This window comes from Zalophus californianus, chromosome 11 (assembly GCF_009762305.2).
Source record: "Zalophus californianus isolate mZalCal1 chromosome 11, mZalCal1.pri.v2, whole genome shotgun sequence".
NCBI lineage: Eukaryota > Metazoa > Chordata > Mammalia > Carnivora > Otariidae > Zalophus > Zalophus californianus.
Genome location: NC_045605.1, coordinates 11,524,095 through 11,668,273, shown reverse-complemented (window position 1 = coordinate 11,668,273; position 144,179 = coordinate 11,524,095). Strand labels below are relative to the sequence as shown.

Below are 144,179 nucleotides of genomic sequence, written 5' to 3'. Positions count from 1 at the left end.
CAATGTGATCATCAAAATAAATAAAGATGGTAATGGATTATTACAATCCATTAGATTAAATGGGAAACATGGGTATTCTAAATACAAATTAATTAATGAATATGCTGAGAATTTGATGACAGATGGGAAAGATACATAGTTCCAAAGTATATTCCCACAACAGTTATTAGTTACAAATGGAAAAAGAATAACTTTACATTGGAGAAGCATGGCAGACATCATCTCATCCAAGTGATCAAAGTGAAAAAATGAAACTCTGTGTCACCCAATGGCAGGCAATGAAAACACAGCATCATCTCTGTGATATTCCTAACAAAATGTACAGCTTGAACCTGATAATAGGGAAACATGAAACAAATGCAAATCAAGGGACATAGTACAGAGTAATTGGTCTATAATCTTCAAAAGTATCACAGTAGCAGAAGTCAAAGAAAGACTGAGCAACTGGGCCACGGTGAGGGACATTAAGACATGACAATGAAAAGCAATTCATGATTCTGAACTGGATTCCTTTGCTATAAAGGACATTTTTTAAAGTATCAGGCAAAATTTTCATGTGTCTAGGATTAAATGATAGAAGCCTATCAATGTCGATTTCCTGATTTTGATGATTATATTTCAGTTCTATAAGAGAATGTCCTTGTTAGTAGGAAAGTTACATGCTAGGGGACAATGTTACATCAGGTCAGCAAATTACTCTCGAACGGCTCAAGGAAAAGAAAGCTCTTTGTGTCATACTTGCAGCTTTTCTGCAAGTATGAGATTGTTTCAAAATAAAATAATACTAATAATAAATAAAAAAAGAATTGTGAATATGGGTGTGGTTTCTGGCACACGAAGATGACCAGAATCAAATAGAAGCTAATGTTCTATGGTTTTGAAAGATCATGAGAAACTATTGGCTCCCAACCTTTTCTAGGTAGAACATAGGCTGTGAAATCTACACAGTCCTCAGGGAGGGTTTAGTTCCCAAAGTCAACATCAGTTGTGGCTCAAGGAGAAAATGGTAAAAGAAAGATCTCCCAAAGACTGGGGTCAAGGGAAAAAAAGGCAAGGAAGCTTCCAGGGTGGGGAGGCCTCATGATGCCTGTCAGTGAGATTAAAGAATTCCTCTGGACCAGAGATCACTTCCCCTCCCCGGATGTTGTAAATTGATCCCGTGCAGGGGCAATAACTTGCAATTTTCACTCAGAGTCTCCAGATGAAGAGGAGCCATGCCTGGATTTGAAGTAGAGACTTTAGGCTTTGAGCTCAGTATGATGAATGATTGGGACTTTCAGGCTGCTCCCTTGGGGGAAGGCTGTTGAATAAGAGTGAACCGAATATTTGGTGGCTAGAAGAGAGCTATTTGGTAGCTATTATGAGTATTCATCAAAATCTAGTTCTCTTTTCTTTCCATGCATGTAGAATACTGTAATTACTAGCCCAGATGACTTGTGACTATTTTAGACTAATGAAAAGTGAGCAGAACTGATATGTATCACTTCTGTACAGAGACAGTGAAGAGTCCAAATGCTGTTCTCCAATCTTGCCTGACTGTGCCGATTGAAGAAGTCATGTGCTCCAGACGTGGCCACCACAAGATGACAGGTTATCAGCCTGGGTCCTGAGTGTCATCGTGCAGTCAGGCACCTAATGGAATCAAGAAATAAAGTGAGTAAATAAAAGTTGTTTGTTTGTTTTTTATTAAACCACTAGGTTTGGAAGTTGTTTATTACTTTAGTATAATCTAGCCTATATGGATACTTCATTCAAAGTGCCAACCTGAGTAGAGGGAAGGTAAAAGACATGAGCATCTGACTGGGGATACAAGAAAAGGGGTAAGATTTATATCTTTGTGGGATGCTACCACAAATTAACCAAAGAGACCAGGGTCTGGATTTCTTGATGACATAACTATGCTAGCATAGCAACAAGACAGAAATTTGCTTTCTTTAGGCAGGGGGCCATAGAAAAGGAGAGGACACCCTTTTGATCCTGGTCCTTTAAAGAGCTGGATTCTTAGCACCTGAAGTGGATCTCCTGTTAGTTCTTGGTTGTAGGAATTCTCTCTCCTCACTGACCTGGTCTTGGTGATAATCCTCAAATGCTCTATATGTCTGGATTTGGCATTACAGATTTCTTGTGATACACAACACCTAGTAGGTTTTCTAAGGTTTATTTTGGTTTCAGTTTACTTAATATTCTTGACAGAAATCCTGGCTCATCTGATGGAAATAAAGATACTACAATGATACCCATCACCATAGTGAGTTACTCTAGAAATACTTCCTAATGAGAGTCAACACCCCTCTACTGAAGATACAGCAAGGTTGCCAAAATCATACAAGATAGTTTGTAGCATAAGTTCACCAAATGTAGATTTTGGCCAAACTCCCCATGGTGAAGTGTTAAAACCAATATTCAGAGCCAAATCAAAGCTGAAAATAGCCATTATAGAAGGAAGTAAGGGGGTATAAGATATATTATTTATGCACATACAAAGTTTATATTTATAGGAAATTTATTTATATTGTTATACCCAAAATATTACCGATATTATAAATTATTAGATAAATGTCTCACCAAACTTTTAGAAGTGAAATTTTAAAATTTTAAGCTTACCATGGGACTGTAGGGGTAGCATTTGCTTATCATGGTCAGCTGTTGGACAACTCCTAGTTGGCATGATGGCGAGATTAGGTAACTCATTAAAATTGGTAAAAGAACAAGAACTTGGGGGACACCTAAATTTTCTCTTATGTTTTCCTCTTGTCTTCGACTCAAGTATTATTATGGCTAGTTTTGGTATGTGATTTTAGAGTTTTCCCCTCTTGTGAAATTTGGAGGTCACAAAAGTGACATTCTTACTTCATTCTTACAAGATATAAAGAATTCCCCAAAGAAATTTTTCTTGAAAGAATCACAGCCTAAATGAAATTAGAAAACTAAAATTTATATATAGTTCTTAAAGCTTATTTTGTTTAATATACATCTCATCACTTTATAAACATTGGAACTATGGCATAATCACATTTTTATTACTCTGCTTTGTATTATTTAAATTCTTATAAATATTTATTTGCTGAGAAAGAACAACTTCCTGAAGTTATCCCACTAAGATAGCTCCCTTAATTTTTGTATTAACTGCTAACCTATATCCTTATTTATCTATTTAAAGACTCAATTATTTTTGTACAAAAAAGAACTTTCATTATTGTTCAATTTTATAATTGCAATAATAAATATGCCTTCATACTTTTAATGGACTAAGAATGTTCATATGTAAAATTCATAAAAAGATTTTCACTCTAAGTTACATCTAGAATGCTCACTTACATTTATTTACTGATTAATTTTATTTATTTTTTTGGGAGAGAGGGAGAAAGCATGAGTGGGGGGAAGGTGCAGAGGGAGAGGGAGAAGCAGTGCAGTCTCCCTGCTGAGCAGGGAACCCCATGTGGGGCTCAATCCCAGGACCCTGGGATCATGACCTGAGCTGAAGGCAGATGCTTAACCGATTGAGCCACCCAGGTATCCCTAGGATGCTCACTTATATTTAAAGGATCAATGATAATCTGAATAACATGATACGTTTCTGTTACTTATGTTGCTAAACTGGTTAGACATAGTAGCAAACCACAGAATGATGCTGTTATTGACCACAGACAAGATCAAAGTTGTCCGAAGTTATGTTTAAACATACAGCTAGACTATCCTGACATCCAAAGACTGAAACTGATGATGAAGCCAAGGCTGAATAGCAAATTTGTTGGCCAAATTGGATGAAGCCTAGCTGTGTTGCATCTCTAGTGTGTACAAACAATGCTTTGAAGACAAAGTCTCTGATATCTAGAATTTACCAGAAGATCAATGCCAAAGACCACATTCAAGCCAGGCACGGTTTAATAAGGAAAGTGATCCTGCTCTCTAAGCAGATCAGCTCATGTGTATGGGATTGAGCTGCTTTAGCAAGGCCCTGCAGAAGCAATGAGGAAAGCAACATCCACAGATGCAGAAGAGGGATGGGGAAACGGAATTGTTCCTAGTTTTACTAAAGAATATTTATGCTAACTAACTATAAAGTTCATCTACAATTATGACCAAAGAGCAGAATAAAAAGGAAAGGGAAATAGATGATGGGGCAAAGATCTGGACAAGATCTTAACTCTGCTGGTTATTCAAGTTGCACTGTAATCAAGACAGGTAATCCACCTGAGCCTGAGCTGTGCCCTCTGCAAAATGTAGGTAAATAGTATGTATATTATCAAATTGATAAAGTATAGGAAAGTTGAAAGTTTTGTAAATTCTAAAACTTTGCAAAAAATAAATAGGTTTTAAACCTCCATGTAAGCTCTTCATTTTTTTAAAAAAAGTCTTATCTACTCTTTTTATTTTAGGATTTATTTATTATTTGAGAAAGAGAGAGAGAAAGAGAGAGAAAGCGCATGCATGCAGGAGTGGGGGGCAGAAGGAAAGAATCTCAAGCAGATTCTCTGCTGTGCCCTGGGGCTGGAGGCGGAGCTAGAGGTGAGGCCCTACTCAGGGCTCCTTCTCATGGCCCTGACATATGACCCTGAGATCATACTATTTGACCCCAGTCAAAATTAAGAGTCATAAGCTCAACCAACTGAGCCACCCAGGTGCCCCAAATCTTATCTATTCTGATTACTCCCTTACCTCTCCAGTTTGCTGATACTATTTTGATCATGCGTCCATGTTAACATTTTAAAAAACAATATTAGTAAATACTACCATAATTCCCATTTTACAGATAAGCAACTGAGGCACAGAGCTAAGATTACACAGCTAGGAAGCATCACAACATGCATAACTTACCAGTAAATCTAAATCTGAGAACCTTCAAGGTTGAACTTCGGTGTTGGTCCATGATTACTTGAGCTAAGCAAATGTCAAGTGCAATAGCATAAAGCCTTGCCAGATAAATCCCTGAACTCAGTGTCGATTTGCAACATTAAAAAGATAAGGTTTGTTTAAATACTGAAGAAAGGAAGACTGCTGCCTAAAATATTTTTTATTTAAAGTGCTTGAATATTCATTGCAAAAACTAATGCCACTCCTGAGGCCAAGCAGATGACCCATTTGCATGCCTCAAAGAGTGCCAAAGCTCAGTCCTGAAAGCCCCAAATAAACCAGTCACATTGGGGCGGGGCAGCACCACAGTGAACCGGCTGACCAGGGACAACAAAGGTGGCCTCTTGGAATTGGTCAGATCCACGTAAATATCAGAGATAGCCATCAGTCACCCTAGAGCTGTGCTTTGGACAATTGGGAGGATTGCTTTGTTCAAGAATTCACTCCATAATTGGTGTGGGAGGGGGCCATCCCAAACAAGGCAAACAGATCCTGAAGCTCTCTTCTGCTGTACGTGTGGGAGTGTAGGGAGCTAGAGAGGGTGGGGAGCATGGAGTGGGTAGGCCTAAAACTCTGTTCTTTGTTAGGACAGTATCAGGTGATTCTTCTGCACGCCAATGTTGACCTGGCAACTATTGATACAGAGGGAATGGGCACATTCGTTGGTAATTTAAGGTTCAAATCTCACTTAGACTGTTCCCAGAGTGACAGAGAGCACTCTGTCCTTTCCCTACAGCTCCACCACAACAGTTGAAGCAAATAGAAGTGAGAAAACATCCATGCCTGAGCTTTAGACAACTGGCCTAAAGAGGGGGAAGTCCCAAGCCTCGGCTCAGACATATTCCAACTGCTTGAGTTCTAAGGAAGAAACCAACAAGAACAATGACATCAAGGAAGCCAAGAAGCCAGAGCCAGAGGAATATGGTGGCAGGCTCTGGGGCTTCTCGTTCCTGCCCACAACGGTGGCTTACTTAGTGGCGAGACCCTGGTGGCTGAGTTGGCCTGGTTATGAGGTTTGGCACAGAAAGTCATTTGGCTCATTCAAATCATGTCCTCCAATCCAGTTTCCATTAGTAATAAAAAACAGTATGCAGGGATTTGCTCTCTACTCTACCATCCCTCTACCAGGATGGAGGGATCTAGGGAAGCCATCTGGTTAGGTGTGTCTGCCCTGCAGAACCAGACTTCCCCATGATCTAAACTGAGGGTCACTGAGAAGTAGGAAGTAGGAGTTGTCACTGCAGAAAGCACTTCCTCCAGTCCAACTTTTATATCAGTAAAAGACCAAACTTTTGATCTCCATCCTTCTGATGGTTTTGTTTCTTTCAATTGGTTTAGAATTCAAGAGGGGAGCATAGGAGTGTAATTTATTAGAGCCCCTCAAACCCAGACTTGTGTCTAGGATGCACCTGCTCAACAGATGAGAGTGATCATGAGTTAGTGATTGATTCCTTTCAGGTCTCTGTTTTCTCATCCATAAAACAGGGATAATCGTAGAAACTACCTCAAGGATTATTTGGCAGGGTGACAGCATAACCCAAGAAAAGAGTTTAGCTGGGCCATTGCACATTTTCAGTACCCGAGAAGTGTTGCCTATTATATTTATAATTTAATGTTTCAATTTTATTTTTATTCTTTATTATTATAACTTTGATTTTTTGCTGCAGAAATGTATTGCTCTGTTTTGTTCTTTAAACATGTTCTTTTGGCACTGATATCAGCTAATGTCCCAAACTCATCTCCACCCAGTCCGTGTGGAGAGGGATTTGAGACATTAACTCGTGTTGGTGAAGATGGGTTGGGGCATTAACCAAGGTCAGTGGAGATGGGGTTGGGATATTACTGATATCATCAGAGATGAGTTTAGGGCATTAGCTGCCATCAGTGCTAAAAGAACTCGTTGAAAAGGAAAACACAGCACTAAAATTCTGGGGCAAAGATCGAAATTGGACTATTGTCAAGAACATAGAAAATAAAAGAAATCCAATTGTACAAAGGAAGAAACAAGTTTTACAATGTGTGTGCGTGTTCTAGGAGGCGGTGCAGGAGTCAGGTAAATCAATACCTTGCAAATTGCTAGCACTCAGAGGTTGGAGGGTTATCACTTGCAGAGAGAGAAGGGAATAAGCAGGTTTTAGAAGCGCGCTTTCCAGGAACACCACAGACAGGCACAGATGGTGCCCACCCAGGACTGCTTTGCTAAAGAGCAACTACAAGGAGACAGATAACTTGTAACAAAGGCCTCTAAGACAGGGTGCTATGGTTACTTTCCTGTTGTAGGCAATGCTCCCAATCGCTCCTACAAGTTGATGCTGGAGTTGTTGCATGATACTGGAGGAAAGCAGTTGGCCCATAAATGGCAACAGTTATGATGACCATGACCTATAGCAACACCTCATGTTTATTGATCCCTACTTGCCAAACTAAACCATGTGCATTCATTATATGGATACAATTTTAATTCCTCCAATTTTCTAACAGGAAACTATGGTCAGAGGAGCCAAGAGGGTTTGCCTACATTCACAGGGCTAGAAAGTTATAGATTTGGGCTACAAACCAGGCTTACCAGAGAGGAAGAAAAATTCTCATAAAATATAAGAAATTCTTCTGTAAAAATACAGTGATAGAAGCAAACCACTTATAAGAAGTGGCTTTTGAAAGATCCCAACAGCAGAGGCAAAAAAGAGAAACCTTTATATTCTTAGAAATATAGAATTGAGCTCTTTTGTAGATTGTTCTGAAAAAGTAAAACTAAACTATGCTTTCAGAAATGCCAAAAAAAAAAACCAAAGTTCCCAAACACACAGAAGGAAGAGACGTGCAAAGGTTACTAATAACTCCCTGCTAGACTTCAGAGAAGTGACCACTGAAGCACACAGGGACGTGTGCTTATTTTTACCAGAATGTGTATCCAAGAGAAGGGGTGGAGAGCCTGCCAAGCTTACCAAGCCTCCGGGTGTACAAATAACATGTTCAGGAGATGATGTAATTGTGAAACTGAGTAAATTGGAGGTCATGTTAACTTTCATCACCTCTTATTAATAACCATAGATTTAAAGATGATTAGTGTATAGAAATGTGAGTTATTAGCCACACACCTGGTGTTGGCAAAAGTCATGAGCCATGAGCAGTGCCAGTACAATGAGCACTTTGAAAGAGATTAAAAAGAAAACTAAACATGGGCGCCTGGGTGGTTCAGTTGGTTAAGCATCTGACTCTATTTCGGCTCAGGTCATGATCTCAGGGTCATGAGATCAAGCCCCACGTCGGGACCCTGCACTGGGCATGGCATCTACTTGGGACTCTCTCTCCCCTCTGCCCCTCCTCTCTCTCTAATAAGTAAAATAAAAAGGAAAACTGAACAAATATATAAAGCACTATGCTCACATACTGTGGAGGAAACAAGATGAATTCTCTTTGCCCTAAAAGTTGATCAATCATTACACAAATAAGCAGTATTTGGAAGACATACCTACAGATACACAGAAGAGTCTGAAAGTCATGAGAATTTACTATGCCAAATTTGTATCAGATTAGAAGAGCTGTATAAAAGGATGGTTCTTTTTTAAATTTTTTATTGTTATGTTAATCACCATACATCACTTCATTAGTTTTTGATGTAGTGTTCCATGATTCATTGTTTGCGTATAACACCCAGTGCTCCATGCAGAACGTGCCCTCCTCAATACCCATCACCAGGCTAACCCATCCCCCCACCCCCCTCCCCTCTAGAACCCTCAGTTTGTTTTTCAGAGTCCATGGTCTCTCATGGCAAAAGGATGGGCTTTCAAACAAAATTCAAACGATCGAAATTGACCAAGATAAAGAAAACCCAGAAAGTCTAATATTCATAGGATAATTATTATAGGTAGCCAAAACTCTACCATGAACACAGGCCCAGAGGGGTTCCTTTTTTTAAGATAATTTCTGTTAAGATCTAAAATCCTAATTCTGGTGCTCTTTAAACTACTGCATAGCATACAAAACAAATAAAAACTAGACAATGGATTGAACATAAACTCCTGTCTCTACTTCCTGGCCCAAATCCTTAGATATAGCATAAAAGATATTGTTGAAAGGAATAAATTCATAAAGGTAGTATAAAACAAAAATATATACCAGGGATGTGAAGAATCCACAAAAGACAGAAGATACACATAAGATTAGATTAACCCAAGAAACTGTTGTTCAAAACATGTGAGAGGATGGTTAGAGAAGGCGGCAGTGACTCTGAAAGCACTTCAGGTGAAAGATGGAGAAGCAGAGAATCAGGAAGGAAGACACCTGCTAAGTCATTAAAGAAAGACATTTTGGTTGGCGCGCCTGGGTGGCTCCGTCTCAAGGTCCTGGGATTGAGCCTCATGTCGGGCTCCCTGCTCAGCAGGGAGTCTGCTCATGCTCAGGCTCTTGCTCTCTATCTCAAATAAATAAAATAAAATCTTTTTTAAAAAAGAAGAGGAAGGATATTTTGGATGTCCTGGTGAGTTGACCTCATAGGACAATGACTTTCTATGTCCACTTGTACCAGCCAACAGGACATTAACCGATGGGTTAAAACCATGAATCTGGGTACCTGGGCACCCAGGAGAGGAAGGGCAATGTACCAGGTGACTTGTAGCACCCAGAAACAGGAAACCTATGTCCCTCAAAATAGCTATTATCACCTGCGTAAAGTATATGCTATTTGTCCAGTACCCACAATCACTTGAGGCAAGATTGCTCCCCCCCCCCCCGCACCCCGCCAGAAAACAGCATCCACTGAAATCGAATAGGGAAACTCTTGTAGAGGATAAGTAGGCAGCAAAAAGCACCTAACATAGTGGAAATTCATTACAAACAAAAACAAAAACAAAAACAAAAAAACCCCACTGAACTCAACAACAGGTAGGACACTGAAGAAAACAGTTAGCAGAACACAGAACCATTCTTTTGTGTTTTAAAGTTTTATTTATTTATTTGAGAGAGAGAGAGTGGGGGGGGGGGACAGTGGGAGAGAGAGAAGCCTGAAGCTGATCACAGAGCAGGATGCAGGGCTCAACAGGGCTCAATACCTGGACATGGAGATCATGACCTGGGCCCTAATCAAGAGTCCACTGCTAATGGACTGAGCCACCCTGGCGCCCCTAAACAGAACCATTCTTTAAGTCAAGGTAATATCCTCAGAAGGATAAGACAGAATATTACATCCATTAAATAAGAACAGGCTAAAAAAATGAGGAACTAAGGAATTGTATGAGGAACTGTTGGAAAGAGCTAACTGATGACTGGCTCATACAACAAAGATTTATTTTTTCACAATTCCGGGGGCTAGAAATCCCAGATCAAAGTGTTGGCAGAGTTGGTTTCTTCTGAGGCATCTCTCCTTTGCTTGTAGATGGCTGTCTTCTCCCTGACTCTGCACATGACTTTTCCACTATACCTGCCTGTGTCCTGGTTTCCTCTCCCTATAAGGACACTGTTCTTTATTCCTGGAAATGGAGCCATTAGCATCTTTAAGTCTAATCAGATCAGAGAACCGATTCAGAAAGCTTATCCTTAAAGTTCTGTTTCTCTAGAACCACTCGTGGTCCCAAAGTCTGTGTTAGCCAGAGTTTTCCAGAGAAACAGAACCACCAGAAGGTATATATATATCCTGAGAGAGAGAGAGAGGGAGAGGAGGGGGAATGGGGTGGGACAGAGATAGATTGGTTTACTTTAAGAAATTGCCTCATGAGATTGTGGAGGCTTGGAACACCCAAACTCTGCAGGGTAGGCAGTGAGGCCGGAGACCCAGGAAAGAAGTGCAATGTCAGTTCAAAGACAGTCAGCTGGGAGAACTTTTGCTTCGGGGAAAGTCAGTCTTTATTTATTAAGACCGTCAACTAATTGGACGAGACCCCCACACATTATGGAGGGCAATCTGCTTTAATCAAAGTCTACTGATTTAAATGTTAATCTCATGTAAAAAAATTTTTTCACGGAAATATCTAGAATAGTATTTGACCAAATATCTGTGCACTGTGGCTTAGCCAAATTGACACATAAAATTAACCATCACAGGAACTAATAGTTTACCCAGTGTGCTTGACATATTAGGAGGACTCATTAATCTAATACAGAATATAGAAAAGAATTTGTGTATGTTCACAGACAATTAAGCAAACGACAAAAGATTATTGTCAACACCAACTAAAACTGTATAAGGAATGAAAACATAATCATAGTATCCCATGTGATTCATCTATGAGAAATATTGATCTGATCCTAGTGTGGTAGGCAAAGTGAGGTCTACCGCCTCCTCCAGATGTCCACACCCAAATCCCTGGAACCTGTGAATACACTGACTTACGTAGACTTGTGGTTGTGATTAAGTTAGGCATCCTAAGCTGGGAGATTATCCAGGTGAGCCCAATGTAATCACAAGATTCCTTATCAGAGAGAGAGGCCGGAGGGTTAGGGAGCGAGAAGAGGATCTGGAAGTAAAGGGTTAGAGTCTGAGAGAGACAGGAAGATGTTACCTGGCCGGGTGAAAGACGGAGAGAAGGGACACCACAAGGCGTGCCGCTGGTCTCTAGAAACTGGAAAACACGAGGTAACCAATTCTCCTCCAAAGTTTCCAGAAGGAACCAGCACCACTAGCACCTTGACTCCAGCCCGGCAAGGCTGACTTTTTACTTTTGACCTACAAAATGTAAGGTGATAAATTTGTATCCATTTAAGCTACTAGTTTGTGGGATGCTGTTACAGCAGTGATATGAAACAAATACACCTAGTACTCTAAAATCCCCAGTAATTAAAATTGTGATCTTTTGAGAGGAAGAGAAGGGAAAAGATGTGTGTGTATATAGGGGAGCAGAGTAGGATAAGAAATAAATGCTAATCTTCCTAAAAAGCTGATGAATAATGTCTAAAACGAAAATATCAAAAATAGCCAATAGAATTAAAAAAAACAACTTGAATAAGAAGTAAGGAGGTGGGTGCTCACTCTTATTCATTTTAAGTTTGTCATGAAATATGCCACTAATCTATGTACATATATTGATTAAAAACTAAAACTAAATCAAAAGGTTACCATCTTCATACTCTGACAGAATTATCAGAGTATATACATACTCCAATAGGGGAAAGAAATGAATTCAGAATAAAAGCTGGTCATAAGAAGCAAGGGCAAACAAAGGTGCTAAAGAAGCCTAAATGGAAAAGAGTGCATAATATGAGTCCCAGATGATCTCAATATACAGATGACGGCAAAGAAAGCCGATAGAAATAAATTCTACTAAGCTTCTTGGTGTGTTTTGGTTTTGGTAAGCTATAGATCCTGATTAACTCTAGATATTAGTGGCTAAATAAAAATTAAAGGTGTATACTGGGGCGCGTAGGTGGCTCAGTCGGTTAAGCGTCTGCCTTCAGCTGGGGTCATGATCCTAGCGTCCTGGGATTGAGCCCGGAGTTGGGCTCCCCGCTTAGCGGGAAGCCTGCTTTTTCCCCTCTCCCTTTACCCTTCCCCTGCTCCTGCTCTCTCTCCCAAATAAATAAAATCATAAAAAAAATTCTATATACTAACATACTTAGGGTTACTACCAGAAAGAATAGCGTATATGTCTTTCAAATTACTAGAGAAGGTTCTGTTACCCTAAGTTTGGCTGCCCACTGCTCAGAAGGCCAAGAAAGGCCAATACTCAAGAGAAAAGTTTTGACTGGAAAGGAACTTGAGCTTTATCAGGAGACCAGCCACTTGGGAAGAAGGCAGACTCTGGTCCAAAAGCCATCTCCCAGGTTTCTGCCTGGCCCATGGGTTTTAAAAGGGGTTTAGGGTGGTTAGTCATCACTCCTGGTGCCAGCTACAGACATTATCCCCGTGCTCGGGGGTCCTACGAGGGGGTCCAGTTCCTATTTGTGGTGTGCTGGAGGACTCTTCTCTCTGCAGAGGAAGGCAAGGTCTACAGATCACAAAGAGGGTAAGTAAAGTCATTTGTGGGACCTGAAAAAGAAAAACGTTTCGCTAAAAAAATTGCTGGGCTAATCAGAAAGCCAAGGTGTCTTCAAATAGACTTGCTGGTCTCTGTGGTCTGGGGAGGTTCCGGTCCTTCTCTTCCTCAAGGCCAGTGGTCTGCTGCTATGATGGATCAAGGGACTTAGGTGAGCAAGTAAGGAGTGTGTTAACTTGAAGCCAGGTAACCCTTAAGACTGGTTGGAGTTCTATTTCTAGTATAGGTAAGTAAGCTTCTATGGGACTAATCCTTCTACGAATGACTATAAGATCTGAGGTGGAGGGAACTTTCGAAAGGAGCAAAGAGAAACTAAAACTAGGCCGATTTTGGAGAGGGGTTGACATTTGGAAAAAGAATGTACTAGGTGTATTTCCTGTTTTCACAGCTTTGAGCCTAAGGGAAATCCTAGTCTGCACTGTGCAGGGCATATAAAACTACAGCAAATCTTCATTGTTCTGACTTGAGCCAGAAAAGCTAACCACAGGAAAGAAAGGAGAAAATCCTAGAAATGAGAGCTGGAGAGCCCCAGATGCTGTGTACAATCTTTAACCCAGTCCCTGGCATGTTCCCAGACCATCCATGTGCAGGGTAGATTCTAACCCGCTTAGGAAAGGATAAAGAACCGGACTGATACTTGAGCTGCTTCTCAAGGAACAAGGTTTGTAGTTTGAGTCCAACTAGGTCAATTGAATGCTGAAACAATAAAAACAAAAATACAGTATTCATCAGAAAAATATAAAAGCATACACAGTCTTCACATCAAGAGACTTGGTAGTATTTATAATACCTAGGATTCAATCCTGGATTTCTCAATTTATTAGAAAGAGAGAGACAGAAACACAAAACAGGAAAATGTGATGTTTTCAGGAGCAAGAACACTGTATGAACACCAACCCCAAGATGACTCTGATAGTGGAATTAGCAGATTTTTAAACTATTCCCAATGACCTAAAAATGTGCTTGCAATCCACAAAAACACAGGAAATGTCAGCAGAGAAATGAGCTAATTTTAAAATTGTAAGTTTTAGAAGTAAGATTTCTTTAAAAAGTCACTGGATGTACTCAACAGCAGGATGAAGATAAAACGAGTCTGAACTTAAAGATAAATTGATAGAAATTATTCAATTTTTTAAAAATTTTAAGATGAACCAATGCCTCAAGGACAATATAAGAATGTCTAACGTGTATGGAATTGGAATCTGTCAAAAGTTCAGAGATAGCCCGTGGAAGAACAATGAATCACTGAAGTAGTAATCAGTAAAAGTTTATTGTGCATAAGCCAACAAAAAGTCAGTTTGCAAACCCAGGGCACTCAAACCAAACATGGAATGAGGCTCAGGGATATATTGTTATAAAGCAGATTATATGGTAAGGAGATAATGACTGCTTATCTTTCACTGTGATTGGTTAGAATATTACAATTTTTTTTCACGGATTGAGAAATGGTCAGTGGTTACTCCCTATCAGCAATGGGGAATGGCTTGTTTTGCTGATGATTTCCAGAGGCATGAATAAGAAATGACCCAGGTCAAGTTTGTCTTGCAAAACAAGCTAAATTAAGCTTTGCTTGTATGACTAAATTGGTTTGGTCTGCTTGGGGAATTTTCAGGGCTGGTCTCCACTTGTTTCTGATTTTTTAACAGTTCCCATTCTTTTGGTCCTTCTGTTGCGTGCTCAGCATATGACCAACCAGGAGAGCATTATTCTCAATGACCACCACTGATGTAGTCAGGCTGAAAAAATCACATAGGCAATGTTTCCACCAGGTGATTCACTGGGCTGGAGGGCCATGTAGCCATGGACCTTAACATTAATGTGGTTATTGTTGATTTCATCCAGGTGCCTAATCTCAATGGATACCCTTTGGTCTGTGAGTGCCAGCCGACAGGCATTTAAAACCCTTGAGAGTATATATAGTACTAGATAAGTTAATATGAGGACTTTAGGAGAATAGCCAAGGATTGGAAAAATTGCCCAGAGTGGAGATCCCCAGGAATCAAGACTTAAAACAGCTCAATAATTCAAATGGGTTATTACCAGAATCGGGTCTTACCTTTCTAATACTGTCTACAATTGTACTGGATTATGTGTAGTTGGGTTTCAAATTTTTAAGTTATTTACAAAGACAAAACATGATGTATTAGCAAACACCTATTCTCATGAACATTCGGGATAGGCCGTGAGGATGTTTTGTTTCAGAAGGCAGTGTTGCAAGTGAGCTTCCACCTGAGTTAAGCTTCTCTATGACTTGAGCAATCAGGTAACATGATGAAGCATTTCTACAGGAACGAAAGAAAACAAGCGTTCATAGTTCCAGCAAATTATAAATTCAGTTTCTAAATTTAGAGCACATTCAGTTGAGAAGATTTCTAGATTTGAGTTGGAAGCACCTCCAAATGGTGGAATGAGCCTGGCAGTTTCAGTCTGATGGATTTTCCTGGATTGCAGTGTGATGGTCTTTGTCATCAAGTATCCTGTTGCTTTTTCTTGAGTGGCCCCATACAGCAACAAGTGTGGAGGTTGTCCATATGTGATCTGTATGGTGGTGGTGGTTTTTCTGAAATTTACAAGTAGGTGACACCTCGAAGACGATTAACAGAACTGGAATCGGATAATGGATACACCATATTTTTCTACTGAAACAACTTTTTAAGTCATTTTTATTAAATATGTTTATGGTGAAACTAATTTGATTGTAAAAGAAGACTTAGTCTTATTGAACTGCTTTGATTATTTACATAATTGTGGTAAAACTAGTAATCTATGCATATTCTCAAGTAGGACACTTCAGTCAAAGCTTTGAATAATATCCATGGGGCTTTATTGGCTCCAAAACATCTAGCTTAGCTCTTTAAAATTGTTTGGTAATAAGGAATCTCAGAATATACCTTTAGAGTCTCTCTAGGCTAATAAACCAAGCTCCAGACTTGTCCAACTGTGTCCTATTACAAGGAGAGCGGATTCTTATTATAAACTCACAGAAATATATACCTTGTCATGAAAAAAAGGGTATTAAGTTTCTGGGGGTGCCTGGGTGGTTTAGTCAGTTGAGCATCTGCCGTAGGCTCAGGTCATGGTCCTGGGATCAAGCCCCAAGTTGGGCTCCCTGCTTAGCAGGGAGTCTGCCTCTCCCTCTGCCCCTTCCCTTCACTAATGCTCACTCTCTCTCGAATAAAATCTTAAGTTTCTGAATTTTGGAGGGATCAGGTAAAGAGAAAAGCTAAATGTTTCCACTTTTGTTGCAAAAATATACTTCACCAAGGGGTGCCTGGGTGGCTCGGTCGTTGAGCATCTGCCTTCGGCTCGGGTCATGATCCCAGGGTCCAGGAATCGAGCCCCACATCAGGCTCCCTGCTCCGCGGGAAGCCTGCTTCTCCCTCTCCCACTCCCCCTGCTTGTGTTCCTGCTCTCGCTGTCTCTCTCTCTGTCAAATAAATAAAACCTTTACAATATATATATATACTCCACCAAATTGCTGTAAATTATAGTTTAAAAGAGGAAAAAGGGGTACCTAGCTGGCTCAGTCAGAAGAGCATACAACACTTGATCTCGGGGTCATGAGTTCGAACCTTACATTGGGTATAGAGATTACTTAAAACAAAACAATTTTTTAAAGTGTGAAAGAAAAGGGAGTCTTTGGAATCTGGAGAACAAAACACTAAAGAACCAGCAACATAATTGTCATCCTCTTCACTTCATTTAGTCCCCTGTAATTCTTGTTTTGCTTTATCTTGGGTTAGCAGCTTTATGAATCAGTTTTTCTTACAGTTTTAGAAATTCTTATCCAGTTTAGTGGTATGATCTTAAGTTATTGGAAACCTGTACTTGCTAGAGCTCTTCCCATGAATCCCCTTAGAGATGAAGCTCTTTTGCAGGAACACTTTTGCAAGAGTGTCAGAATAGAATAACCGCTTATGAGTGACAAGTCTTAAAAAGAGCCATGATTAAAGATCTGGTGAGAGTTCACATATGTACAATGAAATGATGCAGTTGACACCTTTGATTATTTTTGTGATAAACAATATCTTAAGATAATAGCTACAATTATGACTGACAGTACTATACTAGGACATGTCAGATTTGGGGGAATTTCCTATAATTTCTGAATTACTTATTTTAAGGTCCTATATCTCCCAGAAATATCTGAAAGGTTAAATATTTTATTTCATGATTCCCATGCAACTTAATAGATCAAATAAGTCTAAATAAACGAACATTTCTTTTTTTTTTTTTTTACTTCAAAATTTGATTTGGAGAAGTTGTTATAAATGTCCAAATACTAAAAACATTTGATCAAATCAGATCATGGGTCACTGTGAAACAATTCATAGTTATCCATTCAAACAAAGTGGCAATTAAGATTTCAAAGGCAAATACAGAAGGTTGCATAATTTAAAAAAAACAAAAACAACTTCTTTTAATATATAAATAAAATAAAGCCTATTCAGATAAAATAAGCTAAGAGCACTTGTTGTCAATGGATACACACTTCAAGAAATAGTTGTGATTTAACAAGCCTCTCCCTCTGCCCCTTCTGGTGATTCTGATCCGTGTTACGTTTTGATAAACCACTGATGTAAAACAGGAATTTGGCACTTCCTACAAGGCGAACCTAAATCTTTGCCATTGCCTTTACGGTCTGGGATTGTATGATTTAATAACCTACAGCAGGGACTGTGGCCCACTGAGCTATACCTCAGTATTGTTCGTGTGGACGGGCAATGCTACTACATGGTTCCAGGGTAAAAGTGAGTTTAGAGTATTCTAAACTGACATCTACCTGAAATCTAGCGCTATCATGGCATCCCGAGTACCACTAGCTTGGTTAGCATTAGGAGACAACAGTGTCAGAAGGCAATGTCACCTACAGGGTAAAATAAAGCCGTGGAAGCCACAGGGATATTCCTTCAAATAGCTTTGCAGGCATTGCTTGATCAGCAGGCATAAAAGCAAAGCAGAGAGGAGTGCAAAAAAAAATACGGCCAATGGACTGATTCACAGGCATACAGGAAGCACCCTTTTGGGGATGATGAGAAATCACTAGGGCCTCTTTTTGGGGGGAGTGGGAGGAGGAAGTGTAACGAAGCATTATAAAGTTCTTGCTTGAGCTAGCCAGAGGTTCATGGTCACTCATGGCAGTAGGGTAAGCGGTCTTCATTTGGTGTGGCCAAGGAATAGTTGAGCTTCAAAGATCTGAGTGTGGCGGAGGACTGGTCAAGTGGTAGGAAAAGTGTGGTGGAAAAAGAATGCCAAAAGTAACCATTACTCTGGAAAGTTCGTGTTGACGCACCGTTGGCTATAACAGCGTTCATTACAGGGCAGAGGTGGGTGTAATGTGCTCAATGTCCATATGTTGATGCTCGATGGCCTCAGTCTGGTGGGATAAAGGAGAAAGAGCCTTCCACTCCACAGTTCACTCGGGTCAGGGAGGAGAATCTAATTGGAGTGTGGGCTTCCATTGGTTGCGAGGAGACAGTATGGTGTTATAGTTAGGAACTGGTTTAGGAATCCATACAGATATGCGTTTATCCTTCACATGACCTTGAGTGTTTTACTTCTCTTCGAACTGCAGGGAGATAATCCTAGTTTTCACCTATAGGATGTGATGATTGCTATCCTTCTCCCCAACCAGCTTGACATTTGATTTGTTTTTTTAAGAGGAAGTTTAGGAAGGTTCTTAGTTTCTAATTTTCCCCTCTATAGAAAACATTGTTGATAAATGCTGAGCTATAAAGAAATAACAGCTGGGGAGAATTTGGAATGTCAGTCAGAAGTTTCTGAGCACAAAAGATCTAGTGAAGAGTGTGAGCACCAAGGGGTGTCCTATTGCTTGTGATTTGGCATGAACTTCCCTATGATACATACCTATCATAAGACTCAGGCTATATATTTTACGTTTGGAGGAAAAACCTACATTATTTTCTATATTGATGTCTGTAATTTTGCTTGGATCATTTTTGTGACCCACCCCCTTCAAAGACTTTGTAAAGCTAGGAAGCGTTTGCTCACTCCCTATATTAGGTAAATGTGTTGTTTCATGAAAAGTCCTCTCCTTATAAAGATAACTCACATTTGGGGATACAGCTGGTGCATGCTCAGAGGAATTCATAACTGCACACAAATATAAATCCCATCCTGAGGATCTTTCCTTCTGAATGCCCCACAGAATTTTGCCATATGGTGTAACCTTGAGTTTTTCTCTCTCTTCTTGCCCAAATGTATCATTTATTACTGTTTTTTTGGTAGCACTTTTAAAATTCTATGCTTTCCACACTTGGGATTTCAAAATCAGTAATCCTTCGCTTCCTCTCTCCTGTCTTCCAAGCCTTCCTCTCCCTCCCTCCCTTCTTTCTTAACCTCTTTCTTTCCTTTTCTCCTTGCAAGTTTTTCAGTAAATTAAAAACCCTTTGATGTTCTTCCCTCTGTACGTAAGGAATCTCTTCCCCCTAACTGCCCTTAAGATCAATTATCATGTGGTTTCACTTATTTGTGGAACATGAGGAATAGCAGGGAGGACATTAGGAGAAGGAAGGGAAAAAGGAAGGGGGGGCAATCGGAGGGAGAGAGGAACCATGGGAGACTATGGACTCTGAGAAACAGGGTTTTAGAGGGTTGGGGGGATGGGTTAGCCCAGTGATGGGTATTAAGGAGGGCACGTACTGCACGGAGCACTGGGTGTTATGCACAAACAATGGATCGTGGAACACTACATCAAAAACTAATGATGTATTGTATGGTGACTAACATAGTAAAATTAAAAAAAAAAACCTGTAAAGGTTAGGGAATAATGGATTGAACACCATGTATTCATTGCCCAGTTTAAAAAATAAAAATCTCCTTGTATACCATCTCCAGTCCAGCTACTCCTCTGTCCCACTACCAGATGCATCCGCAAAATTTGATGTTCATCATTCCTGTGATGATAGAATTTGACCACATAGGTATGCAACCATATACATATAGGTACTGTCTTTTATTTTTTTAAAAGATTTTATTTATTTGATAGCCCAAGTAGGCAGAGTGGCAGGCAGAGGGAGAGGGAGAAGCAGGCTCTCCAATGAGCAAGGAGCCCGATGCGGGGCTCGATCCCGGGACCCTGGGATCATGACCTGAGCCGAAGGCAGATGCTTAATCACTGAGCCACCCAGGCGCCCCGTTATAGGTACTGTCTTAATCAGTTTTAAAACTTTATATACATAGTTTTATATGATTTCTATCCTGCAACTTCCTTTTGCTTGTTTTATTCTTTTTTTGGCTCAAAATTTTGTTTGAAACCCAGCTTTCAATTTGTTTGCCAAATAGATATTTTAAAAACCATAACACACTTCCCTATCAATTAGAAATCTCAAAAATCCTTTGTTAAATTGTATACCCTCTATATAAGGTACTGCATTGGTTTTCCCCTGCTGTTTTGCCTTGGACTGACAAGAGATGTCCTCACCAGCTGAGAATAGGGTGTGGTCCAGCTACCTGCATCTCTGCTCATCTCTTTCATAGCATGTTGAGGGCTGTGCATCCTTCTGAGGATAGAACGTTAGGCAAGAAAGCAGGACAACAGCTCAAGGGCCTGGCTTGGAGTAAACCTCCGAGTTAGCTTTTGTCTTTATGCAGGCCATGGTTTCACTGTCTCTTTGGGAGAAACACTTCTATTCTCTAAAGGTTCCTTTCCCCACTGCCCAGAACGCTGACATCTAGAATTGATGTTGTCCCCTCTGAAAAAGGCTCTGGGTGTCTCTTCACAAGTTCCTGCAGTAGCACCCACATAAATAGTGTCAAATAGAACTCCCTAAACGGTACAGGAAAAATAGCTTAAATAGAAGCCTTGCTGGTAAATATGAGAATAAGAATTGGCCAAGGTATAAAGAAAAGATTAAAAGCAATCTTTTTCTTTCCACTTTCCTTCTAATCTATTTTTTGTTAATTCAAATATGGTTAACATACCACATTATATTTGTTTCAGGTGTAAAAAATAGCAAGTCAACATTTACATATATCACAAAACGATCACTACAGTGATGGATCGACAGTGTAAGTCAAGTCATTATCTGTGACCAGCATAGAAAGTTATTACAATATGATTGAACTATATTCCCTATACATCCTGTGACTTATAAGTGAAAGTATATATCTCTTAATCTTCTTCCACCTGTTTCACTCATCCTCCCGTCTCCCTTCCCTTTGTCAGTTCTCTGCATTTGAGTCTGTTTCTATTTTCATTTTTTTTTTAAGATTTCACATAAGAGGAATTGCCCAATATTTGTCTTTCTGACTTCACTTAGCATAATGCCCTCTAAATCCATCCATATTGTTGCAAATGGGTAAGATTTATTTTTTTCTGGCTGAGTAATGTTTGACTATATATACCACATCTTCTTACCATTTGTCGACGAAAACTTGGGTTGATTCCATATGTTGGCTATTGTAAATAATACTGCGATGAACATAGGGGTGCGTATTTCTTTTTAAATTACTGTTTTCATTTTCTTGGGGTAAATACCCAGAAGTAGAATTTATGGATTGTATGGTAGTTTTGTTTTTAATTTTTCGAGAAACCTCCATATTGTTTTCCATAGTGGCTATACCAGTGTATATTCCTGCCAAGAGTTCATGAGGGTTCCCATCACTCCATATCTTCACCAAAACATTTCTTGTTTTGATACAAGCCATTCTGACAGGTGTGGTTTGGATTTGCATTTTGCTGGTTATTTTACTGCATTTTGCTGATCCCACGGTGGTTTTGATTTGCATTTTACTGATTATTAGTGCTGTTGAGCATCTTTTCATGTCTTCTTGGGAAAAATGTCTATTCAGGTCCTCTGCCCATTCTTTAATCAGCTTTTTTTTTTTTTGGTGTTGAGTTGTAGGATTTATTTATATAGGTTATCTTTGAACAATGTGGGGGGCAGGGACCCCAACCCTCCACACAGTCAAATCTGCATATGACTTTTTGTTCCCTCCAAAACTTGACTAACAGCTTACTGTTTACTGTAAGCCTTACGAGTAACAGTCAGTTAACATATTTTGAATGTGTATTATATACTGTATTCCTACAATAAACTAGAGAAAAGGAAATGTTATTAAGAAAATCATAAGAAAAACACAGTATGGTATGCATTATAAAAATCCATGTATAAGTGGACTTGTGCAATTCAAACCCATGTTGTTCAAAGACCAACTGTATATTTTGGATACTAACCCCTTATTGGATATATCATTTGTAAATATCTTCTCCCTTTCAGTAGGTTGCCTTTTCATTTTGTTGATGGTTTCTTTCACTCTGCAAAATGTTTCTAGTTTGATGTAGTTTCAGTTGTTTTTTTCCTTTTGTTGCCCTTGCCTGAGGGGACTAACCTGGAAAAAAAAAACCCTGCTAAGATGGATGTCAAAGAGCTTCCTGCCTATGTTTTCTTTTAAGAGTTTTATGGCTTCATGTCTTCTGCCCATTTCTTGACTGGATTATTTGTTTTTTGGGTGTTGAGTTTGATAGGTTCTTTACAGATCTTGGATACCAACCCTTTATCTGTTATGTCATTTGCAAATATCTTCTCCCATTCCATAGGTTGCCTTTTCATTTTGTTGACTGTTTCTTTTGCTGTGCAGAAGCTTTTTATCTTTTTTTATTATTATTTTGTTAATGGCCATACATTACATCATTAGTTTTTGATGTAGTGTTCCATGATTCATTCTTTGTGTATAATACCCAGTGCTCTGTGTAGAACGTGCCCTCTTTAATACCCATCAGCAGGCTAACCCATCCTCCCACCCCCCTCCCCTCTAGAACCCTCAGTTTGTTTTTCAGAGTCCATAGTCTCTCATGGTTCATCTCCCCCTCCGAATTCCCCTCCTTCATTCTTCCCTTCCTGCTATCTTCTTCTTTTTTGTTTTTTGTTTTTTTTTTTTTACATATAATGTATTATTTGTTTCAGAGGTACAGGTCTGTGATTCAAGTCTTACACAATTCACAACGCTTACCATAGCACATACCCTCCCCAATGTCTATCACCAGCCACCCCATCCCTCCCACCCCCCACCGCTCCAGCAACCCTCTTTGTTTCCTGAGATTAAGAATTCCTCATATCAGTGAGGTCATATGATACATGTCTTTCTCTGATTGATTTATTTTGCTCAGCATAATACCCTCCAGTTCCATCCACGTCATTGCAAATGGCAAGATCTCATTCCTTTTGATGGCTGCATAATATTCCATTCTGTGTGTGTACACCACATCTTCTTTATCCATTCATCTGTCGATGGACATCTTGGCTCTTTCCACAGTTTGGCTATTGTGGACGTTGCTGCTATAAACATCGGGGTGCATGTACTCCTTTGGATCCCTACATTTGTATTTTTGGGGTAAATACCCAGTAGTGCAATTGCTGGATCGTATGGTAGCTCTATTTTCAACTGTTTGAGGAACCTCCATACAGTTTTCCAGAGTGGCTGCACCAGCTTGCATTCCCACCGACAGTGTAGGAGGGTTCCCCTTTCTCCGCATCCCCACCAACATCTGTCATTTCCTGACTTGTTAATTTTAGCCATTCTGATTGGCGTGAGGTGGTATCTCATTGAGGTTTTGATTTGGATTTCCCTGAGGCCGAGCGATGTTGAGCACTTTTTCATGTGTCTGTTGGCCATTTGGATGTCTTCTTTGGAAAAATGTCTGTTCGTGTCTTCTGCCCATTTCTTGATTGGATTATTATTTGGGTGTTGAGTTGGATAAGTTCTTTATAGATTTTGGATACTAGCCCTTTATTTGATATGTCATTTGCAAATATCTTCTCCCATTCTGTCGGTTGTCTTTTGGTTTTGTGGACTGTTTCTTTTGCTGTGCAAAAGCTTTTTATCTTGATGAAGTCCTGATAGTTCATTTTTGCCCTTGCTTCCCTTTCCTTTGGCGATGTTTCTAGGAAGAAGTTGCTGTGGCTGAGGTCAAAGAGGTTGCTGCCTATGTTCTCCTTTAGGATTGTGATGGACTCCTGTCTCACATTCAGGTCTTTCATCCATTTTTGAGTATTTTTGTGTGTGGCATAAGGAAATGGTCCAGTTTCAAAGAAATGGAACAAATAATTCTAAAATTTGTGTGGAACCAGAAAAGACCCCGAATAGCCAGAGGAATGTTGAAAAAGAAAAGCAAAGCTGGCAGCATCATAATTCCGGACTTCCAGCTCTATTACAAAGCTGTCATCATCAAGACAGTATGGTACTGGCACAAAAACAGACACATAGATCAATGGAACAGAATAGAGAGCCCAGAAATGGACCCCCAACTCTATGGTCAACTAATCTTCGACAAAGCAGCAAAGAACGTCCAATGGAAAAAAGACAGTCTCTTCAACAAATGGGAAAATTGGACAGTCACATGCAGAAGAATGAAACAGAAGCTTTTTATCTTGAAGTCCCAATAGTTCATTTTTGCTTTTGTTTCCCTTGCCTTTAGAGACATGTCTTGAAAGAAGTTGCTGCATCTGAGGTGAAGAGGTTACTGTCTGTTCTCTAGGATTCTGATGGATTCTTGTCTCACGTTTAGGTCTTTCATCCATTTTGAGTTTATCTTTGTGTATGCTATAAGAGAATGGTCGAGTTTCATTCTTCTTCATGTGGCTGTCCAATTTTCCCAGCACCATTTACTGAAGAGACTTTTTTTCCATTGGATATTCTTTCCAGCTTTGTCAAAGATTAGTTGACCATACAGTTGAGGGTCCATTTCTGGGTTCTCTATTCTGTTGATCTATGTGTCTGTTTTTGTGCCAGTACCATACTGTCTTGATGATCACAGCTTTGTATTACAGCTTGAAGTCAGGCATTGTGATGCCCCCAACTTTGGTTTTCTTTTTCAACATTCCCCAGGCTATCCTGGGTCTTTTCTGATTCCATACAAATTTCAGGATTGATTGTTCCAGCTCTGTGAAAATTGTTGATGGTACTTTGATAGGGATTGCATTGCATGTGTAGATTGCTCTAGGAAGTGTAGATATTTTCACAATGTTTATTCTTCCAATCCATAAGCAAGGAATGTTTATTCATCTTTCTTTGTGTCTTCCTCAATTTCTTAAGTGTCCTGTAGTTTCTAGAGTACAGACCCTTTTACCTCTTTGGTTAGGTTTATTCCTAGGTATCTTATGGTTTTTGGTGCAATTGTAAATGGGATTGATTCCTTAATTTCTCTTTCTTCAGTCACTTCTCCAAAGAAGACCTACAAATAGCCAACAGACACAGGAAAAAGTGCTCAACATCACTTGCGATCAGGGAAATACAAATCAAAACCTCAATGAGTTACTGCCTTACACCATTTAGAATAGCTAAAATTAACAAGACAGGGAACAACAAATATTGGCGAGGATGTGGAGAAGGGGGAACCCTGTTATACTGCTGGTGGGAATGCAAGCTGGTACAGCCACTCTGGAAAACAGTATGGAGGTTCCTCAAGACGTTAAAAATAGAGCTCCCTATGACCCAGAAATTGCACTACTGGGCATTTATCCTAAAGATACAAGTGTAGTGAAAAGAAGGGGCACCTGCACCCCAATGTTCATAGCAATGTCCACAATGGCCAAACTGTGGAAGGAGCTGAGATGTCCTTCAACAGATAAATGAATAAAGATGTGGTTCATATATACAATGGAATATTACTCAGCCACCAGAAAGGATGAATACCTACCATTGACATGGATAGAACTGAAGGGGATTATGCTAAGTGAAATCAGTCAAGCAGAGAAAGACATAATCGTTTGACAATTCTTGTATTCCACATATGGTTTTGCTCATATGTAGAATACAATAGCACAGAGGATCATAGGGGAGGGGAGGGAAAACTGAATGGGAAGAAATTGGAGAGGGAGACAAACCATGAGAGACTCTTGACTCCAGGGAAACAAACTGAGGGTTGTAGAAAGGGAGGTGGGTGAGGGGATGGGGTAACTATGTGATGGGCATTAAGGAGGGCACATGATGTGATGAACACTGGGTGTTATACACAACTAATGAATCCTTGAACACTAAATCAAAAACAAATGAGGTACTATATGTTAGCTAATTAAATTAAAAGTTTTTTGGCTTCAGGTCTCACACTCAGGTCTTTAATCCATTTTGAGTTTATTTTATGTATGGTGTAAGACATGTGGTGGTCCAATTTTCTCAACATCACTTATTAAAGAGACTGTTTTATTTCCCCATCATATATTCTTGCCTCCTTGGCCGTAAATTAATTGACCATATAAGTTTGGGGTTATTTCTGGGCTCTCTATCCTGTTACGTTGACTTATATGTTTATTTTTGTGCCAGTACCATTCTGTGTTGATTACTACAGATTTGTAGTATAGTTTGAAATCTTGGAGTGTGATACCTCCAGTTTTAAGATTGGTTTGGCTACTTAGGGCCTCTTGTGGTTCCATACAAATTCTAGGATTATTTGGTCTTTTTCTGTTAAAACACACACACACACACACACACACACACACACACACACACACACACACACACAGGTTATTTGTCTTTTGATAGGGATTGCATTGAATCTGTATATTGCTGTGGGTAATGTGGACATTTTAATGATATTCTTGCAGTCTATGATCATGGCATATCCTTCCATTTATTTGTATCCTCTTCAATTTCTTTCATAAATGTCTTACAGTTTTCAGGGTACAGCTCTTTCACCTCTGTGGTTAAACTGATTTCCAGATATTCTTCTTGATGTAATTGTAAAGGGGATTGTTTTCTTAATTTCTCTTTCTGGTAGTTTGTTATGAATATATAGAAACAAATTTCTGTATAGTTTGTATCCTGGAAGTTTCCTGAGTTCATTTATTACTTCTAACAATTTTTTGGTGGAATCTTTAGGGTTTTCTAGATCTCGTCCTCTTTTTTAATGCTCTCTCAAGTCAAGCTTTTACTTCATGCTACTCACATTTCCAAGGTAAACTTATTTTATTCCCTCTATTTTATTTTTTGGTGTGCATTCTTCTTTCCACTTGTTTCCCGTTCTAATTCTACTCATGGGTAGTACAATACAGTAATTAAAGGCATGCGCTCTAGAGTCAGACCTGTGTTCCAATCCTGGTCCAGCCACTGACACTGGTGTGATTTTTGGCAGATTACTTAACCTCTCTCTATCCCAGTTTTCTCCTCTGTAAAATGGGATGATTTTAGTATCTTCCTCAGGGGTCAAAGGAAGGGAAAAAAAAATACCAATATTAAAAATCTGTTGCATGTGACTGATACCTAGTCCCCTCCTCAAAACTATTAAATATCATCATCTTTTACGTTGTATTTTTCATTCTCTTCTTACTCCTGTCATCCAATTTTCACTTGTTTTTATTCACCTCACCTCAACTCCCTTAAGTTCTTTTGTTGGGTACATTCAGGCTGTCTTTTTCTAACAGTGGGTATCTAGAAATGGAACTGAATCCAGACAAGAACAGCAACAGGAGAGTTAGAAACCCACCGATGTAGATAATGTAGAGACAGGGTGTGTGATCTGCGTAGAACACGAAGTTATGTTCCTTATCATCCCGTTGTGGTTCTGCTGTTAAATGATCACTTATTGTACTCTGAAGCATGGAGCAATGATGACGGATTTGGGAACTTTAAAGAAATCATGGATAAGCTAAACCAGATGATCTCCCATGAACGCTGCTGCCAGCTCCTACCTCCATGTACTCACCATGATCAACCTCAGAGGAGTCTTCTAAATGCCCTGCTGGAGCTGGGAGAATATTCCAGGGGAAGGAGGACATATGGCAGGTATTTTCTAATGGAAGGTATTTCAGGAAGGGTGACCAGCTTCAACAATGGGAGTACCTTGTCAAGCTCCCGTCACTCTGGGATGGCCTGGTCATTGTGTTTCTTTTGCTCATCCACCCCTGGGGGGAACAAAGGGGCTTCTGCTCTCTAGAGAGTAAGAAATCCTTTGCCAGATCCTCTCAAAATCCCAAGAGTGACATTGGTACAGAATGGTGAGCTTAACTGTGCCCAGACCTGGATGCATTAAAAAGAGAACTATGGGGGATCCCAGAGGCCAAGGGCGGCCTCCTCGAGAGGGCGGCGGCGGCGCCACGGAAAACCGATTTACCTATGATGATTATCAGAACACGAGTGAATGGCTTCTGTGCCACACCAAGCACCGACCTCAAGTGGCAGTCATCTGTGGTTCTGGGTTAGGAAATCTGGTTGATAAATTAACTGACAGCCAGAGCTTTGACTACAGCGAGATTCCAAACTTTCCCCGAAGTACAGTGCCTGGTCGTGCTGGTCGACTGGTGTTTGGGTTCCGGAATGGCAAGGCCTGTGTGATGATGCAGGGCAGGTTCCACATGTATGAAGGCTACCCGATCTGGAAGGTGACATTCCCAGTGAGGGTTTTCTTCCTTATGGGCGTGGACACCCTAGTGGTCACCGATGCAGCTGGGGGACTCAACCCTGAGTTTGAGGTCGGAGATATCATGCTGATCCGTGATCACATCAACTTTCCTGGCTTCAGTGGTGTGAACCCTCTCATAGGGCCCAATGACGAAAGGTTTGGACTTCGTTTTCCTGCCATGTCCGATGCCTATGACCGGGATATGCGGCAGAACGCTCACAGGGCCTGGAAACAGATGGGGGAGCAGAGAGAGCTGAAGGAAGGCACCTATGTGATGTTGGCAGGCCCGTCTTTTGAGACTGTGGCTGAGTGTTGGCTGCTGCAGAGGCTGGGGGCGGATGCTGTTGGCATGAGCACGGTACCAGAAGTTATAGTTGCAAGGCACTGTGGACTTCGAGTCTTTGGCTTCTCCCTCATCACTAACAAAGTCGTCTTGGATTATGAAGCCAAGGAGAAGGTCAATCATGAGCAAGTACTAGAGGCTGGGAGACAAGCAGCACAAAAATTGGAACAGTTTGTCTCTATTCTTATGACCAGTATTCCACCACCTGCCAAAGCCAGCTAACCAGCCCTGGAGTGGTCTGGCCTCTCCATAATGGGATCCAAGTAGCTACTACATACTTCGGCCCCTTGCTGGGGTCACGTGCCTCTGCGCTTCAGTAGTAGGAAAAGAGGAAGATCACTAACCTTCAGCTTTCCCATTTCTCCCACCAGACCCTTCTGCACTGGCTCTTCTGCTCAGTTATCTCAAAGCAGTTATCATCTCCTCCCCCAGCCCAAGAGCTAGAACCCAAGCCCTGCTGTGCCTATGCCTGGGTGTGACTTGGGCTGTTGAACTTGGCCCAGTAGCTACTGCTGTCCTTTTGATGTAATGCTTTCACATTCCTGGGGACTCGGTTCTGCCTCCTCCAAAGCACTAGAGCCCACACGAGGGCTAGCCCAGTCCGATACCCCTTGGAGTTTTGTATTACCCTATTTTGAGAATAAAAAGAAAGATGAACTAAAAAAAAAAAAAGAGAGAACTATGGGAGCCATACCCGTAATATCAATTTTCTAGTAGCTGTATTTAAAAAGTAAAAGGACACAGATGAAATTAACTTTAATATTTAACCCAACATATTATCATTTCAACATATAAAATTATTGAGATAGCTTACATTTGGGGATTTTTTTTTTAAACTAAATCCTTCAAATCTGGTAGACATTTTATGCTTACAGCACCTTGCTTTAGGCCAGTCACATATCAAGTGCTTAATAGCCCTGTGTGGCTGGTAGCTACTGAATTGGACTTGGCAGCTTTCGATCAAGAAGACTTCTACTGCATGAAACCTGACATGTTCCCTGCCCCATGTGAAAGAACAGGAACGGCAAAGTGTCTTTTCTTAGTTTCAGAGAAAAACATTTGCTCTACAGATAAATAGGCTTTCATCAAGAGATGCAGAAGGATGAGACTAGGGCCAGGTCAGACTCCCTCAGGTAGGTCTTTTCCTAGCTGAGTTGCTCCACTATTAACATGGAGTTCAGCAGTCAGATCCATCAGCTCTGTGTCCTCCAGGTCAACTGAACTTGGGGAGTCTATTTACAGGGAACTACTCATTTTACTTGCACTATTCCAACCTCCTTTCCCTGAAAGGGCCTTTAAAAGGAGAACACCCAGAGAAGCAGCCTCCCTGGAAGACTAGTTAAAGGGTTTCAAGGAGGAGAGACTCTCAAATCCTGCTGAAAGGTTTAAAAAAAAAAAAAAAAAAACCTGAGCCTGGATTGTTGGGGAGGTCAGAGACCACCCCAGCCTGTGAGGCAGACAGAATCCACACTCAGCTGTGTGTGAGCTAGACATGTATGTCCATGGACCTACGAGTCCAAGCACAAGAGACCTGAACTGGGTTTTGGGCAAGGAACAGCGGGAGAATGGGACTGAGCAACTCTTTGTAAGCGGTAGGTGTCACCATCACGGAGGGGAATTGGGACACGGTCTGTGGGGCTCTGATCACCAGCTGGAGAACCTTACATGTTCAGGAATGTAGAACATTTGAGGTTTTTGAGAAAGGAATGGACCTCTAAGAAGACCTGTACCTTGCCTAGGAGGAGGGGAAACGAGAGTGGACTCTGGCCACCCATGGCCTAATTCATCTTCAGCATCTTGGGCAGCCTCTTGATCTTGAAGTTTCCTCCTTCGCCTTGTGGGGGTCAGACAAGACACTGTCTGGCTTAACAGTGATCACAGCAGGGCTTCCTCCCAGTTTGTCATCTTTACTGCAGTGCAGCCTCCTGTATACTGATAAGTATAAAGCTTCTGGCAGGACCTGTGTGGGGGCAGCGGGGATGGCATTAGAGAGCCAGGGCCCAACGCTGGGCATGGTGGATTCCTGCCTCAGACCCCACTTACCTTGAGAGGTTCCCAGCAGAGGAATGAGGTCAGGAAACTGCTTAAGAAAAGACACAAACATTCTTGCCTTGAGTCCCCCACCACCACGGCCACCAGAAGCACAGGGCTGGTGGCAGTTGCTTCTGCAGACCTTCCACCAAGCCTGGGGAGGTGAAGAGTCTGTTACTCTTCTAACCTTTCCTTGTGTGTATGGGTCCCGTGGTCCGATAGTCACTGCTATCTCTGATTCCTAACAGAGACCTATAGTAACAAAATGGGCAACAGTCCACCCCGAGAACTGTGGAAAAGAACAAAGTCACAACCAGACAGCTCACCCACCCTCCATGGGTCCGTGGCACCCAGGCTTCTGCCACACTAAGCCACTGCTTCCGCTTACCCCCTGAACCAACACTGCGGTCTAATTTTTGGAAATTTTCAGTATTTCTCATCTGCTGTTAGTCTTCTTCCTTGTTCTAACTTGTTATTCATTCTTTAAAACTATTCTGTCATTTTTTGGGGGGCCAGAGAGGGAGGTCAAAGGAAGGATGAAATAGTAGTGGAGGAATACCATTTATCTCGCTAGCTGGCAGGAAAGCCCTGACTACAGGCAATCGGACATGAAATGTACAGTTGACCCTTGAACAACATGGGTTTGTACTGCATGGGTCCACTTATACATGGATTTTTTTTCCCCCTATAAATACAGTAAAGTACCGTAAATCTATTTTCTCTTATGATTTTCTTAACTTTTCCTTTCTCTAGCTCACTTTATTATGAGAATACATTATATAATACACATGACATATGTGTTAACTGTTATTGCTAAGGCTTCCAGTCAACAGACTATTAAAGTGTTGGAATAAAAAGTTCTACATGGATTTTCAACTATGTGGGGGGAGGTTAGTGGCCCTAACCACTGCATTGTTCAAGAGTTTATCTAAAGTAACGAAAAGATGAACAGAATCCCTAAAAGGAACAATATAAGGAACAAGTTTCACCTTGGTGGAGAGAAGCTGGAAGTAATCCAGATTTCTGCTCTTTCCCAATGGCAACTTAGTGGATTCTAATGTCCGTGTGATCAATAAGCAGAAGTATTAACTTTAATCCATGTTATAACTCCCTGATGACCTAAAAGCCAGAAATGGCTCCCTCTTTGGAGGGACTGAGCAGGGTAAAGCACTTTCTATGTCATACCATTCAATTGTACTTGGGCTTGCTTTAACATATAAATTCTTATTTAAGAATTAAAGAAACTATTTGTGGCCTTCAGTTTTGTCAGAGATTCCTGAAACCTGAACATTCCAGCTACACTAATGATTATAGGTAACTATAATCACAGCAGTTTCATTGGAAATTCTACCAGATTTATACCCTTATTATGGATTTCAGCTGACCCAGAGAAAAGTAGCAATGATGGATGTGACCTCTTCCATTTCCCTGTACCACAGGAATTCTGGGCATTCTTTTCCACTTTTTATTTTGAACATTTTTTAAACATTTCTATAAGTGGGTAGAATGGAATAATATGAATCCTCAGATACTTATTATCTGGTTTTAACAATGAATAACATTTTAATATATTTCTCCATTTATTTTGTTTTGTGTTGGCTGAAGTATTTTAAAGTAAATGTCAGACAAATGACATTTTACCTCCAAATATATATGTATGCCTTTTTTAAAAAAATGGCATTTCTTACATAAGGACAATGTCCTTATTTCTAAGAAGATTTACGATAATGCCTTAAGTTCATCTAATACCCTATTCATATGCAAAATTCCCCAGTGGTCCCCAAAACCTCTTTTATCAAACCAGGGTCCAATAAATGATCACAAATTCCAGTAATTGGATATTCTACCTCTTTAAAAAGTTTTACTGAGGTATAATTGATATACTGGACGTATTTGATTTACACATTTTGAGTTTGGACGTATGCAAATACCCAAGAAACCATTGTCACAATCAAGGTAGTAAACCCGTCCATCACTTCAAAGTTTCCTTGTGCCCTTTGCTTTTATTTTGTTTAGTTTTTGTGTGTGTGTGTGGTGAGGACACTTAACTTGACCTACTCTCTACAATTCAGGTGCATGATACAGTATTGCTTGTTATAGACAAAAATGTCGTAGAGCAGATCTATGGAACTTCCTCATCTTGCATAACAAACTTTGTATCCATGTGCAACTCCCCATTTTTCCTTCCCCCAGCCCCTGGCAACCACCATGCTGTTTCTTAAGTCTTAATCTAGGATAGTTATCTAAAACAACTCCCCCTTCTTTTTCCTTGACCTTGACTTGTTAAAAACAGGCAATTGTTCTGCAGAATATCCCATTTTCTGGATTTTTCTTGTTTTTATTTGAGTATAGTTGGCACACAGTGTTACATTAGTTTCAGGTGTACAACAGCGATTGAACAAGTTTATACATTATGCTGTGCTCACTACAAGTGGAGCTGCCATCTGTCCCCATAATGCTACTACAATATCAATGAATATGTTTCTTATGTTGTGCTTTTTATTCTTGTGATTGATTTATTCCATATCTGGAAACCCCACCCTCCCCTCTGGCAACCATCAGTTCTGTGTATTTGTAGGCTAAGTCTGCTTTATGTTTGTTTATTCTTTCTATTTTTTTTTTAGATTCCACATGAGTGAAATCATAAAGTATTTCTTTCTCAGTCTTATTTCACTTAGCTTAATATCCTCTAGATCAATCCATGCTGTTGCAAATGGCAAAATTTCATTCTTGTTTATGGCCAAGTAATAGTTTAGTGTGTGTGTGTGTGTGTGTGTGTGTGTGTGTGTGTATACACACACCCATCTTTTTTATTCATCCGTGGACACTTACATTGCTTCTATCTTGACTATTGTAAATAATACTGCAATAGACAAAAGGACATATCGCTTTTCAAAGTAGTGTTTTCATTTTCTTGGGGTAAATGCCTGGTAGTGAAATTATTGAATCATATGGTATTTCTACTATTAATTTTTGGAGAAATTTCTGTACTGTTTTTCACAGTTGTTGCACCAATTTATATTCCCACCAATAGTATATGAGGGCTCCTTTTTTTTCCCCACAGCCTCTGAGTTTTCTTACTGTTTCCTCATAGTGTTACTTAATTTGCTCCTTTATTCTTATAGGTTTCTTACAACCCAGGAATTAGGTCTGGAGATACTATTAGATTCTGGACAAAAATTCTTCACACTGTATCACATCAGAAGGCATATGGTGATGGATTGTCTCACTTTTAGCAATATGTAGGGGGTTTAGGTGGTGGCAGGCTGCAGTCCCAATTGTTTAGATGTACTTTCTCTTACCGCCAGGAAGTCATTTGTGGGGTGACATTTGGGCACCTCGTGAGTATCTTCAATTACTTTAGAATCTATTAATGACTATTACCTACATAAATGCGTTAGGAGTTTAAAACCTGGTGATTTTCTAATTCTACATTTATTAGCTGGAACAATTCTGTTAAGAATGTTCCTTCATCAGATCCTTTCATCTCTTTGGTTTCCGTGAAATACAATTTACACAGGAAAAGCAAGATGAATTATTTTGCCTTAATTATCAATTTTTAAAATAAGTCTATACTAGCTACCTCCAATGATGATAAATGAGATTTCCTCTCTATCCCTCTTTCTCTCCCCTCCCCATAATCTTAAAGAATTTTATATATTCAATGTATCTCAAACAATTGTAGTTCTTTTCAGTGTGCAGACTCCCATATTTGACCAGTGAGAGCCCCCTTGAGTTCCTTTTCAGAGAAGAAAAGCTCCACTTTTTTTTTTATAAAAAAGAATTAAGCATTACCTATGAAACTTTATTCATGGCTGCCAGAAGCCTGAAAAAAATAGAAGCGATGAACTCAGAATTATCTTCCAAGGTAAAAGAAAAGTATGTGATATTGAAGGTAGAGGACTAGGAAGAAACTGTAAGAAATGTCAGACATTGCAGGGTTGGGAAAGAGTTGGATAGAAGTAAATCAAAGAGCAAACACAAAAAACCTCAGGATGGTTTTTACAATGTACATGAAATTTTGATGCAGTTGTTTTTAGGCCACATTTTTACATTTACACCTAATCCAGATATCCTTTTAAGCAAAGGGAAGAGAAGAGACTCAGAGAGACCCACTTGGTTCTTCTGAAAGTGTTTAGGAATGTGCATCGCTGTCACCATACCCCTCCATCACCCACACCCCGACTAGAAGTCCTGCTTCTGAGAGTTACCTTGTCCTTTATTATCTTATTTTCATTTATTATGTTCAATTAGCCAGCATATAGTACATCATTAGTTTTTGATATAGTGTTCAACGATTCATTAGTTGTATATAACACCTAGTGCTCATCACCACAGGTACCCTCCTTAATACCCATCACCCTGTTACCCCCTCCCTTCTGTAACCCTGTTTGGTTCCCGGGAGTCCAGAATCTCTCATGGTTTATCTCCCTCGCTGAGTTCTTCCCATTCAGTTTTCCCTCCCTTCCCCTGTGGACCTCTGAGCTATTCCTTACCTTGTCCTTTAACTCCATTCCTGACTCCGGAGTCCTTAATTTTGAAAGGGCCTTCCATGTCTTCTGTAATGTTTATTAATTATATCAATAAGGATTTTTCTATTTTTAGGAGATAAAAATTTAAGGAATTCTGCTATATTCCCCAGAATACTGTCTACTGTTTTGTTAATGGAACAGGGCAATTCCCCTAAGACAAAGTGATTAAAAACAGGAGGTATTTGTACTCTCTTGACGACAGGGAACAGAGGGTTGCTGGAGGGGAGGTGCCTGGGGGGATGGGGTAAGTGGGTGATGGGCATCAAGGAGGGCACTAGATGTGATGAGCACTGGGTGTTGTATGCAACTGATGAATCACTGAATTCTACTGCCGAAGCTAATAATACACTGTATGTCAACTGGAATTAAAAACCAAAAACAGTAGCTATTTGTAGTATCGGTTGGCTTTTCTTTTACATAACGCAAGTGCCTGGCAAGCTTTGATTGCCTCACACCCACTTGGAGGGGGCTACCAAATAAATAAGCATATCACCAGCCACATGCCTAGTTAAAGAGGCAGGCCACCTCCCCCAACTGAGGCTCCTTTGTTTTAGAGATCTTAGCTGATTTCACCAGTTTTTTTTTTTTTCTTCTCACACTTTAAATTCCTGCTCTTATGCTTAAAATTCATCAATAGAGTGAGCCTGCAAAATCCTAAGCCTCCACCCTCAACCCCAATAAAAGCAGAACCCTAGGTTCATAGGTACATTCTCCTCATAAGCTTGCTGTGTGGCGCCAGGTGTGTATAATTTTCAGGCCTTATATCAGTACAACCTTTACTTTTTTTCCCAAAGTTTCCTCATGGTTATTGCTCAAGGGTGTCTTGCATTCATAACCACAAGGGCCAGTCCAACCACAACATTGGTTATCGATAGGCTGACACTGGCACAACATAGTATTATGATGACAGTTATTACTCAAGTTACAGCTCAACTCAAAAGCAATAAAGCCAAGATTTAAGCCAGAATCTAAATCTGGTTACTCAATTATAAAACCAAAGTTTAATTGTAGGATTGAACAGCAAATTTCTCATCATAAATTTAGTAATATTAGTGAATAAAGTAGTAAAATATTTGGATGAAGCACCGGGAATGAGATTAAGTTCAGGGGTGGGGTAAAAACTGGCAATGATTTGGGAGCATTCAGTTTTCATGTTAGCTAATACGCAGCAATAAAGGCTAAAAATTGAATGCTACCCCATCCCACCACCTCCAAAAAGGATAAAATTGACCAAAAATAAATATTGGCATCGAAACTTACTATTTCATGACCATTATCTTGCATAGGTCCTACAAAAGATCTGCAACCTAAGAACTGAGCATGGTTACATAGATGGGGTAGGAGTGGACATGTCTGTGAAGCAGAGAACTGCTCAGTCAAGAGTGGGCCATAGGGACTTAGAATCTTTTGCTACTAAAATTCAGACTTGGTTTGATTTCACTGCAGTCTTTGTTCCTTTAATCTGATGAACGTGAGGGAACAAAAGAATAGAAATATTGGGCTACACTGAATTTGGTTTATTAAAATTAGGCATCTTGATGCATTAGAGTGGCACTATTCTTATGGTGGCATACTTCCTTTCCTTGAAATGATGATCTGAACAACAGGCTAAACAACCTAATGCATCACATCGTATATATCAGCAAGTGTTGGTTGTTAATGTTGACTTTGATGATAAAGATAGTAACAGCTTACATTGAGCACTTATATTATTCCAGAGTTATTTCACTAAGTACTTTAGATTAATCCTAGCAAGTAGATACTCTTAGTACCCATTTCACAGATGGTGCAACTGAGGTACAGAGAGGTTAATTTGTCCAAGGATGTGGTGCTAGTAAGGGACAAAGCTGGGATTCAAAACCAGGCTGCTCAGAGCTTAGTTTCTTAATCACTATTTCATTATGATTGTATTCTTTTATTGGCAAATACATTCATCATTCATTTTTTTAATTTTATGTTAATCACCATACATTACATCATTAGTTTTTGATGTAGTGTTCCATGATTCAGTGTTTGTGTGTAACACCCAGTGCTCCATTCAATATGTGCCCTCTTTAATAGCCATCACCAGGCTAACCCATCCCCCCACCTCCCTCCCCTCTAGAACCCTCAGTTTGTTTTTCAGAGTCCATAGTCTCTCATGGTTCTTTCATCCAGTGGTTACATATTGAATGCTTCCTATATCCAACACAATTGTGCTGGGCATTGTAGATAGAAAAATAAGACTAGAACTCTTCCCTTCAAGTGGAATCTAGTGAACATTTTCTCCTTAGGTTTACTCAGGATAACCCACCCAAGCTTTTAAGTTTCTCCTGTTCTGAAGTCCCCAGCCAACTCTCTCAGACCTGAAAATTTCCTGGGGCCCAAACAATTCTCGTGACTCTTATCTCCACAACAGACCCAGAAGGAGGACCCACTAGACCCACATCCAGTCCTGGCAGAGAGAGCTATTTCGAAGATGGAGGAGGGAATAAGAAACCGCTACTGAGTTACCAGGCCACTGGAGAGAAACAAGGGAAGGTATGCCCCAGGGTGTGGTGTATTTACTTGTACCTATTCTTACTCTTCCCAAATGCTTCCCACTGAGAGGCAGGTGGCCTTATTTCAAACTTGCAAATGAGAAAACAAGCTCATTGAAGTTAAGTGGTTTTCTGAAGGTCATCCAACTCGTTAAGTAGTGAAGATTACATTTGAATTTAAGAATGTTTAACCTAGGGGATGATACTCTTTCCGCTCCAGCAGAGGCCTCATGCCTTCAGGGTTGGCTGGAGTCCACTCAAGCGATCTGGTGAGATCTGATTACGTGCATCTGCTCCAACTCCATAGTCAGTGATCCCCCGTTTGTAGTTTAAAACCAGCCATGGAGGGGAGTACTTACACCACAGAAAGTGGCAGATGCTACAAATCAGGGCATTTTTTTGTCCAGGTTGCTTGTTGTTGAACGCTAACCTGCACACCAGTGGGATCTATTAAATGGAGAATAAGCGTGTGACCTAGGTTAGAAATGACTCTTAGCTGGTCTGCATGATGGAGCCAGGCAGAGTTAGGTTAAGAGGAAGGCAGCCAGGAATAACCAGGTATGCCAGTCTAAACTCTGAACCAAAGGTCAGCAAATTTTTCTGTAAAGGGCCAGATGATAAATACTGTATGCTTTTTGGCCATATATTCTTCTTTGTTTTATTTTTACAAACCTTTAAAAAGGTAAAAACCATTCTTTCCTTGCAGGTAATATGAAAACAGGCTACAGACTGGGTTTGGCTGATAGCCATCAGTCTGCCAACCCCTGCTATAAACTAGCATCTGTTCTATAGAAATGCCAAACCTATTTGTTTCAATTATTCTTAGAGAAAGTGTTTTTTTTGTGATCGGAAGGAGTTCTGCCATCATCTGCTTAGAGTATGAAACACTGAAAACACCACCTGCCTACCCCCTAAAGACATTAGCCTCATACCAAACTGCCTTCTGAGTAGAGCAGATCTTTTTTAATCCCAGAGCTTTTATTTGGCTTAGTGGGATATGCAGCTTGGGGTCCGAGCTGACTTGCTTAGGATAACTGGGGCAGCTTTGAACTTTCTCTGCTTTACCACTACATAGACCTCTGCTTACCTTCTCAATTATATGCTCACTAAATAAAGTGCTATTCATAGCGAATAGTTAAAATGGTTATTTCTCTGCCTACATCCCACTTTGCAGAAAGTACATATTCTAGACCTGTGATCTAGATAAGTAAGACAGAGATGAATAAAGTATACAAGAAACATACCCACTTATATTCCACAGCATTTTTATTCCATCTACCATGCCTCCCTTCTTCCTGGGATAACTAATGTGTAGGAAATGGAGTGAACTTCCATGAGTGCCAGACTCCCCCCCTCTTTTATATTTTCTTCATGAAGTGGAGCAGAAAAGGAGGCCTAGAGACCTACTTTCACTGGATCCAGAGTGGGGGAGGGGAGGGACAAGCTGCCTGTTGTCAGGCCCCACTGAGGCTGCTTTTCCTTGTCCAACCTGCTGACAAAGTTTCCATGAGGATTGTGAATTACCTTTCTTGGGAGTTGCTTCTCTCTACTTCCCACAGGGTCCTGTGGTGAGAACGCAGGCAGGCAACAGGTTTAGATGAGCACTGAGGAGGGATCGAAGGGCAAATATACGTACAGAGTAAACTGTTTCACCTTGGGGAACGTGGTAAAAGAGGCTACCTTAGGGTATCATTCTAAAATTGATCCTGTTGCCAGATTGCCAGGCTGGATGTAGTAGAATTACACTGGAAGACTATTAAAAAAAAAATACAGATTCCTGAGCGCTACTCAGGAGAAGTTTTATTTGGTTGGCCAAAACTTAGATCTGTCAATCCATGTCTTCTAAAGCCTTCACAGGTACCTGTGATGTCCAGGCTCCTGGGGGAAGCTGACCCTGAAAGTGCCCTCATAGGAGAAGGCATTGGTTCTCTGAGTGTGGCCTGCAGTAGTTTCTCAGTGGTCAGGAGATGTTTGGGTAGTTCTCAAAGGAAACCACTTGAACATTTTATTGTATTTCGTAAGTGTGAAGTGAAATACATTCCTTCACACCCTCCTTGGGCTATTTTGAGGTAGGTTTCTATCACCTGTTTTTGGGGGCTTTTTGTTTTTTTTTGTAAAGTCTTATTGAATACAAAGGACTAAAGCCATGAAAGAATTTATATAATTGTTAGGCAAAATTATGATTTTCCCAAAGCTTCTCTATATTATTAATAAAAATTGCTTTCTAAAAGATGGTCCGTGAATCATAAGGTTGGTTTAGTCAGTTGAACTTTCTTTAAATTTTATTTTAATTCCAGTAGAGTTAATAGTGTTCTATTAGACTCAGGTATATAATACAGTGATTCAATAATTCCATATATTACTCAGTGCTCATCAGGACAAGTGTACTCTTAACCCCTTCCCCCCTTTTTTTTTTTTACCCCTCCCCCCCCCACCTCCCGTCTGGCAACCAGCAGTTTGTTCTCCGTATTTAAGAGTCTGGTTTTTTGTTTCCCCTTTTTTCTTTGTTCGCTTGTTTTCTTAAAGTCCACATATGAGTGAAATCATATGGTATTTGTCTTTCTCTGACTGACTTTGTTTAGCATAATACCCTCTATGTCCATCCATGTTGTTGCGAATGGCCTTATTCCTATTTATGGCTGCATAATATTTATATATGTATCATGTCTTCATCTATTGATGGATACGTAAGTTGGCTATTGTAAATAATACTACAATAAACATAGGGATACATATCTCTTTTTGAATTCGTGTTTTTGTATTCTTTGGGTAAATAGTGAAACAACTGGATCATATTGTAATTCTATTTTTAATTTTTTAAGGAAACTTCGTACTGTTTTCCACGCCTGCTGCACCAGTTTGGGTTCCACCAACTGTGCAGGAGGGTCCCTTTTTCTCCACAACCTTGCCCACACTTGTTATTTCTTGTTGTTTTGATTTTAGCCATTCTGAAAGGTATGAGGTAATATCTATTGTGGTTTCAATTTGCACTTCCCTGGTGATTACTGATGTTGAGCTTTTTTTTGTGTGTTCCATTGGCCATCTGTATGTATGTCATCTTTGGAGAAATGTCTGTTCATGTCTTCTCATTTTTAACTGATTATTTGTTTTTTTAGTGTTATGAGTTCTTTATAGTTTGGGGACCTATATACATATATGTATATACATACATATACATGCATATATGCACTTATAGATATGTATATACATATACACACGCATATTCACACAGACACACACACACATACACTTTTATCCTTTTACTGGATATGTCATTTGCAAATATCTTCTCCCATTCAGTAAGTTGTCTTTTAGTTTTGTTGTTTCCTTTGCTGTGCAGAAGCTTTTTATTTTGATGTAGTCCCAATAGTTTTTTATTGCTTTGATTTCTCTTGCCTCAGGAGGCCTATTTAGAAATATGTTACTACAGCCCATGACAGAAATTACTGCCTGTGCTTTTTTCTGGAAAGGTCTCTTTAAGGTTTCAGGTCTCACACTTAGGCCTTTATTCATTTTGAGTTTATTGTTGGATATGGTGTTAGAAAGTGGTCCAGTTACATTCTTTTGCATGTAGCTGTCCAGTTTTTCCAACACCATTTGTTGAAGAGACTTTCTCCCATTGCATATTTTTGTCTCCTTTATTGAAGGTTAATTGACCATTTAATTGTGGGTATATTTCCATTGATCTGTGTGTCTATTTTTGTGCCAGTACCATACTGTTTTGAATATTACAGCTTTGTAGTATATCTTGAAATCTAGGATTGTGATACCTCCAAATTTGTTCTTTCTCAAGATTGCTTTGGGTGTTGGGGGTCTTTTGTGGTTCCATACAAGTGTTAGGATTATTTGTTCTACTTCTGTGAAAAATGCTGTTGGTGTTTTGATGCATTAAATTGCATCAAATCTGTATTAAATTGCATTGTATTAAATCTGTAGATTGCTTTGGCTGGTATGAACATTTTAACAGCAATTGTTATCCCAATCCACGAGCATGGAATATCTTTCCATTTGTTTGTGTCATCTTTAATTTCTCTCATATATGTCTTATAGTTTTCAGAGTACAGGTTTTTCATCTCCTTGGTTAGGTTTACTCCTAGGTATTTCATTATTTTTGGTGCAATTGTAAATGGGACTGTTAATTTCTCTTTCTGCTACTTCATTAGTGTATAGAAAATGCAACAGATTTCTGTAGATTGATTTTTTTTTTTTTTTGGTATCCCGTGACCTTACTGAATTTATCAGTTCTAGTAGTTTTTTGGTGAAGTCTTTCGGGATCTCTATATATAGTATCATGTCATCTGCATATAGTGTAAGTTTTATTCTTCCTTATGAATTTGGATGCCCTTTATTTCTTTTTGTTGTCTGATTGCTGTGGCTAGGACTTTCAGTACTGTGTTGAATAGAAGTGGTGAGAGTGGACACCCTTGTTTCCGATCTTAGGGGAAAAGCTCTCAGTTTTCACCACTGAGGATGATGTTAGCTGTGGGTTTTTCATATATAGTCTTTATTATGTTGAGGCCTGTTCCCTCTAAACCAACTTTGCAGAGAGTTTTATCATGAGTGGATGTTGTACTTTGTCAAATGCTTTTTCTGCATCTATTGAAGTAATCATGCTTTTTAAAAAAATTTATTATGTTAATCACCACACATTACATCATTAGTTTTTGATGTAGTGTTCCATGATTCATTGTTTGCGTATAACACCCAGTGACAATTCAATATGTGCCTGCTTTAATACCCATCACCAGGCTTACCCGCCCCCCACCCCCTCCCCTCTAGAACCCTCAGTTTGTTTCTCAGAGTCCATAGTCTCTCATGGTTTGTCTCCCCCTCCGATTTCCCCCCTTCATTTTTCCCTTTCTACTATCTTCTTTTTTTTTTTAACATATAATGAACTAGAGAGTATTATGCTAAGTGAGATAAGTCAATCAGAGGAAGACATGTATCATATGATCTCACTGATATGAGGAATCCTTAATCTCAGGAATCATAAGCTTTTTATCCTTTCTCTTGTTCATGTGATGTATCACATTGATCAATTTGCAAATATTGAAGCACTCTTGCATCCCAGAAATAAATCCCACTTGATCATGATGAATGATTTTTTAATGTATTGTTGGGTTTGGTTTGCTACTATTTTGTTGAAGATTTTTGCACCTATGTTCATCAGATATTGGCCTGTAGTTTTTTCTCTCTCTCTCTCTCTCGTTGTTGTTGTTTTTAAGCCTTTATCTGGTTTTGGTTTCAGAGTAATGCTGGCCTCATAGAATGAATTTGGAAGCTTTCCTTCCTCTTCTCTCTTTTGGAATAATTTGAGAAGAATAAGTGTTAACTCTTTATGTTTGGTAGAATTCACCTGTGAAGCCATCTGGTCCTGGACTTTTGTTTCTTGGGAATTTTTAAAATTACTAATTCAATTTCATTGCTCGTAATCAGTCTGTTCAAATTTTCTATTCCTTCGTGATTCAGTTTTGGGAGGTTCTATGTTTCTAGGAATTTATCCATTTCTTCTAGGTTGTTCAAATAGTTGGCATATAGTTTTTCATAATATTCTCTTGTAATCCTTTATATTTCTGTAGCGATGGTTATTTTTCTTCTGATTTTGAGTCCTTCTCTTCCTCCTCTTCCTCCTCTTCCTCCTTCTCTTCCTCCTTCTCTTTCTCCTTCTCTTCCTCCTTCTCTTCCTCCTTCCTCTTCCTCCTTCCTCTTCCTCCTTCCTCTTCCTCCTTCCTCTTCCTCCTTCCTCTTCCTCCTTCCTCTTCCTCCTTCTCTTCCTTCTTCTCTCTTCCCTTTCTTTTCTTTCTTTTCTTTCTTTGAGTCTGGCTAAAGGTTTAACAATTTTGTTGATTTTTTTTTTTTTTCAAAGAACCAGTTCCTGGTTTCACTGATCTTATCTAATGTTGTTGTTGTTTTGTTTTTTAAGTTTCTATTTCCTTTGTTTCTGCTCTAATCTTTATTAGTCCCTTCTTTCTACTGGTATTTGGCTTAGTTTGATCTTCTTTTTCTACCTCCTTTAGGTGTAAGGTTAGGTTGTTTTAGTTTTTTGCTTCTTGACATAGGCCTGTATTGCTATAATCTTTCCTCTTAGAGCAGCTTTTGATGCAGCCCAAAGATTTTGGACCATTGTGTTTTCATTTTTATTAGTCTCTATGTGTTTTGTTTTGTTTTAATTTCCTCTCTTTGATTTCTTGGCTGACCTGTTCTTTGTTGAGTAGCATGTTATTTAACCTCCATGTGTTTGTGCTCTTTCCAGATTTTTTCTTGCAGTTGATTTCTAGTTTAATGGCCTTGTGGGCAGAAAAGATGCATGGTATAACTTCAATCTTTAATTTGTTGAATTTGTTTTGTGGCCTAATATGTGATCTATTCTGGAGAATGCTCCATGTGCACTTAAAAAGACTGTGGATTCTGCTGTTTTAGGATGGAATGTTCTGAATATATCTGTTAAATCCATCTGGTCCAATGTGTCACTTAAAGCCACATTTTCCTTGTTGGTTTTCTGTTTAGATGATCTGTCCATTGATATAAGTGGGGTGTTAAATTCCCCGGCTATTATTGTATTACTATCAGTTACTTCCTTTATCTTTGTTATTCGGTGCTATATGTATGGCTATTCCCATGTTGGGTACATAAATATTATAATTGTTATATCTTGTTGGATTATTCCCTTTATGATTATGTAGTGTCCTGCCTTGTCTCTTTTTTTCTTTAAATTTTTTTATTATGTTAATCACCATACATTACATCATTAGTTTTTGGTGCAGTGTTCCATGATTCATTGTTTGCGTATAACACCCAGTGCTCCATGCAGAACGTGCCCTCTTTAATACCCATCACCAGGCTAACCCATCCCCCCACCCCCCTCCCCTCTAGAACCCTCAGTTTGTTTTTCAGAGTCCATCGTCTCTCATGGTTCCTCTCTCAAAGTCTATTTTGTACAATGTAAGTATTGCTGCCCTTCCGTTTTCATGATAAATGCTTTTCCATCCCTTCACTTTCAATCTGCGTGTGTCTTTAGGTCTAAAATGAGTCTCTTGTAGGCAGCATATAGATGGATCTTGCTTTTTTATTCATTCTTTCACCCTATGTCTTTTGATTGGAGTATTCAGTCAATTTACATATCAAAATTATTGAAAGGTATGTACTTATTGCCATTTTGTTACTTTCTGGTGATTTTGTATTTCTTCTCTGTCCCTTTCTTCTCTCGATCTCTTCTCTCATAGTGCACCAGAACCTGGCACTTCATGCATGTCTTATGTGTACCCTGCTGTTGTGACTGAGCTGCATTTGCCTTTAGTACAGTCCTCTGTAATGGTTCTCTTTGCTTGTTTGCAGGGTTTTGTCCCTGTGTTGTTAGTGGGTCATTCTGAGGCCACCTTGGAGCTGAGTGGAGTCAGAGCACACATTGGCCAGAGCTGCAGAGACACTGAACCACAGGGTGCTCTCCCTGTGTCATCCCCTGAGAAACTTTCCCTGATGGGCAGGGCTTGTGGCCAGACAAGATGTGTGCCTCAAACCTACTGCTGGGGCTCCAGTCAGACAGGTATGTATGGTTATCTTCCCTTCTCCCTGGGGCAGGAGTCACTTTGGAGTAGTGCTGACCCCTATCAGGGCTGCTTACACACTGCCAGGTTTGTGGCTTTGCTTTGGAGGGACTCTTGCCAAGGGCATGTTGGAAGATGTGTCTGCAGGAGAACACGGGGTGGGTGACATGGTGCCAGTAAGGTCTGTGCAGGTCCACTCCAGGAGGGGATTTGTAGCTGCCTGGGAAACCTGTCAAGGCTGGCTGGGTCAGAGAGGGTATTTCTGCAGAATCACACAGGGGTGGGGCAGGCTATTAGCAAGCTAGGTGGAGAGGGTTGGTACCATGCTTGCTCCCATGGGTGTCTGTGTATCCAGGCTGGGGGGTGAGAGAGACAAATAGCATTTACCAGCTCCTTTGTTCTTGGAGAAGTCTCCCAAAGATCCCTGCCTCTCTAGCACATGTGCCGAGATAATTAAATCTTCCAGTATACTCCAGACATTTTTCAAACTGCTACTTCTGTGCTGTATCTCAGCTGGGCTATTTGTTGTGCTGTCTTTTTCAGGGCAGGGACTCACTTCCCTATAGTCTCCCACTCTCCCAGAGCCAAGCCTGCTGATTTTTAATATTCCAGGTGTTAATTCCCAGATTGCCCCTCTGGTTTTCAAAGCCAAATATTATGGGAATTTGTCTTTCCAGTGTGAGTCCCTCACCCCGGGGTACCTGGCATGGGTCTGTTCCTCTCTCCTCTCTGCACCTGGGGCATTCCTCCCTCCCATGGATAGTCCTGCTGGTCCATTTGTCTCCTGATGGTGTCTCCACCCTTCCCTACCCACTTTGAAGTAGCCACTTCTCTTTGATGAAGCCATTTCACTGTTTAGAGTCTGCTCTGCCAGTCTTCAGATAATTTCCCCTGATGTAGCTCTTACCTAGTTGTATCTATGGGGACTCGGTAAGCCCAGGATCCTAATATTCCACCATCTTACCTAGAAGTCCTTCTTGACTGATACTCAGTTAACAGTTTTGTCATTTTGAACATTATTTTTTACTTTATTACAGTGTTTTGTATGTGTTAAATTAACATTCTATTGGCCTCTATTTTTCTATGCTCACTACAGAACAAAGACTTAAGAGTAGATTATTGAAAGGAAAGGTAGAGATAAAATTAGTAACATAAATACTTCAACTCAAAGTAATTTTTAAACAAAGTGAAGGACTTCTTTTAAAATATCTACGAATATGGTGATTTTATGCAATTAAGTAAAAGTATAAAAAGGCAATGAAGCCATGAATCTCTCATAATTAAATTTTATGGCATCAGTAATCTATTTGTCCTTTGAGTACAATTTTTTATGAGATTTTGTCAAATATGCGGTAGAAGAAAAATATTTGATGTCTATATTTCCTTCACTTCTGGCAGTAGACTCTGGCCACAAGAGTGGGCATATGGTCTAGGCTTGATAATCTAGATCATTTGTCCCCTTGGCCACTGGCACTGGTTCCAACATGGACATGTAACTCAAACTGGGAGAACCAGAATCTTCTGGGTTTTATATATAGACACTAGGAGAGGGTTCTATTCCTCTGGGATTACAAGTCACAAGGACATGTAACCTTTTTCAGCTGTCACATGTAAAGATCCTACCTGAAAATTAAACCAACCCAGAAACACAGGGCCAAAAGGTGGCAAGGGGAGACAGAGAACTAACATTGTACTTTCAGCACCTGGATGCAACATCCCTCGACCTTTCTGCCTTCTCTGCATTTTCCAGTTATATGAGTCAATACATTCCTTCCCATCCCTCATTAGGTAGTTTGAGGTGGATTTATAGCACCTGTAAAAAAAAAAAATTCTAACACAGAAGTCAAAGCCATCAAAGATTTTTATACTTGTCATACAAAGCACAGTCCCCCCTCTGCTAAGGCACTCTGCTTTTCTCTAGAGCAAGAACAAAATATTGCCTTCCAGCACAAATTTGATGAATTCTATCAATAAAGCCAAAGGAAATGCTAGAATTACCAAGCCATCTCTCAGCATTGCATACCTCATAGTGAGAAAATGTGTAAGTCAAACCACTCATAAGTTTATAAAGCCAAGCATGAGGTGTTTTTTTTTTTATTTTATTTTATTATGTTAGTCACCATACAGTGCATCATTAGTTTTTGATGTAGTGTTCCATGATTCATTGTTTTCATATAATACCCACTGCTCCATGCACTACGTGCCCTCCTTAATACCCATCACCGGGCTAGAGGGGAGGGGGGTGAGGGGATGGGCTAGCTCAATCATGAGTTAATGACAAACACGGTTAGTGCTAAATCAGAAGGAACTGTTGGTAAAATTCTTTCATCAAATGATACTGCTGTACAAATATTATGTCAATAACATAGTGTGAATTGAAAGGTGTGTACTAGAACACATTTTGCTTTGTAGTAGGTTGAAGTGATTGATAATGTAGAGTATGAGTTATTGGCATCTATGCACATTTATAAGATTGAAGCTCTTGATTTTTTGCTTCTGGTTTTTCACTGAAAATTCATACTTAAGACAAGTCTACAATAAAATGTATGTTATTTTGTGAACTACGGTATAGGATGAAAAGGAGCATTGGGATTTCTCCTACTGGAACAAGAGCTGTGCGTGCAGCATGACTTATACCTGAAGACAATTCACTTGCTGTTTTATCAACAGAACAGTTTTTAAACAATGTGCTTCCTAATGTTGATTCATTATGGAAGAAAATAAGGAATTCAAGTCATTATCAGTTACTGAACAACTGAGACTATTTCATTTCAGCAGGTTGGGCAAAGAAATGAAATGCTCTTGATTTCCACATTAAAGTTTGTTTGCTATGAAAGGAAAAGAACATACATCAGGAATTTGTGTGGTAAAAAAAATACATAACATGAAATTTACCATCTTAACCATTTTTAAATGTACAATTCAGTAGCATTAAGTATATTCACATTGGTGGGCAATAGATCTCTAGAATTTTCATCTTGCTACACTAAAACTATACCCACTACACCTTAATCCCCCTTCCCCTCAACATTTGATATTTGCCTTTCTACTTTGTTTTTATGATCGTGACTACTTTAGAAACTTCTATGAGTGGAATCATACAATATTTGTCTTTTATTGACTGGCTTATTTTGCTTAGTATAATGTCTTCCAACATTTATCCATGTTGTAGCACGTGACAGTCTCCTTTTTAAAGACTATATTGTATTCCATTGTATGTATACACCATGTTTTCTTTATCTGTTCATGTATTGGTGAACATTGTGTTGTTGCCATATCTTGACCATCATGAACAATGCTGCAGTGAACATAGGAGTGCGTATTATCTCTTTGGAAACCTGATTTCAGTTCTTTCATATACCCAGAAGTAGAATTGTTGGGTTATATGGTAATTCTATTTTTACCTATTTGAGGAGCCCCCATATAGTTTTCCACAATAGTTGCCCCACTTTACATCTTGAGTTCCAACTTCTCCACATTCTCACCAATACTCGTTATTTCCTGTTCTTTTTTTTCCTGAGGATAGTGGTCATCTTGATGTGTAAGGTGATATCTCATTGTGTGTGTGTGTGTGTGTGTGTGTGTGTGTTTTAACTTTTATTGAAGTATAGTTGACATAAATATTAGTTTCAGGTGCATGAATAGTAGTTTGACAAGTCTACAAGCTGTGCCCACCACAAGTGTAGCTGCCATCTGTCACCATACCACGCTATCACAGTACCTTTGACTATATTCCCTCTGCTGTGCCTTTTATTCCCATAAATTACTCATTCCAAAACTGGAAGCCTGTATCTCCCACTACTTTTCACTCATTTTGCCCATCCCCCATCTCCCTCCTCTCAGACAACCATGTTTGTTCTCTGTACTTAGGGGTGTGATTCTGCTTTTTATTCTTTTTTGTTTTGTTTTTTAGACTTCACATATAAGTGAAATCATGGTATTTGTCTTTGTCTGAATTATTTAGCATATTACTCTCTAGGCCCACCCATGTTGCTGCAAATGGCAAGATCTCATTCTTTTTTATGGCTGAGTAATATTCGTGTGTGTGTGTGTGTGTGTGTGTGTGTGTGTGTGTATCACATCTTCTTTATCCATTTATCAGCACCTACATGTTGCTTCCATATCTTGGCTATTATAAAGCTGCAATAAACATAGGGGTACATATATCTTTTTGAAATACTGTTTTTATTTTCTTTGGGTAAATATGCAGAGTGGAATTACTGGATCATAGGGTATTTCTTTTTTTAATTTTATTTTTTGAGGAAATTCCATACTGCTTTCTACAGTGTCTGCATCAATTTACTTTCCCACCAACAGTGCACTGAGGTTTCTTTTTTTCTCCATATCCTCACCAACACTTACTATTTCTTTTTTTGATGATAGCCATTTTGACAGGTGTAAGGTGATAGCTCATTGCGGTGGTGATTTTCATTTGCCTGAAGATGAGTGATGCTGAGCATCTTTTCATGTGTATGTTGGCCATTTGTAGGTCTTTTTTGGAGAAATGTCTAAGTCCTTTGACCAATGTTTAATTAGGTATTTATTGTTATTGAGTTATAACATCTCCCTATGTATTCTAGATATTAACCCTTTATCAGATATATGATTTGCAATTATTTTCTCCCATTCTGTGGGTTGTCTTTTCATTCTGTTGATTCCTTTGACATGCAGAAGTTTTTAAATTTGGTGTAGTCCCATTTATTTTTTTTCTTTTGTTCTGTGCTTTTGGTGTCATATCAAAGAAATCATTGCCAAACCTAATGTTCTAAGATTTTTTTCCCTATGTTTTCTTCTAGGGTTTGAATAGTTTTAGGCATTTTATTTAGGCCTTAGTCTATTTTGAGTTAGCTTTTGTATTTGTTGTAAGGTTAGTGTCCAATCTAATTCTCTCGCATGTGAATATCCAGTTTTTCAGCACCATTTGTTGAAAAGACCATCCTTTCTATATTTGTAGGCTTGGCAACCTTGTTGAAAATCATTTTGCCATATATGCAAGGGGTTATTTTGGGGTCTTATATTCTGTTCCATTGGTCTATATATCTATTTTTTATGCTCATATCATATCACCATTTTACTGTTGCTTTGTAATATCATTTTGAAATCAGGCAATCTGAGTCCTCTAACTTTGTTCTTCTATTTCAAGTTTGTTATGGTTATTCAGGGTCCCTTGAGATTCCATATAAATTTTAGGATTTTTTTTCTATTTCTGCAAAAAAAAAAAACCACTGGAACTTTGATAAGGATTGTATTTGTAGATTGCCTTGGGTAGTATGAACATTTTAACAATATTAAGTCTTCCAGTCCACAACTATGGGATGTCTTCCCATTTATTTGTATCTTCTTCAATTTCTTTTAACAATGTTTTATATTTTTCAGCGTACAAGTCTTTCACCTTCTTGGTTAAGTTTATTCCAAAGTATTTTATTCTTTTTGATGCTGTAGCAAATGAGATTTTTTTCTTAATTTCCTTTTCAAATTGGTCATTGTTAGGTATAGAAATGCAACTAATTTCCAGGTGTTGATTTTGTGTCCTGCAAATGTGCTAAATTTACTAGCTCTAACAATTCTGCTGTGGAATCCTTAGGGTTTTCTAAATATAAGATCATGTCATCTGCAAACAGATAATTTTAATTCTTTTCCAATTTGTATATCCCTTATTTCTTTTTCTCATTTAATTGCTCTTTCTAGAACTTCCAGTACTATGTTGAATTGTGCTACAAGCCCTTGTTTTGTTCCTGATCTTAGAAGAAAAGCTCTCAGTCTTTTTCTTATTGAATTTTGTTAGTTGTAGGCTTTTGATAATACAGCTTTTATTATTTTGAGGTAGTTTCCTTCTATTCCTAGTTTGTTGAATGTTTTTCTCATAAAAGGACATTGAATTTTGTCAATTTTTTTCCTGTATTAAGATGATGTGGCTTTCGACATTTTGTCAGTGTGGCATGTTACATTGATTTTAATATGCTGAACTATCTTTGTTTCTAGATATAAATCCCACTTGTCACAATGTACAATCACTTCAATGTGCTGATGAATTTACTTTGTTAGTATCCTGTTTAAGATCTTTGCATCAGTATTCATCAGGGGGGATATTGGTCTATAGTTTTCTTTTTGGGTCTTTGTCTGCTTTTTGTATTGAAGTAATGCTGGCCTCACAGAATGAGTTAGGAAGTGGTCCCTCCTCTTCTATTCTTTGTAAGAGTTTGGGAAGGACTGATGTTAATTATTCTTTAAATGTTTGTTAGAATTCTCCAGTGAAGCCATCTGGTCCTGGGATTTTCTTTGTTGGGAGGTTTTTGATTACTGCTTCAATCTCTTCCTTGTATTAAATGTAATTATGTTTTTTCAGATTTATTCTTTCTTCATGAGTCAGTCTAGGTAGGTTACATATTTCTAGGAATTCATTTCTTTTGGGTTGTCCAATTTGTTGACATATAATTGGTCATAAACTTTTGTAGCACTTTTGCTGCATCCCAGAAGTTTTGATATTGTTTTTATTTTCACTTGTCTCCACATATTTTCTAAATTTTATTTCTTCTTTGACCTATTGATTATGAGTGCATTCTTTAATTTCCATATATTTGAGAATTTTTCTGTTTTCCTCACGCTAATGATTTCTAGTTTCATTCCATTGTGCATACATGGGTTTTTGAAAGAGGCCTGATGATACCAGTAAAGAACCTTTTTTACCATTTCAAATGGCTTACTCAAGTCTTACATATTAGCGATATAGTCAATGTCTGCAGTAACCTGAAACTATCACTTTAAGGCCAAAACATTATAAAATATGTAGATACCAGGATTTTTTTTTTTTAAAGACTGAGCTGGAAGTAAATGTCTTAAAAGTTAGGAGTTTGACACTTAACATTTGATGAATTCTTTTACTCACCATAAAATTAATAAAATATCACTGGTTTATTTTTAAAAAACACATCCAAATACTACAACAAAACTTAAAAAAAAAAAAATACTCTCCAGAGGCAATGCAAGCAAATATTGTGGTTTCAGTACAGTGCCACTAGGCACATGTGTCTATTGAACACTTGAAATGTGATTGCAACCAAGGAGCTAATTTTTAATTAAACAGTCACATGTGACTCGTGGCTATGATGTTGCACAGTGCAGGTCTAGAACAAGAGAAGTGATAGATTCTCATTATTTTATACTAATTGATCACATTTACGTTGGGGCATGTGAGATGGGGTGGAAGGCATGTTGTAGAGTGACATAGACAAACTTCAGTGTATTCAGAGAAGAGCCATGATAAGTAAAGTAGACACTTTGTTCTATTAGAACTAGGATGAAGGAATTTGAAGTGGCCTTGGTGGGGAAATGCTAACTCATGTAAGCAGGTAAGAGTACAACAGCTGGAAGAATGGATTTATTTTGAAAGTTTCCTTTAGGGGCTCCTGGCTGGCTCATTCAGTAGGGCATGTGACTCTTGATCTTGGGGTTGGGAGTCCAAGCCCCATGTTGGGTATAGAGATTACTTTAAAAAAAAAAATCTTAAAAAAAAAAAAAAGTTTCGTCCAAAAAGAATTAGAACTAGTGGGTAACTTGATACAAGAAAGAGCTTTCTAATGTGTGTTCCCTTGTTGAGAGGAGCCCAGTCCTAACCTGAACTTGGCCATGGCACTATTACTATACTACTAGTGTGTGTGTGTGTGTGTGTGTGTGTGTGTGTGTGTGTGTATAAATACACACACACTCACTATAATATATATAATCACTTCCTCTCACTATGAAACACATTCCAAACAAAGTAATCATCCTGGAGTCACAAGAGTTCCACTCTTGAGACCTTGAACATGTTAATGGGGAGAGTGCATACTTTCATGCTGAAAGGAATATTTAGAGACAAAGTTCATAAAGTCATTTCAGGTTCTCTGCGGGGGATCTCACCTCATACTTTTAGGGTCTACAAGAATCAGTGTTTCAGGATCTGTATCTTGATCTAATACTTAGTTTCTCTCAATGCACTTGTGCATTTTTGACTGTGATCTCTGACTCTTACAGGGATCCAAAGGACAACTGGTTACCAAATTCCAAATAATTGTCTTAAGACTTCTTTTATGAGTCCACCAAGTTTTCTCCTACAGATCACTTTTCCTCTAAACTTAAATTATTTAGGCTATTCAGGGCGCCTGAGTGGCTCAGTCGTTAAGTGTCTGCCTTTGGCTCAGGTCATGACCCCAGGGTCCTGGGATCGAACCCCGCATCGGGCTCCCTGCTCAGTGGGAAGCCTGCTTTTCCCTCTCCCACTCCCCCTGCTTGTGTTCCCTCTCTCGCTGTGTCTCTGTCAAATAAATAAAATATTTTTTAACAAATTATTTAGACTATTCATGTCTGGGCCAGGCATTTCTTTCAGTTAAATTATGAATGATGATCTGCTATTCTGTCACCACACTCAGCACTGGAGACATCCCTTTAAGTTTGGGTTCCTCTTCATTGCAACATTATTCACAATTACCAAAAAGTAGAAATATCCATCAACAGATGATATCCATCAAAAGATGACGGATAAACAATGTGGTTTGTACATAGAATGAAATGATACTCAGTCTTTAAAAAAAAAAAATCTGACACATGCCACAACATGGATAAACCTTGAGGACATTATATTGAATGAGATAAGTGGATACAAAAGAAAAATACTGTATAACTCCACTTATATGAGCTACTTAGGATAGTCTAATTCATAGAGACAGTAGAATGGTGGTTGCCAGGTGCTTGGGGTAAGGGATAATGAGGAGTTAGTTTATGGATACAGAGTTTGTTTGGGATGATGAAAGACTGGGGGGAAAAATGATGGTTGCACAATATTGTGAATATATCTGAATTGCACAACCACTGAATTGTACACTTAAAAATGGTTTAAATGGTAACTTATGTATATTTTACTATATTTTTAAAATTTCATTTCTTCATACTTAGATTGCATTTAACTGTCCTTATAATGTAAGGTCATTATAGAGAATGGCTAGTACTGGTTTTTCTGTATTTTTTCCTCTAGCAATATAGTTTAAGAACGTGGTAATCCAATTTCCAAACACATAATCAGGTGGATGGGCATTATTAGTGCCATATGCAATAATCATGTCCCAGGCATCAATAATACCCACTTTGAGATCAGGGACGGAGCAAGATGGCGGAGGAGTAGGAGACCTGGATTTCGTCTGGTCTCAGGAATTCAGCTGGATAGGGATCAAACCATTCTGAACACCTACGAACTCAACAGGAGATCGAAGAGGAGAGTAGCAACAACTCTCTGAACAGAAAAGCGACCACTTGCTAGAAGGTAGGACGTGGGGAGAAGTGAATCTGAGGCGATATTGGGGAGGATAGACGGCGGGGGAGGGGCCTCCGTCGGCCGCTTCTGGCAAGTGCTAGAGCCGCGGAGCACAAAATCGGACCTTTTAGAAGTCGGCTCCGCTGAGGGACGTCGCTCCAGTGGCTAAGCGGGAGGTAGAAACCTCGCGGGACAGTGTGGTCTCAGGACCCTCGGGGTCACAGAAAGACCTGGGGTGCCTGAGTGCGGCAGAGCTCCCAGGGATCGGAGCGGGGAAGCCGGCTGCAGAGATGGAGCCGAGGCGCGGGCTCTCAGCTCGGGGTGGCCATAAACTGTGATCCACGGCCCAGTTGGGCCACTGCTCCTCCAGCAGGGACCCAACAAGCGGCAGATCCGGGTAGACTCCCCTCCCTCCCCCGGGAGGAGTGGCGCGGGAATGCACCGCAGGGATCTGCTGGGTTTGGAGACTCCGCACGGGGTCGGGTGCCAGAGACAGAAACGCTCGGTCACAGGCCGGGTGAGCACGGAGTGCGGCCGGAGACCGGGGAGACGGGAGTGATTGACTTCTTTTCTCTGGGGGCGCACTGAGGAGCGGGGCCCTGAGTTCTCAGCTCCTCCGGGTGGAGATTGGGAGGCCACCATTTTCACCCTGGTCCTCCAAAGCTGTACCGAGAGCTTGCAGGGAACAAAAGTTCCTGACAGCAAACCCGAGCAGCTTGCTTAGCCTCGACTCACAAGGGCAGGGCAATTCTGCCTCCAGCAAAGACATTTGGGAACCACGGCAACGGGCCCCTCCCCCAGAATATCAGCAGGAACAGCCAGCAAGCCAAGACCAAGTTTACCGATCAAGGAGAACAGGAGAACTCCAGCGCTAGGGGAATACCGCACATAGAATTCATGGCTTTTTTACCATGATTCATTAGTTTTCCAAAGTTAATTTTTTTAACTGTTTTTTGTGTTTTTTTGAATTTTTCGTTTTCCCTTTTTCAACCAACATCTTATCAATCCCTTTTTTAAAAAAACATTTATTTTTCATTTTTAGTCATATTTTATCCCTTCATAGTAGTTACCCTTATTTTTGGCATATATATGTAAGTTCATCTCTCTTTAAAATTTTGATATACAGTTTCTTCTAACAGATCAAAATATACCCTAAATCACTAGTGTATGGCTTTGTTCTAGTCTGCCTGATCACAGTCTTTCCCATTTTTTTTCTTTTTTTCTTTTTTTTAAATCATCTTTCTTTCAAACAACTTCTTATCAATTCCGTTTATAAAACCTTTTATAAGTTTCATCTTTACAGTCATCTTCCACCCCTTCATTGTTATCAACCCTTATTTGTACATATATAAGTCTTTCTTCCTTTAAAATTTTAGGAGGCACTTTCTTCTAACAGGCCAAAATACACCCAAAATCTAGTGTGCGACACTGATCTATGCACTAGCCTGATCATATTTGATCATATTGGTTTTTTTTGTTCTGTTTTTGTTTGTTTTTATCTTTTTCTCTTTTTTCTTTCTTTCCCTTTCTTTTCCCCTGGTTTCAGGTCTTTTCTGATTTGTATAGAGTATATTTGCTGGGGACGTTGTTACCCTGTTAGCATTTTGTTCTCTCATTTATCTGTTCTCCTCTGGACAAAATGACAAGATGAAAAAAATCACCTCAGCAAAAAGAGCAAGAGGTAGTACCGTCTGCCAGGGACCTACTCAATACTGACATTAGTACGATATCGGACCTAGAGTTCAGAATCATGACTTTAAAGATATTAGCTGGGCTTGAAAAAAGCATGGAAGTTATTAGAGAAACCCTTTCTGGAGAAATAAAAGAACTAAAATCTAACCAAGTCGAAATCAAAAAGACTATTAATGAGGTGCAATAAAAAATGGGGGCACTGACTGCTAGGATAAATGAGGCAGAAGAGAGAATCAGCGATATAGAAGACCAAATGATGGAAAATAAAGAGGCCAAGAAAAAGAGAAACAACTACAGGATCACGAGGGCAGAATTCGAGAGATAAGCGATACAATAAGACGAAACAACATTAGAATAATTGGGATCCCAAAAGAAGAAAGAGAGGGGCAGAAGGAATATTGGAGCAAATCAAAATCCAGGAGGCACAGAGAACCCCTCTCAAAATCAATAAAAAATAGGTCAACACCCTGACATCTAATAGTAAAACTAACGAGGCTCAGAGACAAAGAGAAAATCCTTAAAGCAGCTCGGGAGAAGAGAGAGGTAACCTACAATGGTAGAAACATCAGATTGGCAACAGACCTATCCACAGAGACCTGGCAGGCCAGAAAGGACTGGCATGATATCTTTAGAGCGCTAAATGAGAAAAATATGCAGCCAAGAATACTTTATCCAGCTAGGCTGTCATTGAAAATAGAAGGAGAGGTAAAAAGCTTCCAGGACAAACAAAAACTAAAGGAATTTGCAAACACAAAACCAGCCCCAAAAGAAATATTGAAAGGGGTCCTCTAAGCAAAGAGAGAGCCTAAAAGCAGCATAGATCAGAAAGGAACACAGACAATATACAGTCACAGTCACCTTACAGGCAATACAATGGCACTAAATTCATATCTTTCACTAGTTACCCTGAATGTAAATGGGCTAAATGCCCCAATCAAAAGACACAGGCTATCAGATTGGATTCAAAAACAAGACCCATCCATATGCTGTCTGCAAGAGACTCATTTTAGACCTAAAGACACCCCCACATTGAAAGTGAGGGGGTGGAAAACCATTTACCATGCTAATGGACACCAAAAGAAAGCTGGGGTGGCAATTCCTATATCAGACAAACTAGATTTTAAAACAAAGACTGTAATAAGAGATGAAGGACACTGTATCTTACTTAAAGGGTCTATCCACCAAGAAGATCTAACAATTGTAAATATCTATGCCCCTAACATGGGAGCAGCCAATTATATAAGGCAATTAATAACAAAAGCAAAGAAACACATTGACAACAATACAATAAGAGTGGGGGAATTTAACACCTCCCTAAAAGAAATGGACAGATCATCTAAGCAAAAGATCAACAAGGAAATAAAGACTTTAAATGACACACTGGACCAAATGGACTTTACAGACATATTCAGAACATTCCATCCCAAAGCAATGGAATACACATTCTTCTCTAGTGCCCATGGAACATTCTCCAGAATAGATCATGTCCTAGGTCACAAATCAGGTCTCAACCGGTACCAAAAGACTTGGATAATTCCCTGCATATTTTCAGACCCCAATGCTTTGAAACTAGAACTCAATCACAAGAGGAAAGTCGGAAAGAACTCAAATACATGGAGGCTAAAGAGCACCCTACTGAAGAATGAACGGGTCAACCAGGAAATTAAAGAAGAATTTAAAAAATTCATGGAAACCAATGCAAATGAGAACACAACTGTTCAAAATCTTTGGGATACAGCAAAGGCAGTCCTGAGAGGAAAGTATATAGCAATACAAGCCTTTCTCAAGAAACAAGAAAGGTCTCAAATACACAACCTAACCCTACACCTAAAGGAGCTGGAGAAAGAACAGCAAATAAAACCTAAACCCAGCAGGAGAAGAGAAACAATAAAGATCAGAGCAGAAATCAATGAACTAGAAACCAAAAGAACAGTAGAACAGATCAACAAAACTAGAAGCTGGTTCTTTGAAAGAATTAACAAGATTGATAAACCCCTGGCCAGACTTATCAAAAAGAAAAGAGAAATGACCCAAATCAACAAAATCATGAATGACAGAGGAGAGATCACAACCAACACCAAAGAAATACAAACAATTATAAGAACATATTATGAGCAACTCTATGCCAGCAAATTAGATAACCTGGAAGAAATGGGTGCATTCCTAGAGATGTATCAACTACCAAAATTGAACCAGGAAGAAATAGAAAACCTGAACAGACCTATAACCACTAAGGAAATTGAAGCAGTCATCAACTCTGAAAAACAAACTGAGGGTTCTAGAGGGGAGGGGGGTAGGGGGATGGGTTAGCCTGGTGATGGGTATTGAGGAGGGCACGTTCTGCATGGAGCACTGGGTGTTATGAACAAACAATGAATCATGGAACACTGCACCAAAAACTAATGATGTAATATATGGTGATTAACATAACAATAAAAAAATTAAAAATAAAATAAAATATTTGACATACATTCACTAAAAAAAAAAAAAAAAAATCTCCCAACAAACAAAAGCCCAGGGCCAGATGGCTTCCCATCTATCAGATGGGAATTCTATCAGACATTTAAAGAAGAATTAATACGTATTCTCCTGAAACTGTTCCAAAAAATAGAAATGGAAGGAAAACTTCCAAACTCATTTTATGAGGCCACCATTACCTTGATCCCAAAACCAGACAAAGACCCCATCAAAAAGGAGAATTACAGACCAATATCCTTGATGAACATGGATGCAAAAATTCTCACCAAAATACTAGCCAATAGGATCCAACAGTACATTAAAAGGATTATTCACCATGATCAAGTGGTATTTATCCCTGGGCTGCAAGGTTGGTTCAATATCCGCAAATCAACCAACGTGATACAATACATTAACAAAAGAAAGAACATCATATGATCCTCTCACTAGATGCAGAAAAAGCATTTGACAAAGTACAGCATCCTTTCTTGATCAAAACTCTTCAGAGTATAGGGATAGAGGGTACATACCTCAATATCATAAAAGCCATCTATGACAAACCTACAGCGAATATCATTCTCAATGGGGAAAAGCTGAGAGCTTTTCCCCTAAGGTCAGGAACGCGGCAGGGATGTCCACTATCACCACTGCTATTCAACGTAGTATTAGAAGTCCTAGCCACGGCAATCAGATAACAAAAATAAATGAAAGGCATCCAAATCGGCAAAGAAGAAGTCAAACTCTCACTCTTTGCAGATGATATGATACCGTATGTGGAAAACCCAAAAGACTTCACCCCAAAACTGCTAGAACTCATACAGGAATTCAGTAAAGTAGCAGGAGATAGAATCAATGCACAGAAATCAGTGGCGTTCCTATACACCAACACCAAGACAGAAGAGAGACGAATCAAGGAGTCGATCCCATTTACAATTGCACCCAAAACCATAAGATACCTAGGAATAAATTTAACCAAAGAGGCAAAGGATCTGTACTCAGAAAACTATAAAATACTCATGAAAGAAATTGAGGAAGACACAAAGAAATGGAAAAACATTCCATGCTCATGGATTGGAAGAACAAACTGTGAAGATGTCAATGCTACCTAGAGCAATCTACACATTCAATGCAATCCCCATCAAAATACCATCCACTTTTTTCAAAGAAATGGAACAAATCATCCTCAAATTTGTATGGAAGCAGAAGAGACCCCGAATAGCCACAGGAATGTTGAAAAAGAAAAGCAAAGCTGGCGGCATCACAATTCCGGACTTCCAGCTCTATTACAAAGCTGTCATCATCAAGACAGTATGGTACTGGCACAAAAACAGACACGTAGATCAATGGAACAGAATCAAGAGCCCAGAAATGGACCCTCAACTCTATGGTCAACTCATCTTTGACAAAGCAGGAAAGAATGTCCAATGGAAGAAAGACAGTCTCTTCAACAAATGGGGTTGGGAAAATTGGACAGCCACATGCAGAAGAATGAAACTGGACCATTTCTTTACACCACACACAAAAATAGACTCCAAATGGTTGAAAGACCTAAATGTGAGACAGGAGTCCATCAAAATCCTAAAGGAGAACACAGGTAGCAACCTCTTCGACCTCAGCTGCAGCAACTTCTTCCTAGAAACATCGCCAAAGGCAAGGGAAGCAAAGGCAAAAATGAACTACTGGGATTTCATCAAGATAAAAAGCTTTTGCACAGCAAAAGAAACAGTCCACAAAACCAAAAGACAACCAAGAGAATGGGAGAAAATATTTGCAAATGACATATCAGATAAAGGGCTAGTATCCAAAATCTGTAAAGAACTTATCCAACTCAACACCCAAAGAACAAATAATCCAATCAAGAAATGGGCAGAAGACACGAACAGACATTTTTCCAAAGAAGACATCCAAATGGCCAACAGACACATGAAAAAGTGCTCAACGTCGCTCGGCATCAGGGAAATCCAAATCAAAACCTCGTTGAGATACCACCTCACACCAGTCAGAATGGCTAGAATTAACAAGTCAGGAAACGACAGATGTTGGTGGGGATGCGGAGAAAGGGGAACCCTCCTACACTGTTGGTAGGAATGCAAGCTGGTGCAACCCCTCTGGAAAACAGTATGGAGGTTCCTCAAACTGTTGAAAATAGAGCTACCATACGATCCAGCAATTGCACTACTGGGTATTTACCCCAAAGATACAAATGTAGGGACCCGAAGGGGTACGTGCACCCCAATGTTTATAGCAGCAATGTCCACAATATCCAAACCGTGGAAAGAGACAAGATGTCCATCAACAGATGAACGGATAAAGAAGATGTGGTATCTATACACAATGGAATATTATGCAGCCATTCAAAGGAATGAGATCTTGCCATTTGCAATGACGTGGATGGAACTGGAGGGTGTTATGCTGAGTGAAATAAGTCAATCAGAGAAAGACATGTATCATATGACCTCACTGATATGAGGAATTCTTAATCTCAGGAAACACACTGAGGGTTGCTGGAGTGGTGGGGGGTGGGAGGGATGGGGTGGCTGGGTGATAGACTTTGGGGCGGGTATGTGCTATGGTGAGCGCTGTGAATTGTGCAAGACTGTTGAATCACAGATCAGTACTTCTGAAACAAATAATGCAATATATGTTAAGAAAAAAGAAAGCAGAAGATGGCAGGAGGGGAAGAATGAAGGGGAGTAAGTCGGAGGGGGAGACGAACCATGAGAGACGATGGACTCTGAAAAACAAACTGAGGGTTCTAGAGGGGATGGGGTTGGGGGGATGGGTTAGCCTGGTGATGGGTATTAAAGAGGGCACGTTCTGTGTGGAGCACTGGGTGTTATGCACAATGAATCATGGAACAGTACATCAAAAACTAATGATGTATGGTGATTAACATAACAATAAAAATTTAAAAAAAATACCCACATTGAGACCCACAGAAATATCCCTCATAAGATTTTGAATATAGACATGGAAATCACTAAACATCTCTGTTCAGATATATCTCCCTGGTATTTTCAGTTTTAGGGATCACCTTGGTCTCTGCGCTTTTCAAGAGTAGATAGTCAACACCTTTTGAACATTGATGGCCCTATGAAGAAAATCGTGACAGAAAAGGATCTAAAGTGCTGGCCAAGGGTAATGACAATGGCTGTGTCACCCTCTCTGGCCACCAGATCAATTTCCCTTGGGATATATAGTTTTCATCTGTCACTGAAAACAGATTTTTGGTAATAAATGGATGATCATGTCTTTCCACTGAATCAAAATACATCTTTCAGCATCACGAAACATGTTTTTCCCCCCTCATGGTTAGTTTTGTTTCTTCCGCAATATTCAGATGTGCAAGAAATTTCACAAGAGAACAAGTCAGCAACCTCATAAGAGGCAGCAAATTCTTTACAAGTCAACAGGCTCTTAAACCCACAAAAAGACAAGAAGCCAATAGGATCATAAAATGTTAAAGATGAAATTCCATCACAATGTCCTTTTTTCAGCTCTACTGCAAATTTAACATAAATATCGGTGTTAATTATACTTTGTCATATGATTTGAGATTGCTTTAACCTCATACACTGAATAGAAGGCTCATTTCATATCCAAAAGCTGTTACATGTCTGGCTTACTTAAAACCACAGGTGAACATTTCCAGTGCCAAAAAGAATTTAGCAAAGCTAAACTACAGGAAAACGCAAGTTAGTAAGTTTTCCTTGGCGCTTCCGAGTAACAATGTAAAGTCATCAAACTGATACTTAGAAATGGTAAAGACATTATCTTGATAATTTCATTTTAGTTTCAAAACCAAACATTGTAGAAAGCATTCATGTTTCTGTTACCATTTTCTAATTTAATCATGATGATCAATATTTAAGGTCAAAAGGTAAGTGCCCCAATTCTTTTTCTTTTCTCAAGATTGATTTATTTGAGCGTGAGCATGCTCACCTGAGAGCACAAGAGGGGGAGAGGCAGAGGGAGGGACAATCCTCAAGCGGACTCCATGCTGAGTGCCACAGGGCTCCATCTCAAGACCCTCCAAGATCATGATCTGAGCCAAAACCAAGAGTCAGACGCTTAACTAACTGAGCCACCTGGGTGCCCCAAAGTGCCCCAATTCTATTTCAAGGTTTGCCATGTGTCTTCCATTAGTGTGACCATATTTATGCCATTTACCTTCTCTTCAATAAGGTTGTTGCTGAGGGTGCTTCTGCTAGTTTTCGATGCCTGCAGTTTTGAATACTTACCATACGTTGAAGACCCCAGCTCTATGATGATCAAAATATTTTAAAGCTGATGGAAAACAAACCAATAAATCTTTTTAACAAAAGGAAAATAATCATTTTAAAATGCACACATTTTTAAAATTCTAACCAAGAGAATTTCTAACTATAATAGCATTACTGCCTTTGGGACAAAAACTATATCAGATACATTAAAATCTTAACACAATTTTGGGGGGCAGCTGGGTGACTCAGTCAGTTAAGCGTGTGCCTTCAGCTCAGGTCATGATCTCCGGGTCCTGGGATTGAGCCCCATGTTGGGCTCTCTGCTCAGTGGGGAATCTGCTTCTCCCTCTCCCTCTGCCTCCTCCCCCCTGCTCATGCTCTGTTTCTTTCTCTCTCTCTCTCTCAAATAATCTTAAAAAAAAAATTAAAATCTTAACACAGCTTTTAAACTTTTTATTAGGATATAGGAAGAGGAAAAACGTTAATATTTGTAAGTGAAAAAAATAAAATTGAACTTTATTAAAAGCCCAAATCCAAATGTTTGACAAATTTTTAAAAAAGTAAAACCAGCATCCGGAAAGAAGTATAATTATTATAAAAACAACCTTAGAAGCCAACTGTAATTTCAAAATAAAAATACATACTTTTCACCACTTTTTGTAACTAATAAATTCACTGTTACAGTGTTGAATCTCCCATGAGGTAGAGAAGTTTTCTCTTCAAGCAGTCATTTATATTTTGCATTTAATTTAATCTAGTTACAAAATGCTATAATCCACCTTCTTTTTACAATATAACCACTGGGGAAAGGCGTCTTCATTCCAATCTGACCTTTCTTTTCTATGTTCTCACTCTCTGGTAAAAAAAAAACAAAAAACAAAAAACAAAAAAAAACACCCACAGTAAATCATTATTACCACAAATTATTTCTGAAACAAATTCTTCATTTATTCCCTTTTCCTCCTTTCCCTCCATCCTTCTCGATTTATACTCTCCCATAAATATTTATTTAACAAGATCATGTTAAAGGGAGGACTTAAAAACTCTCACTGTTGAATAGTCTCACTAATGAATAGTTTATCCTAGAGTGGGGATAATTTTTCTTGTACATTTGCAATATCTCCCTCAGTCTTTACCTTGTCCCCAAAGCTACTCAACAGCTAGCCAAATCAGGAGGAAATGTATGGGCATGAAATAGCAGGATTCAGTAGCCCAGCTAAATATTGTACCAATAACATGACCTTGTTAAATTGTAGATCTTCTCCTCAAACTCTACTTATCCATGAAGAAATCTTGAACATGTTTCTGAAATGATGTCCCACATTGCTTGAGTGTACCAGAATCAGGTTCTCAGGTTAAACATTTCATTGTGCCCAGGCTGAATATAATATTATCGGTGTGGTCTGATTAGTGCTGAAAAAGGGAAGACCTCTCTATTCTTAATACTCTACTATGAAATTAGCCTAAGCTTATTCACTGATTCATATCAAGCTTTCACCCACCTAAGACTCAGGTCATTTAAAAAAATTATTATTGAAGTATAGTTGATATAAAATTATATTAGTTTCATGTGTACAACATAGTGATTCCACAGTTCTATGCATTACTTAGTGTTCACTGCAATAACTATAGTCACCATCTGTCACCATACATACAGTATTATTGACTGCATTCCCTATGATGTACTCTTCATCTCCATGACTTATTTATTTTATAACTGCAAGTTTGTACATCTTAATCCCCTTTACCTATTTCATCCATCTTCCTAGCCCTATACCCTTCTGGCAACCAACACTTTGTTCTCTCTACTTATGAGTCTGTTTCTGGCTTTCTGTTTTTGTTTTGCTTTGTTTAGATTCCACACAAAAGAGAAATCATATGGTATTTGTCTTTCTCTGTCTGACTTCTCTCACTTAACATAATACCCTCCAGGCCTATCCATATTGTTGCAAATGGTAAGATCTAATTCTTTTTATGGCTGAGTAATATTCCATTGTATTTATATATATATCACATCTTTTTTTTTTCCCCATTCATCTACGGATGGACATTTAGGTTGCTTCCATATCTTGGCTATTGTAAATAAGGCTGCAATAAACATAGGGGTGTATATATCTTTTTGAATTAGTGTTTTCATTTTCTCTGCATAAATACCCAGTAGTGAAATTATTGAATTACATGGTATTTCTGTTTAAGTTTTTGTTTAAACTTGAATTAGTGTGTAGTATAATATTGAGTTTAGGAGTAGATTTAGTGATTCATCACATACATAGAACACCCAGTGCTCATCACAGCAATTTTTTGTGGAACCTCCATACTTTTTCCACCAGTGAATGCACCAATTTACATTCCCACAAACAATGCACGAGTGTTCTCTTTCATCCACATCCTCACCAACACTTGTCATTTCTTGTCTTTTTGATTCTAGTCATTCTGACAGGTGTAAGGTGACCTCACTGTGGTTTTGATAGGCATTTCCCTGATTAGTGATATTTAGCATCTTTTCATGTGTCTGATGGCCATCTGTATGTCTTCTTTGGAAAAAATGTCTATTCAGGTCTTCTGATTTTTTAATGGAATTGTTTGTTATTTTGGTGTTGAATTATAAATGTTATTTTTATATTTTAGATATTAGCCCCTTAAAAAATCTATCATTTGCAAATATTTTTCTCACATTCAGTAGGTTGCCTTTTAATCTCGTTGACAGTTTCTTTCAGTTTGCAAAAGCTTTTTACTTTGGTGTAGTCCCAATACTTTATTTTTGCTTTTGCTTTTGTTCCCCTTGCCTAACATCTAAAAAAATGTTAAGGCTCACTTCAAGAGATGACTGCCTGTTTTCTTCTAGGAGTTTTATGGTTTCATAAAGGTCTCTAATCCAATTTGAGCTTAATTTTGTGGATGAAGTGAGAAAATGGTCCAATTTCATTCTTTTTCATGTAGCCCTTCAGTTTTCCCAGTATCGGTTACTGAAGACACTATTCCCCATTATATATTTTTATCTCCTTTGTCATAGATTAATTATATAAGTGTGGATTTATTTCTGGGCTCTCTATCCTGTTCCTGCCAATAGCAGACTGTTTTGATTACCATAGCTTTGGAGTATATCTTAAAATCTAGGATTGTGATACCTGCAGCTTTGGTCTTATTTCTCAAGATTGCTTTGACTATTCAGGGTCTTTTGTGCTGCATACAAAATTTAGGATTATTCTAGTTCTGTAATTTTGTAAAAAAAATAATTCTGTAATTACAGAACTATTCTAGTTCTGTAATAGATTGTTTGGGGTGATATGGACATCTTAACCATATTCTTCCAATCCATGAGCATGGACTATCTGTTCATTTGTTTGTGAAATCTTCAGTTTCTTTTATTAATGTCCTACAGTACTTTTCAGAGTATACCTCTTTCATTTCCTTGGTTAAGTTTATCCCTAGGTATTTTATTCTTTTTGGTAAAATTGTCAATGGATTTTTAATTTCTCTTTCTGATGCTTCATTATTAGTGTATAGAAATGCAGCCAATTTCTGTAAATTTTATATCCTGAGACTTTACTAAATTCATTTATTTCTAATAGTTTTTTGGTGAAGTCTTTAGGGTTTTCTATATACAGTATCATGTCATCTGCAAATAGTGATAGTTTTACTTCTTTATCAGTTTGGATGCCTTTTATTTCTTCTTGTTGTCTGATGACTGTGGCTAGGACTTGTAGTACTATGTTAAATAAAGGTGGTGAGAGTGGACATCTTTGTCTTTTTCCTGATCTTAGAGGAAAAGCTCAGCTTTTCACCATTGAGTATGATGTGAACTGTGGGTTTGTCCTATATGACCATTTTATGTTGAGGTAGGTACCCTCGAAACCTACCTTGAGGGTTTTTATCATGAATATATGTCGAATTTTGTCAAGTGCTTTTTCTGCATCTATTAAGATAATCATATGGTTGACCTCACTGATATGAGGAATTCTTAATCTCAGGAAACACACTGAGGGTTGCTGGAGTGGTGGGGGGTGGGATGGATTGGGTGGCTGGGTGATAGACACTGGGGAGGGTATGTGCTATGGTGAGCACTGTGAATTGTACAAGACTGATCAATCACGGATCTGTACTTCTGAAACAAATAATGCAATATATGTTAAGAAAAAAAAAAGGAGAAGATAGCAGGAGGGGAAGAATGAAGGGGAGTAAGTCGGAGGGGGAGACGAACCATTAGAGATGATGGACTCTGAAAAACAAACTGAGGGTTCTAGAGGGGAGGGGGGTGGGAGGATGGGTTAGCCTGGTGATGGGTATTAAAGGGGGCACATTCTGCATGGAGCACTGGGTTTTATGCACAAACAATGAATCATGGAACACTACATCAAAAACTAATGATGTAATGTATGGTGATTAACATAACAATAAAAATTATTAAAACAAACAAAAAAAAGATAATCATATGGTTTTTATCCTTCCTCATCTTAATGTGATACATAATATTGATTTGCAAATATTGAGCAATTCCTGCATCCCCAGAATAAATCCCACTTGATCATAGCAAAAAATCATTTTATTGTTTTGTTACATAAGTACAGTTGACACGTTACATTAGTTTCACATGCATAACATAGTGATTGGACAACTATATGTTCATCTGTGCTCACCACAAGTATAGCCACCATCTGTCACCATGCAGCATTACTAAAATACCATTGACTCTATTCCCTATGCTGTACCTTTCAAGCTAATGGTTTGTTTATTCCTTAACTGGAAGCCTGTACCTCCCACACCCTTCACACTTTTTGACCATGGCCTTACCTTCTTCCCTCCAGCAACCATCAGTTCGTTTTCTGTACTTATGGGTGTGTTTCTGTTTTTGTTAGTTTCCTTGTTCATTTGTTTTGTTTCTTGGGTTACACATATAAGAGAGATCATATGGTATTTGTCTTTCTCAGACTTATTTCACTTGGGGTAATGCTCTAGGTCCATCCATGTTGTTGCAAATAGCAAGATCTCATTTTTTTTTTTTTTTTTTATGCCTGGGTAATATCCCATTGTATTTATATACCACATCATCTTTATCCATTCATCTGTCAATGGACACTTGAGTTGCCTCTATAATTTGGCTAAGATAAATAATGCTGCAATAAACATAGGGGTACATATATCTTTTCAAATTAGTGTTCTTATTTTGGGGGGGTAAATACCCAGTAGTGGAATTACTGGATCATATGGTAATTTTTCAAGGAACATCCATACTGTTTTCCACAGTGGATGCCCCAGTTTCCCACCAACAGTGCACAAGTGCTTCTTTTTTTCTACATCCTCACCAACACTTGTTATTTCTTGTCTTTTTGATTAAAGCCATCCTGACAGGTGTAAGGTGATAGCGCATTGTGGTGGTGATTTTCATTTGCCTGATAATCAGTGGTGTTGGGCATCTTTTCATGTGTCTGCTGGCCCTCTGTATGTCTTTTTTTGGAAAAATGTCTATTCAGGTCCTCTGCCCATTTTTTAATCAGATTGGTTTTTTTTTTGTTTTTTTTTTTGTGTTGAGTTGTAGGAGTTCCTTATATATTCTTGATATTAACCCCTTAGGAGATATATCATTTGCAAATATCTTCTCATTAAGTAGGTTACCTGTTCATTTTGTTGGTTTTTCTTTTCTGAAGCTTTTTATTTTAGTGTACTCTCACTAGTTTATTTTTTCTTTTGTTTTCCTTGTCTGAAGAGACCTATCTAGAAAAATGATGCGAAGGCTTATGTCAAAGAGACTACTGCCTGTTTTCTTCCAGGAGTTTTACGGCTTCAGGGCTCACATTTAGGTTTGTAATCCATTTTTAGTTTATTTTTGTGTATGGTATAAGAAAATGGTCCAATTTCATAATGAAGTAGCTGAAAGAGAAATTAAGAAAACCATCCCATTTAAAATTGTACCAAAAAAAAAAAAAATACCTGGAAATAAACTTAACCAAGGAGGTGAGAGGTCTGTACTCTGAAACCTGTAAAACATTGACTAAAGAATTGAAGATGACACCAACAAGTGGAAAAGTATTCCATGCACGTGATTAGAATAAAAGGTCCATATTACCCACAAACAATTTACAGATTTAATGCAATCCCTATCAGACTTCCAGTAGCATTTTTCACAGAACTAGAACAAATAATCCTAAAATTTGTATGGAGCACCAAAGACCCTGAATAGCCAAAGCTGTCTGGAGAAAGAAGACCAAAACTGCAGGTATCACAATCCCAGATTTCAAGACATACTAGATAGCTATAGTAATCAAAGCAGTATGCTACTGCCACAAAAACAGATAGGTAGATCAGTACAACAGGCTAGAGACACAGAAATAAACCCACACCTGTATGGTCAATTAATCTATGACAGAGGAGGCAAGAATATACAATGGGGAAAAGACAGTCTCTTCAATAAATGGTATTGGGAAAACTGGACAGCTACACACAAAAGAGAAGCTTTTTAAATGTATTGTTGAATTTGGTTTGCTAATATTGAGAATTTTTGCATCTATATTCATCATGGATATTAGCCTATGGTTTTCTTTTTTCATAGTGTCTTTATCTGGTTTTGGTATCATGGTAATGCCAGACATGTAGAAGGAATTTGGAAGTTTTCTTTCCTCTTCTGTTTTTTGGAATAGTTTGAGAAGAGTAGGTATTAGCTCTTCTTTAAGTGTTTGGTAGAATTCACCTGTGAAACCATTTGGTCCTGGACTTTTGTTGATTGAGTTTTTTGATTACCAATTCAATTTTGTTACTAGTAGTCTATTTGAGTTCTCTATTTCTCTCTAATTCAGTTTTGAAATATTACGTTTCCAGGAATTTATCCATTATTTCTAGGTTGTCCAATTTGTTCACATACAATTTTTAATAGTATTCTCATAATCCTTTTTGTATCTATGGTATTGGTTGTTATTTCTCCCTTTCATTTTTTATTTTGAGTCCTCTCTTGTTCCTGATGAATCTGGCTAAAAGTTTATCGATTTTATTTATCTTCTCAAAGAATCTGCTCTAATTACATTGATCTCATCTATTTTTTAATCTCTATTTAACTTATACTGTGATCTTTATCATTTCCTTTACTGATTTTGGGCTTTGCGCCCCCCCCCCCTTTTTTTAGTTCCTTTAGGTGTAAGGTTAGATTGTTTTAGATTTTTATTTTATGAGCTAGGCCTGTATTACTATAAACTTTCCTCATAGAACTGCTTTTGTTGTGTCTCAAAGATTTGCAACCGCTGTTTCCATTTTCATTTTTCTGCAGGTATTTTATTTCTTTGATTTCTTCATTAGCACATTGGTTATTTAGCAGCACATTGTTTAGCCTCTACGGGTTGCATTTTTGCATTTTCTTCTTGTAACTGATTGCTCATTTCATAACTTTCTACAGATCACATGTTAGGCCATAAAACAAGTTTCAATAAATTTCAGATTGAAATCATATCGAGCATTTTTTCTGATGAATGTTCCATGCACATTTGAAAGAAATACACATTCTGCTGTTTATGGATAAAATGTCCTGTATATATCTGTTAAGTCTGTCTGGTCTAATGTATCATTCAAAGCCCCTGTTTCTTTATTGAATTTTCTGTCTGAATTCTATATCCACTGATGTAAGGGGGGGGCCTCAAAGTCCCCATCTAGTATTGTTATGGTCAATTTCTCCATCTGTTAATTTTCGTTTTATGGATTTAGGTGATCCTATATTAGGTGCATAGATATTTATTACATCCTTTTGTTAGAGTAATCTTTTTATCATCATGTAATACCCTTCTTTATCTCTGGCTACAGTTTTCAAGTCTATTTTGTCTGATATAAGTAGTGCTGCCACAGCTTTTTCTTTTTTTATCTTTTTGCTTCCATTTGCATGGAATATCTTTTTCCAGCCCTTACAGCTTCAGTCTGTAAATGTCTTTAGGTCTGAAGGGAGTCTCATGTAGGCAGCATATAGATGGATCTTGTTTTTTTGTTGTTGTTTTTGTTTTAATGACTGTCATACTATATCTTTTAATTGGGGCATTCAGACAATTTACGCTTAGAGTGACTATTGATAGGGGGGTGTGTGTGTGTGCGTATACATACATTTTAGTGGGTATTTTTTTGTTTTTGTAGTTCTGTTGCTTTCTTGTCCTCATGTTTTGATAGCTTTCTTTAGTGTTACGCTTGGATTACTTTCTCATTTTTTGTGTATCAATAAGTTTTTGATTTATGATTACCACAGGGTTCATATATAATATCCTATGTGTGTAGCAATCTATATTAAGTTTATGGTTACTAAAAAAAAAAAAAGTTGATGGTTACTTAAATTTAAGCACATTCTAAAAGCACTACATTTTTACTGTTCCCTCCACGTTTTATGTATATGATGTCATTTTACATCTTTTTTACTTTTTGTATCCCTTGATTAGCTTTTGTAGATATAATTGATTTTACTACTTTTATGTTTTAATCTCCATACTAGCTTTATAAATAATTATTCTGCACTTACTGTTTGCTTTTACCAGTGAATTTTTTCCTTTCATAATTTTCTTCTAGTTATGGCCTTTTCTTTCCATTTAAAAAATTCCCCTCAACATTTCTTGAAAGGCCAGTTTAGTGATGATGAACTCCTTAAGCTAATTTTTTGTCTGGAAAACTCTTTATCTCTCCTTTTAATCCTGAATCTTGAAGGGCAGAGTATTGTTTGTTGTACATTTCTTCCTTTCAGCACTTTGAATATGTCATGCCATTCTCTTCTGGTCTGCAAAGTTTCTGTTGAAAAATCAGCTCATAGCCTTATGGGATTTCTCTCGTACATCACCGGCTTCTTTTCTCTTGCTGCTTTTAAGATTCTGTCTTTATCTTTGATTTTTGCTTTTTAAATTGTTATGTGTCTTGGTATGGACCTCCTTGGGTTCATCTTGTTTGGAGCTCATCTGTTTTGAATCCGGATGTCTGTTACCTTCCCTCAGATTAGGGAAGTTTTAAGTTATTATTTAAGTTTTCTGCCCCCTTTCTCTCTCTCTCTTTCTCTCTGCATCCTCTAACTTGCTGTTGAATCCCTCTGCTGTATATTTTATTTCACTTATGTATTCTTTAGCTTCTGACTGGTTACTTATATTTTCTACCTCTTTGTTGAAGTTCTTACTGAGTTTATCAAATCTTCTTTCAAGTCCAGTGAGTATTTTTATGACCGTTACTTTGAACTCTTTATCAGGCATATTGCTTAACTTTGTTTCATTTCTCTTTATGTGATTTTTTTTTTTCTAATTCTTCATTTGGAACATTTTCCTCTATTTCTTCATTTTGTTTATCTTTCTGTGTGGCTTTCCCCTCCCCCCCCCCTGTGTATCAGGTAGGTCAGCTATGTCTCCTGGTCTTAGAAGTAGTGGCTTTATATAGAAGAATTTCTGTGGTGTGCTGTAGCATAATCTCCTTTGGTCACCATCTCCAGGCCCCCCATGGGTTTCCCCTGTGTAAGCTACATGTACCATCCTGTTATGGCTGAGCCATAATTGCTATAGGCATGCTGGTGAGTTAAGCTGGCCCTCAGCCCAAACTGCTGTAATGACCCACTTTGTTTATTGTGGGAGCACTGGTGGGCCCAGGTGTGCTCCTTATGCTGCTAGAAGACTCAGCTACAGACCCACTGGAGGGTGGGACCAGCCCTCAGCCCACCTGTCTGCTTTTAGCCACTGTGACAGCTGTGGGAGCATCAAAGAGCAGGGCTCATTCTCTACACAGGCAACTGAGAGGCCCAGCTGCAGGAACTGTGGGATGCTAGTGTGTGGGCTTAGTTTCCACCCTCTTCAGTGCGTGAGGGGCTGCCCACTGAGTGTAACAAGGTGCTTTGGAGGGATGCCTCCTGGGGCAAGTGGATTGGGTGATACAGGTCTGCAGGGGAATGCTGGCTCCAGTGAGCATTTGGCTATGTAGGCTGGGGAGGGTAAGAAAAATGGCACCTACCAGCACTTTCATTCCTATAGAAAGCTCCTGCCCCACCCCAGCACACATCCTGAAATTAATAATAGATCTCCTTCACATATACCCCAGACACTTCTCAAACTGCTGCTCTTGTACTATGTCTCAGGCTGAGTTATCTAGTGGCTAGCTCTTTAAGGGATGGGATTCCATTTCCTATTGCCCTCTGGCTCTCCTGGAGTTAAATCCTGCTGATTTTCAAAGCCCGATGCTACAGGGACCGGTCTTCCCAGTGCAGGTCTCCAAGACCAGGGATGCCCAGTATGGAGTCTGATTCTTTTGTTCCTCTGTGCTTGTGATGTCCTTCCCATTTGTGGTCAGTTATGCCAGGGGTTTGGTTTCCAACTGCATCTGCACCCCTCCTACCCTTTCTGATGTGACTTTCTCTCTACAACTAGCTGTGGAAGATCTCTTCTGCCAGTCTTCAGATGGTTTTTGGAGTCAGTTGTTGTACATATAGTTGTTGCCTCATTGTGTCCGTGGGACGAGATGAGCTCAGGATCCTCCTAATTTACTATTGTTCCTCTCTCAAGAATCAGGTCATTTATATATTTTTCCACTTAAGTGACTATATCTTTTTTGTCATCTACCTGCATTGTTGGGACTTGTGATATAAGTTTAGGAACTTAAATTAATGCATATTGTTATATCACGTTTATAAATGGCTCAAAAAATAATAATCTGGCATTATCTTCTAGAAATTATGGTCCAGGTAATAGGGAAACCATAGAAGTGTTAAGAGGACTCAAGTTGTCTTGAGTCTAAGAACTTTCTTCAGTGTAAAAGTTGGGCATGGATGATGGCTGCCATGGCAGAGAGAAGGGCTCTGTCTTTTCCATAGACTGTGAGCTTTCAGTGGGTTCATGATTTATTTGTATGTTCTCCACAGGGTTTTGCAAAGTTCCTTGCATAGAGTAGGTCCTTAGTAAACGTTTGCTGAACACATGAGAAAGGGGCAATAGGTAAATGGATACACCATTGATTGTTATAACGAAAGTCATTTGATTTTTCTGAAATTCACTTTAATTCCAGTATAGCAGAAACATCGCTTTTATGAGTGAGATGGCTTTGTGTTGACCACTGAATTTCCTGTGATAAAGTTGAAAACATCCACAGAAATTGCTAGTTTGTAGAACTTTAATCAAGATGGTTTGGCTGAAACAGATCTGAGAAACCACCAAAGAAACTTTCTAACTCAGTAGCTTATCTGAGACATTTTCACATTACCCAATTATTGGATTTTCAGGCATAAAATTTAAGTTTAAATAAAAACCTGTACATTTTGAGAGTAGGCAGCTGAAATTAAGAGTTGCTTAGACTTTTAGATCTGACTCAAGGTGAAAATCGGTTAAAATTGATATGAAAATAATTTCTAAGAATAAAATCCTTCCTGTAAAACCCAAGATGATTGGTACTCTTTGCTCCAATAAAGACGAAAGTGGTTAACGTCAATTTTCTCAAAGTAAGAATGTCTTTTAGATGGATAAATTGTGAACACAGCAAGCAGCAGCACAATAGACTTACTGTTACATGGTAAAATCTCAATGGAGGTAAAGTTCTTCATCATTTCTACACCCATGTTTGACCTTCAGAAAATGGGAAAATAAATTAACATGGTATCTGCCCAGATAGTAAAGTAAAAATCACTAGCAGGGGGATGTGGGGTGGGGCACGAGGTGCTACCAAGGGATGGAGGGAGAGATTAAGCCACTCTTAACTCTCTGCAAATGTTTGTTTTTTTCTTTACCTTGATATATTTAAGATATTCTGAGAAAGTAAATGGGTCAGGATTCTGGAAAACTGTTCTCCTAGTAATAGCAGGGATCCAAAGATCCAGAAAGAGACATGTGCAACTAATCCAACATGTCTTTGGTTTTTATCTCCTAAAAGATTTTCTACTGCAAGCCAGCCTTTCTGTCTTTACCACCTGTGGTAATTCAGGCCTTCATCAACATTCTCCTAGGCCAGTACTTCTCAAACTTGAGAGTACATCAGAATTATCTGGAGAGCTTATTACAACTGAGATTGCTGAACTTCCTCCCCAGAGTTTCTGATTCAATAGTTCTGGGGCACTTGAAGAGTTATCTCTACCCCCATATTCAAAGCATCATTAATTCACAATAGCCATGTTATGGAAACAACCTAAGTGTCCATTGATGAATGAATGAATAAAGAAAATATGGTTTATATATACAATGAAATATTCAGCCTTAAAAAAAAGAAAAAGAAATCCTGTCATTTGCAATAACATGGATGAGCCTGGAGGACATTATGCTGAGTGAAAACAAGCCAGATACAGATTTAGATAAGCTAGATACAGAAAGACAAATATGCATGATTTCACTTATATGTGAAATCTAAGCAAGTCAAACTCATGGAAACAGAATGGTGGGGACACCTGAGTGGCACAGTCGGTCAAGTGTTGGCTCAGGTGGTGATCTCAGGGTCATGAGATCAAACACCACCTGGGGTTCTGCACTCATAGAATGGTCGTTGTCAGGGGTTTAGGGGAGGGGAAAATGGGGAGATGTTTGTTAAGGGGTATAAACTTACAGTTATAAGATGACTAAGCTCTGGGATCTAATGTACAGCCTGGTAACTATAGCTAATGTATTGTAGGCTTGAAATTGGCTGAGAAAGCAGATCTTAAGTGTTCTTACAACACCCAGGGGCACCTGGCTGGCTCAGTTGGTAGAGCATGCAACTGTTGATCTCAGGATTGTAAATTTGAGCCCCATGTTAGGTGCAGAGATTACTTAAAAATAAAAATTAAAAATTAAAAAACACAAAAATGCTGATTATGTGAGGTGATGGATATATTATTCAGCTTGATTATGGTACCCATTTTGCAATGTATATATCAAAATATACTGTATACCTTATTGTGTATAATTTTATTGGTCCATCACACCTCAAAAAAGCTGGGAAAAAATAGTTCTGGGCTGAGGTCCAAGAATTTGGATTTCTAACAAACTTTCAAGTGAAGCTGAGGCTGCTGATCCAAGGATATTACTTTGAGACCCTTGCCCTAAATGACTATATTCCTGCTCCTTTAGTTTATCCCGCCTAAAAATATGCTCTGTGCTGCCCATTTTATTCCCCTAGACAAAATACTTCCGTGACGTTCCATTATCAACCTACAGTATTAGGACCAAGCTCCCTTGCTGGCTTACAGCCTCCTATGAGCGTTCACTTCTCCAGCCTCCTCTTCATGAACTCTACCTTCACAAGACCCCCAGAGGCTATTTTCTGTACTTTATCATCTCCTTGTGTGTAGGACTTAGGTCATTTATTCATTATAATGTTTTAATTGCCTAGCGCTGTGAGCTTCACCTCAAGATATGGGTCCTACCAATTAAGATGGTGACTATATCTGGTCAACTGAATTCATTCCATCAACATAAGATCCATCTAGGGAAAGGAAGGGCTTCCAGAGCCAGAGAAAGGATTGATTTTTTTTTTTCCTCAAGTGAGAATAATACTCCCCTCGTCGAGGGCACCAGAGGACTGCCAAAGTGAGGGACCAGGGTGTCTGGACAGTGACAGGTGAAGTGGTGGAGTCATGGGGACGGGGCTATAGCCCCTTTACTTGAGAATAAAGTAGATTGGGATTCCGGGTCCAACTCTGCCACTTGCTTGGTGTAACTTACTTCGGCCAAGCTATTTAGTATGTCTGTGTTTAAATTTCCACATATGTGAAATGAGCATAATAGTCATTCCAGAGTGGTTTTTATTGAGGATCTTATCAGACCTCTCTCTGGCACAAGGTTAAAATTTGTCTCAGTGGGGAACTTGAACTTCTGAAATTTGAATCATTCTCCTGTATCTATCCCAGGTAAGGTTGAAATTGACAAAAGAGACCAATACCTGGCTACCTTGTAAATTTCAATATCAAAGCCAAACTTTGGGACATTAAAAATAAGGTTAAAAATAGGTACTCATGGTATAGAAAGGCATTCATTTCAATGTGTCTTGTCTTAGTATTAACCATGCATGTGTGTACATATATATATATACATATTACATTTCAGAAGGGGATCTGTAATAGACCATGATGGAAACTGAAAGATGTATCAACTGTGTTTCCTGTATGAAGTCTTCCTGTATGGCAACCCCTGATTTATTTTCCCACCATGATTATCAATAAAACCCTTAAAATTAAAAAAAAAATTTTTTTTTTTTAACCTTGAGGAAGTGAGTATTTGAGGAGGTAGCTTCTAATTGAGGAGGTAGCCAGGCTTGAGAGAGGGAATACTAGTGAGAAAATGTATTTACTATGTTAACAAATGAAAGAGAAACAGGCTTAGTCCTGGGACTTGTCGGAAGGAATGAAGTCATAGAACCTAACTTGGGCCTAAGAATGGGGCTTAGAATCTAATGATAGAATGATCTGCAAGAGTTCTTGGATATGGAATTAACCATGAAGCCAACCATTCCTTGTGTATGCACTAAATCACCTGTGAGGAAACTTACATCTCTACTTATATGCAGTGGGAGAAAAAACTGGACGGTTTGAATAAAGCAGGGAATCCAGAAGTAAATGTGTCTATTAGAAAGTAAACAGGGTCAGGCATATTATTGTCATAAATATAGCCCACTTTAGAAGCATAATTGGACCCAACATACATGCAGTGTGCCAGTCCAGGAATTTAGGATTTTCTATGAACAGGCAGGAAAGTGTGTAAGGAGAACTCCCCAAATCCAGGCTGCAATGATCATCTCAAGAGGGAGCCATATGTGGCCAACAGGGAAAAAAATGAATCAGCCTGGGTAGACTCTTCCCGTAGATTTAGGACATGGCCTTCAAAATGGGAAGGCCTCTATGTCTCCATGATTAGGTCTCCTTTAGTTATTAGTAAAATATATATTTTTTTGAAGTCCGGCCTCTTCTGTCTGAGCCATAGGATAAAGAGATTATTCCATACCTTGATCAGGAAAACAAGTGAAGGTGACATAGGGGTGAAAGGGAAATCTTACAGAGATGTAGGGTCAGTTTTGCCCTGTGCCCTGCCCTTGTATCATCATAATGTTTAAAATGGATTTGAATTTGAATTTCCAGGATACTATGTTATCCTACTTGCTTTTCTAAACCCACATCACAAAAACAAGGCCTCTCTATAGCAGCAATTACCCAACTATGGAACCAAAATCTCTTAAAATGATCCATTAAATAACTGTTCCACGGTCAAACAGCTGTGAAGTTCTGCATCCTAGTCCCACTTGAACGGATAGATGCTACAGTTAATGAAAAGGCACTGTAAATAAACCTATTTAATTATTTCCCCAGATTGTATTTCACTTATTTTTCCATTCAACAGTTGAGAATCTTCCAGGTGGCAGATACCACACTAGGCTAGGAGACAAAATGGTGGCCCTCAACGGCTTCCTATTATATATAGATGGCCTCTAAACAATGCCTATTCCTCTGACCCTCTCTCTCCCTCATTCATTGCATGTCAGCCTCAGTGATTCCCTTCACAGTTCCTGGAACATTCCAGCATGCTCTTGTTTCAGTTCATATACCCTCTCTTAAGACTGGTATTTCCCCCCAAAATTCCCCTGGCCCACTTCCTCACTTCATAGAAGGTGCTATTCAAATGTCCCGTTCTCAGGTTAGTATTCAAGGCAGGCCTTACCTGGCCTCTTTTAAAACCGCATTCATTAGGGGTGCCTGGGTGGCTCAGTCAGTTAAGTGTCTCTCGATTTCAGATCAGGTCATGATCTCAGGGTGATGAGGTCGAGCCCCGTGTCAGGCTCCATGCTGAGTGTGGAGTCGGCTTAAGATTCTCTTTCTCCCTCCCTTGGGCCCTCCCTCCCACCCCTACATGCACATGCTCTCTTCCTCCCTCTCTCTAAAAAAAAAAAAAAGAAAGAAAGAAAGAAAAAAAATAGCATTCACCATTACTTTGAAATTCTTTATTCTGGAACTTTGTTACAAACCTGTTTGTTGTCTTTTTGTCCCGCTAGAATGTTGAATTCCAAACAGCTAGAACTATGCCTGGAATGTAGAAAGTCCTATTGATAAGTTGAATAAATAAATGTTGAAAATAGTTATGGTTTTTGCCTCACAGAGCTCAGAAGATTAAAAAATGTTTGAAATTTAGTAGTATAATGAGTGTTATCACTGGGGGGAAGAAACAAAATGTAATGAGAGAATATGGGACTAGCACTTTACCCTAACATGGAAGAAACGACAATTAAGCCAAGGCTTGCAAAGTGCCAGAGTTGAGAGACAGCATGGTCTGTTTGTGAAATAAAAGTTGAGTTTGCCTGACAGAGCAAGGCAGCATAAGGGTGAGACAACAGGCTTCTGAGCTGGGCAAGTCCTTGTAAACATTAAAGAGTCTGGATTTCATCCTTAGAACAATGAGATCATATAAAGGGTTTTAAGCAAGGAAAAGTAAAAGTCATCTAGATTTTGGAAACTTTAGTCTGGGTGCAGTGTGGAGAGTAGATTGAAAGCTATATGAGAGGTACAATTCATAGGGTTTGGTGATTTATTTAATGTACAGGGTCAAGTAACTAAAGAATGATAGCATTCACCCCCTCCTTTTTTTTTTTTTTTTACATAGCATCTATTAATATCCTGTAAGATTGGTGTTCCATGGAATATGTCATAGAAAATACCGGTCTCTAAAAAGTTACCAACTCTAGAAATACTACAAAAGATGGAGAACTTAGTATATGTAAAATGCATCATTGGTTATACTCCTTAAAACCACAGTGTAGAGGTGACCTGCGTGGGGCCCTAGCTGCTGACACCCTGAGCAATGGATGAATTTATAACCCAGTCACATTCATTGACCTAAGGGACTTGATTAGGAAAAGTTTCTAGGCAGAGTTGGTTTGAACCTAAGCCTCCCTCTTTGTATCAATTATTGTATATGAAGGCCTGTTTGCCTGTGGAAAAGGCTTCCTTCTTCTTTTCTAAGATAGGAAATGTTTCCATTGCTGGTGGTCCTGTGGGTCAGGGCCTCATGGGGAACATATGGAGGCCTCATGCAGTAGAAGCCTTCTTTCTTAGTCTCAATAGTCCAGGTATTTGCAAAGATCGGCACTTGAGTTTAGGGTCAGACCATCCTCAGAGAGGACCCAGGAGGTATTATTGTCAAACTGGCCTGTGAATATCACCCTGTCATAGTCTTGGTTCCTTGCCCTCCAGAGAGCTCTTATATTCCTTCACTGGGGTGGATGAGCAGGAGAGACAGACCCAGCCTTCCCAGAACAAAGTGCTGCTGACAAGGTAGCTGCCATTGTTGAAGTCTGTCACCTTTCCTGAAGCACCTGCCTTCAGGGCTGGGGAGGACATCCTGACCCTCAGGAGATCCCCGCCATATTCCTTCCTGCTTCCCAAGTGGTCCCTCCCCTGCAGCAGGATGTCTAGCTGAACCTCCTGCAGTAGGCCTCTGGTGGGGGGGTGGGGGGGGTGGGGAGGAGGGTGGCTGTGCTGTGTGCAGCCCTGGTGGTGGGGTTCACGTTGGTGAAAGGTCTGGGTGGGATCAGCTGGTCTAGTTTCTCCATGATTCCTTTTATTCTCAGTCTCTGTTAGTGAAACTGCGGGATCCAGTGGTACTTCAAGGTGTAAGGACTTTCTGAAGATGTTCTATTGCTTCAGGGGAGTAGGGCTTCTCAAACTGAACAAGAACAGAACTATTGAGGGGCAAGGGATAGATTATCAACAAATAATATGGCTTGTTTTCAGTATAAATTATTATGGTCTAGCTTATACACATTTCAGTAGATATAATTACATATCAAAAATGGATTCTAACAGTTTTCAGTTTTGGAATCATAAGAATCAATTTCCATGAAATGTGACTCCCACTGCTGTCAACAGATGATTTTTGGGGGGAAGTCATTGGCTTAAAATTAATTATATAAATAAATATGATTTTTGTGATGTTTATTGAAACTAAACTGCCCCTTTAATCAAAAGGACCCTGTGAGGGGCGCCTGGGTGGCTCAGTCGTTAAGCGTCTGCCTTCGGCTCAGGTCACGATCCCAGGGTCCTGGGATCGAGCCCCACGTTAGGCTCCCTGCTCCGCGGGAAGCCTGCTTCTCCCTCTCCTGCTCCCCTGTTTGTGTTCCCTGTCTCGCTGTGTCTCTCTCTGTCAAATAAATAAAACCTTTAAAAAAAAAAAAAAGACCCTGTGGGTCTCACTTCCCTGAAGTGGGAGTTTGGGTGCTGAGGGAACTACCCGCTGACCCCGCGCGTGTGGGGACTTGTGCCCCTCGTTCATCAGGTCATGGTCTACATATTCTTAGTTCAAGACACCACTCCAGCTTCTCAACACACAAAGAATAAGAGTTACATATAGCGCTCTTAATAATACAGACACAAATATTTAATCAAATGAAATAGGTTTAGCTGACAATGTCATTGGATTCACCTGGACAACAAGGTAACTGGAGAGAATGTCATCACCAATTTAAAATCTGCTCAGGAGTCTCCCAAGCCCCATAGAGGTCCGTTTAGCCATCACCTAGAATGACATGGGTGAAGCCAGACTTGGAAACCCACCCCTGCTTGTTAATTGGCGTGGGTTTTTTTGTTTGTTTGTTTTCTTTTACTTTTTAAGTTGACTGCTTTTTTTTTTAAACTGAAAATGCCTTTATCATTTTTATTGAAATGTAACCTACAGTGTTATATGTTAGTTTCAGGTGTACAATATAATGATTCAATAATTCTATACGTTTCTCTGTGCTCATCAAAATAAGTGTGCTCTTCATTCTGCGTGGAGCACTGGGTGTTATGCACAAACAATGAATCATGGAACACTGCATCACAAACTAATGATGTAATGTATGGTGATTAACATAACAATAAAAAATTAAAAAAATAAATAAACTTTAAAAAAATAAAAAATTAAAAAAAAATAAGTGTGCTCTTAATCCCTGTTATCTTTCCTACCTCTATCTTCCTCCCTACTCCCCTCCTGGAAGCCACCAGTTTGTTTTCTCTATTTAAGCGTAATGTTTTTTGTTTTTGCTTTTGTCTCTTTTTTTCATTGTCTTTGTTTCTTGAATTCCACATAACCCCTTACGCCTGTCAGAATGGCTAAAATGAAAATCACAGATAATAAGTGTTGATGAGGATGCATCATGCACTGTTGGTGGGGATGCAAATGGGTACAGCGCTGTGGAAAACAATATGGACTCTTGCCATGATTTGGCTGTGGTTGATAATGCTGCCTTAAACATCAGGTGCATGTATCCCTCTGACTCAGTATTTTTTGGGTAAATGCCTAGTAGTGCAATTGCTGGGTCATAGGGTAGTTCTATTTTTAACTTTTTGAGGAACCTCCATACTGTTTTCCACACTGGCTACACCAATTTGCATTCTTCAAGTTTCCTCAAAAAATTAAAAATAGAACTACCCTATGGTCCAGTATTTCCACTATTGGGTTTTAACGAAAGAAAATGAAAACAATAATTCAAAAAGATATATGCACCCCTATATTTGTTGCAGCATTTTTTACAATAGCCAAGATATGGAAGTAACTCAAGTATCCATCCATAGATGAATGGCTAAAGAAGATGTGGTATGTATATAATATATCTATATATAACCTTTATCCATTCATCTATGGATATGTGTGTGTGTGTGTGTGTGTTTGTACACATATATATAATGGGATATTACTTAACCATGAAAAAGAGATCTTGCCATTTACAACAACATAGATGATCCTAGAGGGTATAATGCTAAGCGAAAGAAGTCAGAGAAGGACAAACACCATGATTTCACTCATGTAGAATTTAAAAAATAAATGAAATTGATTGCTGTTTAATATTCACACATAAAGTCTTGAAGTCCAGGTATACTACTTCCTCTCATAATTGTTATCAAAGACTTTTCTGGAACAAGATATTTAGTTATGCCAAAAATATCCTGTAACACCTCCTATATGATATGCTATTAATTAGTTGCCTGAAAGAAAGATTCACACAAAATCCATCTTCTGGTTGATGAATGAATAATTGCATGCTCACCGAGATTGTACTTGGATGTCTGTCATCAATTTAAATATTTTTGGTTAAATTATAAAATGTTATTAAAAATGTTTGCAAATTTGACAGATGAAAATGGAGACTTACACTGGTACTAAAATAAAAGTAATTTAAAATAGTATTTCAACCGCATTTCCCCTCATACTTTTTTTACTGATATATTTCTTCTGAATGGTCTATTTCCTTTGTCCGTTTTTTAATTTCGATGTCAATGTTTGATGTCAATTTCTGAGTTGACAGTTCTTTATATAACAAACATCTTAACATTCAGTCTCTCAATTTTGCAGATAATATTTGATTAATTGCTTGACATTTTAGAAGTATTTAATATTTGCAGTTAAAGCACTGAAGAATTCCTCTGTGACATATTTCTATTACCTCTAATCTTAGACTCTTCTCTACACTTTGATTTCTAAATATTTAATTTTATTTTAATATTTCTATGATTGGACTTTCTATTCTTTTGTATACCTAGATTCAGCCAAGTGGATAGAAAGGTCTACTCTACTGGTTATTATGATAAAGATACTCTCTGCCCTCTTATTGATCTTAATAATTTAATTTAATTATTATTAATTTAATTATTATTAATTATGAAAGGAAGACACACAATTATCATTTGCAGCTGATATGATTATATCCCCAGGAAAGCCAATCTAGGGAAAGGAGCAAACAAGTAAACTTGCTACAAAAAGTAAATAACTTGAAAGATACATAAGCAAAATTTCATGGGTACCTAAAATACTGTAGCAAATTTGGCCTGGGACAGTTAAGAATGGCTTCATGGGGGTGGGGGATGGAATAGAAGTTATAGTTCAATATATATGAATAATATATGCTGAATATATCTGTATATATGAATATGTATGAATATATATGTATAGGGTGTTTCCATGTGGAGTGATGAAAAAGGTCTGGAAAAAGAGTGGTGATGGTTGCATAATACTATAAACATAATTAATGCCATTGCTTTGTACATTTCAGTGGTTAAAATAGAAAAGCTTTATGTTATCTATACCCACAATGTTTATAATTAATAATGTACCAGAGACCATTGAATTATAGACTTTAAATGGGTGAATTATGTGGTAGGTAAATTATATATCAATAAAACTTTTTTTTTCTTTAAAGAATGGCTATACAGGGCTGATGACATTTGATTCTCAAAAGACTGGAAGGAGACTACCAGATAGGAGAAAACATATTTTTTTAGATAAGAAAAGCTATCTTTGGCATGGGGATTTTTCTTTTCAGAAAAAGTGTTATTTTCACTCTATTTCTGTAAACCATGTTCGTAAGTCCAGAACCACTGACCTTTCTTTAAGAATAATTTTTTGAGTAAAGAAAGTGACTAGAGTCCAAAAAAGATTCTAACCTAAATATTTTAAGATTTGAAGGTCTTGGAGAAGCTCTGAGGAGCAAACTTAATAAAGACAGTCATCCATCTTAGTTTCCTTGTGTCTGACATAGGCGGTCACTGATTATAACTAAGCAGTGCTGCTCCCTGATCTTTTTGTAATAAGAAATATCCTAAAGTTCTTACATGAGAAAGATCCAGGTAATAACCAAATTAAAAAAGTCTAGGCTAGGGGCGCCTCGGTGGCTCAGCTGGTGAAAGGACTGCCTTCAGGCTCAAGTCATGATCCCAGGGTCCTGGGATCAAGCCCTGCATGGGGCTTCCTGCTCAGTGGGAAGCCTGCTTCTCTCTCTCTCTCTCTCTGCCCTTCTCCCCTGCTCATGCGTGCTCTCTCTTTCAAATAAATAAATAAAATCTTAAAAAAAAAAAGTCTGAGGGCACCTGGGTGGCTCAGTCAGTTAAGTGTCTACCTTCAGCTCAGGTCATGATCTCAGGGCCCTGGGATCAAGCCCCGCACCGGGCTCCTTGCTCAGTGGGGAGCCTGCTTCTCCCTCTCCCTCTGCCTGCTTGTGTTCCCTCTCTCTCTCTCTCTCTCTCTCTATGTGTCAAACAGATAAATAAATCTTTAAAGTCTAGACTAATAGGTGATGAAGACATTCTGGATGATTTTGAAGATCATAACTTATTTTTTTAATTGAACTATAATTAACATACAGTGTTATATTAGTTTCAAGTGTGCAACATAATTAACATTTCTGTACATTACTCAGTGCTCATCACCATAAGTTTACTCTTAATCTTTTTTTATTCCACTCATCCCCTCACGCATCTCCCCTCTGGCAACCACAAGTTTATTCTCCATATTGAAAAGTCCATATTTTTTGTCTCTTATCTGCGTTTGTTTTGTTTCTTAAATTCCACATATGAATGAAACCATATGGTATGTGTCTTTGATTTATTTCATTTAGCATTATCCCTTCTAGGCTCATCCAAGCCATTGCAAATGGCATTATGGAGTAATATTCCATTATATAATATACACACACCATTGCTTATGGTGCATATATACATACACAGATGCACACACACCCACACTTCACATCTTCTTTATCCATCTATTGATGGACAGTTGGGTTGCCTCCATATCGTGGCTATTGTAAATAACATTACAATAAACATAGGGGTGCATATATATTTTTGCTAGTGTTTTCAAAGAATGGTAACTTTTTAGAAAAAAATTTTTGTTATGTTAATCACCATACATTACATCATTAGTTTTTAATGTAGTGTTCCATGATTCATTGTTTGTGCATAATACCCAGTGCTCCATGCAGAACGTGCCCTCCTTAATACCCATCACCGGGCTAACCCAACCCCCCATGCCCCCTCCCCTCTAGAACCCTCAGTTTGTTTTTCAGAGTCCAACATCTCTCATGGTTCATCTCCCCCTCCGATTTACCCCCCTTCATTCTTCCCCTCCTGCTATCTTCTTTTTTTTTCCTTAATATATATTGCATTATTTGTTTCAGAAGTACAGATCTGTGATTCAACAGTCTTGCACAATTCACAGCGCTCAAGGAATGGTAACTTATTTTTAACATGGAACTTCCAGAGCAGAGTGTTCATCTGATTACTCAGGGCTAACATGTTTGTCCTTGAGTCTGTTAAAATTCTTGCCTTTAGGACTCATTTCCTAACACTGGGTCCTAAATGACTGAGGGGAAAAACTCTGAAGACGAAGAGTTGGAATCTCCTCCACTAGCCAATGGTCATCCCTGAAATCCAGCTTAGTATTACCAGTAAGTGAGATTGCCAAGGATTCAGAATAGGCCACTTAAGACACCAGATATTCCAAGAAAATAAGGACTTTTCCTTCAACATGATCACAATAATGATTACATGCTCCAGTAAAAACACTTAGTCTTGATTCTCGCTATCACCATTTACTACCTGTGTAATAATACATTAGACAAAGCTCCATTTCCTCATCGGTAGAGCAGGGTTCTTTACACATGAGACGTTCGTGTTGAAACAAAATAATAGAATACATCTATTTAATGCCAGATACGTCTATAAATAACAAATCACCAGATCATCTTTAAAAATGTTTTTCCTTTGGCCCATTTTTTTGTGTTAAAATATACATGACATAAAATTTACCATTACAACTATTTTAAGTGTACAGTTTAGTGCCATTAAGTGCATTAAGCAATATATTGTCATTCTTAAGATATTTTCACTTTTTATTACAGATATTAAAAGCGTACAGAAGCAGAGAGAAGTGTAAACACCACTTAGTTCTGCAATGTTTGCATCACTCAGCTTCAGAAACCTCTTTCAGCGTGCCCAGAATCAATTCCACTTGATCACCATGAATGATCCTTTTAGTGTATTGTTGAATGCAGTTTGTTGATATTTTGAGAATTTTTGCATCTTGTTCATGTAGTTTTTTTTTTTTTTTTTTTTTTTTTTTTTTTGTGGTGTGTTTGCCTGGTTTGGGTATCAGGGAAATGATAGTCTTGTAGAATGTATTTAGAAGCTTTCCTTTCTCTTCTGTTTTTTTTGGGGGATAGTTTGAGAAGAATAGGTATTAACTCTTTAAGTGTTTGGTAGAATTTATCTGTGAACTCATCTGGTCTTGGAATCAATGTGAGTTTTTAATTATTGATTCCATTTCATAAGTAATTGATTTTAGATTTTTGTATTTCTTTCTGACTCAGGTTTGGAGGATTGTATGTTTTGAGGAATTTAGCAATTTCTTCTACTTTGTCCATTTTGTTGGCATATGATGACCAATCCTATTTCATCTATATTGCTATTCACTTCCTGCCAATATACCTCTTACTGGATTATTTCAAAGAAAATCATATTTTTAATCTACAAATATTTCAGAATGAGTTAGATGCTCAATTTTTTTTATAAAAAAACATAAACACAAACTGTCATTTTATCCAAATACATAATAATTTCTTAAGGTTAGTGTACAAATATCCCTTAGTATTTCATAAGTGATTTTTTCTTTTTATTAAAGTATAGTTGAACAATATTATATTTCAGGTGTACAACATAGTGATTCAACAATTCTATACATTAGAAAATACTCAACGTGGTAAGTATGGTTACCATATGACACCATATTTTATTAAAATATTAATAACTGTACTCCCCATGCTGTACTTTTCATTCTCAGGACTTACTTTATAACTGGAAGTTTGTATGTCTTACTCTCCTTCAACCATTTTGTTCATCCCTCACACTCCTCCCTCTGGAAACCACCAGTTTTCTGTATTTTGTGTCTCTTTCTGGGGTATTTTTGTTTTGTTTGTTCACTTGTTTTTTTATATTTTATATATAAGTAAAATCATATGGTATTTGTCCAGCTTATTTTACTAAGCATAATATCTTCTAGGTCCTTCCATGTTTTAATGACTGGCAAGACTTCATTCAAAATATCTGAGTGATAGTCCACTGTGTGTATACACACACACACACACACACACACACACACACACACACCTTTATTCATTAATTTGTTGATGGACACTTAAGTTGCTTCCATATCTTGGTTATTGTAAAGAATACACTAAGCATTGGGGTGCATATATATTTTTGAATAAATGTTTTGGGTAATAACTGGGTATTTGGGTGTAACTGGGTTTTCTTTGGGTAATAAGCCAGTAATGGAATTGCTAAATCATATACTATTTCAATTTTTTTAAGATTTTATTTATTTATTCATGAGAGAGAGAGAGAGAGAGGCAGAGGGAGAAGCAGGCTCCCAAGGAGCAGGGAGCCCGATGCAGGACTCAATCCCAGGACTCTGGGATCATGACCTGAGCCGAAGGCAGACGCTTAACCATCTGAGCCACCCAGGGGCCCTACTATTTCTATTTTTAGTTTTTTGAGGAACCTCCATACTGTTTTCCATAGTGGCTGCACCAATTTACCTTTCCACCAAGAGTACACAAGAGTTCTCTCTTCTCCACATCCCCACCAACACATTGTCTTTTTGATACTAGCCATTTTGACAAGTGCAAGGTGATATTTCATTGTGGTTTTGATTTGCATTTGCCTGATGATGAGTGATGTTGAGTATCTTTTCATGTGTCTCCTGGCCATCTGTATGTCTTCTTTGGAAAAATGTCTATTCAGATTGCCCATTTTTTATTTGGATTAGTTCAGGGCGGGTTGTTGTATGATTTTACATATATTGGATGTTAACTCCTTATTGCATGTATCATTTACAAATATCCTCTCCCATTCAGTAGCTTGCCTTTTCATTTTGTTGGTTTCCTTTGCTGTGCAAAAGCTTTATATGTTGTTGTAGTCCCAATAGTTTATTTTGGTTTTTCTTGCCCTTGCCTGTGGAGACATAGCCAGAAAGATGTTGCTAAAGCTGCTGTCAGAGATTACTGCCTATGATTTCTTCTAGGAGTTTTATGGTTTTCGGTTTCACATTTAGGTCCTTAATCCATTTTGAGTTTATTTCTGTGTATGGTGTAAGAAAGTGGTCCAGTTTCACTTCTCTAATATGTAGCTGCCCAGGTTCCCCTGCACCACTTACTGGAGATTGTTGTCTCCTTGTGTATATCCTTGCCTCCATTTTTGTAGATTAATTGACCATAGAAGTGTAGGTTTATTTCTGTCTCCTTATTCTGTTCTGTTGATCTATGGGACTATTTTTCTTTCAGTACTATAGTGTTTTGATTATTATAGCTATGTAGTATATCTTGAAATCTGGGATTGTGATACCTCTGGCTTCATTCTTCTTGCTCAAGATTGCTTTGGCTACTCAGGGCTTTTGTGGATCCATACAAATTTAATATCATTTCTTCTAGTCCTGTGAAAAAAATGCTATTCATATTTTGATAGGGATTCCGTTGAAAGTGTAGATTGCTTTGGGTGGTATAGATATTTTAACAATATTTTTCCAATTGCTTAGCATGGAGTATCTTTTCATTAGTGTCCTCTTTAATTTCTCCCATCAATGTTTTATAGCTTTCAGAGTGCAGGTCCTTCATCTCCTTGGTTAAGTTTATATCTATAATTTTATTCTTTTTCATGCACTTATAAATGGGATTCATAATTTGTTTCTGGTACTTTTGTTAGTAGTATATAGAAATGCAACATATTTCTGTATATCAATTTTGTATCCCACAACTTCACTAAATTCATTTATCACTTCCAATAGTTTATTTGACCGAGTCTTTAGGGTTTTGTATGTACAGTATCATGTCATCTGGAGATAATGAGTTTACTTCTGCTATTCCAATTTGGATGCCTGCTACTTTTCCCTGTCTGATTGCTGTGGCTAGGACTTCTATTACAGTGTTGAGTAAAAGTGGCAGAAGTTGACATCCTTGTTCTCTTCCTCATCTGTTTTTCACCATTAAGTATGATGTTAGCTGGGGGTTTGTCATATATGGCCATTATTATGTTGAGGTATATTCTCTCTAAACCCATTTTGTTGTTGAGAATTTTTATCATGAATGGATATTGAATTTTATCAAATGCTTTTACTGAATCTATTGAGATCATCATAAGATTTTTATCCTTCATTTTGTTAATGTGGTGTGTCATGTTGATTGATCTGGGGATGTTGAACCACACTTGCATCCCCAGAATGAATCCCACTTGATAGCTGTGAATGATCCTTATAGTGATTGTTGAATGCAGTTTGCTAATATTTTGTTGAGAATTTTTTGCAGCTTGTTCATCAGAGATACTGGCCTGTAGTTTTCTTTTTTTATATTGTGTTTGGTGTGAGTATCAGGGAAATGCTTGTCTTGTAGAATGTGTTTGGAAGATTTCCTTTTTCTATTTTTTTGGAATAGTTTGAGAAAAATAGGTATTAACTCTTTTTTAAATGTTTGGTAGAATTTATCTGTGAACTCATCTGGTCCTGGAATCAATACAAGTTTTTAATTATTGGTACCATTTCATTACTAATAATTGATTTTAGGTTTTTGTATTTCTTTCTGACTCAGGTTTAGAGGATTGCATGTTTTGAGGAATTTAGCCATTTCTTCTACCTTGTCTACTTTGTTGGCATATGATTTCTCAAGTAGTCTCTTCTAATCCTTTGCATGTCTGTGGTGTTTGTTGTTACTTCTCTTTCATTTCTGATTTTATTTGGGTCCTGTCTTTTTTTTTTTCCTTAATGACTCTGGCTAAAATTTTATCAATCTTGTTTCTCTTTTCAACAATCCATCTCTTGGTTTCATTGACCTTTTCTACTGATTTTTTAGACTCTATTTTATTTCCACTCTGATCTTTTATTTCCTTCCTTTTACTAACTTTGGGCTTTGTTCTTCTTTTTCTAGTACCTTTAGATGTAAGGTTAGATTGTTTATTTGAATTTTTTTATTCCTTGAGGTAGGTCTGTATTGCTGTAAGTGTCCTTGTCCGAACTGCTTTTGCTTTGTACCAAAGATTTTGAAGCACTGTGTTTTCATTTTCATATGTCTTCACGTATTTTATATCCTCTTGGATTTCATTGACCCAATGGTTGTTTAGCAGCTTGTTGTTCAGCCTCCATCTGTTTGTTTGGCAGTTTTTTTTTTCTTGTGATTGGTTTCTAGTTTCATACCATGGTGGTTGGAAAAAATGCTAGTTATCATTTCAACCTTCTTACATATATTGAGACTTGTTTTGTGGCCTAACATCTATCCTGGAGAACGTTGCATGTGCACTTCAAAGGGAGGTGTATTTTGCCATTTGGGGACGGAATGTTCTGTATATGTCTGTTAAATCCCCCTGGTCTAATCTGTCATTCAAAGACACAGTTTCTTCATTAATTTTTCTGTATGGATGATCTATCCATTGATATCTGTGTAAAGTCCCCTACTATCATTGTATTACTGTCCATTTCTTCCTTTATGTCTTAGTATTTGCTTTATGTATTTACATGCTCCAGTGTTGGGTGCATAGATACTTAGAATTGCTTTATCGCTTGTTGATTGATCCTTTTGCCATTATATAATGCCCCCTTTTGTGTCTTGTTACTGTTAAAATCTGTTCCCTTAGTATTGCTACTCCATGTTGTTGTTGTTGTTTTTGTTGTTGTTAGAAGAACTCAGCAAAACAAATTCCGGTTTACTGTGAGATAACATTGTTTCACACATACATCAAACAGGCCAAAAATAAATAAGTTAATTATTAATAGTAACTTCATAGACAAAAAAGAAAAAAAAGAAACTTTACCTTTGGCCTTTTTTACCATCTCATACAAACTGACTACTTAGAGTAGAGCTAAGTACAAACACAAAAAAATTTCCTAGAATGCTCAGAATAAAACTTTTGTTGCTCTTTTTGCCTATTTTTACAAGGTTTTTTTTTTTTCCCCCTCTCCTTTGAGATTATAACGAACATGGTCACACCACAAGTAGAACAGAGGACTGTCTGATGGCTGGTTTGGTTATCCAAGATCATTAAAAATGGCTGACCCCTAGCAATATGTACAAAAATATAAAATGTAAACAAAAATACACATTTTCCTTTTTAAAGTACTTTGAAGAAAGAAAGAGGAGGGCCTTAGAAGTTTGGGTTCTTTTTTCCACCCCTGTTGCAAATTGTGGCTTTGGTTGGGTGGTGGAGAGCCTGTGTCATCTGTGGTTGGCCCTGCCCGCGCAGGGGCAGCAGGACAAGACCCTACCGGAAGGTGACCACGTTTAGATTCTGAGACAGGAAGTGGAGGGTGAACAGGTCATGGTGGCCTTTTGTTGTTAAATTGTTGTTAAGTTTAACTTTTTCTTTTTTGCCGTCTAGTTCTCCTCCTCGGTCTTCTGCTTCTTGGTGTCAGCATCATCATCCTCATCATCTTCAGCTGCCTTTTGCGCCAGCTGCCCCAGCCTCCCCATCTTCATCTCCATTCTCTTCCTCACCCCCTTCTTTCTCTTCTTCATTTATCTCATTGTTGCCCTCCTGTTCCCCATTTTCCTCATTAGTGTTCCCTTTAGCAGGTGCATCTCTTCCATTCTCTGCCTCTTCCATAACTTCCTTTCTCTCCTGTAAGTCCTTGGTGATGATCTCAGAGCTGGTGTCTGAAGTAAGTCTCTTGTAGGCTGCATATAGTTGGGTCTGATATTTTTCTATCCATTCCATTACCCTATGTCTTTTGACTAAAGCATTTAGTCTATTTACATTTAAAGTAATTTTTGATAGGTATGTACTTATTGCCATGCTGTTCATTGTTTTCCATTTGTTCTTATAATTCTTCTTTTTTCCTTTCTTCTCTCACTCCCTTCCCTAGTGATTGATGACTTTTTATAGTATCATGCTTGGCTTCTTTCTCTTTATTTTTTGCATGTCCTAGGTTTTGGTTTGTAGTTACCATGAAGTTCGTTTATAACATCCAAAGTATATAACAGTTTATACTAAGTGAATGGTCACTTAAATTTGAACACATTCTAAAAAATCTTTAGTTTTACTCCTTCCTCCATGTTTTATGTATATGCTGGCATATTTTACATCTTTTTATTTTGAGTCTCTTTATGTAATTTCTTAGATCTAATTGATTTTACTATCTTTGTCTTTTAATCTTTATACTAGCTTTATAAGTGATTAATCTTCTACCTTAATGTTTGTTTCTACCAGTGAATTGCTTTCCTTTTATAATTTCTTTCTTCTACTAATGGCCTCTTCTTTTCCATTTAAAAAATTCCCTTTAATATTTCTTTTAAGGCTGGTTTCCTAGTGATAAACTATTTTAACTTTTTTTCTTCAAATTTTTATTTAAATTCCAGTTAGTTAACATGCAGTGTAACATTGGATTCTTGTGTAGAATTTAGTGAATCATCACTTATATACAACACCCAGTGTTCATCACAAGTGTCCTCCCTAATACCCATCTCCCCTTTGGAAATAGTTCGTTAGCTGTAGTTGAGTCTGTTTTTTGGTTTGCCTCTCTTCCCCCACCCCATGTTCATTATTCTGTTTCTTAAATTCCATATATGAGTGAAGTCCTATGGTATTTGTCTTTCTGACTTATTTTGTTTAGCGTAATATGCTCTAGCTCCATCCTCATCATTGCAAATGGAAAGATTTCATTCTTTTTGATGCCTGAGTAATATTCCAGTGTGTGTGTGTGTGTGTGTGTGTGTGAGTGTGTGTGTGTGTGTGTGTGTGTGTGTGTGTGTGTAATCCTTTGTCAAGGATTAGTTGACCATATAGTTGTGGGGGGTTCATTTCTGGGTTTTCTATTCTGTTGCATGGATCTATTTTTGTGCCAGTATCATACTGTAAACCCTAGCCAGCCTTATCAAAAAAGAAAGAGAAATGACCCAAATAAATAAATTCACAAATGAGAGAGGAGAAATAACGACCAACACCAAAGAAATTCAAACAACTATAAGAATATTATGAAAAACTATATGCCAACAAGTTGGATAAGTTGGAAGAAATGGATAAATTCCTAGAAACATATAAACTAGCAAAACCAAACAGGAAGAAATAGAAAATTTGAGCAGACCAATAACCAGCAAAGAAATTGAATCAGTAGTCAAAAGTCTCCCAAGAAACAGAAGTGCAGGATCAGATGGCTTCACATATGAATTCTACCAAACATTTAAAGAAAGTTTAGTATCTATTCTTCTCAAACTATTCCCAAAGATAAAAATGAAGGAAAACTTCCACATTCATTCTAAGGCCTGTATTACCCTGATATCTTTATCTTTAATCTTGACATTTCAATTATTATGTGTCTTGATGTGGACTTCCTTAGGTTCATCTTGTTTGGGATTCTCTGTGCCTCCTGAACATGAATGTCTGTTTCCTACCCCATATTAGGAAAATTTTCAGCTATTATTTCTTCAGATAAGTTTTCTGCCCCTTTCTCTCCTTTCTCCTTCTTGAACCCCTATTATGTAAACATTTGTTCACATGATCTTATCCAAGAGATCCTTTAACTTATCCTCATTTTTTAAATTCTTTTTTCTTTTGCTGTTCAGCTTGAGTGCTGCTTTTCATTACCCTGTCTTCCAGGTCACTGAGCCAAGGTACACCTGGTGTTGATTCCCTCAGTGTGTTTTTCACTTCAGTTATTGTATTCTTCGGCCTGATTGGTTCTTTTCTATGTTTTTTCTTTGTTGAAGTACTCACTGAGTTCATCCACTCTTATCTCCAGTCCACCTATCATCTTTATGACCATTACTTTGAACTCTTTATCTGATAGATTACTTATCTCCATTTCATTTAGTTCTTTTTATTCTGAGGTTTTGGTAGCCATCAGAGGCGGAGGTTCCCTTTGTTACTGTGTCTCTGTCTCTCTTGCCATTTTCTGTGTGGTCTCTTTATCTTTTGTTGTGCATAAGCTGTCCGTCAGCCCTCCGTTCTTCTTCAGCAGGACTTGCTCTGTATATAGGTGTAGATTTGGTTTGTCCATGGAGGAGGTAAGTTCCTCATCACCATCTTAGACTGGAACTCTATATGTTTTGAATAGTAACCCGCTATTTCATATATCATTTGCAAATATATTTTCCCATTCAGTAGGCTGTCTTTTCATTTGCTGATGACTTCCTTTCCTGTGCAAAAGATGGCCTTTTGTGGTTCTGTATAAATTTTAGGATTATTTGTTCTAATTTTGTGAAAAATACTATTGGTATTTTTTATAGGGATTGCATTGAATCTATACATTGCTTTTGGTAATATGGACAATTAAATAATCATTCTTCCAGTTTATGAGCATGGTATATCTTTCCATTTCCTCATGGTGTATTTAATTTCATTCATCAATGTCTTACAGTGTTCAATGTACAGATTTTTTTCTTATCTCCCTGGATAAATTTCTTTTTAGATATTCTTTATGCAATTGTAAATGGAATCGTTTTCTGAATTTCCCTAGCATTTAATAGTTAGTGTAGAGAAAACACTTCCTGTATATTGATTTTGTATCCTGCGACTTTATTGAACTTGTTTATTAGTTATAATAAATTTTGTGAGTCTTTAGGGTTTTCTATATATAATATGTCCTCTGCAAATGGTGATGGTTCTACATCTTTGTTACAAATTTTGATGCCTTTTATTTTTTGTCTGTTTGCTGTGGCTAGATCTTCCAGTACTGTGTTGAGTAAAAGTCATGAGAGTGGACATCCTTGTCTTGTTCCTGGTCTTACAGGAAAACCTTCAGCTTTTCATAATTGTGAGTTAGCTGTGCATTTTTTTAATATATGGCCTTTATTATGTTGAGGTATATCTCTTCTAAACCCACTTTGTTGAGAATTTTTATCATGAACAGATGTTGAATTTTGTCAAATGCTTTTTCTGTATCAATTGAGATCATTTTTATCCTTCATTTTGTTACTGTGGCATATCATACCACGTATTGGTATGTTGACTGATTTGGGAATATTAAACTATCCTTGCATCTCTCACTTGATTGTGGTGAATAATCCTTTCAATGTATTGTTGAATTCATTTTGCTAATATTTTATTGTAGGTTTTTGCATCTATATTCATCAGAGATATTGGCCTGTAATTTCCCTTTTCATAGGGCCTTTGTCAGATTTTGGTATTAGGGTAATGTTAGCCTTGTAGAATGAATTTGAAAGCTTCCTTCCTCTTCTATTTTTGAAATAATTTGAGAAGAATAGATGTTAACTCTTAAATGTTTGAAACAATTCACCTGTGAAGCCATCTGGTCCTAGACTTAACGTTTGTTGGGAGTTTTTAATCACCAATTTAATTTCATTACTAGTATCAGTCTGTTCAGATTTTCTGTTTCTTCCTACTTCAGTTGTGGAAGATTGTATATTTCTAGATTTTTATCTAGTTCTAGTTTATCCAATTTGTTGGTGTACATTTTTTTTGTAGTTGTCTCATAATCATTTGTATTTCTGTGATGTCAGTGGTAGCATCTCCAGTCTTATTTTTTATTTCTACTCCTCTTTTCTTTCCTTCATGATTCTGCCTAGAGGTTTATCAATTTTATCTTTGAAGAGCCAACTCTTTGTTTTATATATCTTTTCTGGTTTTTTTTTTTTTTTACTCTATTTCCACCCTGATCTTTGTTACTTCTTTCCTTGTACTACCTTGGGGCTTTGCTTATTCTTTTTCTAGTTCCTTTAAATATAAAGTTAGATGGTTTGAGGTCTTTCTTGTTTCTCAAGATAGGCAGGTATTGCTTTAAACGAACTACTTTTGCTTTGTATCAAATACTTTGAACCAATGTGTTGTTATTTTGTCTGAAAGTTTTTAATTTCTTCTTTGACTTCTTTGACCATCGGTTATTGAGTAGCATGTTTTCTAGCCTCCATTTCTAGTTCTCCAAGTAAGAATAAGTCTTATTTGTTCTTGTAATTTTTAATTTCATACTGTTGTGGTCAGGAAATATGCTTGATATAGTTTCATTCTTCTTAAATGTATTGAGACTTTTTTTGCAGCCTAACTTGTGATCTATCTTGAAGAATGTTCTATGTACATTAGAAAAGAAAGTGTACTTTACTGTGTGGTGATGGTATGTTCTGATATATCTGTTAAGTTCATCTAGTCTAATGTGTTCAACTCTATTTCCTTATTGATTTTTTTCTGGATAATTTATCCACTGATGTAAGTAGGGTGTTAAAGTCCCCTTCTTCATTGTATTACTGTCAATTTCTCTCTTCATTAATTTTTTTTAAGATTTTATTTGTTTGTCAGAGAGAGAGAGTGAATGAGCACAAACAGAGGGAGCAGCAGGCAGAGGGAGAAGCGGGCTCCCCACTGAGCAGGGAGCCTGATGTGGGGCTCGATCCCAGGACCCTGAGATCATGACCTGAGCCAAAGGCAGATGCTTAACTGACTGAGCCACCCAGGCATCCCCCTCCCTTCATTATTATCTACTTTATGTATTTAGGTGCTCTAAAACTGGGTGCATGCACATTTATAAATGGTTTTATTCTCTTGTGGGATTGTTTCCTTTATCATTATGTAATACCCTTTTTGTCTCTTGTTATAGTCTTTTTTTCCCCATGTTCCAAGTTTTTATTTAAATTTTAGTTAACATATAGTGTAATACTGGTTTCAGGAGTAGAATTTAACGATTCATCACTTAGTCTTTTTTTTAAATCTATTATTTTCTTTTTAAGATTTTATTTTTTAATTTTTTTATTGTTATGTTAATCACCATACATTACGTCATTAATTCTTGATGTAGTGTTCCATGATTCATTGTTTGTGCATAACACCCAGTGCTCCACGCAGAATGTGCCCTCTTTAATACCCATCACCAGACTAACCCATCCCCCCCACCCTCCTCCCCTCTAAAACCCTCAGTTTGTTTTTCAGAGTCCATCGTCTCTCATGGTTCGTCTCCCCCTCCAACTTACTCCCCTTCATTCTTCCCCTCCTGCTGTCTTCTTCTTTTTCTTTTATTTTCTGATAGAAGTATTGCTCCCTCAGGGTTTTTTTGTTTTTTGGGTTTTTTTTTTTTTTTTTGCTTTAATTTGCATGGAATGTCTTTTTCCAACCCTTCACTTTTAGTCTGTATGTGTCTTTAGGTCTGAAGTGAGTCTCTTGTAGGCAGCATATAGATGGGACTTGTTTTTATCCATTTAGTCACGCTGTGTCTTTTGATGAGAGAATTTAATCCATTTACACTTAAAATAATTACTCTTAGGTATGTATTATTGCCATTTTATTGTTTTCTTGGCTTTTTAAATTCTGGGTTTTTTTTACTGAAGTATAATTAAAATACAGTGTTATATTTCAGATGTATAATATGATTCAACAATACTGTACATTTCTCAGTGCTCATCAAGATAAGTGTACTCTCAATCCCCTTTATTTCACTCATCCTGCCACCCACCTTTCTTCTGACAACCACCAGTTTATTCTCTGTATTTTTTTCTTTTTTTCCTTAAACTGTACATATGAGTGAAATCATATTTGTCTTTCTGTCTTATGCCACTTAGCATTATAACACTCTAGATCCATCCATCTTGTTGCAAATGGCAATATCTCATTCTTTTTATGGCTGAGTAGAGTGTGTGTGTGTGTGTGTGTGTGTGTGTGTGTGTGTGTGTGTGTGTGTGTGTATCACATCTTAATTCACCTATCTATGGACACTTGTGTTGCTTCCTTATCTTGGCTATTATAAATGATAGGGGTACAATAAATATAAGGTTGAATATATCTTTTTGAATCAGTGTTTTCATTTTCATTGAGTAAATACCCAGGAGTAAAATTACTGAGTTATACGGTATTTCTATTTTTAATTTTTGAGGAAACTCCATGCTATCTCCCATACTCCCAGTGGCAGTTGCATAGTGGCAGTTGCATCCCACCCCCCGCAACAGCACATAAGTGTTCTTTATTTTCCACATCCTCACCAACACTTATTTCTTGTGATTTTTTTTATTCCAGACATTCTGACAGGCATGAGGCGATATCTCGTGGTTTTGATTTGCATTTGCCTGATGATGAGTGATTTTTGAGCATCTTTTCATGTGTCTGTTGATCATGTGGATGTCTTCTTTGGAAAAACGTCTCTTCAGGTCTTCTGCCCATTTTTAAACTAGGTTACTTGGGGGGTTTTTTGGTGTTGAGTTGGTTGTATAAGTTCTTTACATATTTAAGATATTAACCCCTTATTAAATATATCATTTGGAAATATTTTCTGCCTTCCAGTAGATTGCCTTGTCCTTTTGTTGATGGTTTCCTTCACTGTGCAAAACATTTTTATTCTTGTGTAGTCCCAATAGTTTAATTTTGCTTTTGTTTCCCTCGTCTGAGGAAGCATATCTAGAAAATTTTTTTTGGCTGGTGTCAGAGAAATTATTGTGTATGCTTTCTTCTAGGGTTTTATGGCTTTAGGTTTCACATTTAGGTCTTTAATGCATTTTCAGTTTATTTTTGTATAGTGTAAGAGTAGTCTGTTTTCATTCATTCACATACAGCTGTCCAGTTTTCCCACCACCATTTGTTGAAAAGACTGTCTTTCCCTGATTGAATATTCTTGCCTTCTTTGTTTTAGATTAATTGACCATATAAATGTGGGTTTATTTCTGGACTCTTCATTCTTTTTCATTAATCTGTGTTTATTTTGTACCAGTACCATAACATTTTTGATTACTATAAATTTGTAGTTTATCTTGAAATCTGGGATTCTGATACCTCTAGCTTAGTTCTTCTTTCTCAAGATTGCTTTTGAGGTTTCATACAAATTTATAGCTGGCAGCACAGAGAGAGTGCTCAAGATTTGAGGTCTTTTGTGGTTTCATACAAATTTTAGGATTATTTTAGTTCTGTGATAGATGTTGTTGGAATTTAATAGGGATTGCATTAAATCTGTAGATTGCTTTGGGTAGCAGGGACATTCTGACAATATTAGTTCTTCCAATCCATGTTTATGGAATATCTTTCCATTTGTTTGTCATCTTTAATTTCTTTCATCCATATTTTATAATTTTGAGTAAAGGTCTTTTCACCTCTTTGGCTAAGTTTATTCCTAGTTATTAAATTATTTTTAATGCTATTATTTTTTTTTGTTCTTTTTGGTGTTTGGCTTGGTTGTTTTACATTACCCTGTCGTTCAGATCACAGATGTGTTCTTCTGCCTCCTCTAATCTGCTACTGATTCCCTCTAGTATGTTTTTGCAGTTATTGAGTTCTTCATCTCTGACTGGTTCTTTATATATTTTCTATCTCTTTGTTGATGGTCTCACCGAGATCCTCCACTCTCTTCTCACACCCAGTATCTTTATAACCATTACTTCAAATTCTTTATCAGGCATATTGCTTATCTTTGTTTCTTTTCCTCTTTCTTTCTTTCTTTCTTTCTTTCTTTTTTTTTTTTTTTTTTTTTTTGCTTATCTCTGTTTCATATAGCTCATTTAGGTCTTTTGTTGTGGTTTTGTCCTCTTTTCATTTGGAACATAGTCCTTTGTCTCCTCATCTTCTGTCTCCCTCTCTCTCTGTTTGTTTCTAGGTATTAGGAAAATCAGCCATATGTCTTGATCTTGAGAGTAGTGACTTTATGAAGAAGAGGTCATTTGGTATCCTGTAGTACAATGCCCCCTGTTCACCAAAGCCAGGCACTTGAGTGGTGTCTCCTATGGGGGTTGTGTTCTTCCTACTATTGTAGCTCATCCATGTTTGCCTTCAGATCAGTTGACTGCAATGGCCCACTTTGCCTTTTGTGGGTATGCCAGGAAGGGTTTGGTCCCTGTGCTGTTTAGAGGCCAGTCTGGGGCTGCTTTGGGGCTGCTGATATCAGCAGTCAGACAAGATGCCTGTCCTCAGCTCATCTGCCAGTGCTGCAGTTGCATTGAAGTGCAAAGCATCCTCCCTGCCTTGTCCCCTGTGAGTCTTTCACTGGTAGGCAGGACCACCAATCAGACCCGGTGCCTGTCCCCAATCCCTCTGGCATGGTTGCAGTTGCACTGATTGGAAGGGCACTCTCTCTGTGCTGCCAGCTATAAAGTTTGGCTGCTGGGACTGAGGGCACTTTGGTGTATGTGGTTATCTTCCCCTCTCCTCAGGGCAGGAGTTACTTTAGAGTGGTGCTGGTCTACCAAGACTTCTTACAGGGTATGTAGGGGCAGGAAGCTTTAGAGGAATGCCTGCAGAGTGGGGCAGGTTTGACAGGTACAGATTCCTAGGAGAATATGAAGGTGATGGGGTGTGCAGTGCTAGTAAGATAGGTAGAGAGTGTTTGCTCTGGTTCCTGCAAGGGCTTGGCTATCTAGGCTGAGGGGTGGATAAATGGCACCCACCAGCCTTTTTTTTTTTTTTTTTTTTTTTTTTAGAGAGAGAGAGAAAGGGAGGGAGGGATGGAGGGAGGGAGGGAAGGGAGGAAGGGAAAGAGACAAGTCCTGAGATGAGTAAATCTCCTTCTTGTACACCCCAGGTGCTTTGCAAACTGCTGCTTTTATGCTGTATCTCAGTGAGGGTGTTTGTTCCACTGGCTCTTTAAGGGCAGGGAATCAGTTCCCTATTCCCCTCCAGCTCTCCCAGAGCTAAGCCTGTTGATTCTTAAAGTACCCAGAGTTAAGCCCTGCTGATTGTAAAAATGCACAAAATTAAGCACCACTGGTTTTCAGAACCAAATGTTACGGGAATTTGTCTTCCCAGTGTGGGGCCCTGTGCCTGGGTGCCTAGTGCGGGGTCTTATTCTCTCATTTCTCCATGCTTGTGGTGTCCCTGCCATTTATGATAAAGCACACAGATCACAGATATCTCCACCCCTTCTACCCTTTTTGATGTGGCCGCCTCTCTACAATTAACTGTGGGATGTCTGTTCTGCTAGTCTTCTGGGCGGGTTTCGTAGTCAGTTGCCCTGATATGGCCATGATGGCAGTGTATCTGTGTGATGAGGCGAACTCAGCATCCTACCACTCCACCATCCTGCCAAGGCTATTCTTTCTTCTCTTGCTCTCTTCCTTTGTAATTGATGATTTTTGTTATTATTGTGCTTTGATCACTTTTTAATTTTAAGTTTTTGGTGTATCATAGGTTTTTGGCTTATGGTTACCACGAGGTTCATACATAACATTCTAACTACATAGCAGTCTATATTAAGTTGATGGTTGCTTAAGTTTAAACATTCCAAAAGCACTAAATTTTGCTCCCACCCACCATGTTTTGTGTATACGATATCATATTTTACATCTTTTTCATTTTGTGAATCCCTTCATTTTTTAGATATAACTGAATTACCATTTTTGTCTTTTAACCTTCATTCAAATTTTATAAGTGATCAACCTACTACCTTTCTGGTATGTTACCATTTATCAGTGACAATTTTTCCTTTTATAATTTCTTCTAAATATGGCCTTTTATTTTCTGCATAAATAAATTCCTTTAAAATTTCTTATGAGGCCAGTTTAGTGGTGATGAAATCCTTTTTTGATTGAGAAACTTTCTCTTCAGTTCTGAATTACAACCTTACTGGGTACAGTGTTCTTGGTTAATGGCTTTTTTTTCCTTTTGGCATGTTCAATATATCATGCAGTATTTCTCCTGAAAAATCATCTGATACCCTTATGAGGGTTTTCCTTGGTTTTCTCTTACTGCTTTTAAAATTCTCTTTCTCAGGGTGCTTGATGGCTCCCTTGGTTAAGCATCTACCTTCGGCTCAGGTCATGATCTCAGCGTCCTAGGATGGAGCCCTGCACTGGTCTCCATGCTCAGCAGGAAGCCTGCTTCTCCCTCTCCCTCTGCTGCTCCCCCTACCTGCACTCTCTCTCTCTCTGTCAAATAAATAAATGAAATCTTTAAGAAAAAAAAATGTTCTCTTTCTCATGAATTGTTGACATTTTAATTATTATGTGTCTCTGTGTGGACTTCCTTGGGTTCATCTTATTTGGGGCTTTCTGTGATTCCTAAATATGAATGTCTCCTTCCCCAGGTTAGGGCACTTTTCAGCTATTATTTCTTCAAAAAATTTTTTTCACATAATTTTCTGCCCCATTTCTCTTTTCTCCTTGTGGAATCTGAACAATGCCTATGTTAGTATGCTTGATGTTGCCCCAGAGGTCTTTTAACCTATCTCCATTTTTAAAAATTATTTTTTCTTTGGGGCACTTGGCTGGCTCAGTTGTTAAGCATCTGCCTTCGGCTCAGGTCATGGTCCCAGGGTCCTGGGATCGAGCCCCACATCGGGCTCCCCGCTCCGCGGGAAGCTTGCTTCTCCCTCTCCCACTCCCCCTGCTTGTGTTCCCTCTCTCACTGAGTCCCTGTCAAATAAATAAAATCTTAAAAAAATTTTTTTTTTCTTTTTGCTGTTCAGCATATGTGCTTTCTACTACCCTGTCTTCCAAATTGGTGATTGCTGCATCCTCGAATGGGTTTGTTGATTCTCTCTAGTGTAATTTTCATTTCAGTTATTGTATTCTTATTTTTTTAAAAAATATTCTCTTTTGAAGTTCTCAGTAGTTCACTCTTTGCTCAGGTCTGGTGAACATATTTATAATTATAACTGCATTTATTTTTTTAATAAAGATTTTTATTTGAGAGAGAGAGAGAGAGCATGAGAGGGGGGAGGATCAGAAGATGAAGCAGATTCCCTGCCGAGCAAGGAGTCTGATGCCGGACTCGATCCCAGCACTCCAGGATCATGACCTGAACCAAAGGCAGTTGCTTAACCAGCTGAGCCACCCAGGCACCCCTATAACCGAATTCTTTATCAGGTAGATTACTTATATTCATTTTGTTAAGTTCTTTTTCTGAAGTTTTTGTCTTGCTCTTTCATTTGGAGTGTCTTCCTGTTTCTCCTCATTTTGATTTTATATGCTTTTTTCCTTTTAGGAATTATGTGAAATAGCTACCTCTTGCAGTCTTGAAAAATTGTGCTTTTGTGTGGTAGTCTCCCTTGTAGACTGTGCGTGGTGGCTTTGGCTGGAACTGTAGCAGGCATGAGCTGTGGATCTCAGGGCACTCCATGCCAGGGCTGCCTTGGTGGAACAGCTGGAGGTGAAGCAGGCACAAGCAGGGGGTCCTGGGGCACTGTGCCCAGGTGCCACCATAGTGGGATGGCTGGAGCTAAAATAGGCACAGCCTGGGGGGTCCCAAGGTGTTCTGCACAGGAGGTTCCTTGGCAGGATGGCCATAGGTGAAGCAAGCATGGCCCAGTGTTGGCTAGGGCACTCCACCTGGGATCCCTGCTGGGATGGCTGGAGCTGAAGCTGGCATGGGCCGGGTGTGTACTGGAGTACCTTGTGCCCAGGCCACATTGGCAATATGATTGGAGCTGTGGGCACAGGCTGAGGGTTTCTCAGTGTGTACTGCACCAGTGTATGCTTGCTGGGACAGCTATCACTGCGACAAGTGCAGGGGGGGACCCTGCCTTGAGGGAGTAACCTGGAACTGGTGCAGGCTAGAATCCTGGAGGTCTGAGGTGGCAGGCTTACTAGCACACCAGGACTCTGCTTCTGCCGGTGCTATTGCGGTGGAAAGGAAATGTAAACAATGGAGCTTGTCATTACCACCAACCCCAGAGAGTTCCAGCAATATTTGGTGGGCACGGTAGGGACACTGTAGGGTTTTCTTCATTTATACTCTACTTTGCCCTTTAAACCACAAGGATTTTTTTTTTCTTTTCTGTGCTCCAAGACAGGTGAATCTGTGCAGGGGCTCCTCAGTGATATCCCTCCCAACTGCAGTTTTCAGTGTTGGTAGAGAGGTTACCAACATAACCGTCCGCATCTCTCCTGCTCTTCTCTACCTGGCCTCTCTATCCTTTGTTGTGCAAAAGCCCTTTGATACAGTTCCTCAGGAGGAATGGCTCTAAATGTAGGTATAAATTTAGTGTGTCTGTGGGAGGGTCTTCCTATGCTGCCATAGGACCCTCTCCCCCTTTTTAACCTTTAATCCAATATGAAAACCTAATTCCCCCCAACTATTATCTCTTTGGAAATGGGGCTAAAATTTCTTTTTTTATTTCAAGCATACCTTAGTATTTTGTATAAGACATTGGAATGATAAAGGAAGCATAAGAGGCAAGAATCATTGAAATACATGATACTGAGTGACCAAGTACAGACTCTATGCCTTTATCATGTTTCCAATATTCTCATTTTCATTTCTATCCTGACCCTAGCTTGATTTAACAAATTTACACAAGGCAGGAGCTGGTGTGGACAGACCTGGGATATATATGCTGTATTTTGTTTCAACTACAAATACAATAAAACTAACTACTTAGTGTACAGTTCTATGAGGCTTTGTTTTTTTTTTTTTTTTTTTTAAGATTTTATTTATTCATTTGACAGAGAGCACAGCAGGGGAAGGGGCAGAGAGAGAGGGAGAAGCAGGCTCCCTGCCAAGCAGGGAGCCCAATGCGGGGCCCCATCCCAGGACCCTGGGATCATGACCTGAGCCGAAGGCAGACGCCCAACCGACTGAATCACCCAGGTGCATCTGTACAGTTCTATGAGTTTTAACATGGGGTCTAGGTTTGTGTAAGCACAGTCACAATTCAGACCAGTTCCATCATCCTGATAAACTGGCTCTTCGTATTTACACTGTCCCTCCTCCTCTGACCTTTGGCAACCACTGATCTATTCTCTATAGTTATAGTTTAAATGGACTCATACAGTACGTAATCTTTTGAGACTGGCATCTTTCCATCAGCATAATGTACATGAGATTTGTCGATATCGTTGTATGTCTCAATATTTGTTTATTTTTATTGCTGGACAGTACTCCGTTGTATGAATGTACCAGTTTTTTTGTTTTGTTTTAACCCATTCACTCATTGAAGAACATTTGCTTGTATCCAGCTTGGGGTAATTATGAATACAGCTACTATAAACACTCATGTACAGGTTTTGTGTGAATGTAAGTCCTCATTGCTCTATGGCAGTGATTCACAGTCAGGGCTAATTTTGTTCTTCAGGGAAATTTTGGCACTGCCTGGAGAACATTTTTGATTACCACGACTAAAGCAAGATCGGTGTTGTGGAGGGAAGAATTGCTAGGCATTTAACGGATAGGAGTCAAAGTACATTATCTTACAATGGACAGGATAGCGCCCCCCACCACCAAAGCAAAGATTTATTGGCCTAAAACATCAATAATTCCACAGTGAGAGACTCTACTCTACAATTCATATATAAGAATGAGATTTACTATGTACCATTTACTAGAGTATATGGTACATAAGTGTATATTTAACTGTATAAGGAACTGCCAAACTTTGCAGACAGGGTATAATTTTTGGCATTCTCACATTCCACATTCTTACAAGAAGTTGATATTGCAGGATTTTCTTTAGTTTTTGGGGGGGTTTTTTGGGGGGGGAGTTTGGCGGGTTTTTTGTTTTGTTTTTTTGGCCATTCTGATAGGGATAGTTCATCAGGGTTTTATTTGGTGTTTCCTTAATAGTAAATAATATTGATTATCTTTTTTATTCCTTTATTTTCCATCCATATATCCTCTTTGGCAAAGGATGTATTCAAATTTTTTGCCCAATTTTTTATTGCTTGCATTGTTACTGTTGAATTTTGAGAGTTCCTTATATATTAGTTACAAGTGATTGGTTAAATGTGTGATTGGCAAATATTTTCTCCTGCTCTGTAGTTTGTCTTTTCATTTTCTCAACACTCGTTCACAAAGGAAAGTGTGTTAACCTTCATGAAGTTCAAGTTAATATTTTTTTTAATTTATGGATTATGCGTTCAGTATCCTATCTAAGAACTCTAAGCACAGGTCATTAAGATATTCTGTTTTTTTATTTTTAAAGAAAATTCTGTGGTTTTAAATTTTACATGTAGCTCTATGATCCATTTAAGTTAATTTTTATATAAGGTATAAGGCTTAGATTGATATTCATTTTCTTATTGTATGGATGGCAGATTGTTCCAACCGTTTCTTGTAAAACTATCATTTTTCCATTGAATCTCCTTTCTGCATTTGCAAAAATATCAATTAGCCATATTTATATGGTTACATTTCTGAACTTTCTATTCTCTTCTTCTCATACTTGTTTATCCTTTCATTAATTCTACACTGCACTATTGTAGTAAGCCTTGAAATTTTGTATGACCTCCAATTTTCTTCTTTTTAAAAGTTATTTTATGTATTATAGTTCCTTTACTTTTCTATGTAAATTTTGGAATCAGTTTATCTAGATCAGCAAAGCTTCCCGTGGGGATTTTGTTCCAAATTGTTTTAAGTCTATAGTTAGGTGACAATTAAAATATTAACTATATGGAAGTCTTCCAATCCATAAATATGATTTGTCACTTCATTTATATAAATCTATAATTTTTATCAGCATTTTATAGTTTTCAGACTATATTTTATCTAGTTTTTTAGAATTTTATCTCAGGATTTCATTTTTTAACCTCTTGTAGATGGTATTATTTATTTTACTTTCATTTCTAAATTTTCTTTAATAAAAATACTATATATGGAAATGCAACTGAATTTTGTGTGTTGACCTTCTATATACTATAATCGATAAACTTTCGTATTAGTTCTCAGAGTATTTTGTAGGTTCCTTTGGATTCTCTACATAGATAATCCTGTCCTCTGCAAATAGGATGGGTTTTATCTCATGTCGGGCCTACATGTGCTTGACTTCTTTTTCTTTCTCCATGCAATGGCTAGCCCTTCTGGTATGATGTTGAATACGAGTGGTAAAAGTAGACATCTTTGCCTTATTATGAAAAAGCACTCAATTTTTAACCACTGACTGTGATGTTTGCTGTATATTTGCTGTGCGTGTTGTTTAATGGATTAAGAAAGTTCTGGGTTTTGGGGTCCCTATGTGGCTCAGTCAGTTAAGTATCTGCCTTCAGCTCAGGTCATGATCCTGGGGTCCTGAGATTGAACCCCGTGCTGGGCTCCCTGCTCAGTGGGGACCCTGCTTCTCCCTCTCCCTCTCCCTCTGCCTCTGCTCATTCTCTCTCTCTCAAATAAATAAAATATTTAAAAAAAAAAAGTTCTGGGTTTTTAAAAATTGAGGTATAGTTGACATACAATATTATACTAATTGCTGGTATACAACGTAGTGATTCAACAAATACATACATTTCAAAATGCTTCCCGTGATAAGTATAGTTACCATCTGTAACAATACAAAGTTATTAAAATATAATTGAGGATATTCCCTCTGCTGTACTTTTCATCCTCGTGACTTACTTTATAACTGGGGGTTTGTGCCTCTTAATCTCCTTCTCCTATTTAGCCTGTTTCCTCACCACCACACCTCACAGGCAACCATCACTTTGTTTATGAGTCTGTTTGGTTTTTGTTTGTTCCTTTGTTGTGTTTTTTAGATTGCAAATATAAGTGAAATCATATGGTATTTGTCTTTTTCTGACTTATTTTACATGGCATAATATCTCTAGGTCCATCCATGTTGTTGCAAATGACAAGATTTCATTCCTTTGATGCATGAGTAATATTCCATCCTAAATATATATACCATCTCTTCTTTATCCATCAGCAAAAAAATACTTGGGCTGCTTCCATATCTTGGCTATTGTAAATAATGTTATCCATTTGGTCACACTATGTCTTTTGATTGGAGCATTTAGGCCATTTATGTTTAAAACGATTGATAGGTATATACGTATTGCCATTTTCTTGTTTTATAACCATTTTTGTAGTTCTTCTCTGTCCTTCTCTTTCCCTGTTGCCCTGTGGTCTGATAGCGTTCTTTAGTGTTATGCTTGGATTCCTTTTTCTTTATTTTTTGGGGTGTCTATTATAGGATTTTGATTTATGGTTACCTTTAGGTTCATATATAAAACATCTTATGCATCTATCAGTCTATATTAAATAGATGGTCTCATAAGTTTGAACTCATTCTAAAAGCACTAAACTTTTCTCCCTGCCTCCATGTTTTATGTATATGATGTCATAATTTATATTCTCTTATGAATCTCTTGACTGATGTTTGTAAATATAATTGTTTTTACTGCTTTGTGCTTTTATTTCCATACTGGTTTTACAAGTGATTAATCTACTACTTTTATTGTATGTTTGCATTTACCTGTGAGTTTTTTTCATAATTTTCTTAGTCCTGATTATGGTCTTTTCTTTCCACTCAAAGAATTCCCTTTAACATTTCTTGTAAGATTGGTTTAGTGATGAATCCTTTAACTTTGTCTGGAAATTCTTTATCTCTCCTATTCTGAATGATGATCTTTCTGGGTAGAGTATTCTTGGTTGCAGATTTTTTTTCCTTTCAGTACTTTAAATATACTGTGTCACTTTCTTCTGGCCTGTAAAGTTTCTGTTGAAAACTCAGCTAATAGCCTTATGGGATTTCCCTTATATGTAACTGTTATACCTTGTTGCTTTTAAAATTCTCTCTTTATTACTACTTTTTGCCATTTCAATTTTTTTTTTTTTATTTTGGTGTGGGCCTCCTTGGGTTTTGTTTGGGGCTTCTGTGCTTCTGGATCTAGATGTCTGTTTCCTTCCCCAGATTAGGGAAGTTTTCAGCTATTTCCTTAAATACATTTTCTGCCCTCTTCTCTCTTTTCCTTCTGAGATTCCTATAGTGAGGATGTTATGATGCTTATGTTCTGTGTTCCCTTAACCTATTCTCATTTTTTATTCATTTTTCTTTTTGCTGTTCAGATTGGTTGCTTTCTATTACTGTCTTCCAGATTGCTGATCCATTCTTATGCCCGCTGAGGTCCTGCTGATGCTTGTTTGCCATGTTGAGAACAGTGTCATTTCAATGACTAAAAATGACTATTCTGCAGTGCATGTAGATATGTTTAAGAACACTTATAATAAAGGTGATACTTCCATCTTCCATGCTATGTTGAGAACAATATTACCATCATTTAATGGAAGTTTTGCAAAATCTGCAATGCATGTGAAAAAGTGTTTAAGAATGCCTGCAATAGAGAAGCATAGGTAGAGATGTGTTTAAGTATACATGTAGTAAAAATGATTCTAAGAACGCTACTTGCTTACTATGTTGAGAACAGTATTATTTCAGTAAATGGATGTATCAACCAGACTATATTGCATGAAGAGAGTTAATAAAATATACTTGTATGTATAAAAAAAAAAAAAGAGGTCCTGTGGTGCCCCATAACACAAAGCCCCCTATTCACCAGAACCAGGCACTTGAAGAGCATCTCCTATGTGGGTAGGATGCACACTACCGTTATAGCTGAGCTGGTTTGCCTTCAGTCCAGTTAGCACTGATGGCCCATTTGCCCTTTGTGGATGCACTGGGCAGTGTTTGAGCCCTGTGCTATTAAGAGTCCTGTCTGGGGCTTCCATGGACTTACAGTTGGGTGGTGTCAGCAGTCAGACAAGGTCCTGCTCTCAGCCTGTCTTCCAAGGCAGCAGTCACACTGAATTGCAGGGTACTTTTCCTATTCTGCCCCCTGAGAAGCTTTCTTTGGTGGGCAGGGGCGGCAGTCAAACTGATGCCTACTCTAAGTCCATCTGCTGGGGCTGCAGTCACCCCAACCTGCAGAGTGTTCTTCCTATATTGTCCCCAGTGAGGCTTTTATCAGTGGGCAGGGCCAGCGGTCAGACTAGATGCCTGCTCCTAGTCCTCTGGCATGGCTGCAATTGCACTGATTGGCAGAGCACTCTGTCTGTGCTGCCAGGTATAAGATTCAGCTGCTGGGTCTATGGGCACATTAATGTGTGTGGTTATCTTCCCCTCTCCCCAGGTCAGGAGTCACTTTAGAGTGCTGCTGGTCCCTGCTGGACTGTTTGCAAGGTGTGCAGGAGAAGGAACTGCTTTGTAGGGGATGCCTTGGAGTGGATCTGCAAGAGAACATGAAAGTGGGGCCCGCAGTGCTAGTAAAATAGGTGGAAAATATTTGCTCTGATTCTTGCTACGTCAGCTTGGGGGGTGGGGGAGGAAAGAAATAGCACCGACTAGCACTTTTGTTCTTGAAGAAGTCTCCTAAAGGTCTCTGCCACCCCCACCCCAGAACCTGTTCTGATATTAGTAAATAAATCTTATATGCTCTGGGTGCTTTTCAAACTGCTGCTTCTATGCTATATCTCAGCCAGGTTATTTATTATCCTGGCTCTTTAAGGGTGGGACCCCATTTCCTATCACCCTCTCCCAGAGTTAAGCCTGCTGAGTTTTAAAGTATGCAGGGTGTGCCTAAGTGGCTCAGTTGTTAAGCATCTGCCTTTGGCTCAGATCATGATCCCAGGGTTCTGGGATTGAGCCCTGTATTGGGCTTCCTGCTCAGCAGGGAGTCTGCTTCTCTCTCTCCCACTCCCCCTGCTTGTGTTCCCTCTTTCGCTGTGTCTCTCTGTCAAATAAATAAAATCTTCAAAAAAAAAAAAAAAAAGTATGCAGAGTTAAGCCCTACTGATGGTAAAAATTCCCAAAGCTAAGCCCCACTGGTTTTCAAAGTGAAAATGTTATGGGGACTCATCTTCCCAGTGTAGGTATCCCATGTCTGGAGTACCTGTTGTGGGGTCTGATCCTCTCCTCCACACTTGTGGAGGAGACTAACCCATTTGTGGTTAGTCCAGCAGGGGGTTTGGTTTCCAACCAGGGTTTGGTCTCCACCCCTCCTACCTTTTTGGATATGGCCTCCTCTCTACAATTAACTGCGAGAAGTTTGTTCTGCTGGTCTTTTGGTTTTTTTTCAGCGTTCGTTGCACTAATGTGGCTGTTATCTTGGTGTGTCCATGTGATGAAGTGAGCTCCGGATCCTCCTATTCTGCCATCTTCCCAAACTTCTTCCCTTATATTTAGAGTCCATGATTTCTTCAGTAATATCCCTTCTTTCATTCCTGATATTGGTTATTTATGTCTTTTATTTCCTTTTAAGTTGGAAATTGATAAAGGTTGCAGATGTAATTAAGTTAAGGATCTCAAGAGGAGATCATCCTGGATTAGGGTGGGCCCTAAATTTTTTGTTATGTTTTATTTTTTAAAGATTTATTTATTTTGTCAATTTCATTGATCTAGTTTTAGTTCTATTGATTTTTCTCTACTGTGTTTCTCTTCCCTATTTTAATAATTTCTACTGTACTATTTATTCCCTTCTTGCTTTCTCTAGATTTTTAAGATGGGATATTAGGTTTTGAACTAATACCTTTTTTCTTTTCTAGACTAATCACTTAATGTTATAAATTTTACTCTAAGCACTGCTTTACCTCTGTAAATTAAGTTATATTGCCATTTTTGTTCAGTTCAAAGTGTTTTCTAAGATCCCTTGAGACTATTGCTTTGATCCATAGAAATGTGATATTTAATTTCCAAATGCTTGGAGATTTACCAGTTATTCTGTTATGTATTTCCAGATTAATTTCATTATGGTCAAAGAGCTTACTTTGTATGATTTCAATTATTTTAAAATTTCAGGTTTGTCTTATGACTCAAAAGATGTTTTATCTTGGTGAATGTTTGATGTGCATTGAAAAGAAATGTATATTCTGCTGTTGTTGAGTGAACTATTTTTAAATGTCAATCAGGTCAAGTTAATTGATTATATTCTTTAGTTCTTTTATATTTTTGCTTACTATTAGTTTCCTTGGGCTGCCATAACAAATTATCACAAATTTGGTGGCTTAAAACAACATTATTCTCTCACAGTTATGGAGGCCAACAGTCTCAATCAAGGAGTCAACAGTTGATTCCTCTGGAGGTTCTGAGGGAGAATCTATTCAATGCTTCTCTAACTTCTAGTGGCTGCTAGAAATCCTTGGTATTCTTGTATAGATGTATCATTTTAATCTTTGCCATTATCTTCACATCATCATCCCCTCTGTATGTTGTCTCCCATTCTCTTAAAAGGGCACTTGTCATTAATTTAGTGTCCACTCTAGGGGTGCCTGGGTGGCTCAGTTGGTTAAGCATCTGCCTTTGGCTCAGGTCATGATCTCAGTGTCCTGGGATTGAGCCCTGTATTGGGCTCCCTGTTCAGTGGGGAGTCTGCTTCTCCCTCTCCCTCTGCCCCTCCCCACTACTCATGCTCTCTCTCACATGCGTTTCCTCTCTCTCAAATAAATAAATCTTAATAAAACATAAAAAATTTAGGGCCCACCCTAATCCAGGATGATCTCCTCTTGAGATCCTTAACTTAATTACATCTGCAAAGAGTATTTTACTAACTAGCAGGTGCCTGGGTGGCTCAGTTGGTTAAGCGACTCAGGTCGTGATCCTGGAGTCCCGGGATCGAGTCCTGCATCGGGCTCCCTGTTGAGCAGGGAGTCTGCTTCTCCCTCTGACCCTCCCCCCTCTCATGCTTTATCTCATTCTCTCTCTCAAATAAATAAAAAAATATTTTTAAAAAGAGTATTTTACTAACTAGCTTACATTCAGTGGTTTTAGGTAGACCTATATTTTTTGGAGGATACTAGTCAACCTACTACATTACTAAGAGCATTGTAGAAGTCACTGGCTATTACCAGTTTTGGATTTGTCCTTTCATTTTTCATTCATATGTGCTTTTGATATATTTTGAAGCTCTCATGTCAGCTGTACACAAATTTATAGTTAAGAATTTAGGGTGAATTGACCCTTCTATCATTGTATAATGATCCTATTCACTTCTGGTGACTTTTCTTTTTCTAAAATCTACATCTGATATTTATAAATCAATACTAGCATTATTTTGGTTAATACTTGAATGACATATCTGCACACCATCATCTGCTCACAACCAGCATGCTGACATTGATATATAGAGTCAAGACACAGAACATTTCCACCACCACGAATCTCCTTCACATTCCCTTTCTTAACACTCTTACTTTCCTCCCACCCCCACGCCTTCTTAGCCCCTTTAGCCCCTGCCAACCATTTACTTGTTCTCCATTCCTATGATTTTGTCATTTCAAAAATATTATGTAATGGAACCACACAACATATGAGTCATAAAGATGAACAAAAACAAAGAATTTTTGTGCCAAACCTTAAAGTTAGACATATAAAGAGGAAAATCTCTTTAAAATAATAGTAGCAGGGCTAGAGTCAGCAGTCAATGCTCAATTTCACTCTTAGTTCATTGCCTCAATCTTTTAATAACATTTTTCAAATAAATGTTAGAGCTGAATATGTATGTAATGAATAATGGACATATATAATGGATATGTAAACATATATTTATATATATAAATATATATAATGAATATATAAGCATATATATATGTGTGTGTGTATATACATATATATATATATATATATATACACTTCAAATACATGTTTTGTATTATTGACTCTAATATGTAGGGTCTTTCTCCGAAGACTCAAAGCTTTTTTGTTCACCATGATCCATCTGACCAAATATCACCTATTACTACATAATTCTCCTTTTCTCTGACTTTCTAACCCATTCTAACCCTTCTACTCATTGACTGAAGATTTTGAAGAATCTAGCTTATAGTCTTTTTCATTATTAAAATCTCTGACATCCTCCAGGTAGACCTCAATGTCCATGGAGACAACTCCTTTGATAGCTAGATCTCTTTGCTCCTTAACCTTCTCAAGTTTAGAGACCCATAAGAGTAGTCAAATGTCAATCCAACTTCCTGTTACCCTGCCCAGCTTAAATGTAGCCACACCTTTTCTTTCCTACCGCCTAGATGTTTCTGTTAGTTTCTTTCCATAAGAATTTAACTATAGTCAAGTATCTCCCATATGGGGGAAAAAATATCTTTGAGCCTCCTATTTCCTTTAACTGCTACCCTAACTTCTACTTATTCCCCAACCCCACCCAATTAAGCTTCTCACGAGTTCTCTTCAATCCATGTGCTCACTCTCTCCTACCACTCCTTTAAAACAGTGCTTTTTTGGTCCCTTCAGGCAACATCATTAGCAACTTTTTCTTCTCACTCTATAGCTCACCCAAGGAACTGTCACAGACTCCAGTGACTTGAACTGCCATTTATATTCTGATACTTCCTAAATCAATTTTTTAAAACCAGGTCTTTCTTGGCTTCAACAGTCTATTGAAGCAACATCTCCATTTGGATAACCTAAAAACACCTCAAACGTGGACTGTTCATATCTAAATTTATCTTTTTCTTCCAAAACCATTTATCCTGCTGTTCTATACTTCAATGAATGGCATGCATCAGCTATGCATCTGTACATCCCTGAAATAATTCCTGCTTATAACTCCACCTCTTTATCACCACAGTTAATCACTATTTCTGTCAATTCTAGCTCAAACTGACTTTTCTCCATCCTCATTGTTAGTACCTTATTTTAAATCACCATTACTTCCTACCTAGATCACTGGGCGGCCTTATGTTATTTGACAGTTATTTATTAAGCACCTACTATGTGCCAGACACTGTTCTAGGCACTTGATATATACCAACAAATAAATACAGATAATAATCCTTACTCTTATGCAAGTCACCTTTTAGTAGGTGAAGATGGATGACGGTCAATGAACATAAATACAGAAATTATGTAATACTTTAGAAAGTGAAAAGTATTATTGCAAAGAAATCAAATGGAGTAAGGGAAATGTTAAGACATGAGAGTGGGGCTGTTTCTAGTGTTAAATAAAGAAGATGACATTTGAACAAAAACTTGAAGGAAGAGAGTTAGCTATGTGAAAACCTGGAGGAAGAGAAGCCAGAGGAAACAGCCATTGTAAGAATGTCTTGGGCCAGCTTAAGTGGGTTTCTGATTCCTTTAATTAACTGGACCTGAAACACTGCCAAGGAGTTTGGACCCTACCATGCTACATGAAGAGCCACTGAAGGTGGTTAGGGTAACATATCCAAATTTTCATTTTTAGAAATATCATCTCAGATTCTTGAACACAAAGATGGCATCCTATATTTCTGTATCCTTTATACCTAGTCCAGCGCCAGACACACAATTTATATTCAACAAATGTTTTTGAATGAATGATGAGAGCAGGCTTAGACTGGAGGCAGGGAAATTAATTAGAAGACTATTTCAACACCAGGGATGAGAAACGACAAAGGACTGAACTAAATCAAGACAATAGAGATGGAGAAAAAAAGGATCGCTTTGAGAAATATTTAGGAGGTAGAATTTATGAGGCTTAGTGGCAGATTGTTTGTGGAAAGAGTTTTGGTTGTGTTGACTAATGAGCTGTGGCAACATGGGAGAAATGGGAGAAAGAGCAGGGAATTTGTTTTCATTTGATTTTGTTTGTGCCAAGAAGGGTGGTAAGAGAGAGATGATAAATTCAGTGTGCATTTCTTTGGTTACAACTCTAGTGGAAGACTGAAGTGAAGATAACTGATGAGCAGCACATACTCAAAGTGGGCACAGAAGAGTTTTCAGCTCTTCGGCTACATCAGAGATTCTCAAACTTTAGCAGGCATAATAGCAGGGGAGCTTGTTAATACTTTGTAATCTTAAACTCAAGCCCAGAGATTATTTTTCAGTAGTTCAGGAGCAGGACCCAGGAAACTGCATTTTGCACAATGCACAGATATAGGTATTGTTCTGGTGCATAGAATGTCCAGACCTCACTTTAAGAAACACTAATACTAGTAGTGGATGATGGGACCTGAGCATGTGAATTAAAAAGTGTGTGAAAGAGAAGAGGATTGGTGGGAAAAATCTAGAGAGCACAGTTATTTATTATAGAGAGAACTCACTCTGGTCTGAGAGCTCTATTATTAACCTGTTCACATCTTTGTCTCAATGTCCTAGACTTATGGTGCTTTTTCTTTTCTTTTCTTTTTTAAAGTAATCTCTATACCCAACATGGGACTTGAGTTTACAACCCTAAGATCAAGAATTGCATGCTCTACCAACTGAGCCAACCAGACACCCTTTTTATAGTCCTTTTTGATTAGACCTGGAAGTTTGTATCAGAAAAGGTCAGAGATACCCCTTTAAAAGAAGTTGTGTTCAAATTTAGAAGTGTCTTGAATGGCTAAACTAAGGAGTTTAATCTCATTGGTTCTGTCATCTCTGAAGGCAACTGGTGAAAGATTTTGGATTGGGACAAGAAGACAATGAAAGCAGAAATTTTGAAAGATCAGTTTTGTACTACACACTTGGGAGAAAAAGTGTAAGCAAGATCTGTTAAGAAAGACTGCAGAAAGGGAAAATTAAAAAAAATCAACTGGCTAAACTATGCAAAACAAGTAAGAACCCTATGAAGAAGGTAGAGGGCTGAAACAGATTTCAGTGGATTGGAGTCTCAGAGGCCAATGTCGGAAAGAATTTTTTTTTAATTTTATTATGTTATGTTAGTCACCATACAATACATCATTAGTTTTTGATGTAGTGATCCACGATCTATGGTTTCCGTATAACACCCAGTGCTCTACGCAGTACGTGCCCTCCTTAATACCCATCACCAGGCTAACCCATCCCCCCACCCCACCCCCTCCCCTCTAAAACCCTGTTTGTTTCTCAAAGTCCATAGTCTCCCATGGTTCATCTCTCTCTCCGATTCCCCCCCCTTCCCTTTCCCCTTCCTTCTCCTAATGGCCTCCCTGCTATTCCTTATGTTCCACAAATAAGCGAAACCATATGATAATTGACTTTCTCTGCTTGACTTATTTCACTTAACATAATCTCCTCCAGTCCCATCCACGTTGATGTAAAAGTTGGGTATTCATCCTTTCTGATGGCTGAGCAATATTCCATTGTACATATGGACCACATCTTCTTTATCCATTCATCTGTTGAAGGGCATCTTGGCTCTTTCCACAGTTTGGCTATTGCGGACATTGCTGCTGTGAACGTTGGGGTGCTTATGGCCCTTCTTTTCACTACATCTGTGTCTTTCGGGTAAATACCCAGGAGTGCAATTGCTGGGTCATAGGGTAGCTCTATTTTTAATTTTTTGAGGGACCTCCACACTGTTTTCCAAAGTGGCTGTACCAACTTGCATTCCCACCAAGAGTGTAAGAGGGTTCCCCTTTCTCCACAACCTCTCCAACATTTGTTGTTTCTTGCCTTGTCCATTTTTGCCATTCTAACTGGTGTAAGGTGGTATATCAATGTGGTTTTGATTTGAATTTCCCTGATGGCTAATGATGATGAACATTTTTCATGTGTCTGTTAGCCATTTGTATGTCTTCTACAGAGTGTCTTTTCATATCTTCTGCCCATTTTTTGACTTGATTATTTGTTTTTTGGGTGTTGAGTTTGAGAAGTTCTTTATAGATCTTGGATACCAGCCCTTTATCTGTAGTGTCATTTACAAATATCTTCTCCCATTCTGTGGGTTGCCTCTTTTGTTGACTGTTGCCTTTGCTGTGCAGAAGCTTTTTCTCTTGATGAAGTCCCAAAAGTTCATTTTTGCTTTTGTTTCACTAGCTTTTGGAGATATATCTTTTTTTATTATTATTATTATGTTAGTCACCATACAGTACATCATTAGTTTTCTTTTTATTTTTTATTGTTATGTTAATCACCATTACATTACATCATTAGTTTTTGATGTAGTGTTCCATGATTCATTGTTTGTGCATAACACCCAGTGCTCCACGCAGAATGTGCCCTCTTTAATACCCATCACCAGGCTAACCCATCCCCCCGCCCTCCTCCCCTCTAGAACCCTCAGTTTGTTTTTCAGATTTTCAGAGTCCATCGTCTCTCATGGTTCATCTCCCCCCTCCGACTGACTCCCCTTCATTCTTCCCCTCCTGCTATCTTCTTCTTTTTCTTTTTTCTTAACATATGTTGCATTATTTGTTTCAGAAGTACAGATCAGTGATTCAACAGTCTTGCACAGTTCACAGCGCTCACCATAGCACATACTCTACCCAATGTCTATCACCCAGCCACCCCATCCCTCCCACCCCCCACCACTCCAGCAACACTCAGTTTGTTTCCTGAGATTAAGAATTCCTCATATCAGTGAGGTCATATGATACATGTCTTTCTCTGATTGACTTATTTCACTCAGCATAACACCCTCCGGTTCCATCCACGTCATTGCAAATGGCAAGATCTCATTCCTTTTTATGGCTCCATAATATTCCATTGTGTATATATACCACCTCTTCTTTATCCATTCATCTGTCGATGGACATCTTGGCTCTTTGGAGATGTATCTTGAAAGAAGTTGCTGTGGGCGATGTCAAAGTGGTTACTGCCTATATTCTCCTCTAGGATTTTGATGGATTCCTGTCTCACATTGAGGTCTTTCATCCATTTTGAGTTCATCTTTGTGTATGGTGTTAGAGAATGGTCGAGTTTCATTCTTCTGCATGTGGCTGTCGAATTTTCCCAGCACCATTTATTGAAGAGACTGTCTTTTTTCCATTGCATGTTTTTTCCTGCTCTGTCAAAGATTATTTGACCATAGAGTTGAGGATCCATTTCTGGGCTCTCGAGTCTGTTCCATTGATCTATGTGTCTGTTTTTGTGCCAGTACCATACTGTCTTGATGATGACAGCATTGTAATAGAGCTGGAAGTCCGGAATTCTGATGCCACCAGCTTTGCTTTTCTTTTTCAACATTCCTCTGGCTATTCGGGGTCTCTTCTGGTTCCATACAAATTTGAGGATGATTTGTTCCATTTCTTTGAAAAAAGTGGATGGTATTTTGATGGGGATTGCATTGAATGTGTAGATTGCTCTAGGTAGCACTGACATCTTCACAATGTTTGTTCTTCCAATCCATGAGCATGGAACGTTTTTCCATTTCTTTGTGTCTTCCTCAATTTCTTTCATGAGTATCTTATAGTTTTCTGAGTACAGATCCTTTGCCTCTTTGGTTAGATTTTTTCCTAGGTATCTTATGGTTTTGGGTGCTATTGTAGATGGGATTGACTCCTTAATTTCTTTGTCCTCTGTCTTGTAGTTGGTGTATAGGAATGCCACTGATTTCTGTGCATTGATTTTATATCCTTCCACTTTACTGAATTCCTGTTTGAGCTCTAGCAGTTTTGGGGTGGAGCCTTTTGGGTATTCCACATAAAGTATCATACCATCTGCAAACAGTGAGAGTTTGACTTCTTCTTTGCTGATTTGGATGCCTTTGATTTCTTTTTGTTGTCTGATTGCTAAGGCTAGGACTTCTAATACTACGTTGAATAGCAGTGGTGAGAGTGGACATCCCTGCCGCGTTCCTGACCTTAGGGAGAAAGCTCCCAGCTTTTCCCCATTGAGAATGATATTTGCTGTAGGTTTTTCATAGATGGCTTTTATGATATTGAGGTATGTACCCTCTATCCCTATACTCTGAAGTTTTTTTTTTTTGACTTTTGATCAAGAAAGAATGCTGTACTTTGTCAAATGCTTTTTCTGCATCTATTGAGAGGATCATATGATTCTTGTCCTTTCTTTTGTTAATATATTGTATCACGTTGATTGATTTGCGGATGTTGAACCAACCTTGCAGCCCAGGGATAAATCCCCCTTGGTCGTGGTGAATAATCCTTTTAATGTACTGTTGGATCCTATTGGCTAGTGTTTTGGTGAGAATTTTTGCATCCATGTTCATCAAGGATATTGGTCTCTAATTCTCCTTTTTGATGAGGTCTTTGTCTGGTTTTGGGATCAAGGTAATGGCCTCATAAAATGAGTTTGGAAGTTTTCCTTCCATTTCTATTTTTTGGAACAATTTCAGGACAATAGGTATTAATTCTTCTTTAAATGTTTGGTAGAATTCCCCTGGGAAGCCATCTGGCCCTGGGCTTTTGTTTGGAAATTTTTGATGACTGCTTCAATTTCCTTAGTGGTTATAAGTCTGTTCAGGTTTTCTATTTCTTCCTGGTTCCGTTTTGGTAGTTGATACATCTCTAGGAATGCATCCATTTCTTCCAGGTTATCTAATTTGCTGGCATAGAGTTGCTCATAATATGTTCTTATAATTGTTTGTATTTTTTTGGTGTTGGTTGTGATCTGTCCTCTTTCATTCATGATTTTGTTGATTTGGGTCATTTTTTTTTTTTTTTGATAAGTCTGGCCAGGGGTTTATCAATCTTGTTAATTCTTTCAAAGAACCAGCTCCTAATTTCGTTGATCTGTTCTACTGTTCTTTTGGTTTCTATTTCATTGATTTCTGCTCTGATCTTTATTATTTCCTTTCTCCTGCTGGGTTTAGGCTTTATTTGCTGTTCTTTCTCCAGCTCCTTTAGGTGTAGGGTTAGGTTGTGTATTTGAGGCCTTTCTGGGTTCTTGGGAAAGGCTTGTATTGCTATATACTTTCCTCTTAGGGCTGCCTTTGCTGCATCGCAAAGATTTTGAACAGTTGTGTTTTCATTTTCATTGGTTTCCATGAATTTTTTTAATTCCTCTTTAATTTCCTGGTTGACTCATTCATTCTTTAGTAGGATGCTCTTTAGCTTCCATGTATTTGAGTTCTTTCCGACTTGCCTCTTCTGATTGAGTTCTAGTTTCAAAGCATTGGGGTCTGAAAATATGCAGGGAATTATCCAAGTCTTTTTGTACCGGTTGAGACCTGATTTGTGACCTAGGACATGATCTATTCTGGAGAATGTTCCATGGGCACTAGAGAAGAATGTGTATTCCATTGCTTTGGGATGGAATGTTTTGAATATGTCTGTGAAGTCCATTTGGTCCAGGGGTGTCATTTAAAGTCTTTATTTCCTTGTTGAACTTTTGCTTAGATGATCTGTCCATTTCAATCAGGGGGGTGTTAAAGTCCCCCACTATTATTGTATTGTCAATGTGTTTCTTTGCTTTTGTTATTAGTTGCCTTATATAATTGGCTGCTCCCATGTTAAGGACATAGATATTTACAATTATTAGATCTTCTTGGTGGATAGACCCTTTAAGTAGGATATAGTTTCCTTCCTCATCTCTTATTACAGTCTTGGTTTAAAATCTAATTTTTCTGACATAAGGATTGCCACCCCAGCTTTCTTTTGGTGTCCATTAGCATGGTAATGGTTTTCCACCCCCTCACTTTCAATGTAGGGGTGTCTTTAGGTCTAAAATGAGTCTCTTGCAAACAGCATATCAATGGGTCTTATTTTTGAATCCAATCTGAAAGCCTGTGTCTTTTGATTGGGACATTGAGCCCATTTACATTCAGGGTAACTATTGAAAGATATGAATTTAGTGCCATTGTATTGCCTGTAAGGTGACTGTTACTGTATATAGTCTGTGTTCCTTTCTGATCTATGCTGCTTTTAGGCTCTCTCTCTGCTTAGAGGACCCCTTTCAGTATTTCTTTAAGGGTGGTTTCGTGTTTGCAAATTCTCTAGTTTTTGTTTCTCCTGGAAGGTTTTGATCTCTCCTTCTATTTTTAATGACAGCCTAGCTGGATATAGTATTTTTGGCTGCATATTTTTCTCGTTTAGTGCTCTGAAGATATCATGCCAGTCCTTTCTGGCCTGCCAGGTCTCTGTGGATAGCTCTGTTGCCAATCTAATATTTCTACCATTGTAGGTTACATATCTCTTCTCCCGAGTTGCTTTCAAGATTTCCTCTTTGTCCATGAGACTCGTAAGTTTTACTATTAGATGTCGGAGTGTTGACCTATTTTTATTGATTTTGAGAGGGATTCTCTGTGCCTCCTGGATTTTGATGCCTGTTTTCTTCTCCACATTAGGGAAGTTCTCTGCTATAATTTGCTCCAATATACCTTCTGCCCCTCTCTCTCTTTCTTCTTCTTCTGGGATCCCAATTATTCTAATGTTGTTTCATCTTATCGTATCACTTATCTCTCAAATTCTGCCCTCGTGATCCAGTAGTTGTTTATCTCTCTTTTTCTCAGCTTCTTTATTTTCCATCATTTGGTGTTCTATATCACTGATTCTCTCTTCTGCCTCATTTATCCTAGCAGTTAGTGCCCCCATTTTTTATTGCACCTCATTAATAGCCTTTTTGATTTCGACTTGGTTAGATTTTAGTTCTTTTATTTCTCCAGGAAGGGTTTCTCTAATAACTTCCATGCTTTTTTCAAGCCCAGCTAGTATCTTTAAAATCATGATGCTGAACTCTTGGTCTGACATCGTACTAATGTCCATATTGAGGTGGTCCCTGGCAGATGGTACTACCTCTTGTTCTTTTTGCTGAGGTGATTTTTTTCATCTTGTCATTTTGTCCAGAGGAGAACAGATGAATGAGAGAACAAAATGCTAACAGGGTAACCACGTCCCCAGAAAATATACTCTAAACAAATCAGAAAAGACCTGAAATCAGGGGAAAAGAAAGAGAAAAAAAAAGAAAAAGAGATAAAAACAAAAACAGAACAAAACAAAAAAAACAGACTATGATCAAATATGATCAGGCTAGTGCATAGATCAGTGCCACACACTAGATTTTGGGTGTATTTTGGTCTGTTAGAAAAAGTGCCTCCGAAAATTTTAAAGAAAGACCTATATATGTACAAAATAAGGGTTGATACAATGAAGGGATGGAAAATGACTGTAAGGATGAAAATTATAAAATATTTTAAAAAGGAATTGATAATGTGCTTGAAAAAAGAACGAAGAGGATTAAAAAAGAAAGAAAGAAAGAAAAATAAAAGGAAGAGAATGTGATCAGCCAGGAGACTAGAACAAAGCCATACATTAGAGATTTAGGGTATATTTTGATCTGTTAGAAGAAACTGTACCTCAAAATTTTAAAGAGAGAACTACTTATATATATATGCCAAAAATAAGGGTAACTACTATGAAGGGATAGAATATGACTCTAAATATGAAAAAAATATTTTTTTAAAAAAGGGATTGATAAGATGTTGGTTGAAAAGGGGAAAAAGAAAAATTTAAAAAAACAGCTAAAAAATTAACTTTGAAAGACTAATGAATCATGGTAAAAAAGTCATAAATTCTATGTGTAATATTCCCCTAGCGCTGGAGTTCTGCCATTCTCATTGATCTGTAAACTTGGTCTTGGCTGGCTGTTCTTGCTGATCTTCTGGGAGAGGGGCCTGTTGCCATGGTTCCCACATGTCTTTGCTGGAGGTGGAATTGCCCCACCCTTGCCAGTCCAGGCTAAGCACTCTGCTCGGGTTTGCTCTTGGGAGCTTTTGTTCCCTGCAAGATCTCGGTACAGCTTTGGAGGATGAGAGTGAAAATGGCGGCCTCCCAATCTCTGCCCATGAGGAGCCAGAACTCAGGGCCCCGCTCCTCAGTGTGCCCGCAGAGAAAAGCAGTCAGTCACTCCCATCTCCCTGGTCTCCGGCCACACTCCGTGCTCACCCGGCCTGTGACTGAGCGTTTCTATCTCTTGCACCTGACCCCATGTGGAGTCTCCAAACCCAGCAGATCCCTGCGGTGCGCTCCTGTGCTGCTCCTCCTGGGGGAGGAAGGGGAGTCTCCCTGTGTCTGCCGCTTGTTGGGTCCCTGCTGGACGAGCAGTGGCCTGACTGTCACCGATCACAGTTTATGGCAGCCCCGAGCTGCGAGCCCGCGCCTTGGCTCCGTCTCTGCAGCCAGCTTCCCCGCTGTGATACCTGGGAGCTCTGCCACACTCAGGCTCCCCCGGTCTTTCTGTGACCCTGAGGGTCCTGAGACCACACTGTCCCATGAGGGTTCCACCCCCCGCTTAGCCACAGGAGCGATGTCCCTCAGCGGAGCCAACTTCTAAAAGTTCCAATTTTGTGCTCCGTGGCTCTATCACTTGCCAGAAGCGGCCGACGGAGGCCCCCTCCCACACCGTCCATCCTCCCAAATATCACCTTGGATTCACTTCTCCGCACGTCCTACTTTCCAGAAAGTGGTCGCTTTTCTTTTCAGAGTTGTTGCTATTCTTTTCTTCGATCTCCTGTTGAGTTCGTAGGTGTTTAGAATGGTTTGATCCCTATCCAGCTGAATTCCTGAGACCAGACGAAATCCAGGTTTCCTACTTCTCCACCATCTTGCTCCCCCACCCACCCCCCCCCGTAGCATAGACATTTTAACAATGTTTATTCTTCCAATCAATGAGCATGGAATGTTTTTCCGTCTTTTTGTGTCTTCAATTTCTTTCATAAGTGTTCTGTAGTTCCTAGAGTATAGATCCTCTACCTCTTTGGTTAGGTTTTTTCCAAGGTATCTTATGGTTTTTGGTGTTATTGTAAATGGAATCGTTTCTCTAATTTCTCTTTTTTAGTGTATAAGAAAGCAGCATATGCATTTTTAGTGTATAAGAAAGCAGCTGATTTCTGTGCATTGATTTTGTATCCTGCCACATTACTGAATTGCTTATAGTAATTTGGGGGTGGGGTCTTTGGGTTTTCAACATAAAGTATCATGTCGTCTGCGAAAAGAGAGAGTTTGACTTCTTTGCCAATTTGAATACCTTTTATTTCTTTTTGTTGTCTGTTTACTGTTGCTAGGACTTCTAGTACTATGTTGAACAATAGTGGCAAGAGTGGGCATCCTTGACGTGTTCCTGATCTTAAGGGAAAGGCTTTCAGCTTTTCCCCATTGAGGATGATATTCACTGTGGGCTTTTCATAGATGGATCTTATGAACTTGAGGAATGTTCCATCTATCCCTATACTCTGAAGAGTTTTAATCAGGAAATGATGTTGTATTTTGCCAAATGCTTTTTCTGCATCAATTGAGAGGACCATATGGTTCTTCTCCCTCCTCTTATTAATTTGTTCTAGCACATTGATTTGCAAATGTTGAACCACCCTTGCATCCCGGGGATAAATCCCACTTGGTCGATGATCCTTTTAATGTATTGTTGCATCCTAGTAGCTGGAATTTTGTTGAGGATTTTGGAATCCATATTCATCAGGGATATCAGTCTGAAATTCTCCTTTTTGATGGGGTCTTTGCCTGGTTTGGGGATTAAGGTAATGCTGGCCTCATAGAATGAGTTTGGAAGTTTTCCTTCTGTTTCTATTTTTGAAACAGCTTCAGTAGAATAGGTATTATTTCTTCTTTGAATGTTTGGTAGAATTCCCCAGGGAATCCATCAGGACCTGGACTCTTGTTTTTTGGGAGGTTTTTGATCACTGCTTCAATCTCGTTACTGGTTATTGGCCTATTCAGGTCGTCAATTTCTTCCTGTTTCAGTCTTGGCAGCTTATAGGTTTCCAGGAAGGCCTCCATTTCATCCAGATTGCTCAGTTTATTGGCATATAGTTGTTGATAATAATTTCTAATAATTGTATCTATTTCCTTGGCGTTAGTTGTGATCTCTCCCCTTTCATTCATAATTTTATTAATTTGGGTCCTTTCTCTTTTCTTTTGAATAAGTCTGGCCAGTGGTTTATCAATCTTAATAATTCTTTCAAAGAACCAACTTCTAATTTCGTTGATCTGATCTACTATGATTCTGGTTTCTAATTCATTGATCTCTGCTCTAATTTTAATTATTTCTCCTCTAATGCGTGGCTTAGGCATCATTTGTTGCTTTTCCTCTAGTTCTTTAAGGTGTAGAGTTAGTTGGTGAATTCGGGATTTTTCTTTTTTTTTTTTTTTGAGTGAGGCTTGGATGGCTATGTATTTCCCCCTTAGGAATGCCTTTGCAGTATCCCATAGGTTTTGGACCGATGTGTTTTTGTTCTCATTGATTTCCATGAATTGCTTAAGTTCTTCTTTGATTTCCTGGTTGACCCAAACATTCTTGAGCAGAGTGGTCGTTAGCTTCCAAGTGTTTGAATTTCTGCCAAATTTTTTCTTGTGATTGAGTTCCAGTTTTAAAATATTGTGGTCTGATAATATGCAGGAAATAATCTCAGTCTTTTGGTATCAGTTGAGACCTGATTTGTGACCCAGTATGTTGTCTATTCTGGAGAAAGTTCCATGTGCGCTCGAGAAGAATGAGTATTCTGTTGTTTTAGGGTGGAATGTTCTGTATATATCTATGAGGTCCATCTGGTCCAGTGTGTCATTCAAAGCTCTTGTTTCCTTGTTGATTTTCTGCTTAGATGATCTGTCCATTGCTAAGAGTGGAGTATTGAGGTCTCCTACAATTAACGTGTTGTTATCAATATGACTTTATTTTGGTTAACAGTTAGCTTATGTAGATGGCTGCTCCCATTTTGGGGGCATAGATATTTACAATTGTTAGATCTTCTTATTGGATAGACCTTTTAAGAATGACAATGTCCTTCTGTGTCTCTAATTATAGACTATAGTTTAAAATCTAATTTGTCTGATATAAGAATTGCTACCCCAGCTTTCTTTTGAGGTCCACTGGCATGGAAGATGGATCTCCATCCCTTCACTTTCAGTCTGGATGTATCTTTAGGTTCAAAATGAGTCTCTTGTAGGCAGCATATGGATGGGTCCTGTCTTTTTATCCAATCTGCAACCCTGTGCCGTTTTATGGGAGCATTTAGGCCATTCACGTTGAGAGTGATTATTGAAAGATATGAATTAATTGTCATGTTGCCTGTGAAGACATTGTTTTTATAGATTGTCCCTGTAAATTTCTGTTGTATATCACTCTTGGGGTCTTTCTCTTTTTATAGAACCCCCCTTAATATTTCTTGCAGGGCCGGCTTAATGGTCACATATTCTTTCAGTTTCTGCTGGTCATGGAAGCTCTGCATCTCTCCATCCATTCTAAATGACAGCCTTGCTGGATAAAGTATTCTTAGCTGCATGTTCTTCCCATTTAGTACCCTGAATATGTCTTGCCAGGCCTTTCTGGCTTGCCAGGTCTCTGTGGATAGGTCTGACGTTATTCTCCTGTTCCTCCCTCTGTACGTAAGGAATCTCTTCCCCCTCACTGCCCTTAAGATGGTTTCCTTGGCTCTAAGATTTGCAAGTTTTACTATTACATGCCAGGGCGTTGGCCTGTTTTCCTTGATCTTGGGAGAGGTCCTCTCTGCCTCTAGGATGGGAACATTTGTTTCATTCCCCAGATTAGGGAAGTTCTCAGCTACGATTTGCTCAAATACATCTTCTAGTCCTCTCTCTCTCTCTCCACACCCTCCGGGAATCCAATTATTCTGACATTGGAACACTTCATGGTGTCACTTATTTCTCTGATTCTATTTTCATGGATTCTGAGATGTTTTTCCCTTTTTATCTATTATATTGTCTTCCAGGTCACTTATTCGTTCTTCTGCCTCACTTACCCTAGCTGTTAGATTATCTAGATTGGATTGGATCTCACTGATAGCATTTTTAAATTCTGCCAATTCAGCTTTCATTTCTGCCCTTAGAGACTCTGTTGCCATTAATTGATTTCTCCATTCTAGCCATTGTCTTCACAATTGCTAGCCTGAATTCCATCTCCGACATCTTGGTTATATCTGCATCCATTTGTAAATCTGCAGCATAAGTCATAATCTCTGAGTCTTTTCTATTTTGGGGGTTCCTCCTCCTAGTCATTCTGTTGATGGGTGGTTGAGGGAATGTAGAGAGTCCAAATTACCAGAAACCAAGCAAGATGCACCTGTTTTCTAGGGACCTTAGGGTTGCTGGCCTCATGTTTTCCCAGCCTGTCTTCTGGGGGAGGGGCCTGCCGCACTGTTGCTCAGGCAACCCTGTTTGGGTGGAGTTGCCCTGCCCCCCTGTGGCGGGGGATGGGCTCAGCAGGAATCAGTTTTGGGGGCTTTTGTTCTCTGGCAGCTTTCCCTGGCGGCTTTCCGCGTCTCTTCCGCAAGTCAGAGCAGAAGAGACCGTTTCCAACCCTTTGCCTTAGAGCAGAGAGACCGCAGTCTGTTCTTCAGTGAGCTCTCCAGGCCACACCGTCTCCGTTGCTGTCCATGCCACTATAAACTGCGGCGTCCTGGGTTGTGCGCCCCTCCGCAGCGCCCCCAGTCCTGCCTCCAGGTCGGGACTCATCTCTGCCCTTTGTGCTTCTTGGCACTCTGGGTTTCCACCCCGGGGGCTGCCCTAAAGTCCTTTCCCTGCCACTACTGGTCGGCGTGCAAGTCTGTGCCCCGTCCCCAGCACGCGAGGCTGTTACTCACTGGCGGTGTAGGATCCCCAGGGCCAGGCACCCTCCCGCCACTGTTTATCCTCTGATATCTGCCCAGGGAATCACGACTCCCCGCTTCATACCTCAAAACCAACCGCCTGTGATATTCTGTTTGTAGAGATGCAGATCTTCTTACATCTCAGGCTGGTTTCGTGGGTGCTCAGAGTGGTCTGGTAGATATCCAGCTCAATTCTGGGGACCAGTTGAAATCGGGTCCCCTACTCCTCTGCCATCTTTCCTCTCCCTCCAGAAAGAATTTTTAGGCAAGATGGTTAGTAGTGCCAAATACTACCGAGTTGACAGCCACTGGAAAATCACATATATATTGTCAAAGGGACTAATGCTAAAAAGAGATACTTGTTTACATCGGTTTCTAAGATGACATGTTTCTAAATTTTAGTTCCTGCCTTGATAATCAAGTGAGCTTCCACAGTCACTATGACCATCCTGGAAATTTTGAGAAAGGAAACAATTCCTACCTTTGTGTGGTTTTTTTTGCAGCCAAGTAAATGACCCAGACAACTAAGAAAAATAGTAACATCAGCAGTAATTTATGAGCTATGGCATTTGGAAACAAAATGAGTATCCTATAAGAGGACAGGAGAAATAATCACACATTAACTCAAATAAACATAACACTGCTGGGGCACCTGGGTGGCTCAGTCAGTTAAGCCTCTACCTTCGGCTCAGGTCATGATCTCAGGGACCTAGGATCGAGCCCCACATGTGGCTCCCTGCTTAGCAGAGGTGGGTGGGGATCTGATTCTCCCTTTCCCTCTGCCTCTCCTCCCTGCTTGTTTTCTCTCTCTCTCAAATAAATTTAAAAAAAAAAAGAAAGGAAAATATGACATTGCTCTGCATACTTTGCTCGGAACTTTCCAGAACAGGGTTATTTATGTTCTATATAGCTGCTATCTCCTGGATTTTGAGAAAGTTCCATTTTATGTTCTACTAGAAATCAGACGCAATGGTTCTTCCTGAAGCCAGGAACCAAACTGGTTTGAAGGACTCCTGGTTCCTGACTCTTAGGTTAATGCTTCTGTTTAGAGTGACATCAGAGCTCTGAGCATTTTTTCTCATCAAGTACTCAATGGGTATAGCAAAGTTTTAGCAACTGTTTAGCCTAAGAAACACTTTTTTTTGGTCCCCTCCAATGCATCCTAGTGTCTAAGTCTCTCTGGGCTACACAAACATATATATTACCTGGTGCTTTCTCTCCCTGATCTAGCCCACCTCATCAAGATTCATTTTAAATCTCCTATTTGGTTTTTAGGCAGCTTGTTTCTACCTCCAAGTTTTTTATCTCCTCATGTTGAAATACTTGAGAAACATTGCCATGAGAGACAAAGACATATTCTTTAGAAAAGGCCATTGTTGAATGGCCAGAATTTTAGTTTGTTTTTTAAACCTAGAAACCCAAAGGAATGCAGCTAAATTATGGCAATGTTTCTCCGACTTTTTTGCTTGGGACTCACAGTAAGAAAATCCTATCAAATCTCATTCCAGAGCATATACACAAAACACAAGTCTGGTAAGACAATACTTAGCTTAACTGCATGCAATGTACTGTGATATTTTCTAGTTATTCTGTGTTACCCCATTCCATTCTATTCCATTTTAAAGTACTTTCCATGCCCAAATAAAATAATTTTACTATTCCCCAAAGGGTTGCAACACACCATTTGAGAAGCACAGACTGACCAGTCTGTGGTTCTCTCTCCTGTCTCTGCCATTAAACCTGAAAATAAAAGTTGGAGGGTACCACACATATGGATGAGCATCTTCTCTATTCTAGTCTCTCAGAGGAGTTACAACCATGCAGAGTTGCTTGGGTTCAAGCAGTCTTTATTTCAGCATTGGAGTTTCCCTATAAGCTTCAGGGATCCAAAGCTGAAATGCCATTTGTGGCCATGGTGTGCCGGCTGGCATCACAGACCTCCCTCCCCTCCATGGCCCACACCTGCTCGCTCCACAAGAGCCAGAAGAAAGGAGCCAGGAGGGAGTTCTTCAGTCTTAGATTAGAATAGATCTAGTCACAGCCCATTATCACCTGTGGATGAGGCCTTACATATTTTTATACCGAATGCATTTCCTTCACTCATGCCTTTGTTTTGCTGTCATGTGGAATTGGTCACTTCCACAGTAGCAGGAGAAATATTTGAAAAACTGGGAAGAGGGAAAACAGAAGCCCTTCTCTATAGTTCCTGGAAAACCAAGACTTGATTTGGCTAGTTTCTCTCAAAATTTGTAGTGCTTTCTTTGTGAATTCTTTCCCTTACTCTAAACAACTGCATACATTAAGCACTCCAACAACTTAAATCTCAGGCCCTAAATGAAGAGTCACAGGCCTACGTCCCATTGCAGCTTGCATCTGTAACAGGATGGGAAGAATCCAAAAGAGCAAACTCTGTGGAGATGAGTATCACTGCCACTAAAGGTGGTATGTGGTCACAGTACAGCCACTACCCAGTGGCCTGTTACCATCATATTACACTGGCCATGCTAAATTTGCTTTGCTTGGCATGGGGATATCTACAGAGATAGAAGTGTGGAGAAAGGTATAAGAAGATCTAGATGATCTAGTTATAGTGATATCTGGATATCGATATGCATAGAGATATGCATGCATGTTTTTCATATACATGATATATGTAGGTACGTATCATACTTGTGTGTGTGCATCTGTGCCAATTCCTCCAGGCACATATCCATATAACTATGCATATCAGAACTGTGATCATGGCATGATGGAGATTGGCACAGAGACATGATAGATCATTTCTAAAGGAATTTACTGGGGGGGGGGGGTGGGGGCTGGGGGGAAGAGAGACCTGTGAATAGGTCCTGCCAGACAGTCCTTCCCCACCCCTTAGGAAGCATGTTTCTCTACTGCCACAATACTACAGTATTGTGACAATCATAACAGTGGGTCCAGGATTCTTCAACTAAACCCTGGAGTCTTCTCTCCTATGTGGAATAAAATGAAAACATTTGGCTCCATAAATCCTTGATGATAAATATGTGCTCTGAGCTACTGGTGTGATTACCATGACCACATAGATAATTGCATAATAAACAGACAAGCGCTTCGTACCCCTAAAATATATAATTAACTCATGTTGGTTTTGTAATAGTTGTTGAGCTAATCAGGGCAGACACTACCACCCCCTTATAACAAAGAGCCAGGGACCTAGATGGGGGCCACAAAGCCGGTCTGAGCTCATGGTTCAGCAGCTGAGGTGAGGCTAGAGCTCCGGGCATCTGACCTGTGTGGGCCTGCAGCCCCCAGGAAAGAGGGTTTGTCTCCACAGTCCTTGACACCAATATGAGAGGAAATAAACAGGATGGAGAGCTGATCTTTGGTTGAAATAACACAGTCCTGACTTGTGCTTCTCAAAGTTATTTTGCCTGGCGGTGGGGAGAGTGAGGCTGCATTTTGGTGGAAGGGTGTTAGGTACGACAAAGCACATTTTCCTATTAATTCTCCTCAATGATTGTGTGTGTTTTGGGGGCTGGGAATTAAAGCTGTCTAATTGGTAAGTAACTTTAGACATTTTTGTTAATCTAAATTTCAACCTAGGGAAAATGCACTATTTGCTTGCTTGTTTGTTTTTTTTTTTTTTTAAGATAAAAGACTGCCGAAGAATTTTAATCTCTTAGCAGGATCTTTTATAGCAATATCTATAGGCCCCTGGAGGTTAGGGTTTGTTCTTCTTTCCTTTTGGTGTATGTTTATGGAGATCTTTGAGCTAAACTCTGAGAAACGCTATTGGCACACACTCAGAGAAAATCATGAGAATGTGTGAGTGTGTTGCCAGCACCCTAGTGGGAGAGGTTGCTCTGACTTTATGAACCTAACTATCCAGTCTGGGGACAGTAGGGGAAGAAAAACATTTGTCCTAGGCAGAACATTAAGAACCCATTCCTGATATTTCCATCCATTTGGAAGAACATTAATAATTTTTAAGAGGCTACCAAATCTTCTCTGCTTCTTCCTGTTCATGAAGGCCTGCTTGGTCTAGCGCTGCCTAGGCAGGACAGGTAAGTTGCTCTGATTTTGGGATTCAATATTAGAAACACCACTGGCCTGTAGACATTCCACATTCTCCAATTTCTGCTTTCTTACACATAACAGTGAATTTTGAGAGGTGGTTCTCCATTTGCTTACTCTTTTCTGATTTCTAAACTCATTCTGAACTCCATTGAGAGAAGGTATTTATTAGAACTCCTTTTATTATTTTTTTAAAGACTTTATTTGAGAGACAGCACTAGCAGGGTGTGGGGGCAGGAAGGAGAGAAGCCGAGGGAGAAGCAGACTCCCTGCTGAGCAGGGAGCCCAATGTAGAGCTTGATCCCAGGACCCTGAGATCATGACCTGAGCTGAAGACAGACACTTAACCGACTGAGCCACTCAGGCAACCCTAGAAACCCTTTTTAAAAAACATGAATTTTGTCAGTACTACATGACATCAACTGCAGTTGAACTTTTAGTTCATCTTCTCATTGAACAGTTATAAACTTAGAGAGGTAGAAAGCATTATTCCCATTACATACATGGAGAAAGGGAGACTCAGAAAATTAAAATAATTTGCTTGTGTCTAAGTTAAGGGGAGAAGCACCAACTATGTCCCATGGACCAAATCTAGTCCATGGCCTGTTTTGTAATAGTTTCTCTTGGAAGACCACCATGCCCATTTCCTTACTTATTGCCTATAGCTGCCTTTTTACCTACAACAACAGAGTAAGGAACAGAGTTGAGTAATTGTGACAGGGGTCCTCTAATCCACAAGCCTAAAATTCTTACCCTCTCGCCTTTGACAGAAAAAGTTACCTGATGACCCCTGGTCTAAACAATCTAATAATTTGTTGGATTAGTAAGAGTAAAAAAGTGAGTGGGCTGCAAGAAGAGGAGGTTGTGTTCACTAAGTGGAGTAGTCAAGTGGCAGAGAAATTATGGCTAATGACAAGTTGTAACATGTGCCCATGGATCTGATTTGTGAAGTGGTATAAAGAGGAAGGCCACTGGATTGAAGACAGATAAACTATGAGGACTTAGATGTCAGATGTGTCCTCCCTGAAGATATTAAAAATTCACAGAATGAGAATGGGGAGGAAGGGCGGGAACTCCATACTAAACTCTTTCACAAAATAAGAGAGAGATGGACAGATGGCAAAGGAGGGCGGTGAAGGATATTAGCAGAAGAGAATGATCCTCAGAAACAGGAGGAATTCCACAGAAGAGGGTAGGATAGATGAAACCAAGAATGGTTTTCATTCCATATTCCATAGGTAGTGTCCTCTCACCTCAAGCACAGTGAACGGATTTTCCCTCACTTTTTTTCCCAACATGTCATGCATTCCACTATTAGAGGATATATCCCACAGATACAATTTTTTTTTTTTTGTTTTAACAACTTTGTTGAGTTAGAATATGCATACCATAAAATTCACCCAGTTTAATTATGCAGTTCACTACTCTTAATAAATGTACCAAGTTATGAAACCATCACAAAAAAATCAATTTTGGAACATTTCCATTGTCCCCAAAAGATCCCTCATGTCCCTCCGCCATCTTTCTCATTCCAGCTTCCAGCCCCAGACAACTGTTAATCTGCTTTCGGTCTCTAGGCCTTTCCTGGATGTTTCGTATAAGTGTAATCATTCAATATATGCTCTTTTATGTCTTTTTCTTTCACTTAACATAATGTCTTTGAGGTTTTATTCAAATGGCAACATGAATTTTATTCTTTAATAAGAATAAAATATCCATATTTTATTGATTTTATCAACCGCCACATGCATAGACCACATTTATCCATCAGTTGATGGACATTCAGGTTGTTTCTCCATTGGAGGTCTTACTAATACTGTTGCCATGAAATGCTTTCATTTCTCTTGGGTATATACCCTAGGAGTGGAATTTCTGGACATATGGTAACTCAATGTTTAACATTTTGAGGAGCTGCAAGACAATTTTCCAAAGCAATTGCACCATTTGGTTTTTCCACCAGCAACGTATGAGGATCCAATTTCTCCACATCCTCGGCAACACTGGCTATTGTCTTTTTCTCTATAGCTAGTCGAGGGGATATTAAATAGTATCCCATTGTGATTTTGATTTGCATTTCCCTAAAGACTAATGAACATCTTTTTATGTGCTGATTGGCCTTCTGTACATCCTCTTTGGTGAAATGTCTATTGATCTCTTTCCTATTTTAAATTGGGTTATTTGTCTTTTTATTATTGAGTTGTAAAACTTCTTTATATAGTCTAGATACAAGTACCTAATTGGATATATGGGGGCAAATATTTTCTCCCATTTTGTGGGTTGTTTCATTTTTTTTAAGTGGTGTCCTTTAAAACACAAGTGTTCACTTTCAATGAAGTAGAATTTATTTTTTTCCTTTTGTTTCTTTTGTTTTTGGGGTTATATCTCAGAAGGATTTGTCTAACCTAAAGTCGTAAGTATTTCCTTATATACTTTTAAGAGTTTAGTAGTTTTCCTCTTATATTAGGTCTGTAATTTATTTTGAGTGAATTATTGCATATGCTGTGAGGAAGTAGTCCAACTTCATTCTTTTCCTATAGATACAGGGTTGTCCCAGCACCATTTGAAGAATAGACTATTCAGACTATTCTTTTCCATTGAATTGTCTTGCCAAAATCAAGTGCCAAAAATCAAGTAATGATAAATGTAAGGGTTTATTTCTGGACTGTGAATTCCATTCCATTCATTTATAAGTCTATCTTCATGCCAAGACCACACAGGATAATTACTATTACTTTGAGGAATGTTTCAAATTGGGAAGTGTGAATGCTCTGACCTTATTTTTTTCTTTTGACAAGATTGTTTTGACTATTCTAATGAATGAATGAATTTTAGGACCAACTTCTTACTTTCTGGAAAAAAAAATCCACTGGGAATTTGATAGATATTGTGTTAAATCTGATGATCACTTTGGGGAAAATTGTCATCCTCACAATATTAAGTTCTCTTATCCATGATTGAGGGAGATATTTCATTTTTTAAGGTCTTTAATTTCTTGTAACAATGTTTTCTAATACTCAGATTATAAACTTTGTACTTATTTTTAATTTTCAGATTGTTCATTGACAATTTATAGAATTACAATTATTTTTTTTATTGCCATGTGGTTTATTTAGAAATTCGTTCAGACTTTAGATTCCAATTTTAGGATGGATGTTTAGAAATATAAATTAAGGGGGGCAGAGCAAGATGGCGGAGGAGTAGGAGACCTGGATTTCGTCTGGTCTCAGGAATTCAGCTGGATAGGGATCAAACCATTCTGAACACCTACAAACTCAACAGGAGATTGAAGAACAGAGTAGCAGCAACTCTCTGAACAGAAAAGCGACCATTTACGGGAAGGTGGGACGTGCGGAGAGGTGAATCCGAGGCGATATTCAGGAGGATAGACGGCGGGGGAGGGGGCCTCCGTCGGCCGCTTCTGGCAAGTGCTAGAGCTGTGGAGCACAAAATGGGAACTTTGAGAAGTCAGCTCCGCTGAGGGACGTTGCTCCAGTGGCTAAGCGGGGGGGTGGAACCCTCGTGGGACAGTGTGGTCTCAGGACCCTCGGGGTCACAGGAAGACCGGGGGTGCCTGAGTGCAGCAGAGCTCCCAGGTATCGGAGCGGGGAAGCCGGCTGCAGAGACGGAGCCGAGGCGCGGGCTCTCAGCTCGGGGTGGCCATAGACTGTGATGGGTGACACAGTCGGACCACTGCTCCTCCAGCAGGGACCCAACAGGCAGCAGATCCAGGGAGACTCCCCTTCCTCCCCCGGAAGGAGCAGCGCGGGAGCGCACCGCAGGGATCTGCTGGGTTTGGAGACTCCACACGGGGTCGGGTGCCAGAGATAGAAACACTCGGTCACAGGCCGGGTGAGCACGGAGTGCGGCCGGAGCCCGGGGAGATGGGAGTGACTGACTGCTTTTCTCTGGGGGCGCACTGAGGAGCGGGGCCCCGAGTTCTCAGCTCCTCCAGGCAGAGATGGAGGCCGCCATTTTCACCCTGGTCCTCCAAAGCTGTACCAAGAGCTTGCAGGGAACAAAATTTCCTGAGAGCAAACCCGAGCAGATTCCTCAACCCGCCCCGTGAAGGGCGGGGCAATTCCGCCTCCAGCAAAGACATTTGGGAACCACGGCAACAGGCCCCTCCCCCAGAAGATCAGTGCGAACAGCCAGCCAAGACCAAGTTTACCGATCAATGAGAAAGGCAGAACTCCAGCGCTAGGGGAATACTACACATAGAATTCATGCCTTTTTTACCATGATTCATCAGTCTTTCAAAGTTAATTTTCTCTTAACTGGTTTTTTTTTGAATATTTCTTTTTCCCTTTTTCAACCAACATCTTATCAATCTCTTTTTTAAAAAACATTTTTATTTTTCACTTATAGAGTCATATTCTATCCCTTCATAGTAGTTACCCTATTTTTGGCATATATATATATAAGTTGTTCTCTCTTTAAAATTTTGAAATACAGTTTCTTCTAGGAGATCAAAATATACCCTAAATCTCTAGTGTATGGCTTTGTTCTAGTCTCCTGCCTGATCACATTCTCTCCCCTTTTTTTTCTTTCTTTCTTTTTTTTCTTTTTTTAAATCCCCTTTCTTTGTCAAACTTCTTATCAATTCCTTTTATAAAATTTTTTATAATTTTCATTTTTACAGTCATATTCCATCCCTTCATATCAACCTTATTTTGTATATATAAGTCTGTCTTTAAAATTTTCGGAGGCACTTTCTTCTAACAGACCAAAATACACCCAAAATGTAGCGTGTGGCACTGATCTATGCACCAGCCTGATCATATGTGATCATATCCTGTTTTTTTCTTTTGTTCTGTTTTTGTTTTTATCTTTTTCTTTATTTCCTCTTTCTTTTTTCTATCTTTCCCTTTCTTTTCCCCTGATTTCAATAATTTTCTGATTTGTTTAGAGTATATTTTCTGGGGACGTTGTTACCCTGATAGCATTTTGTTCTCTCATTCATCTGGTCTCCTCTGGACAAAATGACAGGATGGAAAAAATCACCTCAACAAAAAGAACAAGAGGTAGTACCGTCTGCCAGGAACCTACTCAATACTGACATTAGTACAATGTCAGACCTAGAGTTCAGCATCATGATTTTAAAGATATTAGCTGGACTTGAAAAAAGCATGGACATTATTAGAGAAACCCTTTCTGGAGAAATAAAAACTAAAATCTAACCAAGTCGAAATCAAGAAGGCTATTAATGAGGTGCAATCAAAAATGGGAGCACTAACTGCTGGGATAAATGAGGTAGAAGAGAGAATCAGCAATATACAAGATCAAATGATGGAAAATAAAGAAGCTGAGAAAAAGAGAGATAAACAACTACTGGATCACGAGGGCAGAATTCGAGAGATAAGTGATACCATAAGACGAAACAACATTAGAATAATTGGGATGCCAGAAGAAGAATGAGAGAGAGGGGGGCAGAAGGCATATTGGAGCAAATTATAGCAGAGAACTTCCCTAATGTGGGGAAGGAAACAGGCATCAAAATCCAGGAGGCAGAGAGAACCCCTCTCAAAATCAATAAAAATAAGTCAACACCCTGACATCTAAGAGTAAAACTTACAAGTCTCAGAGACAAAGAGAAAATCCTGAAGGCAGCTCAGGAGAAGATATATGTAACCTATAATGGTAGAAACATTAGATTGGCAACAGAGCTATCCACAGAGACCTGGCAGGCCAGAAAGGACTGGCATGATATCTTCAGAGCACTAAACGAGAAAAATATGCAGCCAAGAATACTATATCCAGCTAGGCTGTCACTGAAAATAGAGGGAGAGATCAAAATCCTCCAGGACAAACAAAAACTAAAGGAATTTGCAAACACGAAACCAGCCCTCCAAGAAATATTGAAAGGGGTCCTCTAAGCAGAGAGAGAGAGAGCCTAAAAGCAGCATAGACCAGAAAGGAACACAGACAATATACAGTAACAGTCATGTTACAGGCAGTACAATGGCACTAAATTCATACCTTTCAATAGTTACCCTGAATGTAAATGGGCTCAATGCCCCAATCAAAAGACACAGGCTATCAGATTGGATAAAAAAACGAGACCCATCGATATGCTGTCTGCAAGAGACTCATTTTAGACCTAAAGATACCCCCAGATTTGAAAGTGAGGGGGTGGAAAACCATTTCCCATGCTAATGGACACCAAAAGAAAGCTAGGTGGCAATCCTTATATCAGACAATTAGATTTTAAAACAAACACTCTAATAAAAGATGAGGAAGGACACTATATCCTACTTAAAGGGTCTATCCAATAAGAAGATCTAACAATTGTAAATATCTATGCCCCGAACATGGGAGCAGCCAGTTATATAAGGCAATTAATAACAAAAGCAAAGAAAAACATTGACAACAATACAATAATAGTGGGGGAATTTAACACCCCCCTGACTGAAATGGACAGATCATCTAAGCAAAAGTTCAACAAGGAAATAAAGACTTTAAATGACACCCTGGGCCAAATGGACATCACAGACATATTCAGAACATTCCATCCCAAAGCAATGGAATACACATTCTTCTCTAGTGCCCATGGAACATTCTCCAGAATAGATCATGTCCTAGGTCACAAATCTGGCCTCAAACGGTACCAAAAGACTGGGATCATTCCTTGCATATTTTCAGACCACAGTGCTTTGAAACTAGAACTCAATCACAAGAGGAAAATCAGAAAGAACTCAAATACATGGAGGCTAAAGAGCATCCTACTAAAGAATGAACGGGTCAACCAGGATATTAAAGAAGAAATAAAAATTCATGGAAACCAATGAAAATGAAAACACAACTGTTCAAAATCTTTGGGATGCAGCAAAGGCAGGCCTAAGAGGAAAGTATATAGCAATACAAGCCTTTCTCAAGAAACAAGAAAGGTCTCAAATACACAACCTAACCCTACACCTACAGGAGCTGGAGAAAGAACAGCAAAGAAAGCCTAAACCCAGCAGGAGAAGAGAAATCATAAAGATCAGAGCAGAAATCAATGAACTAGAAACCAAAAGAACAGTAGAACAGATCAACGAAACTAGGAGCTGGTTCTTTGAAAGAATTAACAAGATTGATAAACCCCTGGCCAGACTGATCAAAAAGACAAGAGAAATGACCCAAATCAACAAAATCATGAATGGAAGAGGAGAGATCACAAGCAACACCAAAGAAATACAAACAAGTATAAGAACATAATATGAGCAACTCTATGCCAGCAAATTAGATAACCTGGAAGAAATGGATGCACTCCTAGAGATGTATCAACTACCACAACTGAACCAAGAAGAAACAGAAAACCTGAACAGACCTATAACCCCTAAGGAAATTGAAGCAGTCATCAAAAGTCTCTAAACAAAAGCCCAGTGCCAGATGGCTTCCCAGGGGAATTCTACCAAACATTTAAAGAAGAATTAATACCTATTCTCCTGAAACTGTTCCAAAAAATAGAAATGGAAAGAAAACTTCCAAACTCATTTTATGAGGCCGCATTACCTTGATCCCAAAACCAGACAAAGGCCCCATCAAAAAGGAGAATTACAGACCAATATCCTTGATGAACATGGATGCAAAAATTCTCACCAAAATACTAGCCAATAGGATCCAACAGTACATTAAAAGGATTATTCACCACGACCAAGGGAGATTTATCCCTGGGCTGCAAGGTTGGTTCAACATTCGCAAATCAATGAACGTGATACAATACATTAACAAAAGAAAGAACAAGAATCATATGATCCTCTCAATAGATGCAGAAAAAGCATTTGACAAAGTACAGCATCCTTTCTTAGTCAAAAGTAAAAAAAAAAAAAAAAAACCTCTTCAGAGTATAGGGATAGAGGTTACATACCTCAATATCATAAAAGCCATCTATAAAAACCTACAGCCAATATCATTCTCAATGGAGAAAAAGTGAGAGTTTTTGCCCTAAGGTCAGGAACGCGGCAGGGATGTCCACTCTCACCACTGCTACTCAACATAGTATTAGAAGTCCTAGCCACAGCAATCAGACAACAAAAAGAAATCAAAGGCATCCAAATCGGCAAAGAAGAAGTCAAACTCCCACTGTTTGCAGATGGTATGATACTTTATGTGGAAAACTCAAAAGACTCCACCCCAAAACTGCTAGAACTCATACAGGAATTCAGTAAAGTGGAAGGATATAAAATCAATGCACAGAAATCAGTGGCATTCCTATATACCAACAAGACAGAAGAGAGAGAAATTAAGGAGTCGATCCCATTTACAATTGCACCCAAAACCAGAAGATACCTAGGAATAAATTTAACCAAAGGGGCAAAGGATCTGTACTCAGAAAACTATAAAATACTCATGAAAGAAATTGAAGAAGACACAAAGAAATGGAAAAACGTTCCATGCTCATGGATTGGAAGAACAAACATTGTGAAGATGTCAGTGCTACCTAGAGCAATCTACACATTCAATGCAATCCCCATCAAAATACCATCCACTTTTTTCAAAGAAATGGAACAAATCACCCTCAAATTTGTATGGAACCAGAAGAGACCCCGAATAGCCAGAGGAATGTTGAAAAAGAAAAGCAAAGCTGGCGGCATCACAATTCCGGACTTCCAGCTCTATTACAAAGCTGTCATCATCAAGACAGTATGGTACTGGCACAAAAACAGACACATAGATCAATGGAACAGAATCGAGAGTCCAGAAATGGACCCTCAACTCTATGGTCCACTAATCTTCGACAAAGCAGGAAAGAATGTCCATTGGAAAAAAGACAGTCTCTTCAACAATTGGTTTTGGGAAAATTGGACAGCCACATGCAGAAGAATGAAACTGGACCATTTCCTTACACCACACACAAAAATAGACTCCAAATGGTTGAAAGACCTCAATGTGAGACAGGAGTCCATCAAAATCCTAAAGGAGAACACAGGCAACAACCTCTTTGACCTCAGCCACAGCAACTTCTTTCTAGAAACATCGCCAAAGGCAAGGGAAGCAAAGGCAAAATGAACTATTGGGATTTCATCAAGATAAAAGGCTTTTGCACAGCAAAAGAAACAGTCCACAAAACCAAAAGACAACCGACAGAATGGGAGAAAATATTTGCCAATGACATACCAGATAAAGGGCTAGTATCCAAAATCTATAAAGAACTTCTCCAACTCAACACCCAAAGAACAATGATCCAATCAAGAAATGGGCAGAAGACATGAACAGACATTTTTCCAAAGAAGACATCCAAATGGCCAACAGGCACATGAAAAAGTGCTCAACATTGCTCGGCATCAGGGAAATCCAGATCAAAACCTCAATGAGATTCCACCTCACACCCGTCAGAATGGCTAAAATTAACAAGCCAGGAAACGACAGATGTTGGCGGGGATGCGGAGAAAGGGGAACCCTCCTACACTGTTGGTGGGAATGCAAGCTGGTGCAACCACTCTGGAAAACAGTATGGAGGTTCCTCAAAAAGTTGAAAGTAGGGGTCCCCTATTATCCAGCAATTTCACTACTGGGTACTTACCCCAAAGATACAAATGTAGTGATTAGAAGGGGCACGTGCACCCCTATGTTTATAGCAGCAATGTCCACAATAGCCAAACTGTGGAAAGAGCCAAGATGTCCTTTAACAGATGAATGGATAAAGAAGGTGTATATATATATACAATGGAATATTATGCAGCTATCAAAAGGAATGAGATCTTGCCATTTGCAACAACGCGGATGGAACTGGAGGGTTTATGCTGAGTGAAATAAGTCAATCAGAGAAAGACGTGTATCCTATGACCTCACTGATATGAGGAATTCTTAATCTCAGGAAACAAACTGAGGGTTGCTGGAGTGGTGGGGGGGTGGGAGGGATGGGGTGCCTGAGTAATAGACATTGGGGAGGGAATGTGCTATGGTGAGCGCTATGAATTGTGCAAGACTGTTGAATCACAGATTTGTACCTCTGAAATGATGTGATATATGTTGAGGAAAAAAAGATAGCAGGAGGGGAAAATGAAGGGGGGTAAATTGGAGGGGGAGACGAACCATGAGAGACTATGGACTCTGAAAAATAAACTGAGGGTTCTATAGGGGAGGGGTGAGGGAACGTGTTAGCCTGGTGATGGGTATTAAGGAGGGCACGTTCTGTGTGGAGCACTGGGTGTTATGCACAAACAATGAATCATGGAACACTACATCAAAAACTAATGATGTAATTTATGGTGATTAACATAACAATAAAAAATTTAAAGAAGATAAAAAAGAAATATAAATTAAAATAAACTAATATTGAAAATAAAAACCGAGGCTCATGTTTTATAATTATTTTAGTACTTCAGGTTTTTTTAAGTTTTTATTTAAATTCCAGTTACTTAACATACAGTGTAATATTTCACATGTATAGTACAATGTTTCAAAACTTATATGTAACACCCAGTCCCAATCACAAAAGTGTCCTCCTTAATCCCCATCACCTATTTCACCCATTCCCCCCCCCACCTCTCTTCTGGTAGCCATCCGTTTGTTCTCTGTAGTTAAGTTTTTTTTCTTTGTTTGCCTCTCTCTTTTTTCCTCTGATTGTTTGTTTTGTTTCTTAAATTCCACATAGGAGTGAAATCATATGGGATTTGTCTTTCTCTGACTGACTTATAATAGAGGGGACAAACGAAAAATATCTAACAATTATAAATATTTATGCACCCAACATGGGGCACCCAAATATATAAAACAGTAACAAACATAAAGGAACTAATTGATAATAATACAATAATAGGGGATTTTAACACCCCACTTGCATCAATGGACAGATCATCTAATCAGAAAATCCAGGAAACAATGGCTTTGAATGACACACTGGGCCAGAAGAACTTAACAGATATATTCAGAACATTCCATTCTAGAGCAGTAGAATATACATCCTTTTCAAGTACACATGGAACATTCTCCAGAATAGATCACATACGAGATCACACATCAGGCCTCAATAAGTACAAAAAGATTGAGATCATACCATGCATATTTTCTAACCACAATATTATGAACCTTGAAGTCAATCACAAGAAAAAGTTTGGAAAGATGACAAATACATGGAAGTTAAACAACATGTTACTGAACAGTGAATGGGTCAACCAGGAAATCAAAGAAATAAAAAAAAATACATGGAGACAAATGAAAATGAAAACACAATGGTCCAAAATCTCTAGGACAAGCAAAAATAGTTTTAAGAGTATTTAGCAATACAGGCCTAGCTGAAGAAACAAACAAACAAAAAACTCAATCTAACCTTACACCTAAAGGAACTAGAAAAAGAACAAAGTCCAAAGTGAGTAGGAGAAAGGAAATAATAGAGATCAGAGATAAATGACATAGTGACTGAAAAAAACATTAGGAGAAAAAAAAAGGGGGCCCTGTGTGGCTCAGTTGGCTAAGTGTCTTCCTTCAGCTCAGGTCATGATCTTGGGGTCCTGGGATTGAGCCTTGCATCAGGCTCCCCACTTAGCAGGGAGTCTGCTTGTCCCTCTCCTTCTGCCCCTCCCCCCACTTGTGCTCGTGTTCTTTCTCTCTCTCAAATAAAATCTTTAAAAAAAGAATAAATCAAGAAATGGTTTTTTGAAAAGAGAAACAAAGTTGACAAATCCTAAGCCAGACTCATCAAGAAAAAAGGAGAAAAGACCCAAATAAAATCAGAAATGAGGAAGAAGTAACAACTGACACAACAGAAATACAAAGGGTAAGAGTACTATGAAAAATTATATATCAAAAAACTGGACAACCTAGAAGAAATGGATAAATTCCTAGAAGCATACAATTTTCCAAACCTGAACTACAAAGAAATAAAGAATCTGAAAAGACTGATAACAAGTAATGAAATTGAATCAGTAATCAAACACCACTAAAAAAATAAAAGTGCAGGCTC

The 144,179-nt window shown here is 38.8% G+C and overlaps 2 protein-coding genes across 2 annotated transcripts; one reads left to right on the top strand and one right to left on the bottom strand.

The window, feature by feature from the left end:
* The first annotated feature begins 27,820 nt into the window (after nt 1–27,820).
* Nucleotides 27,821–29,180, top strand: LOC113913740 (purine nucleoside phosphorylase-like). The gene has a single exon (XM_035722840.1). It carries the CDS (start codon nt 27,821–27,823, stop codon nt 28,742–28,744), a length of 924 nt encoding a protein of 307 aa, XP_035578733.1. The 3' UTR covers nt 28,745–29,180.
* On the bottom strand, nt 29,029–134,351 carry NXPE2 (neurexophilin and PC-esterase domain family member 2). Its single transcript, XM_027577952.2, is given in 22 exon segments — nt 29,029–29,151; nt 54,133–54,266; nt 61,505–61,575; nt 61,577–61,655; nt 61,658–61,681; nt 61,684–61,780; nt 61,783–61,835; nt 61,838–61,884; nt 62,831–62,870; nt 63,451–63,548; nt 63,550–63,661; nt 74,282–74,343; nt 79,658–79,788; nt 79,790–79,930; nt 79,933–79,970; nt 79,973–80,146; nt 80,149–80,294; nt 80,296–80,360; nt 82,856–82,862; nt 128,724–128,831; nt 130,012–130,042; nt 134,237–134,351. Coding segments are annotated over 22 exon segments (1,896 nt in total).
* Nucleotides 134,352–144,179: the final 9,828 nt, after the last annotated feature.

Coding starts and splice junctions, on each gene's coding strand:
- LOC113913740 (XM_035722840.1), top strand. CDS start 27,821: ATGGGGGATCCCAGAGGCCAAGGGCGGCCTCCTCGAGAGGGCGGCGGC.